General features: G+C 45.9%; 5 protein-coding genes and 1 long non-coding RNA gene across 11 annotated transcripts; 4 read left to right on the top strand and 2 right to left on the bottom strand.

The window, feature by feature from the left end:
* The first annotated feature begins 7,214 nt into the window (after positions 1-7,214).
* Positions 7,215-11,509, top strand: Prph (peripherin). Of its 4 annotated transcripts, none has more exons than XM_040753855.1 (9): positions 7,227-8,132; positions 8,464-8,524; positions 8,701-8,796; positions 9,248-9,415; positions 9,512-9,637; positions 9,721-9,941; positions 10,024-10,073; positions 10,455-10,534; positions 11,145-11,509. In XM_040753855.1, the coding sequence occupies exons 1-9, from the start codon at positions 7,579-7,581 to the stop codon at positions 11,208-11,210; spliced, it is 1,422 nt and encodes a 473-aa protein (XP_040609789.1). In that variant the 5' UTR covers positions 7,227-7,578; the 3' UTR covers positions 11,211-11,509. The 4 variants fall into 4 exon arrangements, with proteins under 4 accessions (XP_040609787.1, XP_040609786.1, XP_040609789.1 ...); XM_040753854.1 differs by having other exon boundaries at positions 7,228-8,132; positions 11,142-11,509; XM_040753853.1 differs by having other exon boundaries at positions 7,215-8,132; positions 9,248-9,637.
* Positions 11,510-20,474: 8,965 nt separating this feature from the next.
* Positions 20,475-28,500, top strand: LOC101841055 (trophinin associated protein). Its single transcript, XM_021225533.2, has 14 exons — positions 20,475-20,600; positions 20,862-21,010; positions 21,105-21,294; positions 22,209-22,366; positions 22,449-22,586; positions 22,816-22,901; positions 23,230-23,282; positions 23,921-24,024; positions 25,931-26,014; positions 26,416-26,475; positions 26,881-27,015; positions 27,148-27,778; positions 28,004-28,197; positions 28,327-28,500. The coding sequence occupies exons 2-14, from the start codon at positions 20,867-20,869 to the stop codon at positions 28,372-28,374; spliced, it is 2,025 nt and encodes a 674-aa protein (XP_021081192.1). The 5' UTR covers positions 20,475-20,600; positions 20,862-20,866; the 3' UTR covers positions 28,375-28,500.
* Positions 28,501-28,886: 386 nt separating this feature from the next.
* C1ql4 (complement C1q like 4) lies at positions 28,887-33,493 on the bottom strand. The gene is made up of 2 exons (XM_005067209.4): positions 32,258-33,493; positions 28,887-29,932 (listed from the first exon to the last, which is right to left on the bottom strand). Exons 1-2 carry the CDS (start codon positions 32,792-32,794, stop codon positions 29,753-29,755), a joined length of 717 nt encoding a protein of 238 aa, XP_005067266.1. The 5' UTR covers positions 32,795-33,493; the 3' UTR covers positions 28,887-29,752.
* A 10,578-nt stretch (positions 33,494-44,071) lies between these two features.
* On the top strand, positions 44,072-48,358 carry Dnajc22 (DnaJ heat shock protein family (Hsp40) member C22). Its single transcript, XM_005066914.4, has 3 exons — positions 44,072-44,340; positions 45,675-46,622; positions 47,779-48,358. The coding sequence occupies exons 2-3, from the start codon at positions 45,783-45,785 to the stop codon at positions 47,962-47,964; spliced, it is 1,026 nt and encodes a 341-aa protein (XP_005066971.1). The 5' UTR covers positions 44,072-44,340; positions 45,675-45,782; the 3' UTR covers positions 47,965-48,358.
* A 14,799-nt stretch (positions 48,359-63,157) lies between these two features.
* On the top strand, positions 63,158-131,599 carry Spats2 (spermatogenesis associated serine rich 2). Its single transcript, XM_005067210.4, has 13 exons — positions 63,158-63,339; positions 80,317-80,573; positions 87,709-87,788; positions 91,133-91,241; positions 92,283-92,332; positions 96,134-96,392; positions 100,099-100,278; positions 104,874-105,009; positions 120,451-120,509; positions 124,079-124,188; positions 126,474-126,576; positions 128,534-128,748; positions 130,395-131,599. Exons 2-13 carry the CDS (start codon positions 80,549-80,551, stop codon positions 130,704-130,706), a joined length of 1,638 nt encoding a protein of 545 aa, XP_005067267.1. The 5' UTR covers positions 63,158-63,339; positions 80,317-80,548; the 3' UTR covers positions 130,707-131,599.
* LOC121142878 lies at positions 95,949-115,527 on the bottom strand. Of its 3 annotated transcripts, none has more exons than XR_005879992.1 (4): positions 115,397-115,527; positions 114,444-114,553; positions 112,739-112,807; positions 95,949-96,128 (listed from the first exon to the last, which is right to left on the bottom strand). It is a non-coding gene; the product is annotated as an uncharacterized LOC121142878 (long non-coding RNA). The 3 variants fall into 3 exon arrangements; XR_005879993.1 differs by having other exon boundaries at positions 114,304-114,553; positions 115,417-115,527; XR_005879991.1 differs by having other exon boundaries at positions 115,417-115,527.
* Positions 131,600-140,985: the final 9,386 nt, after the last annotated feature.

The following is a 140,985-nucleotide window of genomic DNA, read 5'->3' as shown; positions in this document are numbered from 1 at the left end:
CACACACCACACACACACACCACATACCACACATCACACACACACACACACCACATACACACACACCACACACACACAACAAACCACATACACATACCACACACCACACACACACAACAAACCACATACACATACCACACACACACAACAAACCACATACACACACACCACACACCACACACACACATCACACATACACACCACATACACACACACCACATACACACACACCACATACACACAACAAACCACATACACACACACCACACACACACATCACACATACACACACACACCACATACACACACACCACATACACACAACAAACCACATACACACACAACACACACACATACACACACACCACACACCACACACACACATCACACATACACACACACACACACCACATATACACACACCACACACACACAACAAACCACATACAGACACACACCACACACCACACACACACATCACACATACACACACACCACATACACATCACACATACACACATACCACATACACACCACACACACACACACCACACATACACACACACCACAGACACACAGACACACCACACATACACACACACCACAGACACACACACCACATACACACAACACACCACATACAGACACACACAACACACAACACACACACGCACACACCACACATACACACACACCACACCACACACACACACCACACACACACACACCACACACACCACACATACACACACAGACACAACACACACATAAACACACACAACACACACACACAGGTCTTAATTGTGATTTACCAAGCCCTATAAATATTTCCTATCCACATATATTAGTTAGAGTTTCTAGTGCTGAAACACCATGACAAAAAAGCAAGCTGGGGAGGAAAGGGTTTATTTGGGTTATGCTTCCAGATCACTGTTCATTACTAAAGGAAGTCAGGACAGGGACTCAAGCAGGGCAGGAACCTGGAGGCAGAGCTGACACAGAGGCCATGGAGAGGAGCTGCTTACTGGCTTGCTCCCCATGGCTTGCTTAGTCCGCCTTTTTTTTTTTTTTTTTTTTTGAGACAGGGTTTCTCTGTGTAGCTTTGTAGACCAGGCTGGCCTCGAACTCACAGAGATCTGCCTGCCTCTGCCTCCCGAGTGCTGGGAGGTGTTTTCTTTTTCTTTTTTTTTATATATCATTTTTTATTTTAATTTTAGATAGCTTGTTTTACATGTCAATCCCAGTTCCCTCTCCCTCCCCTCCTCCCGCAAGGGAGGTGTTTTCTTAATTGAGGTTCTGTCCTTCCAGGTAACCCTAGTTTGTGTGTCAAGACTGGCCAGCACACCACCTCGCTATTGCTCAGATGTCACCCAGGCTTCTCCAGTTTCCAAACACATCAGGCACATCCTGACCTTAACCTTCAAGCTTTTCCCTCTGCCCAGGAGACAACTTTTTTTTTTTTTTTTTTTTGGTTAATGTTTTGAGACAAGGTCTTGCTATATGCTTGGAACTCACTATGTAGGCAGACCTGGAACTCTTGGTCTCCCATCTTAGTCTCCTGAATACTGAGATTATACAGTCACTAACATGTCTGGCTCAATTTGGGATCACTGAATCCTGAATTGGAAAGAAACAGCTAAGAAGAACATAGAACATTATTGGAACAATTTGGTGAGTTTGAATTCGGACTGCACAGCAATGTATATTGTTATGCAAATATATTGATGTTAAGTGTCTCAAATGGAAGATGGGTGTATACCAGTAGTGCACACATGTAATTTCAGGGTAGTGCACACATGTAATTTTGTAATTTCAGGGTAGTGCACACATGTAATTTCCGCTATTGGTAGACTTGCCTCAAGTTTGCAGCCTTCTTGACCTATATACCAAGACCTTCAAGAAATGGTTTCACTATGTAGCCCAGGCTGTCCCAGAATTCTGGAACTTTCTGTGTAGAACAGACTTGCCTTGAACTCATAGAGATCTGCCTTGCAAGTGCTTTTCCGAATCTACCCTGTTTTGACTTCTGGGGTAATAAGTAGCGTGGCCAGAGCCCAGGGAAGAATAGAGCCAGGGCTAGAAGCTTCTAAAACCAGTGCTGCTAAGACTCTCTTATACTCCCCTTACTTCTCCTCTTCTGTGAAGAGGACCATGATGAATAATTTTCAACATCCTGAATCCCAGGATGCCAAAGGCTCAACAAACTCATTACATAAGCAGACTGTAGACAAGCTGCCATTCTGTCTTCCGACCAGGAGGTGGCAGCAGCACCTTTATTTTTCAGAACAACCAAAACAATTGAGGGAAGAGGGAAAGGGGAGAATTTTAAGTATCTTATAGACATTTTGCTGGCCTGGGTCTGAAGCTAGACAATGCAAACACAAGGGAAAGCCTGATATCCTCTCTCAGGATGAGAGCAGAAGGAAGTCTCCAGACAAGGGAGTCAGACCTAAACTGCATGGGTTTCGCAGCTGCGTGGCTTTGAGCAAGTTGCTTTATCTGCTTGTCTCCATTTTATTTAAATTTTTGAGATTTTATTTATTTTTTACTTTATGTATTGGGGTATTGGGGTGTTTTGCCTGCATGTATGTCTGTGAACCACATACATGCAGTACCCACAGATGCCAGAAGAGGGTGTTGGAGCCTCTGGAACCAGAGTTATATGTGAGTCACTGTGTGGGTGCTGGCAATAGAACCCACTTGCTTTTGTTTCTTAATTTGGTTTTGTTTGCTTGCTTCATGTTTTTCGAGACAGGGTTTCTCTGTGGCTTTGGAGGCTGTCCTGGAGCTTGCTCTGTAGACCAGGCTGGTCTCGAACTTACAGAGATCCACCTGCCTCTGCCTCCCGAGTGCTGGGAAAAAAGTCATGGCCCACCATGGCCCCCACTGCAGCCAGTGCTCTTAACTGCTGAGCCCCCCCATATTTTATTTTGTAAACTAGCTATCTGGGTAGGCTACTATGATGATAATAGTACGTGGTCAAGTGTGTCAAATGCTTGTCAAAAACCGGTGTTAGTAGTAACAAAACACACCACGAGAAGCAGTGAGCTTGGAAGGGTGACTCGGGATAGTCCCTAACTGGAGGGGCGGAGCCCCGGAGCATTGGATACCAGAGGGAATAATTCAATCTTGGAGCAGCTGTGTAGGTGGGAGCCCTGGTGGACACTTCCTTGGACAGTGGGATCCTGGACCTTGTTTCTACTTGAGGTCTCCTTGGTACCAGATGCCAGAGCCCAGAACACCATCAGGCCCTTGTAAGTCCTGCCTGAGTCCACCCACACAGACAAGGCTCCTGCTGCATCTGCAGAGACCTTGTCCCGCTGAGCTTCAGGTCCTACCTAAGTGATGGGGAAGAGAGACTGTCCAAGTCTTAGACCTTTCGTGGCCGTTGACCGCACAACGATCCAGTGCACAGGGAAACAAACAATTGGGACTTGGGGGCCCGGGGAGAGGAAGCAGGGGAGGGGGTTGATCACATTTCTAAGTTGACTTTGAATCTCTAAGCTCAACTGCTCCTCCCTCTTCAGCTGCTGCTGGGACCTTAGATGTGAGCCCAGGGGCCCGAGTAGCAAAAGATCATTTAAGGACACTGGCCTATCTCGGGGATGTGGGATGAAGGTGTGCCTCAGTCCTGAATCTGTACCAGAGAGGCCTCTAGCTAATACTTGGTTGCAAGGAATTAGACCTGTGCTGTTGCTCTCTTATTCCTGTTTGTCCGTCCTGTGGCAGAGGAAGGTGAGCAACTTTACTGAGCACCACAGACTGTCACCATCTCTGAAGGGACAAGTAACTTGCCTTGGGTCACGCAGCTGGTTCATTTCGAAGGTGGTGGCCTGAACTCTTCTGCCAGGACCATTCCCTTCATCCTGCCTTAGCCTTAGCCACTCACATCCTCAGAAATACCTTGGAGTCTCTCCATCCGTAAAGACTGAGCTCCCAAATCTCAGATCCAGGTATTACACTGTCGGGAGGCAGCTTACCACCCACAGCTCCGTCAACTCCCTGTGCTTCCTGCTGTTTGGCCAGGGTCCAGCTGTGGACCTCTTCACTTATCTGCTTTCACTCTCACCAGCTCGCCTAACCCAGGAGAGGGTCCTCAGCACATAACTGATAGATACTCTCTCTGGTAATCTACGTGGCAATACTCACAGCTTTTGTAATTCCTCGCATGCATCCAGCCGTTTCTCTATAAACCTGCAGGCCAACCACGGAAGCAGAAGAGGTAATAAAAACATGGGCCAAGCACTAAGTGCTTTATATTTTATAGCTCACCCAATCCTCCCAATGATACGAAGCAGGCGCTATTATTAGCATTCCCGGTTATGGATAAAGAAAATAGGATGAACCCTTCAAGAAACCCCAATGCATACTGCTCATTTAGTGGGACAGTCATGGTCTGAGTCCCAACACGCTAAGGAAAGACGAGCCCACCTTCCCATCCAACCATCAGTTAAGTGGTCTCGGTTCCTTCTACTTGGGGTCCAGCATTTCTCTTAGCTAATCCCAAAGAAGCCCAGATCCTCCTCACCCCAGAGGCGGACAACAGGAGAGTAGCAACAAAAACAATAAAGTCAACTTACTTTCTCAGTTTTTACAATGTATGTGTTACACATAGACATAGATTTATTCATTTAGTCCGGTGGCTCTCAGGTTGTGTATCGGGCGTTTACAATACGATTTGTTTATTTATTTGTTTATTGGTTTTTTTTTTCAAGACAGGGTTTCTCTATTGTTTTGGAGCCTGTCCTGGAACTTGCTCTGTAGATCAGGCTGGCCTGGAACTCACAGATATCTGCCTGCCTCTGCTTCCCAAGTGCTGGGATTAAAGGCATGCGCCACTAACACCTGTCTTTTTTTTTTTTTTTTTTTTTGGTTTTTCGAGACAGGGTTTCTCTGTAGCTTTGGAGGTTGTCCTGGAACTCGCTCTGTAGACCAGGCTGGCCTCGAACTCACAGAGATCCACCTGCCTCTGCCTCCCGAGTGCTGGGATTAAAGGCGTGCGCCACCAATGCCCGGCTTAACACCTGTCTTACATTATGATTTATAACCATAGCAAAGTTACAGTTATGAAGTAGTCATAAGATAATTTTATGGTTGGTGTCACCCCAACATGAGGAACCATATTAAGGGGTGACAGCATTAGGAAGGTTGAGAAACCACTGATTCAGTCCTCCAATGCTTTGGGGGCTCTGACCACTGTTTTACTGAGAGGAAAGGAAGGCCAGCCATGAGGTTGACATTCTACGGCAGAGCTGGGAAGGACAGCAGCTAGAATAATCTTACCTGTGACTTTTTGTCATCTGTCTTTCTCCTCCAAGAGCTTCCAGGCTTGGCTGCTTGCCACTAGGGAAGAAAGCTTCTCTGCCTTTGCCTTGCTGTGTCCTCTTACGGGCTGGCCCCTCCACTCCATCCTGCCAGAGTTTTCTGGTCCCCTCTCCTCTGAGTAGTGACCTGGGGGCTTAAGCAAGGGCCAGCGGTGAACAGAAACTTCACCTGCAGCTCTCTGGGCCTAGGACCTCCCCTCTTCAGCCCAGTCCCTACTTCATCTTCTCCGGTCTCTGGCCACATGCTCCCAATGCAGACAGGGCTGGTGCTGGTCCTCCCGTGGCCTTGCTTGACCTCTCCATGTCTCCAGGGATCATCATTGCTCCTGGAGTCTCTGCTGGATGGAGCCCCGGACCAATGGCAGCAATTGCTCGGAGTCCAGGATTGCGGCAGAAAGCACCAAGGCGCCAAGGTTCCCACAACCTCACCTCTGACCTGCCAACCCCTTACCCTAACCCAGATGGGCCCTTACCCCTCTCCATGCCTGGAACTGGGGTGGGGCAGGCCCTGGTTTACTCACCCTGTCCCCTTTCCCAACATCCTTTTCTCATTCCCTTAGCAACCAAACTAGATCCATCAAGGAGCAGGCCTGGCAGCTGAGCTGGGAGAGACTAATGGCCCCGGAGGAAGGAGGGGCCTGGAGAGAAGGGGAAGGCTGGGGATGTAAGCCAGCGCTCAGGCTGGGCGTTGGCTTTGGCCCATCTCAGAGGACACACAGAAGGTGGGGGAGCGTTCTGCCCTGCAGTATGAGGGAGCTGACCAGCCGGGAGCCGCCCTCCTCATCCCAGTCAGGAATCCAGCCTAGAGCCATAAACCTTCTTCTCTCACACCTGTTTTCTTCTCAGGACCCATATGAGGTGGACCCACCCTGCTTGAGAATCCTCAGTGACAGCAGCCACACGGCTCCCACTCTCAATAAACCTAAAGGCCTCAGCATCTTTTCTCCTATAGAGCATCCAAACTGCCCCTGTCCATTCCTGGACAGCCCGTGTTTGCATTTTGCAAGCCGTGTGACACACTAAGGCCAGACACCAGCCTTCCTGCTAACTGGTGTGTGTGTGTGGGGGGGTGTAGTTGTGTATTTTTGTAATGTCTGTGCTCACAGGCATCTGGGTGGGCTACGCACACACATGTTTGTAGGATCTATGAGATGGCGGAGTGGTAAAGGCGTCTGTGTTGTGGACCAGACCGAGGACTTCTCTATCTTCTTTCATGCCGTAGGGGATGGGTATCTTTCTGGGTACCTGCACCTCCTCTGCACCGGTGCCCGCCAGTCTGTCTGTCTTTCAGTCCTGGAAGCTGCTACCCCTCAACCCCCTCCCCTTCCTACTTCAGGGACTCCTCTAGTTCCCGTAAAGCCTGTGACTGAGCAGCAGCTGGTGTGGAGGGGGAGAGAATCCAGTAACCGGTGGGCGGATGGCACACCCCAGGCCACTCAGCTTAGCCTCTGACATGGCAGACACCTGGGAGTGTGACACCGCCAGCCCCTGTGTGAGGTGCCCACCTTGTTGAGAAGGCTGTCAAACCCAAGTCTGGGTGCTGTGTCTTTAACGTAGAGGCTCAGCAGGCACCTTCTGCTGGACAAGGGCAGGGGGAAGGGAGCTGGTCAGTCCATTAGCTGCAGAGCTGGCGCCAACCACCAGCCCTTTACCGTGCTCTGGGGAGCAGGCAGAGATAAGCCCTTCCCCAGCCCCCTCCGCCCCAGCCCTTCTGTCCCCTGTTTCTCTTCGCTGTGGTCAGGGTGGGGGGCAGCTGACAACAGGTGAAAAAAGAACCCAGTTTCAGGAGACAGGAGGAGGCACAAACGCCCCGGTTTAGGTCAGGTTAGCTGTCCCTCCACCTACCTCCCTTCTCACAGCCAAAAGCTTGCCCTTTGACCTCAGTTCCCTCCTATTCCCCAATTCTTACCTCCTCTTCTGAGGCGGCACCCCGGGTCAAGTCATGCCCTCCAACCCTACGTTGGAGTCATGCCCAAGGCTTGGCCCCCTAGCTCACCTCCACCCTGCTGTCGCACCCCATCTCTGCCAGCAACAAGGGGGAATCAAGTAGGCAGGGTGCCAGCAACCAGAGGGAAGGGGTGGTGTCGCCGCTCTGCAGGGTGGGGCATCCCCCTCCGCACACAGCCCATCTGTAGTCAGGCCAGTGGGAGGAGCTGTCATGCCCCCCCCACACCCCTGAGACCGCAGGGCTATAAAGCTGCCCCGCATCAGTCTGCGGCTCCTTCCCGCCCGGCCTAGCTCTGCCAAGCGCTGAATGCCATCTTCCGCCACCATGAGCCATCACTCGTCGGGCCTCCGGTCCAACATCAGCTCCACCTCGTACCGCCGGACCTTCGGGCCACCGCCCTCACTGTCTCCCGGGGCTTACTCCTATTCATCTAGCTCTCGCTTCTCCAGCAGCCGCCTGCTGGGCTCGGCGTCCCCGAGCTCCTCGGCAAGGCTGGGCAGCTTCCGTGCCCCTCGGGCGGGGGCTCTGCGCTTGCCCTCGGAGCGCCTCGACTTCTCCATGGCGGAGGCCCTCAACCAGGAGTTCCTGGCAACACGGAGCAACGAGAAGCAAGAACTCCAGGAGCTCAACGATCGCTTCGCCAACTTCATCGAGAAGGTGCGCTTCCTGGAGCAGCAGAACGCAGCCCTGCGCGGGGAGCTGAGCCAGGTCCGGGGCCAGGAACCGGCGCGCGCCGACCAGCTGTGCCAGCAGGAGCTGCGGGATCTGCGGCGCGAACTGGAGCTGCTGGGCCGGGAGCGCGACCGGGTGCAGGTGGAGCGCGACGCGCTGGCGGAGGACCTGGCGGCGCTCAAGCAGAGGTCAGAGGGCAGGTCAGGGTCTGCCAGTGGCTCCCACCGCTCCTCCCTTTCTTTCCCACGGATACTACAGCGCTAGGGCGTGGCCCGGCTGGCCAACTCCAGAGGTGCCTGCAGCATCCTGGCCGGCCCCCTCCCAGTGCTGTGCTCCGAGCGCCTAGGCTTAGTGGCCGAGTATGAAGGGGACCCCCCTTCTGTTCCCAGCCCGTTAGACGGGCAGGTCGAATCCCTCGCTTTAGAACCAGGACAGCGGCAAGAGTAGATGGGGGCGGGGTGCTGGATGTGGCCTGGGAGGTGACCCGGCAGCTCACTGTCTCCCCACTCGGCCCGTCAGGCTGGAAGAAGAATCCCGCAAGCGGGAGGACGCGGAGCACAACCTGGTGCTCTTCCGTAAGGTGAGTAGAGGCCACGTGAGTCCCACCACCCCATCTGCACCCCAGCAGCGTCTTCAGGGTGGCCTCGGTGGGCTAAGGGAGGTAACTTCATGCCTCCGAGGCAGAAGGGAAGGCCTGGCCCTTCCTCTGCCTGAAGAGCCCTCCTTTCTCTTGAACCCCCATCCCCACTCGCAAAGGACGTGGACGACGCCACCCTGTCCCGCCTAGAACTAGAGCGCAAGATTGAGTCTCTGATGGATGAAATTGAGTTCCTTAAGAAGCTACACGAAGAGGTGGGTGGTCGGGGTGTCTGGCAAGACTTGGGAGAGGCCTCGCTGAAGCTGCGGAGACAGGGATGCGAAGTGATGACAACCCCACCCTTTACCCGGGCCACAGGTGGTTTGACTCCCACCCATGCGCCACCTGTTGGTGGTCGGGGTAGCTACACCCTGAACCTGACAACCGGCTTAAGGGCATCCTGGGCTGAGGTCTCAGAATCCAGGGCACGCTGCACTCCCTAGCGCCCCCTTCTGTTCACGCAATGCCTCACAACACTTTAAATTTTATTTATTTTTGTATTTATTTATTTTGAGACAGGGTCTCAAAGCCTGGACGGTCTTGAACTAGTGAGTTCCGTGCCCCAGTCTTTCAAAAGCTGGGATTACATATGTGTACCACCTTGATGGGCTAGATACTCTTCTCTTCACTATTCTATTCACAACCTCCACCTTTCCTGGCTTGTAGGAACTTCGGGACCTGCAGGTGAGTATGGAGAGCCAGCAGGTGCAGCAGGTGGAGGTAGAGGCGACTGTGAAGCCAGAGCTGACCGCGGCGCTGAGGGACATCCGCATGCAGTATGAGAACATCGCGGCGAAGAATCTGCAGGAGGCAGAGGAGTGGTATAAGTCCAAAGTGCGAGAACACGGGAGGACTCTGGGGGTGTGGGTCCTGGGGTGGGAGGCTCTGGGAACGGCGCTCATCCCACCAGACCTGTCTGCCACTCCACAGTACGCTGACCTGTCCGACGCCGCCAACCGCAACCACGAGGCCCTACGCCAGGCCAAGCAGGAAATGAACGAGTCCCGACGTCAGATCCAGAGTCTGACTTGCGAGGTGGACGGGCTGCGTGGCACGGTGAGCATTCTGCTGCTGCCTGGGCCGTGGGCGGGTGCTAAAGGGCTCTCCGACTGCTCCCCATTCTCTTTCCCCCATCCCAGAACGAGGCGCTGCTCAGACAGCTGCGGGAGCTGGAGGAGCAGTTCGCCCTGGAGGCTGGAGGGTACCAAGCGGGCACCGCGAGGCTGGAGGAAGAGCTTCGACAGCTGAAGGAAGAGATGGCACGGCACCTGCGGGAGTACCAGGAGCTCCTCAATGTCAAGATGGCCCTGGATATCGAGATCGCCACCTACAGGAAGCTGCTGGAAGGGGAGGAGAGCCGGTGAGGCTAATGGGACAGGGCAGGGATGGTAAGGCGTTGGGACTAGAGAAGGGAATAACCAGGTTGGATGCTTTGCCCTCAGGATCTCAGTGCCGGTTCATTCCTTTGCCTCCTTAAGTTTAAAGACGACTGGTGAGTCCTCCACGGCTGGCTTCCAGCCTGCATCTCCCTTATACATTCTGCCCTGATTGCTCTGGTCATGGTCATCCTGGATTGACTCCTATTCCAACTGTAGGGAGGTTTCTGGCCTTAAGAGGTAGAAGTGAGCCGGGCAGTGGTGGCGCACGCCTTTAATCCCAGCACTCGGGAAGCAGAGGCAGGCGGATCTCTGTGAGTTCGAGGCCAGCCTGGTCTACAGAGCGAGTTCCAGGACAACCTCCAAAGCCACAGAGAAACCCTGTCTCAAAACAAAACAAAACAAACAAACAGAAAAAAAAACCCAAGAGGTAGGAGGGGGAGCCTGAAAGGAGACAATCCCCAAACCTTTCAGTGTCCTTCTCCCGCTTTCTCCAGCGCCTGAAGTGGAGCCTCCCCAGGACAGCCACAGCCGCAAGATGGTTCTGATCAGGACTATTGAGACTCGGGATGGGGAGGTGAGACAAACCCCTTGATCTGGGACCCCCCCATTTCTAGTGTTTCTGAGCCCCGATCTGACCTGGCTGTAGACCTTAGGGTGTTGAGGGTACATGGTTCTTGGGATGGACACCAGATAGAAGGTAGGTGTGTGTGCATGTGTGTGTGTGTGTGTGTGTGTGTGTGTGTGTGTGTGTGTGTGTGTAGACACACCTGTGACATGTGCTCATGTGGAGATCAGAGGGCATTTTCAGAAATCATTTCTCCCCCTTTACTGTGACTTTCAGGGATCAAACTCAGGTTTTAAGATTTGTGTGACAAATTCCTCCATCTGCTGAGCCAAGGAGGAACATCAGATAGAAGATGAGTGGCTAGCCAGGTGGTGGTGGTACACACCCTTAGTCCCAGCCCTCGGGAGGCAGAGGCAGCCCTCTGAGTTCGAGGCCAGCTTGGTCTACAGAGAGTTCCAGGCAATCAGGGCCACACAGAGAATCCCTGTCTCAAAAAAATGAAGAAGAGGAAGAGGAAAAGGAGAAGGAGGAGATAAACTGTAGCCTTAGCAAGCTATGACAGGTGGGGCACGAGACTGTCCCTAGGAAGTGGTGCTGAATTACCCCTTTCCCCCAGCAGGTGGTGACAGAGTCCCAGAAGGAGCAGCACAGTGAACTGGACAAGGCTTCTATTCACAGCTACTGAGTCCACACCCAGAGCTTTGACCCTGGCCTAAGCCTCTGAAGCTCAAACCCCAGCATTAGTCGGTCTCCCAGCCCCTCAATGCATGTGGCATGATCCTGCCCAGCCAAGCTGCAGCCTGACATGGCAGCTAGTCTCTCCCTGCCCTGACACATAGGTGTGACCAAAGCCTTCCTGTCCTTGTAAGAGGCAGACAAAGAAACCCAGGACAATGTATCTGTTCAAGAATGACCCCAAGGCCAGTGGGGTGGGCCAGTGAGTCTCACTCCAAATCAAATAAAATGGCTACTGAGAGAAACTCATGTATTTGTCTGGGGCTCTTTCTTCTCTGACTCTCATTTTCTTGGCCCTCATGACTCCAGTGGGCTCTGTTGGGTTTTCTCAAACCTCTCTTTTCCTTCTCAACTTAAAAAAAGTCTTTCTATGTAGCCCAGGCTAGCCTTGAACTAACTTTCAATCCTGTTTCAATATTTCAAGTGTTGAGATTACAGGTATGTCCATCTTGAGATTTCTTTTTTGACTCTGTGTGTGTGTGTGTGTGTGTGTGTCTGTGTCTGTGTGGGTGGTGGTGGCACACAACTTTAATGTCAGCACTCAGGAGGTAGAGGCAGGTGGATCTTTTTGAGTTCAAGAGTAGCCAGGTCTACAGAGTGAATTCCAGGACAGCCAAGGCTACACAGAGAAACCCTTCTTGAGGAACAAATAATAATAACAACAACAACAATAATAATTAATAAATAATAAAAGATAGCCTCTACCTCAACAAGGCTGAAGGTGAGCACAGATTCCTAGAAGTAGTTATCCTATGACCTCCACACATGCACCATGACATGCAAGTGTCTACACACACACACACACACACACACACACACACACACACACACACCACACACCACACACCAATAATAATTATAAGCAGCTGGAGCCGGGCGTTGGTGGCTAATGCCTCTAATCCCAGCACTCAGGAAGCAGAGTCAGGCGGATCTCTGTGAGTTTGAGGCCAGCCTGGTCTACAGAGTGAGTTCCAGAACAGCCTCCAAAACAATACAGAGAAACCCTGTCTCAAAAAACAAAAACAAAAAAAAAAGAAAAAGAAAAAGAAAAGAAAAATAACTTAAAAAATAATAATAACAAGCAAAACAAACAAGAGGCTAGAGATATAGCTCAGTGGTGGAGTTCTCAGTGGATTCAACTCTCAATACAGTGAAAGGAAGAAGGGAGGTAGAGAAAGAAAGAGGAAAGAACCTGTATTTTATTTATTTAGTTTTTCAAGACAGGGTTTCTCTGTAGTTTTGGAGCCTATCCTGGAACTTCCTCTGTAGACCAGCTTGGTCTTGAACTCACAGAGATCCACCTGCCTCTGCCTCCCGAGTGCTGGGATTAAAGGCGTGCGCCACCATCACCTGGGGAGCTTTATTTTGTAACTCATTTATTTATGTGTTTGCATTTTAATTATTTTAGTGTGTGCATGTTTGTCATCATGCATGCACCATGACACAAGTGTAGAAGTCAGAGGACAACTTCTAGGAGTCTGTTCTGTCCATGTGGGATCCTGGAGGTCAAACTCATGTCATCAGGCTGGGTGACAAGTGCCCTTACCCACTGTATTAGATACTTTTCTGTTTGAAAGGGCTCTGCCCGCTGGACCTTGGTGGCACACGCCTTTAATCCCAGCACTCGGGAGGCAGAGGCAGGCGGATCTCTGTGAGTTCGAGGCCAGCCTGGTCTACAGAGTGAGTTCTAGGACAGCCTCCAAAGCTACAGAGAAACCCTGTCTCAAAAAACCAAAAAAAAAAAAAAAAAAAAAAAAGAAAAGAAAAAAAGAAAGAAAGAAAGAAAGAAAGGGCTCTGCCCCCTCAGGCATGGCTATCATGGCTCTGGCAGGCCTTGCCCTTCTCCCCCATTCCCTCCGCCTTGCTAAAAACCCTTAGATGACGTTCCTAAAGCTGCCACCAAGGTCTATTCCTTATTTGGCCTCTTCCTCCTCCTGAGGCTGACTACCAAGGTCCACTGATCAAAGAATTGAAATCCAGCAATCAAAAGCCCCCTTTGGCTCACATAATTAATATACCCAATTAAAATTAAACACCTCAGGCCAGGTGGTGGTGGTGGTGGTGCATGCCTTTATAATCCCAGCACTTGGGAAGCAGAGGTAGACAGATCTCTGAGTTCAAGGCCAGCCTGGCCTACAGAGAGAGTTCCAGGACAGCCAGGGCTTCACAGAGAAACCATGCCTTGAAAAAACAAAACAAAGCAAAGCAAAAAAACTTAAACACCTTATCCAAACATGGGGTTTTCCTTTTTCCCTTTATAAACTGCCATTTTCTATGGGCCATGTCAGTCCCTCTCTATCCAGAAGCAAACATCCCTGACCCCTCTCTCTGTTCCTTTTCCCTTGTCCCTCACCCTCCTGTCCCTTATCCCTGCCCTCTGTTCCTCAGAGGCAAATGAATCTCCTTTGTGTTGAGAACTTGGGTTCTGAGCCAATACTGATCTCTTTGCTGTTGGTGTGATAATGTACGTTGACCACAGCAACTTAAGGAAGAAAAGAGTTTATTCTGGCTGATGGTACCAGAGGGCTAGATGTCCGTCGTGGCAGGGAAGGTATGGTGACCAGAGCAGGAAGCTGAAAGGTCACATCTCAATCACACGCAGGAAGCAGAGAGAAAGACATCTGTAAATGGGGCAAGGGTATAATTTCTCAAAGCCCACACCCTGTGACATACTTCTCCAGCAAGGCTCCTGTCCTGCCAATTCCATAGTCTCCCCAAACACCACCAACTGGAGTTTATGGAAGACTCTTTCAAACTACCATGCCCACTGAGCTAACTCACAGGCCCCAGGATGATCTTTAGTTCTAAGGCAGTCTTAACTACAAAATTAGACTAAATCTCAAAAAAATAAAAATAAAAACAAAAACAAAAACAAACAAGCCAAACAAACCAAGAGGAAGTCTGGGCATGGTGGTGCCTGCCCTTTAATCAGCCCATCCTTCAGGAGGCAGAAGCAGGTTTCTGTGAGTGCCAGATCTGTATAGTGAGACTCGGTCTCAAAAAGCAAAACAGGAGCCGGGAGGTGGTGACCCACGCCTTTAATCCCAGCACTCGGGAGGCAGAGGCAGGCGGAACTCTGTGAGTTCGAGGCCAGCCTGGTCTACAGAGTGAGTTCCAGGACAGCCTCCAAAGCCACAGAGAAACCTTGTCTCGAAAAACAAAAACAAAAACAAAACAACAACAACAACAAAAAAACCCTGTCTCAAAAAACAACAACAAGGAAAACTAAAAGAAAAAAATGAAACAACAGCAAAAAACACATAAACAAACAAAAAGCCTAAAGCAGGGCTTTGCTTTCTGTAAATTGAAAAGGGAGAGATTTTTTGCCAAGTGTGATAGAGATGGTGTGTGCAATAGTCCTAGGACTTGGGAGGTGGAGGGAAGAAAATCAGTTGGAAACTATCCTTGGCTACATAACAAGCTCAATAGGAAAGAAAGAAAAAGAAAAGGCTGGGGGTACAACTCAACTGTCAGAGCACTGCTTGCTTAGCAGGGAGCCTCAGGCTTTGATCCTCAGCACCTGGTGGAATGGGAGGGAATACAGTGCTTGGGAGGGAGAAGCAGGAAGATCAGAAGTTCCAGGTAATCTTGACTACTTCTCCTTCCTCCTCCTCCTCCTCCTCCTCCTCCTCCTCCTCCTCTTCTCCTCCTTCTCCTATTTATTTATTTATTTGAGACAGGGTTTCTTGTTTTGGAAGCTGTCCTGGAACTTGCTCTATAGACCAGACTGGCCTCGAACTCACAGAGATCAGCCTGCCTCTACCTCTGCCTCTTGAGTGCTGGGATTAACGCCCGGCAATCTTGACTTCTTAAAGATCAATACACAATGAGTGCTCACATGGGCTATAAGACACCCTACAAAAAGAGGAAAAAGAAAGACAGACAGATGGAAGAAAGAAAGACAGGAAGGAAGAAAGGAGGGAAGCAAGGAAGCAAGAAAGAGAAAAAGAAGGAAAGAAAGAGGGGGGGCTGGAGAGATGGTTCAGAGGTTAAGAGCTTTGACTGCTTTTCCAGAGGTCTTGAGTTCAATTCCCAGCAACCACATGGTGCCTCACAGCCATTCATAATGAGATCTGGTACCCTCTTCTGGCATGCAGGCAGAAAGCTATATACAAAATAACTAAATCTTTAAAAAAAATCCTTAAAAAATGTGTGTGTGGGGGGCTGCTAGAGAGATGGTTCAATGGTTAAAAAATACGGACTGCTCTTCCAGAGGTTCTGTGGACTCACACAAAATAAGATTAAATAAACATAACAGAAATTTAAGAAAGACAAATCTCAAAAAAAGAAAGAAAATCAAAAAGAACTAATTGTATAGCTCAAAGGTAGAGCGATCTGCTATCCCAGCACAACAAACAAAAACAGAAAATTCAATAGGATCAATAGACAAACCAGGAGCTCACTAATATCACTGAATAGAGCTGTGTGTGGTGACACACAACATTAATCCCAGCTTTCAGGAGGCTGGTGCAGTGGGGTCCACGGGAGTTTTGAGGCCAGCCTGGTCTATGCAGCAAGTTCCAGAGCTGTCAGAGCTACATAAAGGGAGACCTTGTCTCAAACAAACAACAAAAAAAAAGATTGCCAGATAGAAAATCAATCGCAGTCCTCCACAAACAAAGAAAATAGTTACAATGTTTATTCTAGTGCACAATAGACGGGGGCTGGGGAGTAGCTCAGTGGTAGAGCTCTTGCCCAGCATTCCCGAGGCCCTGGCTTGGATCTGCAGTGCTGCAAGAAAAAAAACGAAAACTGTTGGTTGATAGGCATGGTCCCTTCTATACACAACCCACCTGAGCATTGCTCTCTCTCTCTCTCTCTCTCTCTCTCTCTCTCTCTCTCTCTTTCTCTCTCTCTCTGTGTGTGTGTGTGTGTGTGTGTGTGTGTGTGTGTGTGTCTGTCTGTCTTAGGGATGGGACTCCGGTCCTCATGTGTGCACGGCAAGCACTTCACAGTCCAGGCTATTTACTCAAACCCTCCTCCCTCATTTTTGAGACAAGGTCTCACTTTGTAGCCCTGACTGGCCTTCAACACATGTTCCTTCTGCCTTTGCCTTCCAAGAGCTAGGATATCATTTCTTATAGGCTTTCCCTGTTTGTCTGTGCATTCCCTCAATCATTTATCCACTAACTCATTTAGCAAAGATTTAGGACTTGTTTTTGTTGTTGTTGTTGTTGTTTTTTGTTTTTTTGGCTTTTTGAGATAGGGTTTCTCTGTAGGGTTTGGAGCCTGTCCTGAAACTCACTCTGTAGACCAGGCTGGCTTGGAACTGATAGAGATCCACCTGCCTCTGCCTCCTGAGTAATGGGATTAAAGGTGTGTGCCACGACTGCCTGGCTATTTAGGACTTTATGAACACTCACTGTAAGCCACTGAAAATGTGAAGGCAAAGAAACATGAGGAACTGTATTAAAGGGTCACAGCACTAGGAAAGTTGAGAACCACTGAAATAGAGGTTCATCTCCTCATCTTCTATCAGGAAAGGCAGTTTAATAATCATTGTATTCTCATTGATGAATATATAATTACCAACTGAGCTACATAATGCTCTGGGTCAATAAACACTCCTCTGAGAGCATATAACTGGAGTTTGCCAGACAGCTTAGAGGGTGCAGAGAGCTGGTAACCAAGGTATCTTTCACAGACTGAGGAGGCTTGTGTGTGGACTCCAGGAATGCCTCCATGAAGAAGTAACAATAGGGGGCTGGAAAGATAGCTCAGTGGTTAAGAGCATTGTCTGCTCTTCCAGAGGACCTGAGTTCAATTCCCAGCACCCACATGGCAGTTCACAACTGTCTGTAACTCCATTTCTAGGGTATCTGATGCCAGTGCACATAAAATAAAGTTAAACAAATGTAAGAAGTAACAATGGACATTAATTGGGAGGCACAAGCAGGCAAAGTGAGACTGAGAAAGAATCCCAGAGGCACTAGAGGAAGTATGACAGCCCTGAGGACTTAGGTGAGGTCATGGAATTAGTGTCAATGCAAAAACACCCGTCTCAAACTCAAAGAGGGTAAGAGGTAACTTATTCTGGTGACTATGGCCCAGCAACCTGGATTTAGGTTACCCTAAGTTCCACTATTCCAAGGTGGAAGCTTGGAATTTTTAGGACAACAGAACAAGGTTATAAATCAAGGCATTTTATTTTCTGAATGCATTTTATTTCACTTTTTGAGACAGGGTATTCCTACTCAGCCGTGGCTGGCCTAGATGTAGACAAAGCTGGCCTCAAACTCACAGGGACTTGTAGGCTTCTACATCCAGAGTGCTAAGATTAAAGATGTGCATTACCACACCCTGCCCTTCAGGACAGTTTAAAAGTACATTGATGGGGACTAGAGAGATGGTTCAGTGGTTAAGAGCACTTCTTGTACTTGCAGAGGACCTGGGTTCAATTCCCAGAACTTACATGGTGGCTTATAATCATTCATAACCCCAGTTCCAGGGGCTCTGATACCTTCTTCTGACTTCTGTGTTCACCTGACATGTATGTGGTACACATACATATATGGAGGCAAAAACACAAATAAAATCTTCATAAGTAAAATAAAAAATACATTGATGGTAACATCAGAAAGGTGTGTTAGCCAGGGAAGGGGAATCTCAACTACATGCCCCAGATAGCTCTTTGATGGGAGAAAAACTGGATTTGTTTAATACATTCCACCTGTAGTTGATATGGCAGGTTCGTCACAGAGGTGGGCAAGGAATGGCTCTAAAGATAGCCAAGGTAAATTGTAGTTGGCTTCTCATTGTAACATTCCAGCTGCTTCAGCCACTGAAGTTTTAGTTAGCATTTGTGGACACAACTTCTTTTTGAGAATTCTCCTTCAGGGGGCTGAAGAGATGGCTCAGCGGTTAAGAGCACCAGCTGCTCTTCCAGAGGTCATGAGTTCAATTCCCAGCAACCACCTGGTGGCTTACAGACATCTCTAGTGGAATCTGATGCCCTCTTCTAGCATAAAGCTGTACATGCAGATAGAACACTCATATACATAAAATAAATCTTTCTTTAAAAAAAATTCTCCTTCACAGAAAGCAGAGAGCAAGAGGGCAGAGGGGCATGGCACAAAATGTTAGGTTTGAGTGTGCTAATCACTAAGGCACAGCAGTTACCAGATTTGCATTTTGGAAAAATTTCTCCAGCTATCAAAAGAATGGATTCATGTGGACAGAAAGACTGGGGGTTCCTCTCAGGGATCAAGGAACTATACAGAAAAGCAGGCAAAAAAAATTGTGAGAGCCAGAGGGGATCAATGACTCCATGGAAAGTGTCTTCCTGCCACACATGTGAACTCAAGAGACTGAGTTTCATGCCCAGGGCCTGCACAAGTTCAAGCCAGCCTGGTCCAATCGCAGGGAGGCGGAAGAAGACACAGGCTCCAACCCCTAACTAAGAAGCAATCTCTAATTGACAGCTGCTTGCAAAGGAAAAATTAGTTTTCCCAAAGGGAGTCTCACTGGGTATACTAACCACACGTAAGGGTGGGTCTCAACACAAAACTAACTCAATGGTATTTTTGTAGATTTTTTTTTCATCTCTTGTTGCTATTTGCATTTTTTTTTGTCTTACTGGTCTTTTGCTTGTATATTATGATTTTCAATTTTGTGTTTTTATGGGTTTTGTTTGTGTGTTTCTTGAGCTTTTTCTTTTATATTCTGGTGTGTTTTGCCTGTTTGTTTTCTCTTTCTCTCCTTCCTTCCTCCCTTTCTTCCTTTTTGGTTTTTCGAGACAGTTTCTCTGTATAGCCTTGACTGTCCTCAAACTCACAGAGATCCGTCTGCCTCTGCCTCCCTCGGCCACCACTTCTGGCCTGTTTGTTTTCTAAAGAGAAGGAAAGGACATGGAGTTGGTGGAAGGAGAGGATCTGGAAAGAATTGGAGGAAAGGGAACTGTTATCCGAATATATTGCATAAACATGCCTGTTTAATAAAAACATATATATATATTAAAATAAACAAAGACTGGATGGGTTGGGCAAGGAGACTATTTGGAAGGTAATTGCAATTTCCTACATAAATATGATAGACCAAGGTGGTGGTAATGAAATAGCTGATATATATATATATATACATGATATATATCCTCTATTTCTCTATGTCTCCTTCAGTATCTCTCTCTATATATAATATACACATATATATTATATATATATATGTAATACATATAGTCTTTTTAAATTCAGAGTTTCATTATTTAATCCTGGCTGGCCTGATTTCAAGATGACTTGATGACCTAGGAACTCAGAGATCTGCCTGCCTCTGCACGCCCCACTTCGTCTGGCTAAGCAGCTGAATTCTAAAAATGCTTAAATTTGGTAAAGTCCGTAGGCGTGAAAAGAAATGGGGCATGGAAAGGGGAGGTCCGGGAGCAGTCAACAAATAACGCCTATGTCCCTGGCTAGTGTATCGGGCTCCTTCAAACTTCAAAGGCTGTCCATGCAGGGCGCGTGCGATGCTAACACACGGGAAGCTGAAGCGGCCGGCTGCGAGTGTGAGCCAGTCTGGGATAGAGTGAGAACCCAGTGTGCGGGTGGGGGTGAGCCACGGTCTGTTTCCCCATCTCCATACTGCAGCCTCACACGTGCCTACCCAGGGGAGCAGCTGAGCTCTCTCTCCAGCCCGGGGAAAGGCAACTGAAGGTGAGGGGACCCCCCGCATGAGGGGCCCTTCGATTCCGCTCGACAGAGCAGCAGCCACGCTGCGTCTATCTCCACACACCACCGAGTCGTGAGGTCCGAGGGGACTCATGGTTTTTTTGGCTCCTCATTCTTGTCGGGCTCAGTTCAGTTACCTCCAGCCCTCTCGCTGGTTGAGTTAGTGCCTCATCTCCTGAAAGACGCGCGCATGCTTCCTGGAATAGCCCCGGCCTTGCATTACCACCCTCACATTGTGGTCAATGGGATTCTAGGATGGCCATCCCTTCCCACAATTCCGCGGTCCTTAATGGGTGCAGTCCCTCGGCAGGCTCCAGATCTCGCGAGAGTACGATAATGCCCGTTGCAGCCCAGATTCGCCTTCCCGGGCATTAGCACTGCATCCTCCCTGGCTTTTCCCCAGTCCTGCCACTCGCGCTCCGCTCTCGGATTGGCTGTGAGGGCCGGTCAGTTTCTTCCCCGGCCAGAAAGCAGTTCCACAACTTGTCCGTCTCTGGCCCCGCCCTTGGCGTCTGTGGATTGGATGGCTGGGTGTGATGTCACGCGGCTCGCGTCAGCGGGAACTAGCCAATCACAGGCTTGGCGTATTTTACAAACTGGGAGAGCCGCAGCAGCTTAAACCCAGAAAATCGGCGAAAAAGCTGAGAGGGTAGAGGTGACCCCGAGGGGCTCCTGGAGAGGTGCGACACGGGATCTGAGAGGGGATGAGTCCTGTCGAGGTTCCCAGGGAGGGACAGCAGTGTGGCGTCCCGGGGCGAGAGAGCAGGCCTGGGGTGTCTGGAGGAGTCAGCTAGAAGAGCGGCCTTGCTGCCGGTGTGGGCCTCTAGGCACATGGATTGGGAGCCAGGTGGAAGAATCAGGGATATCACACCCATGCCTTGAGAAGTGAATTGCTTTGGTCCTCAGTCCTGTCTTCCTGCCTTCTCCCGTCTCAATTATAGCCGCCATGACCACCCTCCACGCTAGGAAGAATCCCCTCCTCCGAGGTGTGTCTCCCACCCCTAGCAAGATTCCAGTACTCTCTCAAAGATGCCCAGATTCTTCTTCAGTCAAGTCGCGCTCTCAGGACCGGGAGAACCAAGATCCAGGGGTAAGAGGGGCTTGATGGGTGATGACATGGAGGCGGCTCACATCAGCAATGCACCCCAGCACCGACCCCAGCTTTTTGTTCCCTTTCCCCTCAGAGACTAGCTGAGAAGCCACCGCTCAGTACTCAGCGCCCACTCATCGGCTCAGCAGGTCCCAGATCGAAAACCCTGCACCACACAGAGAAATCACAGAAATTGGGGATCACTCAGCCTCGAAACCCTTTGGAGGAACTCAAGCCTAGCTGTGGGGAATCCAATGTGAGGCTTGTGCCCCACACCCAGACAGGTACCTGCTGGAGGCCTGGGGATAGCCTGCTTGGAGTGAGAATGGGAAAGGCCAAGTGGGATTTGGGGGGTTTGCTCACCCTCTGATGCCTTGTATACTGTAAGAGTTCTAGACCCTGCCCTGAAAGCTCTTTGCTCTAATGACATCTCTTCGGCAAAATGTCTTCTCTTGCCTGTCATGGTGGTGCGCACCTTTAATCCCAGCACTCAGGAGGCAGAGACAGGCGGATCTCTGTGAGTTCCAGGTCAACCTGGTCCACAGAGTGAGTTCGAGGCCAGCCAGGACTCCACAGTGAGACTGTGTGGAAGTCTTTTCAGCAACGTAGTCACAGTCATTCCCTCAGTGTTGTGCTGATTCTTCGTCATCCGTGCATACTACAGCTTGAACAACTTCCTTTCAATAACACATGTTTTTAAAAGATTAATTCCGTTGTATGTGAGTCAGTGTGAATGCCGTGCCCACGGAGATCAGAAGAGGGCATTGGATACCCTAGAGCTGAAGTTACAGCCAGCTGTGCATTGCCATGTGGGTGCCAGAAGTAGAAACCATGTTTCCCATAAGAGCTGCCCGTACTCATAACCGCTAAGCCATCTCCAGCCCCCAGTGATATCTTCTGTATGACGAAGTAATGGCTTGCATGAAATTCTTCAAAATTTGATGAGCTAGGTTCAATTGAATGATCTCCTCCCTCATCTCCCCCTCCCCATCTCTCAAGGCTGGCTTTGAGCTCTGTATGCTGGGGAGGCTGGCCTTGAACACCTGGTTCTTCTGCCTTGGTATCCTAAATTCTGGGATTACGGGTGTGCACCTCTAAGCCTGGCTTGGATGTGTTTCTTTTGCTCACTATTGCGAGGGTCCCCTGCGCCTCGGCCTCCCCCATTCCTATCCTTCTAATTTTATCCCTTCCCTTTCAGAGGCTCCAGGGGCTATAGAGTTTGTTGCTGACCCTGCAGCCCTGGCCACCATCCTGTCAGGTGAGGGGGTGAAGAGCTGTCCCCTGGGGCGCCAGTCCAGTCTGGCTCAGAGAGTACTAGTTCGAGGGAGCAAGGGAGGCAACACCCAGAAGGGCCAGGTAATGAGAAAGATGTGAGGCCAGGATGGGGCGGACTTAGGGAGTTCTGAGCTCTTGCTGATAGCCTCTCTTGGCATCCCAGAGTGCTAGGTCTTCGGCATACTTGGCCCCCAGGACCCCCATCCATCAATTAGATCCTGCCAGGGCTTCCTGCTTCTCAAGACTGGAGGGACCGGGACCCCGAGGCCACACTTTGTGTCCACAGAGGACAGAGGCTCTAGTGAGTACCCTTGGTGGGCTGACACTTAGTCTTCCTAGAAACTTCTTCCTGGAACAGAGGTACTGCCTTAGGACAGTACCTAAGATGAAAACGGGTTCTGCTGGGAGAAGTGGGTTGGGCTCGTGTCTAGTTTGGGGATGGACACTGGTTCTGCTGGGAGAGGTGGGTTGGGCTCGTGTCTAGTTTGGGGCCTACTTCTCACCCTGGTCTCATGTCTTCTCTGGGTTAGAGTCTACCTTCAGGATCATCTTCCTCTCATCCCTCCACTCGCCCCAGTTTACAGGAGCTAAGAAGAGAGACGTGTGACAACAGCAGGTAAGGAAGGGTGTAGATTCCCTCCGAGCCCAGGAGGGAATGTGTAAAACATGTCATAGCCAAGCGTTAAGGAACAGAGGGGTCACTGTGTGAAATGCTGTTTCTTTTGGCTGTGGCACAAGCTGACAGTAAATGGGTTTTGAGTTGCACCCCTGACCTTACTGCTACTAGTTGTGCAAGCTTGCCTTTCCTCTCTGAGTTCTAGGATAACATTTGTAGCGTTAGAGGCTGTTGTGAAAATGCAGTGAGATGGTGTTTGTAAAGCCCTTATCAAATGCCCAGCCCTTGCTTGATGCTCAGGGATGGCTATTGACCTTACTGCCAACAGGACTTCCGCAAGCCAGGCCTCCAGATTGCTCCTGAAGACCCCAGTTCAGCCTGGTGAGTGTGTCTGGGTATGGGGGAGGGGCAGCCAGGGTGAGTGAACACCTGGGACAAGACAACAAAAAGGCCAACAGGCCTTGAGCAACAGTGAGCTGAGGAGGTAGGGAGGCAGGGAGACTAGGTCAGAAGAAGTTGGAGTTCTAGCTTGGTGGTAGAATGCTTGCCTAGCAGTCACATCCCAGAAACACACACCCATCCACACAGGAGACAAGACCTACATAGGTCAGAGGTTGGTCTGGTTGAACTGTGTCTCTGTTTCTGCCCTCTCCCTGCCACTTCCTGCAAAACTGAATTTTCACTGTGTTCTGTCCCAATCGCTTATGAGCCATGGTCACCTCTGGCCTAGTTGGGGCATATAATCAGTGTTTGCCAAGATATTATTGAGCTCTCGGAGAATGCTGAGGTAGACTTGATGTTCTAAATACTACAGCAAATGTTCTTTTTTTTTTTTTTCAATGATCCCACGTAGAGTTTATTGGTGGACGGGGAGGGAAAAGGGGGGGGAGAGGTAACCAACCAGTGCAGAGCAGAGAGAGAGAGATAAGAGAGAGACAGAGTAAGAGCAAGAGAGAGAGCAAGAGAGTAAGAGCTACAGCAAATGTTCTATCTCCTCCCACATTCTTTACCTCGAAAAGGAGAACATAAGGCTGTCCCTCATTCAGATGAAGGAGGAAGAGCCCTTCTGGGTCTGGCTCAACGAGTGCCATTAAGAGGAACTGGAGAAACAATGCACACCAGAGTGAGATGAGACGCCCCCTCCCCCCATGGGGGTGGAGCAGATGCATGGAGGGTCATGGGTAGAGTTGGGCAGACCTGGGACTCGGGATGCTATTAGGTCTTGGTTTGCTGGAGTTGGATCTGACTTTATTAGGCACTTGGGGCCTGTGGAGAAAGGTGAGAGACTGGCATGCATGTGTGTCACCATGAAATCAGTGCTAAGCCTAGACACAACCAGTGCTTACCAACCAAAAGTAATAATTCCTGCTGGGCAGTGGTGGTACCTGACTTTAATCCCAGCACTTGGGAGAGAGAGGAAAGTAGATCTCTGTGAGTTGGAGGGCAGCCTGGTCTACAGAGCGAGTTCCAGGACAGGCTCCAAAGCTACACAGAGAAACCCTGTCTCGGAAAACAAAACAAACAAACAAACAAAAAGACTAATAAATTCCTTCAAGTATTACTGTCTTTTGAATGCAAACCTGGTTCTAGAATCAGAGTATGCATATTCTAGAAGAGGGAAGCATACAAATAAACACATATAAGATATAGGATGTCAGAGCCAGGCGTTGGTGGCGCACGCCTTTAATCCCAGCACTCAGGAGGCAGAGGCAGGCAGATCTCTGTGAGTTCGAGGCCAGCCTGGTCTACAGAGCGAGTTCCAGGACAGCCTCCAAAACAATACAGAGAAACCCTGTCTCGAAAAACCAAAAAACAAAAAAAAAAAGATATAGGATGTCAGAACGTAATATAGTCTCTAAAATATATAGGATGTCAGGACGTGATACAGTCTCTCTAAAATTCAATACTTAAGGTACTGAGAGGATCTTGGAGGAGGAATTGGTATCATAAATTGGTAATTTAGAGCCACGCATGGTGGTACATGACTGTAACACAGCTCTCTGGAGGCAGGAGAATTGCAAGTTAGAGGACAGCTTGGGCTGCTCCACCATGAATTCCAGGATAACCTGGGCTACGCAGCAAGACCCTATCTTTAAAAATAAAAGATGGAGGGAATAGATTAGCATTTAGGACTGGTAATTGAGCTCACTTTGGCCAATCTACAACTTCCTGTAGTTCCCATTCCAGGGAATCTGATGCCTTCTGGCTTTTGTGAGTACCCAAACACACTACATATTCAAAAAACAAACAAACAAACCCTTTTTGGAATGTTTTTAAAGGCGATACGAATCACTCTGTTTTTACAGAATGTGGTTTGGCCAGGACACTGTCCTTGAGAAGATAAGGGTTAAGTGAAGACAAAGGCCAGGAATTGAGGTTGTGAGCCATATAGATAGAAGGGGAGCCTGTAGAGTCATTTAAGCAAGAGGGCTGCAGGTGCAGAGGCCCTGAGGAGAGGACGCACCTTGTGTTTGTAAGCCAGCAACATAGGCCAGAGAGACTGAAGCCTAGAAAAGAGGAAGAGATTTTGTTTACAGTGACAAAGGTCAGAGTAGGTAAGGAATAAGCCAGTATTAGTCCTTGGCTCTTTCTTGGGCTGAATGAAAAGCCCAGGGGGGAAAGTGAGAATAGGGAACAATACTTGATTTCTCTCTTAAAAGAACCTTCAAGCACTGCACATGGTAATCCCAGCCTTAGGAGGTAGAGACGGGAGGATCAGAATTTCCAAACTGGCCTCTTGGCCACATGAAACCCTGCTGCTGTGGGGAGAACAAAACATAGGAATATGAATTCAGATAGGCCGTTCTTCCTGCCCTTTCCCTCCACGGGCAGTGGTGACTCCCATGCAATGCCTTCTCCTGTCCTGTAGCCCAGCTCATGCCTGGCTATGTAGTGCCACCCTTTGTCACCAACCCATCACCTTTAGACAGGTGTTCCCTCCCCAGGCTTCTTAGCTGTGGTTTGTATCACAACTCTTGGGCTGGGCAGAACCTTAGAGAGCCCCGCTCACTCCCCACATCTCTCCTCAGACCTCGTATTCATCCTTGAAACGGCTCACCATTCGTCCGAAAACCCAATTCACGCCCCTCCGATCATTACCCAGAGTTCAGCAAGTAAGAGAGCAGAGGAGGCAACTGGTGTGGGCCAAGACTAGGGAGGAAGGGAGAACAGCAGGTACTGTGTGGGGATGGGGGGTGTGAAGACACCAGAGGGAGCCGGGCAGGCGGTGGTGGCGCACGCCTTTAATCCCAGCACTCGGGAGGCAGAGGCAGGTGGATCTCTGTGAGCTCGAGGCCAGCCTGGTCTACAGAGCAAGTTCCAGGACAGCCTCCAAAACAATACAGAGAAACCCTTTAGCGAAAAACAAACAAACAAACAAAAAAAGACAGGGAAGGTGAGGGGCAGGTACTGTGTGGGGATGAGGGGGTGTTAAGACACAGGGGTCGGGGAGCAGATAAGACAGGTGAGAGCAGAGTATGTCTCACCCATGGGTGATTTGTCCTGTCTGATGCAGACCCAGTGGCTGAGTGGTCTCTCCCCTCACTCCTCCCCTGAAGAGCCTGCCATGCCCTGGGTAAGTGTCAAAAGCCTTCCTGTACTGAGGTCTGTGATGCTGTCCCGCTGGCCTGGAGGGCTGGCAGCCTTTGGTTTAAGGTAGGTGTACTGTCTAAAGAATCTGCTTGCCTCCTGTCTCTTCATCCATCCTTCCTATCCCATGTTTAGAATGTCTGTCTGTCTCTGTCTTCTGCTAGTGTGAAACTTGGAAGAAATTTCTTGTGTGTATGAACATCTCAACAACCTGGACCTCATACTTTTGATTCTCCTGCCTCAGCTTCTTGAGAGTTAATGTCAGCTCTATTATAGGCCTGCACTATCATACTTGAGTTTTAGAGCCCCCAGGGAGCTTTGACCCATTCCTCAAGAGGGCGCAGACCTTAGTCTGGCTTCCTCACCCACCCCCTTTCCTTCTATGTGACAGGAGCAGATCGCTGTAAGGTTGTTTGACCAGGAGAATTGTATCACACTGCAGAAGGGATCTGGGAAACCCCCTGTGGCAAGCACTTCTGGACCTCACCCCAGCAAAACTCCCAACATCCAGGAGCTGAAGATGCAGGTGGGTCTGTAAAGACAGACCTTGATGGCTTCTGCGCCATGAGAAGACCGGGAAGGGGGAGCCGGGAGGAAAGGTGTGGGGAGATGACGGTGTGGGGAGACCTCTACACTGGGTTACTCTCTCCCACCACAGCGCATCAGCCTTCTGCAGCAGCTCCTGCGACAGGAGATAGAGGGGCTGGCAGGGGGCAAATGTGCCCCTCTTAATGGAGGCTCTGCCCTAGAGATGACTGAACTTCAGCCCCCGCTGGCTGACATTTCTAAAACTCTGAGTGCTCCAGAACACAATTCTGGAACTTCCCTTCTGGGACTGTCAAAACACTCTGGTGTGACAGAGCCATGCATTGCAGAAGAGTGTGAGGAGCCACAGACCCACCTTGCAGAAAAGCATGGGGAGCCACAGGCCTGTGCTGGGCAGGAGACTAAGGTGGTTCAACCCAGCTCTACCACAGAACCACAGCCCCCCATGCCATGCTGCAGAGCTGGGCCAGAGCCACCAGACCCTTGCCTTCCAGCACTGCCTGGATCCCTTCTGCCCGGTTCTCAAGGACAGGCTGGATCCCTTGAGGCCTGCCCTAGGATAGAGCTGGAACCATCGGCAACCTACTCTCTGGAAGCTAGGAATCTAGAGTCTAGCCCGAGGCCCTGTTGCAGTCAGGGGTCTCCAGCAACCACCAGCTTGACCTTCTCTTCACAAAGCTCACTCTGTGCCATCCCCCCTATCCACTCACTCCAGTCTTTGAGGTCCCCAGCAGGCCAGTCAGGTAAGGAAGGGAATTGGCTGGGAAAGGGTGTGGAGAAAAGGTTCTGTTTCTTGGGCGCGGACCCTGCCTTGCACTGGGCAGTGCTAGGCTTTCTTTCCTCCAGCTCCCATATGAAGAGCTCTCCTCCCCTATGCTTCTAACTGGCCCTGCTTGTGGGGGAGGAGAAGGGGCAGCACCTGGAGGGATGTAACTCCAGAGGCCCTCTAAGTTCTCCATGGCCTTCAGGCCCCAACAGTCTGGCTCCTCGAACTCTGGCACTGAGGCAGCGCCTCAAAGCATGTCTCACCGCCATCCACTGCTTCCACGAGGCTCGCCTGGATGACGAGTGTGCCTTCTACACCAGCCGAACCCCACATCCTGGGCCCACCCGGGTCTGCACCAACCCTGTGGCCACATTGCTTGAATGGCAGGATGCCCTGGTGAGCCTCAGTATACAACCAGACCGTACTGCACAGCAAACCCACAGTTCTGCGGAGGGCTGGAGGTGGGGGGCTAGCCTTGCTTCCTTTACCAAGAAGGGGATGTGACAAGATTTCTTTCTTCTCCAGCGGTTCATTCCAGTTGGTTCTGTGGTCCCACAGGACTCTCCATCATGACTGCAGCCTCCATGGTCTTCTGTTCTGCTTCACACCCTTCCTTCTTTGCCTTATTTATTGTTGTCTGCCCATTGGACTGGGAGCCAACACCCTTTTATCCTCTAATAAAGTTTCTATAAATTGTGAGTGTTCCAATGGGGCAGCTACTGCTGTTCTCCAGTGGCCCACATGGTGGCAGTGTGCTCCAATGGGAGAGACCAAAGCCCTCGGAGACATGGGCTTCCTCTATGGAGCTGTCCTCTTTCACTCCTGCCAACCCACCTTCTCAGCAAACTTTGAGTGGGCTAGGGGAAATTGTGGGACCTGTTCTCTCTGAGATTGGTCCCACTCCAGGGGCCTCCAGCTATTTCCTCACCTAGAGTACCTCTGGTACCTCTTAGTTGGGCACATGTGGCTGTAAGTACTGAGGCAGGAGGATCACTTGAACCCAAGAGTTGGGGACCACTCTGGGCAAAAAGCTATGACCCATCTCAAAAAGAGAAAAAGAAAAACCACAAATAAACCAATAACAATGCTGGGAAAGCAGCTAGAATTCTCTTCCTGCGCAGGCACACCAAATGCAACTTTAGAATCTTCCATACTCTGCTTGCAAGGACAACACCCCTGAAAGGAAGGCCCCTTCCCTCCACTCACCCTTGGCATATCAGAGTTGAAACCTGCAGGAGAGGCGGGCCTGACCAGGCTTAACTGCACTTATCTATCTCCTAGTCCAGGTTGACAAGCAGGGTGGGAATCCTTTCAGGGCATCAGGCAAAGGGCCAGCCTCTCTCCCACTCTGCACCAAGGTAGGTAGCCACACACAATCCCCAGCCTTGCTTTATTGGAAGAAGTAACAGTATCTGTAGCTCCAGGACCTAGCCTGGAGATGAGTGGAATGGGGACTGTACAAAATGGGCTTTAAATACTAGGAAGGAGTCATTGGCTCTTCCAGTTCACGAGAAGGCTATCTTGACTGGAGCCTAGAAAATGGAGATACAGGAAGGGAAGGAAGTGGCTACTGAGGTCCACTATCTAACCTTTGCCAGAGTCTCCTCTCACCCAAACAGGATCCTTTGTCATTCCCTTCCCTCCCAAGCTGCCAGGGCGCACCTTTCCCCCCTGTGAGTCCATTAGTCCAGGCAGAAGGGAGGGCCATGACCTCCGTCCCTCCGTGGCCGGCTTTCATTGGAGCACAAGTGAGGTGGTCCCTCCCTAAGCGGCTCTCTTCATCCACATAAAACCCTTGAGCCCCAAGAATCAGTGGGTTTAGGTAGCCTGGGGAGCAGGGAGGCAGGCTTTCAGAGGATGGGACCTTGGGTAGGGCTAGCTGGAGATGGGTGTGGATTGGAGCAGGGGGCAAAGGGGCGGGCAAATGCGAGTGTGTGGGAAGGTGTTGGGCTCAATCCGGGTAGATGATGAAGCCTGAGAAGGTGCTGTACTTGTTGGTGTTGCCGCCATGCACCTTCCCACCGTCCAGCTTGATGAAGACCTCGTCACCCACATCTAGGTGTAGAATGACGCTGTTGCTGGCATAGTCGTAGTTCTGATCCGCATCCTGAGCAATGGCGCTGGCCCGGACCTAGTGAGAGGACGAAAGAAACAGACCCACATCCTATGCCTCAGACATAGTGAGAGAGGACAAAACAGACCCACATCCTATGCCTGGGACCTAGTGAGAGAGGACGAAAAGAAACATTCATATCCTATGCTTTGTGCTGGGCTGAACTGACTGAGGGGTCCAGTGGTTGCTGGAGCAAATTCTGCTTAGGCATGGGCAGGGGAGGGGGGACCAATCAGCGTTTCTCAACCTATGGGTCGAACCACCCTTTAACATGAATTGCACACTAGATATTTACATTACAATAACTAGCAAAATTACAGTTATGAAGTAGCAACAAAATAATGTTATGGTTGGGGATCACCACAACATAGGGAACTGTATTAAGGGGGTCTCACAGAATTAGGAAGGTTGAAAACCACTAAGCTAGGAGACTGCAGAGCCTCTCAGGCATCACTTGGGCACACATGAACCTCCTCTAGGCCTCTATTAGAGCATTAAGGGATAGTAATAGTAGTGGAACCTACCTTATGAGGTGATTAGGATTAAATGAGTAATTACTTCTGGAGTGAGTTCAGAACCATATATTCTCTATACAGATATGTTACATAGAGTTGTTATTCTCATGCTAAAAAAAAATAGTGTTCAGGATACTTCTAGGAGTCCATGCTGGATAGGAATTCCTAAACTAGCTTTTTTTGGGGGGACCGGGGAATACGTGTGTCTGCACCTGTGTCACACCTGTATTATACTGGTAGGAAAGTAAGTTGTTTCTCTCTGGCCTCCTGGGCCCAAATTTCCCTGTGGAGTATTTACCTGGTCCCCCACCATCTGGAGGGCTGCCTTTGGTTGGGATCTCTGGTCTGCTGCAGTCATACCGTCAGCCCCTTCCCCCAGTTTCCATCCCACCGGGACTGGTTATTAAATCATTAATTATTCATCATTATTCTAATCATTATTTACCATTCCCAGGGCCGCAGTGTCGGCTCCGTGGAATACAGAGTGGAAACTGCACCACCCCGCCCCCTCCAGAACCAACACACTCCAACCTCCTCCCAGATTGCTGGCACAGACCACATCTACCTACCAGTGCCACAAGAAAGACACCAAGCTTTACTTACACGTTGGCATTCCGTGGTCACAGATACACTTGGATCTTGTGGACACTCACTATCAACGCCATGAAGACACACATAGCCTAGCCTAGCAACTCCCTTTCCTCAGGCTCTGGAGGGAGGGCTTGCTAGGAACAGACCCCCAAAATGAAGCAAAAGGTTGGCTAGGGGTGGTGACCTCTTGGGACCCAGGAGCTTTTCATCTATAAAGCAGGGCTCAAGGCTTAAGGAGCCCCAAGGAATAGGCCTGATGCACCAGGACTCCACCCCTCCATGGAGCATTCAGAGGTCACTGTTTGGCCCAAACCTTCCTCTTCCTGCACAGTATAGGAAGCTCCCTCCACCCCAGCCTATGGCATCTTGCTAGTTCAAATGTGTGAGTCTTTTGGAGAGCTAGTCCCTCGAACCTAGGTGGCAACGATTTTGACTACCCACTGGGGTAGCACATAGTAGAATTGAGAGATTCCCAGGGAGGGTGTATGGTCTGTAGTCCAGGCCTCCTTTCTTCTTGTCCATTGCCTCCCTCCCAGCTTTTCCAAACCCAAAACCAATTGATTCATCCTACCACCTATGTGGCCCCTGGGGCGGCAGACCATTTTTACATCTGCCTTCAGAGTCAGGGTTAGCTTAGAGAAAGACTTGGTCTAGGTTTGGCCCCAGGCCCTGGGGATGAACAAATAATATGACAGCTACCTAACAAATAGACAAAATAGTGTTTTCTCCCTTTTTTCACCCTTTCTTTGAAAATCCAAGCTGAATGACTCCACTTGAGGAAAGACAGCCACTACCCAAAACAAGATTCCATTCTAATTCCTTGAAATAGCTTCTGCTGTGCCAGGGCTGGGAAACCCATTGACAGAGAAAATTGACCCAGTAAAGATGGCAGGCAGCTCAAGATGGGGGGAGAGAAGAGGCTGAGGGGTAGGGTAAGCTATGTGATGGGCTATGGTGGGCGGTGGGAGAGTGAGGCTGCAGAGACAAGCTTTGAATCCTGATTTGTTTGTAGCCCCTATGTCACTCTAAGGCTCCATGAGACTTTGGACAGGGGACCTTCTTTTCCAGGCCCCCAATTCCTCCTCTTTGATTAAATTAAGTGACGTAAGTCTTTGGTGGCCTGGCATTCTTGGATACCCTAATAGTATTTCAGGAGAGGAGCTGGGTTGTGACTGAGTACAGGGAATTTTAGGAAGTCACTAGTAAGATCTAGGGCTAAGTAGAGGGGCAATCTCACCTGTCCATTCTTCATCAAATCGGCCCACATGCTGGTGCCGTCGCCACCACGCATGAGCACATGGTAAGCAAAGAAGTAGACGCCTGGCATGGGACAGGTGAACTTGCCGCTGGCTGCCTCATAAGCGTTGCCCACGTTGGTCACCACGTCGTCAAAGCGCAACACTTCGTAACCCTCGTGAGGCCGCCGGAGACCCGCGTAGAAAGCAATTCGGGGTACATAGCCTGCAGGGGCCACAGCCCCTCCTGGGCCCGGCCCAGGAGGACCTGGGGGACCTGGCCTACCTGGCTCTCCAGGGGGCCCACTGGGACCTGGAGGTCCCGGAGGTCCCCGCAGGCCAGCCTTCCCCCTCCGACCCACCTCTCCCTTGACACCAGGAGGGAAGGGAGGCACCGAGGCGGGAGCGCCGTCGGGGCCTTGGCTTCGGGGAGCGTGGGGGTCACACACCATGCGACATCGACCCAGCATCTCATAGTGTGTTGGTCCGCGAGAGCTGTGCACCAGTAGCGGGATGGCTACCAACAGCAGCAGCACCATGGCCACCCCGACGGCCGCGCCCGCCACCCGCTTGCGGCGGCTCAGCCGTGACGCGGCCAGGGCCAGCAAATCCTCCTCACTTTTGGGCGCAATGGCGGCGGAGGCCCGGGGCTCTCCGCGGGCTCGGGCCCCGGTCCGGATCTCCCGACGGTTGTGCCCAACCACCTTGCCCGGCCGGATTCCTCCTGTCACAGTGGAGCTGCTCCCCAAACCGCCGGTCAGGGTGGAGGTCTCCCCCGTGGGCTGGACCAAGGACAGTCCTGTAGGGTAGTTCAGAACTACTCTCGGGTGCAGATCTCACGATTCAGGGTGCCTGAGACCCACAGCTTCTTGGACGGCTGGTTTCCCACAGGTCTAGGATGCCTGCTCTCCAGACAGTTGCTTTCTCGCAGATGGCGGTGTCTGGATCCTGGGTGCCCCTCGCTGATTTCTCCCAGCTACACCGGGGGACCTCTCCCCGCTCTCCCGACGTCCCAGGCTGTAGCAGCGGGAGGGTGGGGGGAGCTCTCCCTGGACGCGACCTCGTCGCTTTTGCACTTTAGCTCTTAGAAAGCACTGCCTGCCTCCTTCAGCAGCCTTGGCCTCAGCCCTCTGTCAGCGCCCTAGCCAGGCGTCCCTCTCCCGCAAGCGCTCTCCCTCTCTGCGTCCCTAACCTTCCTCCCTGGCAGCAGTGCGGGTGGTGTGAGTCGCCGCGCGGCAGGAGCCACTATAAGCGGCCGCAGGCGGAGCGACCCCTGGCGCCCAGAGCGGAAAACGCGGGGGCGGGGCAGGCCGCGCCACCTCCCCCACCGCCCGGGCGAGCCCCTGGCCTCCAGATTCCTTGGCTGCTCCCAGGGCTTTACAGCAATTCTCAGTGCCCATCGTATCCTCACTTTCCACCCTGTACCTGGAGTTTTGGCATTCTAAGACCTTAGAGGAAGATGGACACAGTGATGGGGTAAACAGGAATCAGGCTACAACATTCATGTAAGACCTCACAGGGAGACTGAGGAGCTAAACAAGGTGGGGGCGGAGGGGGGAATGACTAACATATAACAAACAGAAGACAGAAATAAAATGCGATTCGCCACCACACGTCCCTCGGTGCCCCCAACCAAATACCGAATATGGCAAAGGGTTCAACCGGTACTTGTTGACCAGGCAACTCTCCTGCCGCCCTGACCCTGGCCTCTATGATTGGGGGGTCGCATAGCAGCAGAAGAAGAAGGAAGAGGAGGAGGAAGAAGAGACAGAGAGAGACAGACAGACAGACACAGAGAAGGGGAGAGGGAGACTAGCGAATGAGCAGGAAACGGACATCTGAGAAATCAGAGACAGAAACAGAGATGGAGAGACAAAGCTTCTAAAAGAGACTGACAGCCCCAGAACGGGAGAGGGAGAGACAGAGACAGAGAGAGAGAGAAGGGAGCCTAGACAGGTTGACAGATCGAGAGAGAAATGTAAATGGCGCGCTGCAGAGAGACACCCAGGTCCGTGTTCGGACTCCAATGTGACATATCAACTGTGAGGAAGACGCGGGGGCGGGGCAGTTCTGCAAGCAGAGTGGTAGGCTGTGGGTCTGTGTGCTTTGACAGTGCTGGATGCTGTGTGTGTGGTGGGGTGGCCATAAGACCCTGGCCTTGCTGTCCCTGGGTGAGTAAGACTGTGAATTGTGGGCTGTCTTTGTGTACACATGTGTGAGGCTGCTTGAAGAGGGTATGTGTGTCTCTCTGTCTTAGTCCTAAGACCTGAGACCCACAGGAGCCGGTTTTCCTGTTTCAGGACTGATGCCCATAAAATCTCCTGGTGAGAAAGAGCCAGAAGGGTTGTCTCTCCTGCCCTGCCCAGACTGGCACCATCCGAGTCCTGCCCTAATACCAGCCTTCACCAGTGTCGCTCCACAGTTGTTCGTTATTAGAGACAATCTGGAGAAATTAAGCCCCAAATAACGGGTGTTTGTTTGATTATTCATGCTAACACAATTCAAATTTGGATTAGGTATTAGCTGCCCACCTATAACGGTGACACTGTCTGCTTTCATAGTGACCAACAAGGAACACTGGCTTTCATCAGAATGCAGAGGGAAAGCCAGTAGCTGTGCCTTCTCCGGAAACAGAAGCTCAGAGGCTGGGACAGTGGGGTACGGGACTGAAGGGTCGAGGGATGTTTGGAGACCTAACAGTAGGCAGCAGCCGGAGCCTCTTGGAGAGTAGGGTAAAAGTCCAGAGTGTGGTGTGTGGGGTGTGTTGTGTAATACAGAGAGCACAAGGCACACCAGGGCACAGCTGTAATTTCTTCCTCTCTCATTGGATTCCTGCACTTCTTCCCTGGATCATCTGCCACACATTTCTCTGTCAGGAGGAGGAAGTGTTTGGGGCTGGAGCTGGGCTGAACCTTTGCTGGGAGTGGGGCTAAGTCCCAACCTGCCCTAAAGGATTGGGAGAGAAAGGATTGGCAGCCAGTGGGGGAAGGGCTTCTCCTCCCACCATAAATACAAATTTTATTCAAAGTCTTTGTCACCATTTGTCTTCCTCGGGGGGCTGAGGGCTGTGTCGGCCCTGTGCATGTCTAATTCCAGATCTGCTCCCCTAGGCTGCATGATGGATGGATCAGGGAAAGCAGGTCTCAGTTCACACCAGCCTCCCAGATGAAAGAAAGCAGGTCTCTGTTCACACCAGTGCCCCCTCCCCTGCCCAAGAGAGAGCCTCAGGTCTCATTCACCCCCAAGTCCCTATACCCCTCTTCTTCGCTCCTCACATTCTCCCTCCATTCAGCGGAGGCCCTCTCTGGCCAGTTCTACATCTACCGGACTAATCCTAGCTCCCTTTTTGATCCCCTCACCTCAGCCCCTTTCAGATGCCAGGTTTCTTCTCTGGAGCATTCCCCCTAGTCTGCTCCTATCCCCAGCCCAAGCTGTGAGCAGCAGTGACCAGCCAGGTTGCAGGAGGCATCGGTTGTGTTTGGTGTGTGCGTGCGGAGGCCGGTGGGGTGGGGGAGCAGGCTTGGCTCACAGGGAGCCAAGGGGCCAGCTCTATGAATTTATTCATGTTCTGTTGCTCTTTCCCCACGCTCTGGAATGAAGCTGCCAGCTCACCGGGTCCTCATAGCTTCCCCTGCAGCTGTCACATTCATCCAAGGAGGGGCCTAGTTAGGGCTAAGACCAGTAGGTCTCTGTGGGGTCAAAAATCTATGAGAGAATGCAGGAGAGTGGGGAGAGGTCAGGGGCATTTTAGCCAGTGCCTCTCTGGTGATGGAACTCGGAGGTCCCAGGGAAAGTGCTGAGCCTAAGAATGGGAGGTAAGCAGCCAGGGGTGCAGCAAGACAACAGAATCCTGGCACGATGTGGGGTTGGTGGAGAGGTGAGGATGATTTCAGGAATCCCCTAATCAAAGCAGAGCCTAGTCTGAATCCTTCACTAACCTCTATCAATGATTCTGCACCTCCTAACCCCAAGTTACACACTTAACTTCTCTCCAATCCTGAGATGATTGGAGAGAATTCCATAGCAAGACCCCAAAGGGAATCCTTACTTTCCTAGAACCTAGGGGTTTCCCCAGAATTTTCCCCAAGGCTATAACCAGGTGTGTGTCAGAGCTCTAAGGGCCAGACGTTAGATTAGCATGTGATTAGCATATGATTTGCATGGGTTATGTGCCTTCTACTCTGCAGAAGTTTTCATGTTAAATTTTTATGAAGTCTAGTGGAAAGGTCCTGGCTCCTTGAAGGTTCTTGCTTTTTGTTCTTCCTCTCATACTTATTGTCACTGACCCAGAAGCCCTCTAGGGAAGGAAAGGGGTGAGGAGGTCAGCCATAGAGAGGGTGGGATGACTGGCAGTGTGGCTTCCATCACCTAACAACCCTCAGTTTCCTCATCGAGAGAGAGAGAGAGAGAGAGAGAGAGAGAGAGAGAGAGAGAGAGAGAGAGAGAGAGAGAGAGACAACCACCTGGCTGTCAAAACCAAAGACCCCCCCCTTACTCCTCTACAGGGCCTGTAGATGTGATAATCTCCATAATCTTCCATGCTCTGGCTTTCAGGTACACTTTGGAGGACATGCAAGCTAGAAGCAGCTTGGTTGTCCGGTACCAGACCCTTGTATAAAAAGGAGAGAACTGTTTCCACCTTAGAGTATAGGGCACGGCATAGGACTGGAGATAACATTAGTAAGTGCTTGTTTACCTTTAGGGTTTTTAACATGCAAGTTCTCATTGCATGCTTTGGTATCCCTAAGAGATGGGCACATCATCCCTATCTGTAAAAGATGAGGGGACTGGGGTCCAGAACTGGGAGGTGATTTGTCCAGTTACCACCCTGAAAGGAGATTATTCCTAGAATGGGAGGGGGTGTTCTTAGAATGGGAGTTTTGATGCTTCAGTTTGCTCCCCAGCGCTTGGAAGAGACAGTGGTACCAGAGGTAAAGCAAGGGTAGGCAGCAAGAGTTTTACAGGGACCAGACAACCTCCATGTTTACTCCAACCTGCAGTCCTAGCTCCACACGTTCCCAACCTCTGTCCCAGCTGTCAGTTCTGACACCCATCAAGTTCAAATATTGGTCAACAGAAGGCTAAAGTTAGTTATCAAGAATGGTTCCGAGAGAGAAGAGGGCACAGAAAAAGGAGGGGTGGTGCACGCCTTTAATCCCAGCATTTGGGAGACAGAGGCAGCCAGATCTCTGTGAGTTGGAGGCCAGCCTGGTCTACAGAGCAAAGGCCAGAACAGGCTCCAAAGCTACACAGAGAAACCTATCTCAAAAAAACAGAAAAACAGGGAGAGAGAGACAGAGAGACAGAGACAGACAGAGAGAGACAGAGACAGAGACAAAGAGACAGAGAGACAGAGAGAAGATAAAAGGAAGCCAGGGGAAATTTGCTTCCTGCACCAAAGCGAAAACTGAAACTCCGTGACCAACACGCAGAAGCTTCATTCACCCGAACACAACACGCACAGTTCGCCTTCTTTAGAGATTATGTGCCTGCGTGGAAGGTTCAGGGTCCCTGCAACCTCCAGGCCATGGTTTCCACTCATCAGCTAGTCAGTCCCCTTGGCCTAGGACCATGTACAGCCTTGGTCAAAGCCCTGCTGGCCTGAGAGCAGAGCAGGCTCCAGGCTCCCGTCACTGCCAGTTGAGTAGAGTGTTTCCAAAATGTTTGTAAGGCCCGAGTGCTGGTTTCCTGCCTGCGGCAGCCTTGCACATCTACCCAGATGAGGCTTCTAGTCTTCCTCCGGCACCCTGTCCACCTCCCTGTGAGCTGTCACCCCCACCCCTTGCCCCCATCACCACCTCTGGCCCTCTCCAGTGTCTGGTTAATGAAATGTGGCAATTGGTTGCACAGACAGCTGTCATACCCCTCATTTCTCCGCAGGGATATTGAACCCCTCACCGGGAAGACCGACAGGTGAAAGGAGGTGGATGGGGGTACAGAGAGCTGAAGGAGAGGTGCGGCTGTTGAGAGCTGAGAGCCCAGGAGGGAACGCCAAGCTCGAAGTCTCCGCGGTTCAGCTGAAGTCTCAGGGCTCATCCTAGGCCCTAGAATGCTCTTTCTGTCCGGGGCCCCTGTTTTGTTTGTTTGTTTTTGTTTTTGTTTTGTTTTGTTTTCATTCTTTGACACCAGCAGACTTAACTAGCCCTAAACCCACCACCCTCGGAACATAGTCGACCTCACACTTCTTGCCTTCACTCTGGGCCAACCCTGGCTTCAGTGAGCTCAGCAAGCAACGCCTCAGTACCCGCGGCGGCAGCCCAGTGCTTCCTGCCATCTCCTTCCATCCCTTCCCTCTCGCTCCCCCTCCTTCCTGCGCTCCCTCCCCCGCGGCCGCGGCCTTTATTAGGGATTCCGCGGCTGTCGGTCCCGCCATCCATCCTGTCCGCCAGCAATTAGGCGGCCAGACAAAGAGCAGCTTCGGATGGATGAGGGTCCCGGCGGATCGGAAATGTGAAGGGTCAGCGCTGCCGCCCGCGGCGCACCCCGCTCCCCCTTCCGCATAATCACCGGCTGCCCGTCACTCAGCCGGCCGCCCGGGAGCTCCGGGGCCCGGGAGAGGGCGGGGCTGAGACTGCAACCTAGGCCCCCGGGCCGGGGCGGAGCAGACTCCTGCAGGTGCGGCTCCTGCCCGAGAGGGAGCGGCCCTCTCCCCGAGGCACCAACCGAGGAAGAGGAAGGAATTTGGGCATCCCCTAAGCGACACTTGGTACCCGTGGCCTGAGGCTTTCCTGAGGGGAAATGGAGACTAACTAACTAGTAGCCAGAAAGAAAGAGGCAGATCAAAGTTCTGGGTGTTCCCCCTGCTGGGAGACCTGAGGACTAAGCGTTTAGGGTCTCCACTCCCCGCAAAAGGAACTAAACCCAAGGCCACCCCTTTGGGGGGGGGGGGGAATGTCAGGCCTCTAGCTTACGGCGCCTCCTATCGGACTAGAATGACACCGCTCTCCTTATCCTCGCCCTTCTGAGTTAAAACCCAAACCATCCATATCAAATCGAGAAATGCTCCAAATCCGGGCGAACCCAAGTGGAGCCAAGAGGAAGTTCAAGGAGTCCAGGTTTTACTGCGGATTCTTTGGCGCTGGCTCCCAGCTGACAAATCAACATCTCAATCTGACAATTAGTGGTCCTGGGTTGGGGGGGGGGCTTGCTGCGGGGCCGCGGAGCCCTCGGCTGGAGGCAGAGGTGGGCGGTGCTGGCAGTGATGAACGACTCAGGGGGGGGGCCAGGGCCCCGAGCGCGCATTCATTACTCCACTGACAGGCGGACAGGGGCCGGGTGGGCGGCGAGAGACGTGCCGGCAAAGAGGCCAGTAGCAGAAGCGGGAACAAGGGAGCGTTTAACAGTCCCATGGCTCCCTCTGTTCCTGGTTTTTCATTTTGACCCTGGCCTTAACCACCTTGAACTTGGCCTCCCGATTGTTGGCCGACTCCTTAACTAAGGAATTAGGAAATCCGAGATGGAGACAAACTCTGCCCTTGGACTAGGCGATTTAAAGTCAGACACCGAGAAGGGAGGTAGATAGGCTTTTAAACTAGGCGCTTTTGGTGCCTGACCTCAGGAGAATTGTGCGTGATCGCTCACTCAGACAAAGGTGCGCACGCGCGCGTGGCCGTGATGGATAGAGTAGATGGTGCATCAGTGCCAGTGAGTATATGTGCCAGTGTCAAGGATGTGTCCCCCTGGTTTCATCAGTGGAGGATGAGCGACCGCACCCCTTCCCTGCGCGTGTCCCCCTTCAACTTGCTGTCAGTTCTGTCTGCAGATCTGGGGGAAATGGCAGTGCACAGGGTGACAGCTGAGGTGTGCTCCTGAGGGTGTGTGATATGTCAACAGTGGGAGAGCTGTGACATCTGATCCCTCCTAGCACCTTCGCCGCCATCCCTCCCCCCAAGCACTGAAAGCAGCGGACACTCTTCCCTCCCCAAAGTCTAGATATCTAATTGCTTAGTGTTGGAGAAGTGATCGCTGTCAGAGTTCTCCCTAACCTACAGTCCTACGTATAGAGCATACATATACAGTCTCTAGTATAAGATGTGATTTCCAGGGGCTGGAGAGATGGCTCAGAGGTTAGGAGCTGCTCTTTGGCTTCTCTTCCAGAGGACCCGAATTCAATTCCCAGCGCCCACATGGAAGCATACAACTGTTTGTAACTCCAGTTCCAGGGGACCTGACACCATCACAACAGACATACAAAAATAAACCATTAAAAAAGGTGTGATCTCCAACTCAGCTGGTCTCCCCTGCCTGGTGTGGCCTGAGAAGTGGCTGCTGAGCAGACACCTGTGTGATGAGAAAGACCGGATCTTTTGGTCTCTAAGGGAACACGTTTGTTTCTTAGGGCCCAGAGAAGCATTAGCTGCTGGAGACCCCAGTCTTTGGACTCTTTTTTTTGTTTTGTTTTGTTTTTGTTTTTCGAGACAGGGTTTCTCTGTATTGTTTGGAGGCTGTCCTGGAACTAGCTCTGTAGACCAGGCTGGTCTCGAACTCACAGAGATCCACCCGTCTCTGCCTCCAGAGTGCTGGGATTAAAGGCGTGCACCACCAATGCTCGGCTTAGTCTTTGGACTGTTGGGCCTGGTTAGTTACTAGTTCACACCTTGGGAAGACAATACTAATCACGCTATAATGTCTCTCCCCAAGCTTTGTCTCCACCCTTCCACTCCATTCTCAAACCATCCAGAAGTTGAGCCTGGCCTCTTCAGGCTGAATCTCATGAACCTGTAGAGTCGGGGATTCTGGGTCTCTGGAACATTGCTGTAACAAGGCTCCCTGAAGGCCGCTTCCGTTTGCCGTGCTCTTTGCAGGGCTAAATTGTTCTGCGGGGGGGGGGGGTTCTATAGTTTTATCTCTTTCCCCTGTGATTAACCTTTAGGGATCTCTTCCAAATTTGTCTCCCCAGATTTGGGGTGATCTTTGTTCCTCTTTGGGCTCCTGTTTCTGGGAATAATCCGGTACAGTAGTGCAGCGCTGTGGGGATTAAAGGAGTCAGGGGTAGAGCTCCCTTGTTGCCACAATGGCGAACACAAGAATGACCAGGCCATGCCAGGGCACGGCTGCCTTCACTTCTCATTCCGGGCACAGGCTTCTGGTCGATGCCTTGCTGTCCGCCCCTCTCGCAAACCGGCCCTCCTCCTGGCCCCCGCCCCCCTCCGCCCGCCTGGAAAAGGCAAATTTGACATTTTTAAATCCCGAGCCTTAGAGGGATCGATGCGGCCCGAGGGCCCCGCCCGGGGTCGATATTCCTGATTGGGAAGCGGCCGCTGAGCGGAGCCCGCGTGTAAATCACCCGGACTTGGGGGTGGGGGGCGGGGGGGTACCGGGGACCCTACTGAATCCCAGGCGCGCTCAGCGGGAAGGGTCCGGGTCCAGGCTGGACGCAGGGCGATCGAATGAGAAAGACAGAATTAAAAGGAAGGGAGAGGAGCCCTCCCTCTCCCCTCCCTCGTCTAGCCCTGCCAACTCCTGCGGCCGACTCTGGTCTCGCTTCAGCGGCCGCCATCCTCCGTTGCCCCTGGAGCCGCGAGGGAGGCCGGTGTCGGAGCCAGCCATGCAGCGTCTCCTCTCCGGCCGCTCCCGCGGGGCCCGGGCTTCGGCGGCGGCTGTCACGGAGCCGACAGGCTGGGCTGGCGGGGAAGAGGCGGGTGGCGGGTGTTGGGGGTGGAGGGGGGAGATAGCTGGGAAGCCAGCGCAGTTCTCGCTCAGTGGGCGCAACAGATGTCTGCAGAATTGAGGGGTGGCAAGGTGGTCCAGGGGAGCAAGCGTCGCGGGGACAGGGGGACGTGGGCACACTTAGGAAGGAGAGAGTGCAAACGAGGGAGGCGAGCAGGCACTCGAGGGAGAATGGGGAAAGGTCAAAGAAACTCTTGGCCGCGCCTGATCATCAGCTCGGCCTCCAGCGCTTGCCCCATTCAGTTGGGAAAATCGAGGCCGCTGAGACTGGGGGTGGGGGTGCCAGGACGGTGGAAAGCGGAGTCAGTGATGAAGGTTGGGGCGGCGATCAGTTTCCTCGTGGGTTTCTGTAGTAACCAAGGCCAAGCCGGGGCCATAGCGGGTAAATACGTTACCATGCCCTCGACAGCTGCTCATTCTCCCCTCCCACTTCAGCTTGTCAGATTCCCCCCCCCGCCCCCACCTCGCGCCAGTTTATAGAACAACAATTTGGGGAAAACAATCCCGGCCGAGTGACGGCCCCGTAATTGTGACAAAGTGAGTGCGAACGGCTGGAGAGAGCGCTAGGGAGGGAGCGCGGCAGGGTGAGGCGCAGGCAGGGGAGCCTCTCGCCATCCCGGCACCCCTTGTTCTCATTCTGGTCACCTCACCCCTCTCCTTGACTCTTCTCCAATTCCTCCTCTCTAGGCCCCTTGTGCCTCCTCCTCTTGTTTCTCCATCGCTCTGCCCTTCCCTTGTAGTAATAGCTCTTCTCTTGCCCCTCACCCTCAACCAACCCTGCCCTAGAGGTGCCTTTTCCTCGCTCTCTCCTCCACCCTCCACTCTGTTCTCCATCTTTTCCTCGCCTTCACATTGCCCTTGGCTCAACCGCAAAATCTGCTTCGTTCCCTCCCCAGACCTTCCTTCCAGGACTGGGTACCGAACCTCCATCCCTCTGGCGTTTCTAGGAGTCTGGCGTCCCGGGCATTTTTGGATTCCCGCCCGGGAGGCCTCCCTGGCTGCTTGCCAGTCCCATCCCCCTTCCGCCGCGGCGGTCCGCACCGGGCTCCCGGCACCCAGAGCTAGTTTGTTTGTCCAGCGGCGGCGGCGGCGGCGGCTGCTCGCGTGTTTGCCGAGCTTAGTGCGCCGCCGCGCAGTGCGGGCCCAATTAAGTCTCATTCATTATTCAGCGGCCCTGTGGGTCCCCCGCCCCGCCCCCGTCCCCAGCCGTGGGGTCCTATCCCGAGCTGCCTTCTCACCCCCAGCCAGGGGTGGCGAGTGTTGGAGGGAACGGAAACACTCTGCCTACTCTTGGCATGTGACTCTAAGTGAGGCCCCCTGGCTCCATCCCTACCTCTAGTCAAGACCGGGAGATCTTGTAGTTCCAAGCTTCTTTATAAAGAATCAAACAGGCTCAGGAGAGGGTGTGACTTGGCCAAGGTCACCGAGCTGCACTCGGGTTTGGAGTCTGGAATAATGATTTTGTAAGCCTCCAGCGCCAAAACAAGAAGGCACACACACACACACACACACACACACACACACACACACACACACACACCCCGGCCTGGTTGTGATCTTATTCTTCTGAGGATGCGCCCCTGTATTCCTCGCTAGTGTGTTTTTCCTTAGCTTCGGGCTGCAGGATCAGAACAACTTCGAGGCTCTCTGGGTCTGGGGCTATGCAGGGTCAGGCTCAGGTCTGGGCGTGGAGTCCCCTAAAACTGGAAAGTCTGGAAGCCAGACTGCGAGGCAAAATAGGGGGTGCTGTTGGGCGCTCCCTTTTGCCTATGGGTGGATGTCTCTTTCTTAAGAAATTAGAAGTGATACTATAATGGTCATCTTGAAGCTCTTTGGAGTGTGGAGAGAAGCTTTCAGCCTGAAGTAGGAGAGGGATTTCTTCCCGTTTGTGGCAGAGAGAGCAAGATAATCAAGAATTTTAGTTTTATGAGTAGGACCGCCTTTCTTTTCCTTCAGGTAGCCGCACAGTCAGGACAGCTTTGGCCTGGGGTGTCCCAACCTTGCAAAAAGGTGATCTGGGGACTTTGGGGGGAGCCTTCCTCCCCTAATCGGCAGCGCCACCTGGCGGTTGTCGTGACGCTCTGCAAGAGGTGCACTCCGCCGGGATTGGGGCGCGGTTCCAAGCCCTAGAATATAAAACTGGGCGAGCCTGGGGCAAGCTTCCTACGAGTTTACCCGAGAGGGCAGGTAGAGGAAGGCAGGGCCGGAAAGTGATTCCGAAGGGGCTGACGAGGGCTTCGGGGAGGGGCCTGGAGGAGGTGGCCTGACCTCAGAGACACAGTCGGCACTGAGAGACAAAGTCCACTTGTGTGGAAGTGCCAGCAGAGAGACAGGAGGGCCATTTTGAGTCTATGGTCAAAGGAAATGACTCGTCTGAAGCGGCCTGGGCAGCCAGCTCTACCGGGACTGCCTGAGGGTGAGTTCGCTTGAAGCAGATAGGACATATTGGCAGGCACTCTTTGGCACTGGATTTGATGATATTCAGAGGCTTTTTGCAGCTCTTTGGGGAACAGGATAGTTGAGCTGTGGGGTGCTAAGGTCAAAATGTTTCCCAGAATGTGTAAGTGAAAGGAATTCAGGATCCCTTTCAAGTTTGACTTGTGGGAAATTTTCATGGCCTGGGGAGATGGGAAGGCTGGAGAAAGGCTAAAAAAAACCTTGGGGACACGTGGTGGAGAGCAGCCATACGTGTGGAGTTAAAGGGGTGGGCTTTTAGATAAGACACTGGCTTTCAAAAGGGCCCTCGAGACCCCAGCCTCACCCCCGGAACCATTACTTTTCCATGAGTCTGAGGGGAGGCTTCAAATTTAAGGTCTTTTTTTTTTTTTTTTTTTTTTTGGTTTTTCGAGACAGGGTTTCTCTGTATTGTTTTGGAGGCTGTCCTGGAACTCGCTCTGTAGACCAGGCTGACCTCGAACTAACAGAGATCCGCCTGCCTCTGCCTCCCGAGTGCTGGGATTAAAGGCGTGCGCCACCAACGCCCGACAAGGTCTTTTCTTTTTTAACTTTATGTGTATGGGCATTTTGCTTGTATCTCTGTGTGTGCACTGCATGGTGTCTGGTGCCCTCGGAGAACACAAGAGGGTATCTATGAGTTGCCATGTAGGCACTGGGAACTGAACCCTGGTCCTCTGGAAGAGCAGTAAGTAACCCCTGGGCCATCTTTCTAGTCCCAAGCTTCTAGTTTGTTTGTTTGGTTCAGGCACCTAGTTCTCAGTGTCTCAACTGAAAACATTTTAAACATTTTCACCCCTGGTCATGGTGGCAGATACTATAACCCCATCGATTGGGGAAATGGGGGAGGGAGATCAGGAGCTCAAGGGCATCAGTTATGGCCACATAAGACCAGTTTGGCTACATAAGACTGTGTCTCAAAAAAAAAATGAAAATTTAAACAATGAAGCTGGGCAGTGGTGGCACATGCCCTTAATCCCAGCATTCAGGAGACAGAGGCAGGTGGATCTCTGTGAGTTTGAGGCCAGCTTGGTCTACAGAGTGAGTTCCAGGACAGCCTCCAAAGCTGCAGAGAAACCCTGTCTCGAAAAACCCAAACCCCCCTAAAACATAAGAAGCACTCCCCTCCCCTATATTTGGAGCCACTGTGACTGTAATTAACAGGAAGGTGCTAAGACAAAGGTACAAGACATGTAACCCAAGAGACCCTGAGGTAGGACCAGACTTGACTTGTCTTACTGTGTTGGGTTTGGATCTCACCTGATGAGTCTGCTTTTTCCTCACTCCATCTCTTAGGACCTAAGGATAACTCTCAGAACGGTGGTGATTCTCACAGAGGACCTTGAGATTCTGCATTCAATGTCAAATGTTGCTGGATTTGTTTTGAGACTCTTGCCCTAGAGAATGGCCAAAGGGCTCCTGGTGACCTATGCCCTTTGGGCTTTCGGGGGTCCTGTTGGACTCCACCACCTGTATCTGGGAAGGGACAACCATGCCCTGCTCTGGATGCTTACCCTGGGAGGTGGTGGGTTGGGCTGGCTCTGCGAGTTCTGGAAGCTCCCAGGCTTTGTCGCTCAAGCCAACAGAGCCCAGGGGCAGAAGCAGAGGCTAGGAGAGGGGATACCACCTCTGAGTTTCCTTCGCTTTGCTGCCCAGACCACAGTGGGTATCTATTTTGGTCTTGTGGCTCTGATCAGCCTCTCTTCCATGGCCAACTTCTACATTGTGGGACTCCCTCTGGCAGTTGGCTTAGGGGTCTTGCTGGTGGCTGCTGTTGGCAACCAGACCTCAGACTTTAAGAACATATTAGGAGCAGCCTTCCTCATGTCCCCTGTGTTTTATGGCCGCCCCATAGGCATCCTGCCCATCAGTTTGGCTGCCAGCGTTACAGCCCAGAAGCATCGGAGATACAAAACTTCAGCGGAGTCAGAGACGATTAGTGTGCGGCTCTACCGGCTGGGCTTGGCTTACCTCGCCTTCACAGGCCCGCTGGCATATAGTGTTCTGTGCAATACAACCGCCACCCTGAGCTACGTGGCGGAAACCCTTGGCTCCTTCTTGAGCTGGTTCAGCTTTTTCCCACTTCTTGGCCGCCTCTTGGAGTCTGTCTTCCTTCTGCCTTGCCGGATCTGGTGGCTACTGGTTGGGGATCCTGGCTTCACCAGTAGACAGTTCCAGGAGTGGGAAAAGCTCTATGAATTTGTTGAGAGTTTTCAGGATGAGAAACGCCAGCTGGCTTACCAGGTAAGCCTTTCTTTTTGGGTAAGTCTCCCCAGGGCATGTCTGGACTCTGAGAGTTAGAAGCCCTGCTGGAGCTGGTAGCCTGTTTTGAGGTGTGCTCTGAAAGGGTATCTTGGTTCCTTTGGGCTTCTGTGTAATGCATGAAGGTACAATACTGATGAGAAACACATATGAATAAAAATATTATTTACTCCAAAACCACAGGGAAACCCTATCTGGAAAATGTTTTTATTATGTATACAGTGTTCTGCCTGTGTATATGCCTACAAACCAGAACGGTGCCAGATCTCATTACAGATGGTTGTGAGCTATCATGTGGATGCTGGGAATTGAACTCAGGACCTCTGAGCCTTTTCTCTAGCCCCCTTTTTTTTCTTTTTAGAGACAGTTTCTCTGTGTAGATCAGACTGTCCTGGAACTCAGAGATCCACCTGCCTCTGTCTCCTGAGTGTTGAAATTAAAAGCATGTGCCACTACCGCTTTGCTGAAGAATACTTTTTATTGAAGTTTAACATAAAGTGTCTATGCCCCTCATGTTAGGGAATGGAACACCACCAGCTCCAAGAAGATTCCTTCCTATCCCTTCCCATTTATATTATCTTGGAGGTTACCTCCTTTCTGCCATCTATCACTGTGGATTAGGGGTTCTATTCTTGTGGTGTAGGAGATTAAATCCAGAACCCCTGGGTATGTAACACTGAGCCACATCCAAGTCCTATCATGCTATATTAGGTTAAAAAAATGTGTTACTGTGTATGTGTCTATGTGCCACAACATGAATGTAGAGGTCAGAGAACAGTTGACAAGACCGGGAGTCTCTTTCCACCAAGTGTATTCCAGGATCACACTCGAGTCATCAGGCTACTCTCATAAGTACCTTTATCTACTGAACCATCTTGTCAACCCCCCACAAGGAATCCTAGCTCTTATACCATATCTCAAGTTTTTGGGGGGTGTCTCTGTTTTGTTTTTCTCTCACTACTGTGGATCAAACTCAGGACCTTACTCCAGGTAAGGCCCTGGCCCAAAGGACTGAAATTCTGTCTGAGGTTCTGGGCTATTCTAGACTCTAAATAGCTTGGTTTATTAAGCTGCAGAGAGAGGCTGGGGCTCCCAGAGCACTTATGAGATGCTAACTTTTGAGCTCTGTTTCACCAAGGTTTTGGGCCTTCCAGAAGGGGCAACCAATGAAGAGATACATCGGACTTACCGAGACCTGGTGAAGGTCTGGCACCCAGACCACAACCGGCACCAGAGAGATGAGGCCCAGAGGCGCTTCCTGGAGATTCAGGCTGCATATGAAGTCTTGAGTCAGCCCAAGAAACCCAGAGCATCGTGGATGTGAAAAGTAACACCTTGATGGACTCAATCTCAGCAGAGTTGGGCAACATATTAAAAAATGCATCCCAAAAATGCCAAAGAAGCTGCTTTCAGCAGAGACAAGGAAGACTTCAAAGACTTGAGAAAGTTTGTGATAGAACATATATTTATATTCTGAATTTCTAAACTCTTGGCTACTGTTTTTTTGTGGGGGGGGCAGAGTTTCTCTGTGTGGCTTTGGCTGTTCTGGAACTGGCTCTGTAGACCAGACTGGCGCCTCAAACTCACAGAGAGCTGCCTGCCTCTGTCTCCCGAGTACTGGGATTAAAGGCGTGCACCACCAATGCCTGGCTTCTATTCTTGATTATATTTTCTTAAGAGCGTTTAGTGAAAATCAATAAAATGTCTTTCAAAGAATATACCACTGTATCCTATCCCAGTCCATTGATGTATGATGGAGGAAGGTCATTTTAACTTTCATAAAGGTGTAAAGTACTGGGTTAGGAGACTGAAAAATATGAAGATTCTAATATTTCATATGCTGTCATATGATTCCAAGAGGTAAGACAGGGGTTAAATGTCAAAGTTCTGGGAAAAATGTTTTTATTCCATTTATACTTTTTAGTTCTATACTTTTCCCAAAAGGAACAAATATCTGTGGCCAGGTGGGAGTACCTCTAACTGGAACAGTGTTGTAGAGCCCCTCATGGGTTAGGAACAGGCTGAATTCTCAGGTCTTCTCAGCACTTGAAGTCTGATTGTATCATTTCACTCTCAGGAGCATCTGTTCTGACAGAGGATCAGAACATGGCCATAGAAATACCAAAGTCTGCCCTGTTCACTGCTTTGAACTAAATGTCACAAGACTATAAATGATGTATTGGGCTATTGGAAGAGGAACAGATGATGCTGTATTATGGGGACCTGTAGACCAGGCTGGTCTGGAACTCACAGAGATATACTTACATCTGCCCCCAGTCCTGGGAATAAAGGCCTGTGCCATCATGCTTCCAAAGCGATGGTGGTTTTTTTTTTTTTTTTTTTTTTGGTTTTTCGAGACAGGGTTTCTCTGTATTGTTTTTTTGGAGACTGTCCTGGAACTAGCTCTGTAGACCAGGCTGACGATGGTGAATTTTAATTGTCAACTTGGCATTATCTTGAATTACCAGAGAGATATAGAGATTAATCGTTGAGGCATTATCTAGATAAGGCTGGCTTCTGAGTAAGTCTGTGGGGGATTTTCTCAGCTAGGGTATCTGGAGTGGAAAAGCCCAGGTTGAATGCAGACAGTATGATTTTTGTGGACTGGGCCTGGGACTGAATGAAAGGGGAAGACAAGCTGAGCACGGCCATGCACCCATTCGGGGCTGTTCCTGATAGTGGAGTCCCCGGGACCGGAGCCCTCGAGCTCCTGCCTTGACTTCCCAGACATGATGGACTGTACTTGGCCTGTAAGTCAGAACGAATTCTTTTCTCTTAAGTTGCTTTTGTCAGGGTCTTTTATCACAACAACAGGAGCAGAAACGAAGACAGGACTGACAAAGATTCATGATTATATATCTCGTGTGTCTTTAAGGCAGTTTGGGGAAGCCCCGGGGAACCAGCAGTTTGTGGATTTCAAGGAGGCCTTATTGAATTCTAGCTAGATGTGGAAAAGAGCTAGGCCAGGATGCTTCTTCACTTTGTAGAGGAAGACCGAAGATCAGAAACGTGTTAAAATTACAAACTTTTACTGGCTGTTTTCTTGCTTTTCCATAGTGTGTTATTCAAACTTTTTTTTCCCAAAATATTAAAATTTAAAAGCCCTAAAAAAAAAGGGCTTGGGGTGGTAACACACATTTTGCAGAAGCAGGCAGATCTCTGTGAATTCAAGGCTAACCTGGTCTACATAAAGGGTTCTAGACCAGCTAGGGCAAGAGTAAGATGCTGGCTCAAAAAAAAAAAACAAAAAAACAAAATAAACAAACTAAGACAAAACAAAAAACAAAGGCAGAGGCAGGCAGATCTCTGTGATTTCGAGACCAGCCTGGTTTACAAGAGCTAGTTCCAGGACAGGCATCAAAGCTTTAATCAAACCCTGTCTGGGAAAAAAAAAAAAAAAAAGGAAGGAAGAAAGAAAGATCGGTTTTCTTTCCTGTTTTGGGACATCTGTGTGTGTGGTTCAGAAACTGGACTGAACCCAGGGCTACATGAACGTACTAGGCCAGCGCTGTGTCTCAGAGCTGAATAGAGCTCAGCTCTTTCTTACTTTTTATTTTGAGACAAGATCTTACTAAATTGCCTGGTTGCTTGTGATCGTCCTGTATCAGTTTCTGAAATAGGTGCAGTTAGATGCTCTATGAACCTAGGGTGTGACTAAGAGGTATGATGCTCTCCCTACCAATGCTTAGATATACTTAGGCCAAGATGGCCTAGAACTCACAAGGCAGACAAGATTTATTTTTAAAGATTTATTTATTTATTATGTATACAGTGTTCTGCCTGAGGCTCAGAAGAGGGCACCAGATATCATTACAGATGGCTGTGAGTCACCATGTGATTACTGGGAATTGAACTCAGAACCTCTGGAAAAGAAGTTAGTGCTCTTAATCTCTGAGCCATCTCTCCAGCCAAGTTTAACTCATTATTATTATCCTTGTTTATGCACCTATTTGTATGCCACAGAGCATGTATGGGGGAGAACTTTCACGATTCTGTTTTCTCCTTTAATGCTGTGATCTGAGTATTGAACTCAGGCCTTCAGGCTTGCTCGTACAGTGCTTTTGCTCACTAAGCTGTTGTGCTAGCCCTAAAAATTAAAAGAGAGAGAAAGGTTTTGGGGGAATGTAGCTTAGTGGTAGAGTACTTGCCAAGAATGCCCAAGGCCTGGGGTTGGAGAGATGGTTCAGTGGTTAAGAGCACTGACGGCTCTTCCAGAGGACCGGGGTTCAATTCCTAGCACACACATGGCAGCTTACAACTGTCTGTTCCAGGGGCTCCAGTACCCTCATAAACACATTCATACAGGCAAAACACCAATGTACATAAAATAAATAATTAAAAAAAGAATGCCCAAGGCCTTGATTTGATTGACAGCATAGCCCCCTGAAATAGTGGTTCTCAACCTATGGGGTCATGACCTATCTGAGGGGGTTGAACAGCCCTTTCACAGGGGTGGTCTACATTGGAAAACACAGATGTCTACATTACAATTCATAATAGTAGCAAAATTATAGTTATGAAGTAGTAAAGAAAATGGTTTTATGGTTGGGGTCACCACAACATGAGGAACTGTATTAACTACTGCCCTAAAAGGAAGAGAGAGACTCAGGGATTTGTCTAAATGAGGCATAAAATGTATCCATTTTAGCCGGGCGTTGGTGGTGCACGCCTTTAATCCCAGCACTCGGGAGGCAGAGGCAGGCAGATCTCTGTGAGTTCGAGGCCAGCCTGGTCTACAGAGCGAGTTCCAGGACAGCCTCCAAAACAATACAGAGAAACCCTGTCTTGAAAAACCAAAAAAAAAAAAAATGTGTCCATTTTAGCTTCATTTTCTTTTGTTAGGACAGGGGCTCATTCTTATAGGCCAGTCTGGCCTCGAACTCATAATTTTCCCACTTCTTCTGCCCAAGGATTACAGGCATATGTCACCATGCCTAGCAAATGTATTCTTTTTGTTTTGTGTTGTTTTATGGCAGGGGCTCATGTGACCCTGGCTGGCCCGAAGCTCTCGGTGGCAAAGGGTGATTCGGAACTGCTCATCCTCCTGGCTCTGCCTCCTGAGTCCTGACTACAGGCACGTAGGACTGCTTAGCTAAATTCATCCTCTTAGATTAGACAGTGCTAACCCCAGCATTGGGGAGGTAGCTGTGGGTTGATCTCTGTGTGAGTTCAAGGCCAGACTAGTTTACATAAAGTTTTAGGACAGACAGAGCTGTACTAACAGGCACCGTCTCAAAAAAAATTACAATGTTATGGTGTTATGCCGATTCACAAGTATAGCCACCAGGACTCTCTAATTCTACAGTTTCACACTCCACCAAAATGCCCCACACTCCCTGGCATCACTTTTCCTTGCTGTCTCCCAGTAGCCAGAAGGTTCTCTCTATTTTGCTTCTATCACTTGCTTATTCTGATGTTTGCTTTAATTAATTATCAATTAATTAATTATTTTTTTCTAGATCCTTTCCCCCTACCCTATCCCTGCCATTAGACCTCATTCTCATTCTCGTCTCTTCTAGGCCTCTATCTATTTTTTCCCCTTAGACAGGGTCTCATGCATCCCAGGATGACAATGACCTTGAACTTCTGATCTCAGAGTGTTGGTTTGACCGACCAGCATGCACTACCATAGCTGATTTCTCTGCTTCGTTTTTTGAGACCTGCTCTTATACTGTAGCTCAGACAGACATGGAACTTACTAAGCAGCACAGTCTGGCCTCAAATGCCTGGCAATCTGCCTTAGCCTTCCTAGTGCCAGGGTTATAGTCATTAACCACCAGTCTCAGCTCTATCCTGGATATTTTGTATAAATGGAATCAGACAACGTGTTACCCTTTGTGTGTGTAGGGCTTCTTTCATGGAGTATGACTTTTGAAGGTTTGTTCATGTTATTGCATGCATCACTACCATATTTATTTTATATTTCAGTAATTTACATCTTAAAGCTATTCAGTCATCCCTTTTGAAGAAACATTTGTTTTTACACACTCGCAGATACGTATATGTAGCAAAGAATGTTGCGTTGATAACTTGCATATCTCTAATTCATCTAGTCTCTTGAATTATTCCCTTAGAATAAATTCCCAGGAGTGAGATTATTAGGTCAAAGGGCATGAACATTTTTACAGCTCTTGTCAATATTGCTCTCAAATTGTGGTGCCCAGAACTAATGCAATTCTCAGTGTGTTCAGACAGAACAGGGTGCTGTGGGGCTGTTAAGTTTTCAAGGTCTGGACAATATATCATCCTTTACATGGAACAGCCCAAGAATTTATTAGTGTTCCCCCCTCCTCCCTCTCTTCCCTTGCTGTGTTTTTAGCTTGTGTGTCTGTGTTACTCGCTGAGCCTCTACCTCGTTAAGCCCTTGCTTGTTTCCCCCAGCATTGTGCCTTTATTTATTTTTCAGTTTTGAGACAGGATCTCAAGTATGCAGCTGAGGATGACTTTAAATTGTTGTCCCTGCCTCTACCTCCCAAACGCTGAGATTACAGATGTGAACCACCAAGCTTGGGTCATGTGGTGCTGGGGATGAAACCCAGGCACCAACTAAGCCCCCACTCCCCACCCCCACACCGTGTATTAGAGTGGTGTTTGCAGCTGTGCTAACACCTGGGGGCTTCTTGAGGCTCTGGGACTTGAATTTAGCATGTTATGGCTTAGCAGGCTTTTTCTTTTAGGCCACCAACCAGCTCCCAAATAATGACATGGCGACTTATAAGTAATTTTGAATGCTCGGCCTAGCGTAGACTCATTTCTGGCTAGCTCATTTAGCTTAAAATTCTCTTTATCTGCCTTTTGCCTTGGGGCTTTTTACTTTTCTTCCCTTATGTATATCTAACTTTCACTGCTCATCTTGTCTGGTTGACTGGCCAGCTGACTTTTGGCCCTGGGTGTCTGCCTCTCTTTCTCCCTTGTTCTAGTCTCCTTCTCTTCTCTAGTTCTTTTCTCATAGTCATTCTCTCTGCCCAGCAGCCCCTTCTATCCCTCCCCTGCCTAGCTATAGGCCATTCAATCCCCCCCAAGATTTTTGTATACAGTGTTCTGCCTGAGGACCAGAAGAGGGCGCCAGATCTCATTATAGATGGTCATGAGCCACCATGTGGTTGCTGGGGTTTGAACTCGGGACCTCTGGAAGAGCAGCCAGTGCTCCAGCCAGCCCATTCAGCTCTTTAATAGACCAATCACCTTAAGCAGGCAAGATGAGAAAGACGCAATACATCTTTATGTAATTAGACACACATCCTTACATAGTTAAACAAATGCAGCAGAAACAAATGTAACACACCTGCTCTCTCTCTCTCTCTCTCTCTCTCTTCCTCCCTCAGCTCTGCACCGTTTGGTTACCTCTCACCCCCCTTTTCTTCCCTGTCCACCAATAAAACTCCAGGTGGGATCATTGAGTCACGGTTTGTGTCTCGTTACTGGGTAAACTTAGACATTTTAACATTGGTTCCCTGACCCGGACAGGCAGGTGACCATGCAGGTAACCTGTAACTTCGGACCAACGGCCCAGGCCCACTTTCCATTGACCGGAATGCTGAATTTTATATCCAACAGTAGCTGCGATTTGGATTCTTGTAAGTTCCAGAAAGCCAAATTGGACCCATCCAAACAGATCTACAGAGATGCCAGAATTCCAGACAGCCAGGACTACAATGGAACAACCATCTACTCCAGATATAGCAACATCCCAGCTTTCTCAGGTTCCCACAAAGATGATCGATGCCCCCAGGTCAGCAGGAAGCAGTCTTAAGATCTCAATGTCCTTGATCCCTAACCTGCCACGTCTCACACACTCATTTCTTTTTAATCATAAATAAAGTTGGGAATGAAAGGTAAAAAAAACCCCACCACCACCAACAAAAAAACACACCTTTACACAGTTAATGTTTTGCAGCTAAACAAATGTAACACATCTTTACATGGTTAAAATAATATTCCACAACATCATGGGAGGGAAGGAGGGAGGGGGAATTTACTGGAATTGTAATGTAAAAAATAAATTAATAAAAAGAGAAAAATATTCCATAACATCTTTGCTTCCTTTTAAAATTTTATTTAAATTTATTTACTTTGGGGGCCGGAGAGATGGCTCAGAGGTTAAGAGCATTGACTGCTCTTTCAGGGGTCCTGAGTTCAATTCCCAGCAACCACATGGTGGCTCACAACCATCTACAATTCAATCTGGTGCCCTCTTCTGGCATGTAGGCAGAACACTGTATATGTGATAAATAAATAAATCTTAAAAAATAAATTTATTTACTTTAATTACTTTATTATTTTATGTGCTTTGGTGTTTGGTCTGTGTGAGGGTGTCAGATCCCCTGGAACTGGAGTTACAGGCTGTGGTGAGCAGCCATGTGGGTGCTGGCACTTGAACTCTGGTCCTCTGGAGGTACAACCAGTGCTCTTAACCACTGAGCCATCTCTTCAGTCCCACATTCCCCTGTACTTTTTTTGTTTGTTTATTTGTTTTGTTTTTTTTTTTCAAGACAGGGTTTCTCTTTGTAACAGCCCTAGCTGTCCTAGAACTCACTCTAGACCAGGCTGGCCTGGAACTCACAGAGATCCACCTCCCTCTGCCTCCCGAGTGCTGGGATTAAAGGTTTTTGCCACCACCGCCCAGCTTCCCCCCTGTACTTTTTTTTAAAGTCTAATAGTGGCATCTTCTTAGGAAGATAATTTACAGAGTTTAGTTTCGCCCCCCCCCCCCCCTTTTTTTTTGGTGGAAAGGGCAGAGAAACTGTGAAGCTGCATTTGGGATGTTGTTGAAGGCAAGCTCCAGTTGCAGGGTGGTTTTTACGATGTAATTTCCTGGGGAAATCTGGAGTAGTCAGTTTCGTTTTGTTTGGGCTCAATGACCTGAGTTTAACCTTGACCCCAGGGTGGCAGGTGAGAGCCAACTCCTAAGAGTTGTCCCCTGACCTCTGACCTCCAGTCATGTGTCCTGAGAAGCTGCTGGCCTTGCTTTTTGTGTGTGTGTGTGTGTGTTTTTATGAGACAGCATTTCTCTGTATTGTTTTGGAGACTGTCGGTCCAGCCTGGCCTCGAACTCACAGAGATCCGCCTGCCTCTGCCTCCCGAGTGCTAGGATTAAAGGCATGCGCCACCACTGCCTGGCGCTTTTTTTTTTTTAAGATTTATTTATTTTATGTGCATTAGTGTTTTGTCTGCTTGTATGTCTATGTGAGGATGTCAGAGCCTCTAGAACTGGAGTTATGGGCAGTTGTGAGCTGCCACGTGGATGCTGGGAATTGAACTCAGGACTTCTGGAAGAACAGCCAGTGCTCTTAACTGCTGAGCCATCTCTCAAGCCTGCACTCGTTATCTTCAGCATTTTTCTTAAGGCACCAGGAGGAATTGAAACTTCCTCAGCTGTTTTGCTGGTTGGATTTACTTTTGCTTTAAAAAAAATAATTCATTTAACACTTATTTTATGTGCTTGGGTTGTAGGTATCAGGTCCCCTCGAACTAGCATCACAGACAGTTGTTGAGCTGCCATGGATGTAGGTGCTGGAAATTGAACCCAGGTCCTCTGGAAGAACATTCAATGCTCTTAACTGCTGAGCCATCTCTCCAACCCTTGCTTTGCTTTTGCCACTGTGAGTTTTAAACAAACAAACAAAAAAATGTATGTGGCATTTTGGCTAAATGAGATGCCATTTTAACAATTTTTTCTCTTTTTTTCTCCTTTGCTATATCAATTCTCTTCCTTTGTCCCACTACAATGCTCACCTAAACTGCCATCTGTCCCTCTGTTTATTTGAAGGAGATTATAATGTTAAGCAAGGAATAAATATTTTTAGCAAGTTTCAAGAAAATAAAACACTGTCCTGTATGGGAAAGTTGAAAAGGAACATTATTTATTTTTAAAAAGCATTTATTTGTTTATTTATTATATATACAGTTTTCTGTTTGCATGTATCCCTGCAGGCCAGAAGAGGGCATCAGATCTCATTACAGATGGTTGTGAGACATCATGTGGTTGCTGGGAATTGAACTCAGGACCTCTGGAAGACTAGCTAGTGTTCTTAACAACTGAGCCATCTCTGTAGCCCACAATTTTTTAGTTTTATTTATTTATTTCAAGACAGGGTTACTCTGGGTAGCCCTGACTGTACTAGAACTCACCCTGTAGACCAGGTTGGCCTCAAACTCACAGAGACCTGCCTCCCAAGTGCTGGGACTAAAGGTGTGTGCCACCACTGTCCATTGAAAAAGGACAATTTTAACTCATAATGTTTCAGACCTCAGTTTACTTCACTGCTGAGAAAAACTGGGCAGTCAATCAGTTAGCTTGAAAACTCAACTTTTATTTGTTTTTAACTGTGTGTGTGTGTGTGTGTGTGTGTGTATGTGTGTATCTAATGATGGGGACCTGTGCATGATGTGAGTGCAAGTGCTCAAGGAGGCCTAGAGAGGGTGTTACATCCTCTGGGGATGGAGCTATAAGTGATTTGAGTCACCTGACATGGACACTGAGCACCAAATATGGGTTCTCTGCAAAAGAGGCATGGGCTCAGGCTCTCCTAACTGTGTGCTCTCCAGGTCTAAACTTGACTCTTATACACATGTGCGGCGCACCGCGCGCGCGCGCACGCGCGCGCGCACACACACACACACACACACAAATAAATAAGATTGCTTATGTGTGGGGGACAGGGACTAAAGAAAACTGACCTCAGACATGTACTCAGAGAAATACCCACACACATTTAAAACAATAAAAAATAAAGGAGTCGGGCTTGGAAGTGTAAGAGTTTAATCCCACTGGGCAGTGGTGGCACACCATACACCTGTAGTCCTAGCACTTAGGAGGTAGAGGTAGGTGGATCTCTGTGAGTTCGAAGTCAACCTGATCTCAATCTGTTTGAGTTCCAGGAACCCAGTCTTGAAAAACAAAAAGTAACAAAGGAAAGGAAAGGGCTTGGGGGACTATCAATGTATTCTTTTCAGAAGTTTCCTGGCCCATTAAGGGTCTGTTACTTTCTACTCTGGATTTGATTGGTTTTTATCTCTTTCTTTACTGAACCCACAGCAATTTAAAATTACTGCATTACCATATAATTGGAATTTGAAAGCCAGTGACTACTTAATCTGGGCCCTGAGAGTAGGAACTCACTTTTCTTAGAAGAGTCATCTTCTGTAACTGAGGGGAGCACACAGCCTGGCTTTGCTGTTGCTAGCTTTGCTGATATCACTCCTATGTCTTATAATATCCGCCCCTGCTAGTCTGAATCTTTGCATTTCCTTTATGACCTAGCTTAAGATTTACCCCTAAATGATACCTACACTGATTAATTCTACCTTCTTTCCTTTTGAATTTCTTTAGATTGTACTGGTCTCTCAAGCATTCTTTTTCTTTTCTTTCTAAAGATTTATTTATTATATATACACTGTTCTGTCTGCATGTCAGAAGAGGGCGCCAGGTCTCATTATAGATGGTTGTGAGCCATCATGTGGTTGCTGGGAATTGAACTCAGGACCTCTGGAAGAGCAGTCAGTGCTCTTAACCACTGAGCCATCTCTCCAGGCCCTTTTTTTCGTTTTTCCGGTAAGGTTTTCACTGCAGCTTTTGGAGTCTGTCCTGGAACTCACATTGTAGACCTGGCTGACCTTGAATTCACAGAGATCTGCCTGACTCTGCTGGGGTTAAAGGTGAGTGCCACCAATGCCCAGCTTCAAGCATTTCTTTTTCTTTCTTTCTTTCTTTTTTTTTTTTGGTTTTTCGAGATAGGTTTTCTCTGTATTATTTTGGAGGCTGTCCTGGCACTCGCTCTGTAGACCAGGCTGGCCTCGAACTCACAGAGATCCACCTACCTCTGCCTCCCGAGTGCTGGGATTAAAGGTGTGTGCCACCAACGCCCGGCAGCTTCAAGCATTTCTTACTTCTTGTTGTGTGATTGTTCTTTCTCCTGTTTACATGTATTTTCTTAACTTCACCAAATTCCTTAAGGGCAAGAATTGTCTTCTCCCAAAGCAAATAACAGAACATTAATAAATCTGTAATCGTGGATAAATTATTTAACAAGCTTAGGGTTCAGTTTTCTCATTTCTTACATGGGGACAATGTTGCCTATATCACAAGAATGATGAGACAATCAAATGAGACGATGTGTAGACAGTGCCTTATGAATTATAAAACATTTTTATAGCAGTTAGGCAGGACTAGTTATACAACCCAGCAAGCTTCAAATTTACAATCTTCAACCTCAGCCTCCCAGGTGCTGAGATGTAAATACTCCACCGTGATTGGCCGTTTTTATTTTAGATTTTTTTTCTTGAGACAGGGCTTCTCTGTCGTAGAACTCATTCTGTAGACTAGGTTGGCCTCGAACTCACAAAGATCTGTCTGCCTCTGCTTCCCGAGTGCTGGGATTAAAGGTGTGTGCCACCACCACCTGGCTAAGGGCATGGTATTTTAAAAATAATAAATAAGAGCCATTTGGTGATGGTGCATGTCTTTAATTCCAGCACTTGTGAGGCAGAGGCAGGAGGATCTCTGTGAGTTTGAGGCCAGTCTGGTCTACAGAGTGAGTTCCAGGACAGGCTTCGAAGCTACAGAGAAATCCTGTCTTGAAAAACCAAAAAATAAAGTATAAAATAAAAAAAGGAAAGAAAAATAAAACACCATTCTCACGATTTATTTATTATTTTGAGACAGGGTCTTGCTAGTAGCTTAGTCTGGCCTCAAACTCATGATCTCTTGCCCCGCCCTGCTAAAGTGTTGGGGGTACCTACACCTGCCGCTATGCATCACATGCTCTTCTTTGTTTTTTGAGACAGGGTTTCTCTCTGTGTAGCTCTGGCTGTACTGAAACTTGCTCTGTAAACCAGGCTGATCTTGAATTTGAAGATCCACCTGTCTCTCCCTCCAGAGTGGAGACCCACCTGCCTCTGACTAAAGATGTGTGCCACCACTGCCCAGCTGACTTAGTTTCTTAAGTAGGCAGAGGACCTAGTCTTTTGCTGTGTGTTTGTGTGTGTGGGGAGAGTAAAATTTTTTTTGATATTTTTATTTTCCAAGTACTACTTATTAAAAATATTTACACACCTACCCTTTATGTATTTATTATTATGTATACAGTGTTCTGCCTCCATGTATCCCTGCAGTCCAGAAGCGGGCACCAGATCTCATTATATATGGATGTGAGCCACCAAGTGGTTGTTGGGAATTGAACCCAGGTCCTCTGGAAGAACAACCAGTGCTCTTAACCGCTGAGCCATCTCTCCAGCCCCACACCTACTTTTAAGTTCACAGTTTAGCACTCTTATTTGTATGGCTTTAAAAGTTTTAGCACAAGGGCTGGAGAGATGGCTCAGAGGTTAAGAGTACTGACTGCTCTTCCAGGAGTCCTGAGTTCGATTCCCAGCAATCACATGGTGGCTCACAACCATCTACAATTCAATATGGTGCCCTCTTCTGGCATGTAGAAAGAACAGTGTATATGTCATAAATCTTTAAAAAAAAAGTTTTAGCACAAAATCTTTACATTAAGGATTGGGGGAAAAGGTTTTATTCAAAACAAAGCCTGATATATACATACTTTGATATATACATACTTTTTCTCTGTACTTTTAAAAAATACATTTCTTAATTTTTTAAAGATTTATTTACTTATTACATATACACTGTTCTGCCTACATGCTAGAAGAGGGCACCAAATTAAATTGTAGATGGTTGTGAGCTGGGAATTGAACTCAGGACCCCTGGAAGAGCAGTCAGTGCTCTTAACCTCTGAGCCATCTCTCCAGCCCTGTACTTTATTTTAAATACATTAATTTTAAAATGATGCTCATCTCGCCTTTAATCCCAGCACTTGGGAGGCAGAGGCAGGCGGATCTCTGTGAGTTCGAGGCCAGCCTGGTCTACAAGAGCTAGTTCCAGGACAGCCTCCAAAGCCATAGAGAAACCCTGTCTCGAAAAAAACCAAAAAAAAAAAATGATGCTCATCTAATTTTTTTTCTTCATCTGGCAGTAAAATACTAGTGTAACTTCTCATCAAAATAAAGTTTACCACAGATGAAAATGAAGTTTTCCAATTGAAAACGGCCCTTCGGCTGCTATTAAATGAAGACATTTCAATGTAACTTTTTTTTGTTTTGTTTTGTTTTTTGAGACAGGGTTTCTCTGTGGCTTTGGAGGCTGTCCTGGGAACTCGCTCTGTAGACCAGGCTGGCCTCAAACTCACAGAGATCCACCTGCCTCTGCCTCCCAAGTGCTGGGCTTAAAGGCGTGCGCCACCAACACCTGGCTATATTCCTTTTTTTGAAAACATTTATTATGTATACAGTGTTCACACCAGAACAGAGCACCAGAGCTGTGAGCCACCTTGTGGTTGCTGGGAATTGAACTCAGGACTTCTGAAAGAGCAACCAGTGCTCTTAACCTCTGAGCCATCTCTCCAGCCCGCCTTTATATTCTTATATAAAGAAGAGTGAGTGCTGCCAGGTGGTGGTGGCATACACCTTTACTCCCAGCACTTGGGGGGCAGAGGCAGGCAGATCTCTGTGAGTTCGAGACCAGCCTGGTCTACAAGAACTAGTTCTAGGACAGCTTCCAAAGCCACAGAGAAACCCTGTCTCAAGGGGGGAAAAAAAGAGGAGTGTCCAGGTCAGAGCAGTTAGGAGCACTTGCTCTTGCAGAAGACCTGAGCCTGATTTCTAGCACCCATGTGGAGGCTCACACCCATTCACAACCCCAGTTCTTGAGGATCTGATGTTTTCTGACTTCTGCTGGCACCAGGCAAGCATATGATACACATCCATGCAGACAAGACACTCATACATATAAAATACAACAATCTAAAATATTAAAATTACATTTAAAAAGAACAGTTCCTAGCATGTTTAAGGCCAGGGGTTAGAGGCACCAGTGCCCATTCAGCATGGTCATAGGCCTTAGACCTAGTTCTCAGGAGACTGAGGCAGGACGATACAGAGTTGGAGGCCATCAGAAACTTCGTAGCCAGATCTTGTCCCAACAAAAACAAAACCGTGTAAAGGATCAGATAAAGACGTGTGACTTGGTTGACACACTCAGTTATATGACCTAGCACTGGAGTGATAAATGCACGGAAACCGAAACTGTGTCCGGCCCGTAGTGCCCATCTAAAAGCACGGGCCCATGTTTGTGGTAGCTCAGCCTGTTCAAAGGCCCTTCGCGTGGTTCTCGCCAAAGGATGGGAAAAGAGGAGGGCAGACTGGGATTAATATTTTAGTGGTGATTTAGTCTGAACCTCAGTTTCTACCGGGTGTATTCAATCTTTTGATACTGTGACATGATTGTCTTTTTTTTCCCTTTTGTTTTGTTTTTTTCGAGACAGTGTTTCTTTGTAGCTTTGTAGCTGGTCCTGGAACTCGCTCTGTAGGCCAGGCTGGCCTTGAACTCACAGATCCGCCTGCCTCTGCTTTCCAAGGCGTGCGCTACCACTGCCTATAATGTTTTCTACAAAGTCACAGTTCAGTTTAAAAAATAATCGCCAAAACAGATCTCATGTTTAAAGTAAGTTCCTCGGCTTGCATGTGGGTCGGATGAGGGAGCCCTTTCTTGCCCCCACTTCCTCTCTTGACGAGCCAACCCATAAGAAGCTAACTCAAAAGATACATCATCAATACTAGAGATGATTCTGGCCCTGGAGAGGTTGGAAATATCGAGTACTGATTAAGAACACAGGTACTTAACGGAAAGGGATTACTAAGCACTGCCACGTAGAGGGATGTGAGATGTTCACCCTGCACATCCTCTCCTGGCTGGGTGGCCCTGGGGCTCTGGAATGACCTTTAGGAGCAGTGGGTTCGGAAGGGGTCAAAGTTAAAAGAGCGTGGTGGCGAGCGGTTGAATTGCACACAGCCAGAGAGAGGACCGACCTCCTTTGCGGACCAGGAGCAAAAAAGCGCTAGGTTCCCCTTTGGGCACCTTCGGCCACCTCCGGAGAGTTTCGACTCTTTCCGCCAGTTCCCGCTCGGCTCTTCACTTCTGGGCGCGCTATCCTAGCCCGGCCGCTTCAACCAGCCTTTGGGTTGTCCCGCACGCGGACGCCAGGACGCGCTCCACCCATCTCGCCGTTCCTTCTACGTTTGTCCCCTGACCCGCTCCTTCCACCCCCTTCTCAGTAATCCCGGGTCTCCCGCAAACCCAGGCGCGCGAAGGAGGAGCGCCTGGGAGGAGCGGTAACCCGACCGGCCCAGCGTCCACAGCCGGCCGCGCGCCCTCGCGCCAAGCGGGGCCTCCTCAGCTCCGGTCCCCGCTCCGGTCCCGGCTCCGGCACCCCGTTGCGCGCCCCTCGGCCGCCACCTCCTCGCGCGCGGCACAGCGCAGCGGCGTCGCGCCGGCCGCGAGCACGAGCACGCGCACGCGCGGGCTCCGAGGCGGGGCGAGCCGGGCGAGCGGCGCGAGTGCGGGCGAGGGTCGCTGTGGGTCCGCGGGCACTCCAGCCCCAGCCGCGCCTGCGAGTCTCTGCCCGCCGCCCGGCGGACTGAGGGAAGCGGGGGAAGGCGGCGGCGGTGGGGGCGGGGCGGCGGCGGGCCTTGGGCGAGCTCGGGGAGGAGCGCGGCAGCGACGGCGGCGGCTCCCGAGGACGAGGACGAGGACGAGGAGGAGGCGGAGGTTCTTCTTTTCCTCATCCCAGACCCAGGAGCGTCCGGGACGCAGAGCCCGGAACTGGGGGACGTGGCGACTGCAGGGAGCCCGGGCTAGGTGAGGCTGAGGGTGTTGGAGGAAGTGGGTGGCAGGGGTGAGAGGGGCCAGAGGTGGAGGGGGGAGCTCGAGGTAGGGAAAAGAGGGAAGGGGCAGTTGTTGGGGGTTGGGGTACCGAGAGGAGGGGGCCGGGGCCCCTTTGGGACCTGCAGTGTTCAGAGGACCCGAGGGTTTGTGGGGTTCACGGGGCGAGCGAAGCACACGGGTCCGAGTTGGGGAGTTTCCGAAGGATAGGCCGGAGAAACAATGGAGTGAAGGGGACCCTGGTGTGAGCCTGTGTGTGGTACTGGATTTAGGAAACTACGTGCGTGATAGAAAAGAATGAATTAATCGGTCATTCGAAACGTGAAGTGCAGTGAAAGGGGCTTGTATGAAGTCTTCTGCTTGGGTGTCAGCGGTCCTTGGGACGCAAGTGCCGTCATGGGACTTAAGGATAGAAGGGCAATTTGAGAATTCGAGAGGAAAACGGACTAGAGAAGGCAAAGAGAGGCAAAGAAATACGAGTTAGGATAGTGCACTAGAGGGGTAGTTGTCTCTTAATTCATCCAAGATGATTGGACTTTTTTTTTAGAAAGTGGGTTCGTCTTAGACTTGGCCCCTTGCTGAGACATGCAAGCCAGTCTTTCAATAATTTTATTATTTGTAGTCCATTTTATTATTGTAAGGCAAAGCTGTAATATTTATTCTCGATCAGCTCAGCAAGTCTGCTGTACTATACATAATTTCTCTGTATTTACTGAAGCAGGAGAGGGCACATTACCAGAAATATCTTGCTAGGAGTGAGGTCAGTGATACTGCAGAGTTCAAGGTGTTTGGACTGGAAAGTAATGGATAGCTGCGATAAAAATCTAAATTATTCATCCTTTTTTAGAATTTTAGTTTCCCACCAGGGAAGAGGATTGGTGTTTTTGTTTTGAGAAATTGTCCAGTGGTGCTAATTCCTAATGATCAAGCTGCCCCAGTACCTTCCAGTTTGAGTTAAGATGATTTGGGAAGACTGTGAAAAAGTATTTCTGGGTTGTGGAATTTGTATCCACCACCCCCTCCCGCTTTTTGGAGGGTCTTACTCTGTAGCCTGGGGTGGCTTGGAATCAACTGTAACCCAGTTGCTCTTGAAGTGGTAGTCTTTTGCCTCAAACTCACCAAGTACTGGGATTACAGGTGTGAGCCACTATGGTGGACTTGTGTTTTCTTGATGATTATATTTTCAGACCAAATCTGATATGGCACTGACTAGAAGATCGTTGACTTTGAAGCTGCCATTGTCATTACATATTCATAGATGTCTCTGTTAAGCTTTTCATTTGTGAGGTGTTACATTTTGCTGACTCATCTAAACTAAACTTTCTGGGCATTCACCAGTTTATATTTTTCAGCAATGTTTCTGATAGCAGGCAGCATTAGACTACCTTATAAATACCTACAAGTCATCATCTTATTATCTAATTATACTTTTAAAAGTTCTTGCTGGTGTGTGTGGTGGTGGCGGTGGTGGCGGCAGCAGCGGTGTATGCCTTTAGTCTCAGCACTGTGGAAGCAGAGGCAGGTGGATCTCTGTGAGTTCAAGGCCAGCCTGGTGTACAGAGTGAGTATAGGGCTTCACTCTAAAGCCCAGTCTTGCTCGGATCTTTGTGTGATCCTCTTACCTTAGTCTCCCAATGGTTGGAATTGCAGGAATGAACTGGTATATCTACCCTTATCTTTTTTTTTTTTTTTTTTTTTTTTTTTTTGGTTTTTCCAGACAGTGTTTCTCTGTGGCTTTGAAGGCTGTCCTGGAACTCGCTTGGTAGTCCAGGCTGGTCTCGAACTCACAGAGATCTGCCTGCCTCTGCCTCCCGAGTGCTGGGGTTAAAGGTGTGCGCCAACAACAGCCGGCTACCCTTATCCTTTTAAAAAAATGTATGTGCGCGTGTGCGTGTGCGTGTGCGTGTGTGTGTGTGTGTGTGTGTGTGTGTGTGTGTGTGTGTGTGTGTGTAAGCACGTGCAGTGCGTTTGCTGGAGGCCAGAAGAGGGTGTCAGATCTTCTGGAGCTGGAGTTAGAGGCAACTGTGAGCTTCCTGATGTGGGAGCCCAACTCTTGGAAGCACTCCTAACTGCTGAGCCGTCTCTCAAACTCCTCTACTCCTATCTTGGCTGTTGTCAAACAGTATGAACTGGTTGAAACTTGAGTCTGATATGACAATAGCAATTTGTTTCCTTCTTGCTTTCTGACTCCTTCCATCCTCTGTGTTTTGGATATGATCTGGTAATATAGCCCAGGTTCTCCTAAATTTTTTTGCCTCAACCTCCCAGATGTTGCATGTACCACCACGTCTGACTGTAGCAAACGATGGTAGAATAATTCTGTCAGTAGAATTTTGGAAAAGTTTATTGCTCCTTTGGTTTTAAAGTTTCTAGGTTCTAGTTTTAGTGCTAAAACCCTCTCACTATGATTTGTCTTGTGATCACACTTACCTCTTCTGTTTAGTTGAAGCAGTGTGCAGTTCAATGCAGGGCACTCAGACTTAACAGGAGTCGAGACAGCCAGTTGCAGAGCCAGAACTAATTATCTTGGGAAAACAGTTGAAAAGTGCTCAGTGCTCAAGTGCTCTCCAAGCACCTGTTGATCCCGCAGTTGATGCTGGCATTGCTGCTAAATATAGGCAGGATACTGCTAGAAACCCAGAATGAATAGAACAGAAAAACAGCTGGGGCCTGAGGGAGGCGCTAGCTGTAGGCTATTGACCAAAACATCAGCATAGTCCATGGGGAGGCTAATTAGGTTACAGAGGCTGGTTACTAACAGAAGGGGAAAGGAGGAGGAAAGAGGGAGAGAGAAGGGGAAAATACCTTCTTTTGTTGAGGTGTTATGCATTCCAGGTGCTAAACTATATAGTTACTCAATATTGGTATCAACAGAAATTTATATTGACTATTTTTTAATTGCTACTTGTAGTTTCCCATTATAGAACCACCGTATTAAAGCTGGGAATGAAAAAGACACCGCTCCTTTGTACCACTTCACTTCTCTTTTAGAAGTACATCTGCTTGTATCAGTCTTGCTGCTTTCTCTGGAGACTGGAAGGAAAAGCTTGGGTTTGTTCTGTTTCAGGAAGGAGAAGTCCATTACTTATGTGACCAAAATACCTCATACCTTAGCTGCTTAGTGTGTGCTCAGTGTCATGAGGATGGCCTGTCTGTCACCCACTTTGTACTGAGGGCCTGACTTATTGGGGAAATCATCTGGGCCCTAGACAGCGAAGCATGCCTGGTCACTTTACCACTTTTCTTGATGTTTTGCCACAAAGGGTTTATTCTTTCTTGGTTGTTTTATTTTTTTATTACTATGGTAAAATATACATCCAGGTCCGTTCAGGTCTACACAGTGAGACCTCATCTCAAACAAGCATACCACACAATTTTACTATTTTATTTATTTATTTATTAAACTAGAATCAGATTAGAGGGCATTTTAACCATTTTAAATGTACAGACCACATGGCTGGACACTGTCAGCTGTCCTGTGAACTTTTTTCTTCTGAAAAGGAAACTGTCACTGGGCATCAAACAGCAACTCCTCATTCCTTCCTGAGCCTCCGCCAACCACCATTCTACTGTCTACCTCCATGAGTTTGACTAGTCTGTGTCTTTCATAGGTAAAGGAATCCTGTATTTACGCCCGCTTCTGTGTGTGTGTGTGTGTGTGTACGTACATACATGTACATGCCCATGTACACTGGGGATTGAATTTGGTGCCGTATTCACTATACCATTGAATTCCTGGGTTATAAGCCTCTTGTCTCTTTCCCTAAGTAGCTGAGACCAGGTGTTCACTACTGCAGCCTGCCATGCTGCATTGCTTATCCATCCTCAGTGGACATTTACGTTGCTTTATGTCTTTGGGCTGTTTCGAATAATATCTACTCGAGTTCTTTCAGTTCCCGAGAAGTGGTTTGGCCACCCGAATATGCACCCATCCATTCCCTCGTTTAGCTGATGGACACAGAGAGGTGGCGGGCCCCTCGGGCCCCAGGGAGCTTACCTTTCACTGCAAACTTGGGCTTAACGCTGGATTTAGCGAGTCCTGGAGCTGTGAAAGACGACCCTTGTTTACTTGACGCAGGGTCTGTTTTGTAGCCTTGGCTGCCCTGGAACTCTTGATGTAGACGAGACCGGCCTCGAACTCACAGAGATCCTCTGTTTTTAGTGGTATTGGTGGATCAAGCTAGGTGAGGTGGTTGTGCCCTCAGTCCAAAACTCTGGAGACTGAGTCTTGAGAACTGCTTCTCTAGTTCAAGGTCAGCTTGGGCTATAGCACTAGACTATTTCCCAAAACACAACTACAACAACAAAGAACATGTAGCCCAGACAGGCCTCAACTTTTTTGGGGGGGGGTTTCGAGACAGGGTTTCTCTGTGGCTTTGGAGACTGTCCTGGAACTAAACTCTTGTAGACCAGGCTGGTCTCAAACTCACAGAGATCTCCTACCTCTGCCTCCCGAGTGCTGGCAGTAAAGGTGAGTGCCACCGCCACTTGGCAGTCCTCAACTTTAATATGCAGTGTAGAATGACTTTGAGTTCCTGATCCTTCTGTCTGTACTATCTATGTTATAAGCATGTGCCACTCTACCTGGCTTTTTGTCTGTTTTGTGAGACAAGATCTCCCTCTATAGCCCAAACTGGCATGGAATTCAGTGTCTAGATTGACTTTGTGTTCATTTGTTCTGAGACAGGGTCTCCCTGTGGAGCCCTGGCTGTCCTGGAGCTCAATATGTAGATCACACTGACCTGGAACTCACCTCATTAGCACTGGGATTAAAAGTGTGAACCACCATGGCAGTCTTCCAGGTTGGCCTTGAGCTCAATATTGCCCTCTTACCTTTCTCTTCCAGACATGCTCATGTGCCTTCCTCTCTGCATTGAATGTTTTGAGGAAACTTAGTTACTTCAGAGAGGTAATTTCAATACCTGCTAAACTGAAGATGGCATTCCACCTTACCTATAAGGGAGGTGTTTACGTAAAACTTTGTCTGTACTGGCAGGACACTTGTAGAAATGATTTCAAAGGAAATGTTTTGATCAGTTTTTGTCTTTATAATGTAGAAGGAACCATTTATCTTATACAGATCTTTTTATCCACATATGCAAATGAGATGCCATCTTCAGAGTGTTGTAGCTATATAAAAAAGTGCCAATAGTGTAGAAAATTTCCGCTACACTTTCTTGGGTATACTTTTTTCTTCATGTAAACAGGTTTTACATGTATCAGTTGCTGGTTACTTTTGATGTTTTGTTTGTGTGTGTGTTTGTTTGTTTGTTTGCTTTGAGACAGGGTTTCTCTTTGTAGCTATGACTGTCCTGGAATTCTTTCTTTAGACCAGGCTGGTCTCAAACTCAGGGATCCACCTGCCTCTGCTTCCCTAGTGCTGGGATCAAGATATGTTCCACCAACACCTGGCCTGCTATTGATCTTTTATATCTAGTTCATTCATTGAAAATGATCTGACTTCCTGGCATATGCTTGCACTTCCTTGTTCAGTTTTGTTTTGTTTTTAGACAGAGTCTTACTGTGTAGTCTAGTCTGGTCTATCAAGGCTGGCCTGGAAGCTTGAGACAATCCTTCTGCCTCAGTATCCTGAGATTACAGATGTATGCTGCCACACCCAGCTACTTCAAATATTTGTCATAGTTAGCTGGAATGCTTGAGCAGAACAGGAAGTTAAACTGAAGTAATTTGATTCCATTTTCTTTTCTTTTTTTTTTTTTTTTTTTTTTTTTTTTTTTGGTTTTTCGAGACAGGGTTTCTCTGTGGCTTTGGAGGCTGTCCTGGAACTCGCTCGGTAGTCCAGGCTGGTCTCGAACTCACAGAGATCCGCCTGCCTCTGCCTCCCGAGTGCTGGGATTAAAGGCGTGCGCCACCAACGCCCGGCTCCATTTTCTTTCTTATGAGTATGAGTTGTCACATAATATAAAGGTTGAAATAGCTATACCAAAATGTCCCTAAGGATGATCTCACCTCCCATTTTATTTTTTCTAAATGTTCTTTGGAGGTTAATTATCCCTACATCTTGCCTATGATTATCTGGTTCATATGCTGTTTGCCTAGAGCTTTGTGGAAACTTCGTGAGGCAACACTCATTGTAGAGGGGTCTGTCTGAAGCTCAGGCCAACTGCTTGATAGTGGAATTGGTCCTGAGCTATATTACATATTTGAGATTCACAAAGCCTCTGTTCCTAGGTTGCCGACTAGTGAGGATTCACCAGGGGCCAGCACTTACTGTCAGTGTTCACGCACAGCATGGTGGCTAGTAGGGTTGGGTTTTAAAGAGGGCTTCATTGACTGTACACATTCTATGGAAGCCCCAGATCTCTAAGATATTCTGCAGGGTGAAGATGTAGCCTAGCTTACAGTTATTTTCTGTAGCCAGTGTCCTTTGACAAATTTGTGGCTAGGTACAAGTTGATTACAAATTTTGGGGGTTTTCACAAGTTGCATGCGGCTTTTTTCCTGGCCCAGACCCTGAGTTAACATTGGATTGTTGGTAAGATGGAGTCTTTTGACATTACTCAGTCAACAGAATGACATGATTATTGGCAATGGTGTGTGTGTTAAAGAGTGTTGATACTGAGGAGGAGATTTAGGGTAAGACTATTGTATAATGTATTTGAGTGAGGATATATATAATTGAAAGAACAGTTTAAACTTGACTTTAACTGTGTTAGTTCCTTTTGGTCTGGGTAGCAGTGAAAACATCAGTTTGTAAAACCTGCAGTGTCTTCTGTGTTGAATACTTGGATCTGTTCAGTAGTAATTGGCTTGCTACTGTTGTAAGCCTACCGTAGAGCACTACTCTCCCTTGAATTACCCACTTGGTCTGTGATTATAGCTTGTTGATGTGGTTAGCACACAGCTGGCTCTTGTTGGCCTACTGTTACGCAGATTCTAAGTACACATTAGTGTGTGGCAGAAGTGGCTTTTCTGCTTATTTTGTTTGGCTATACCTTTCTAATACATTGCTTCTAAGCCCTCCTGCATATTCTGAACAAATGTCTTATGTAAGGATCTCAGCAAGAGGGGCTCTATTATTTTTATATTTTAATTAACGAATTTAATTCTGTGACAGGATGTCACTGAATAGTCCTACTTGGCTTGGAACTTGCTCTGTAGATTGGCCTCAAACTCACAGAGATCCACGGCTTCTTCTTCCCCAGTGCTGGAATTAAAGGTGTGCACCACCACACCCATCCAGTCTGTTGTACTTAATGAATATAATGAAATCTGTTAAGGACAAGAAGCTAATGTGCTTATGTTCTGAATGGTTGGTGATGCAGAGCCGCCATAGGACTAAGTCAGCATTTGCTTACATCCGGACTTGATGGTGGTTTAAATCCAAACTTTTTTTTTTGAGATGGTTTGACTAATCTTCTGTTAAGTTGACAGTGTTTACAATAAGGTTCAGTGGAATGTTTGTTTTATTTCTTTTTAAAATTTTTATTTTTAGCCGGGAGTTGGTGGCGCACGCCTTTAATCCCAGCACTCGGGAGGCAGAGGCAGGCGGATCTCTGTGAGTTCGAGACCAGCCTGGACTACCAAGTTCCAGGACAGCCTCCAAAGCCACAGACAAACCCTGTCTCGAAAAACCAAAAAAAATTTTTTTTTAAATTTTTATTTGATGCTTGTGGGTGTTATATCTGTGTATGTATGCATTGTCTGCATGTACTGCCTGTGGAGGTCAGATAAATCTAGATCTCCTGGAACTGGAGGTGTAGATGGTTGTGAGCCTCCATGTGTGTGTTGGGAATTGAGCCCAGGTCCATTTATTACAAAAGCAACAGGAGCTCTAACTACAGAGCCAACTCTCCAGCCCCTTAAAGTTTTATTTTTATTTGATGTGTGTAGGTGCTTTGCCTGCATGTGTATCTGTGTGCCTTGAGAATTCCTGGTGCGCTTAAAGGGCAGAAGATTGTGAACTACCAAGTGGGTGATGGGAGTCAGTGCTCTCCAGCCCTCCTAGTTGTGGTCCTGGTTTTCACTTCTTTAGGGACTAATGATGTTGGGCATCTTTTTAAAAAATTGTGTATGTGGCTGCCTATATTTGTGCAGCAGTTTATGGAGGACAGAAGAGGGCACCAGACCCCCTGAACCTGGTCCTGGAACTGGAGTTACCCACAGTTGCCATGTAGGTGCTGGGAACTGAACCAGGGTCCTCTGCAGTAAGTATTCTTTACCACCTAGACATCTAATTCTCCAGCCCATAGTTGAGTATTTTTTCATGTTTCTTTCTTTTTGTATTTTCTTTAGAGGAATGCATATTGAAGTCTTTTGCCCATTTTTTGAATAAATTAAATGGATTAATTTTGAGACAGGTCTGTCTATGTTACCAAGGCTGTCCTGGTGCTAGGTTTAGATTCCTAATTCTACTGTTTCAGAGTTCCTCAGACTATTGAACGTCAGTGGCTAGGAACACTTAGCTCTGTTGGTGTACATAGTTTTCACTCAGTAAATAGTAACTGATACTACAGTTATGATTACATTTTCTATTTGTTGCTTGCCTTGGCATGAAACATTGCTTACTTTTTCCAAGTAGGAGGTGAGGCCACAAAATCTGTATTTTTTGTCAAAGTTTTAGCCACCAGTGTTGATAGCTCGCTTTTTTTTTTCTTTTAGTTTTTTGAGACTCGTTTTCTCTGTATAGCCCTGGCTGTCCTGGAACTCACTCTAAACCAGGCTGGCCTTGAGCTCACAAAGATCCACCAGCCACTGCCTCCTGAGTGCTGTGATTAAAGGCATGGGCAATCACCGCCCGGTGAGATTTTGCTTTTAATGCCCCAAATCATCAATGTCTACTGTTATCAGTCAGCTGGCTGGGGGGTCCTAATGCTCTACCCAGGTAGGAATTGTGGGCACACAAAGAAAAGCTCTTTCTGTGCTGACAGTCGTCAAGGCCCGGAGTGCCAGGTTCAAGGTTGGACTGAGGGATCCAGAGACTTCTAGCCGTAAGCCCTGAAAGCCTAGGGCCTGCTGCTCTAATTTAGAGGTACCAACATACAGTTTTAGGCAGTCTACTTTAGGTTTATTGCTATGGGCTTTAACAACCATTACTTGGGTCCCCCTGCAGCTAGTCACGAGCCTCAGCCTCCAGCAGCAGTGTGAGCAGAAGAGGGCACTGTCTAGTACTGTAGCTCTTGTGTAGGCCTCAGGTGCTGAACCCTTGGAACTACAGTGCCGGATGATATGACTCAGGTCCAGGATATCAGATTCCTCAGCCCTTGACAGTTTTACACTTCTCAGACCTAAGGTGTCTGAACTTCTTCCTCTTTGGAGTTGGCACCTCTTTGGAAGGTCCTGTAGTTTCTCCTCTTCCTTTGTCCCTGCTGTTTCTTCAGCTGCTCTTTTGCCACTAATGCTGCATCTGCCAATGTCACTGCTGCTGTCTTCAGCCTCAGCCACTTGCTGCTGCTTCTGCTGTCCTTTCTTGTTCCCAGCTCAGCCTGCTTAACTCATGATAAAGAACAAAAGTAGGCTGGAAAGGCCTGGGCACTGTGACAAATGCCTTTGATCCCAGAACTCAGTGGGTAGAGGGCATTCAAGGTCAGCTTTGGCTACATAGTGAATTTATGACCAATCTGAACTATATGAGATCCTATCTCTCTCTCTCTTTTTAAACAAGAAGGCTTGGTAATATAGATGTAGCTTGGTGGTAAATCACTTACCTTTACCTGCGAGGTGTGAAGATCTGGATTCTATCTCTAGCAACAACAACCAAAAAAAGGGGCAGTAAAAGACCACTTGAGGTCTTTTCTTCCCTCCATGTTTATGTTTATTGAAAACTGACAAACAAACCTGTATAAGAAATATACCAAATTGGGGATAGAGAGAGGATAATGCAGCAGTTAAGAACACTTATTTGCTGTTCCAAAGGACCCAATTGGTTCCCAGCACCCATATGGAGTGGCTCACAGTTGCCTGCAACTCCAGCTCTAGAAGATCTGATGCCTTCTTCTGGCCTCTGTGGGCATCCACACACTCATGGCACATACATATACATACATACATACAAATAAGAAAAATAATCTTAAAAAAATCCCAAATGGGCTGGATTGATAGCTCAGGGGTTAAGAGCATTGATTGCTTTTCCAGAGGGTCTGGGTTTGAATCCCAGCACCCACATGGTAACACAGTCTGTAGCTCCAGTTCTAGGGGATCCAATGCCCTCTTCTGTTTCACAGGATCCTTCACGCATGTGAGACACAAGCTCACACAGTCACACATACATACATATAAGAATATAAGATGGCCAGGCAATGGTGGTATCCCAGCACTTGGGAGGCAGAGGCAGGTGGAGCTCAGTGATTTCAAGGCCAGCCTGGACTACGAAGTGAGTTCTAGGACAGTCAGGACTGTTACACAGAGAAACCCTGTCTTGAAGAACCAGAAAACAAAGCAAAAAAACTAAACAAATGATAAGTAAATAGTTAATGAAAAAGCCAGTAAAAAAGAAAAAACATTTGAAATAGTAATCTTGAGAGACATCATTGATTAGGGTTCCCTCTTCCTCTGCTGCAGCACACACCCTTTTCTCCACCTCTTCTGCAGCAGCTTCCATTGGTAAGCTGTCGTTAGGATAGATTAATCAAGTGCTCAAAGACTTGGTGTTTCTTACTGTTCAGGGTCTTTCCCAGCTTTGAGGCGCACGTCCATGCTGACTGACATCTATTCTGGTGATTGTGCTGAAAGACCCCCAGAGTGGGGAGACCCTCACTCAAGTCTCGGGATAAGCTGATGCCCCTATAATTCAAGAGAGACCGTTCTTGCTGCAAGCACACGAGGTTTATTCGTGCAAAAATGCACTGGGGCCGAGCTTATGACCCTCGCAGGGGCAGAGGAGTTCAACCCCTAGTAGCTGCAGTCGGGGATTTTTAAAAGGGAGAAACCAAATCGGGGAGTTAGGCAAACATCATAAAGGATGATAAGTTAAATGATAGCTTATGTCTTAACAGGAAGGTTATCTCAAGCAAGCATTCTTTGGGCATTGTACAGTTAAACATTGAGCAGGAATGTGATGAGCTAGTTCCTGGATCAGGGAGTGTTATCTTTTAAGTTTATCTTGAGGTCTCCAGTTTCTCAGGAGAGGGCAGAAGGGCAAGTCACTCTGTGATGGGCTAGTCACTAGGGGTCTAAAAATGTTGAGTTGGGATCTCTCAGTTCCATGGCTCTGTGTTAGCCTTTCAATCCAGTCGTTATAGGTTCATGTCTCTGCTTCACCCTGAGAATCTCACATACTTCATCCTGCTGATGGTGTCTCTATTTCCCAGTTATTTTGGGTAATTCTTCCTGCTTCAGCCTCTGGAGTACTGTGATTACAGATGTATTCCAACCCAGCTGAGAAAAAGTTTTTTTGTTTGTTTTTTTTGGAGACAACACGTTTTCTCTGTGTAGTTTTGGAATCTGTTTTGGAACTCACTCTTTAGACCAGGCTGGCCTTGAACTCACAGAGACCCACCTGCCTCTGCCTCCTGAGTGCTCGGACTAAAGGCATGCACCACCACTACTGCCACCACTACCTGGTGAGAAACATTTGGCCCAATAACACAGGAAAATGGCTGTATGCTGTCTACAAAGGTTACAGAGCCAGAAAGAGTGTGTGTTATAAAGTGTTTGCACCAATCCTGATAGACCCTCATGTAAATGAAGGACTCTGTGCTAATCACACTGCAGTCCCTCATATTGAAGGGACCTGCTTCAGGGAGTTGCTTCTCTAGCCTGGGTGACAATAGCTGCAGGCTGGCGGTGACAAGCAGATGCCTAGCCCTAGCTGCTTGAAACAGTTGTGACTGGGACGGTGACTGTTGAAGCAGCAACCAGCTATGATTGCTCTGCAGATTCCTCAAGGCAAGCAGTCAGTGCTGGCATGAGGGCAGTCTTGATGGCTGCTTGGTCGTTTGTCCTCCACTGAAGTCTGTGGGGGACAAGGGAAGGGTCTAACAGCTGTTAGTTACAGGGCCAAATGACTCTGGCTCCCAGTGCCTTAGCTTATTTAAAGGAAGAATAAACACTAAAAGGGTGCTTCCAGTAAAACCAACATTATTAAGGTGAACTTGTTGTATTTAACAACGCTCTAACAGTGTTTAACTCTTGCCCAAGTTCTCAGGGAGGTCATCTAGTTGACATCTAGTCATACTGATACTTAGACAATTTTGTCTTCATTCTGCCCCTTTACGAAAATGCCACAATTAGAATGTTTTGGGGAAGTGTTTGGGGACGCCCACTTTTCATATTTAATGGCACTGGTCATTGGTGCATTACTCTCCCCATCCCTGCTTGGTGCAGCTCTTAACCTCTGAGCCATTTCTTTCTTTCTTTCTTTCTTTCTTTCTTTCTTTCTTTCTTTCTTTCTTTCTTTCTTTCTTTCTTTTTTTGGTTTTTCGAGACAGGGTTTCCCTGTAATGTTTTGGAGGCTGTCCTGGAACTCGCTCTGTAGACCAGGCTGGCCTCGAACTCACAGAGATCTGCCTGCCTCTGCCTCCCAAGTGCTGGGATTAAAGGCGTGCGCCACCAACGCCCGGCTCTGAGCCATTTCTTAAACCCACATGTAATAAATTTTGTGTATTCCTTTTTCTGTTTAATTTTTCTTTTTTCAGATTAGTAGTGTCCCAGGAACTTGGAACACACGCTTAACAATAATACATTGTCAGCTGTGTCTGATTTTCAGAGATGTTAAGCTATTAAAAGGGGGGCTGGAGAGATGGCTTAGATGTTAGCGCACTTATGTTCTCTTCCGGAGGAATGAGTTTGGTTCCCAACACTCAAGTCAGTCAGCTCCCAACCACCTGCAACTCCAGCTCCAGGGAATTCCAGGAATGCCCTCTTCTGGCCTCCATGGGCATGCACACCACACACAAATACATATAAATAGGGCTGGAGAGATGGCTCAGTGGTTAAGAGCACTGACTGCTTTTGCAGAAGACCCGTGTTCAGTTGTGATAACCCACATGGTGGCTTACAACTGTCTATAATTCCAGTTCCAGGGGATGAGATGGCTTCTTTGGACCTCCTTGGGCACATGGTATATAAATGTACATTCGATCAAAAACTCATACACATAAGTGGTCAAAAGTATTTTGTGACAACATGAAAATTATACTAAATTTAAATATCAGCATCACTAAGTAAAACTTTTGTATGCATGTGTTATTGTGCCTGTGTAGATGTGTGTGCATATGTTTGCATGTGGAGGTTAGAGGTCCATGTTGGGTGTCTTCCTCAGCTGCTTTTCACCTTATTTTCTTTTAAAATTAAAATTTATTGGGCCGGGTGTTGGTGGCGCACGCCTTTAATCCCAGCACTCGGGAGGCAGAGGCAGGCGGATCTCTGTGAGTTCGAGGAAAGCCCGGTCTACAGAGCGAGTTCCAGGACAGTCTCCAAAACAATACAGAGAAACCCTGTCTCAAAAAAAACCAAAAAAAAAAAAAGGGAGGGGGAAATAAATAAATAAATAAATTTATTTTATGTGTGTGGGTATTTTGCCTGTGTATATCTTTGTGCACGGGTGCCTAGTGGCTATGGAGTCCAGAAGAGGATGTCAGATCCTCTAGAACTGAGGTTAACAGATGGTTGTGAGCTGCCACGTATATGCTGGGATTGAATGCTGGTCCTCCGCAGGATTGCAGGTGCTTTAACTGATGAGCCTCCTCTCTAGCCCCTTTATTCAGTTTTTTGAGTCATGGTTTCTCAGTGGACCTGGTGCTTGCCAGTTTGGTTAGACTGACTGGCTAATAAGCCCCAGGGATTTTCTAGTTTCTTTTCCCAGTGCTGAGATTACAGGTGTGAGCTTCCATGCCCTGTTTTGTTTTGTTTCCCACATAGGTTTTGACAGATCAAACTTAGTCCTCATGTTTGCATGGCAAACCCTTCTCTTTTTTTTTTTTTTTTTTTTTTTTTTTGGTTTTACGAGACAGTGTTTCTCTGTATTGTTTTGGAGGCTGTCAGTCCAGCCCGGCCTCGAACTCACAGAGATCCGCCTGCCTCTGCCTCCCGAGTGCTGGGATTAAAGGCGTGCACCACCACCGCCAGGCGGCAAACCCTTCTTATGGAGCCGTTTTTCTCTGAATTAGACTTTTCTTTACTATTAGTCCCAAAGCCCAGACTAATAGTTAAATCATCCATGTTGGTAGGATGGTGGTACATGCCTTTAATCTCAACACTGAGGAGACAGATCATCCAGAGCTACACAGTGATAAAACCTGCCTCAAACAACAACAGCAAAAGAAAACCAAATGAAACCCCAGCCATATTATAGGTTGAATAGATGTTTTTGGTTTTTTGAAATAGGGGTTTGCTGTGTATCCCATGCTGGCCTTGGATGCCCAGCAATCTTCTTGCATCAGCCTCTAAGTGCTGGGATTATAGTATGCCTGATAACCTTTTATTTATTTATTTATTTATTTAGTTTTTTGCTTTTTAGAAACTATTCAATATAGTAATATAACATTTCTTTAAATAGTTCAGGGGATGGAATAGCCATGGATTGTGACTGAAAAGATGACTTAGAGACCAAGCATTTGCTGCTCTTGAAGAGGACCTGGCATCTTACAACCCTCCAGAACTCCAGTTCCAGGGGGTCTGGTGCTCTCTTCTGGTCTCTGCATGAGTTGTATGCATGCATGTGGTGCACTTACAAGCCTGCAAAACTCACACACATAACATAAAAGTAAATCCTAAGAAATAGCCTTAAATCTCTGTATTATTCACTATTTAAAGAATCATCATAAAACAGGATGTGCATTTTATTTCTACTAAATTAATTATGATTATATTTTTCTTGGTATTTGCTAAAACAAACATTTGACTGTCTGGGAAAAAGTGAAGAAAGCTTAATTAAACTGCTGCTAAATAATTCAGGGTGTTTTAGTGACTTAGCAGATGAAAGTACCTCTTTACAAAATGTCTGGTTGGAAGTACTCACATAGTGGAGAAAGCAATTCCTTTTCTTTTCTTCAAAAGATTTATTTATTATGTATATAGTGTTCTGCCTGCAGGTGAGAAGAGGGCACCAGGTCTCATTACAGATGGTTGTGAGCCATCATGTGGTTGCTGGGAGTTGAACTCAGAACCTCTGGAAGAGCAGTCAGTGCTCTTAACCTCTGAGCCATCTTTCCAGCCCCTGTAATTCCTTTTCTGTAGGTATGAGTTACCTTGACTGCTGTCCTTCTTGTTGGTCTCTTCCAGTTTACCTTTAGTCATTCTGTTGGGGCCAGTTAGTTTACTTAAAGCTGTTTTAGTTTTCCTGCACAAGTCAGGCTTAAATGTAATTACAATAAAAAAAAAATCAGGGGGTGGCAGTTTGAGACAGGGTTTCTCTGTGTGTAGCCCTAGCTGTCCTGGAACTCACCTGTGGACCAGACTGGCCTTGAACTCACAGAGATACTGCTTCTCAAGTGTTGGGATTAAAATTTTATTTTATTTATTTATTTATTTATTTATTTTGGTTTTTTTCGAGACAGGGTTTCTCTGTATTGTTTTGGAGGCTGTCCTGGAACTCACTCTGTAGACCAGGCTGGCCTCGAACTCACAGAGATCCGCCTGCCTCTGCCTCCCGAGTGCTGGGATTAAAGGCGTGCGCCACCAATGCCCGGCGGGATTAAAATTTTATATGTATAGTGGTTGTTTTACTTGCCCCCTGCTCACAGGCAAGGGGTGGGGCCAGCTATTCCAAAACCACAAACATTAACATGCCTTCAGGCAGCAGCCCATACCACAGCATCCTAGTGGGCTTTGGTTGTACCTGGGCAGCAGTGTGTTTTGAGCATTCTTAACAGACTGGACTATTTGCTTATCAAGGGGAATGATTAATGTGTGAAATATTTATTTTCAAGTAATTTCCGTGGTGACAGTAATAATGGGATTCAATTGTATTTTTAATAGTTACTCCTGATTGATAGCAGATTTGAAGAAATAAAAATATCTCAAAATAAAGTATACTTTAAAATGTATTTAATTAAAATAATTATATCAGCTAGGCGGTGGTGATGCACGCCTTTAATCCCAGGACTCAGGAGGCAGACACATGTGGATCTCCATGAGCTCCAGGTCAGCTTGCTCTACACAGCAAATTCTGGGAAAGCCAAGGCTACACAGAGAAACCCTGTTTCCAAACCCTCCCCACCCCCCAAAAAGATTATCTCTCCTCCAACCTCTTCCATGTTCTGTCTCCCTCCTATCTCGAATTCATGGTCCCTTTAGTTATTATTCTTACATGTATGTATGCAAAATATGTAAATGCAATCTGCAGAGTATGTTTAGTGTTGCTTTTGTGTGCTATGTTTTTAGGGTAACCACTTGGGATTGGATCATCCCTGGGGAAGACTAATTCTCTCACTAGTTATTAACTGCCTGTATGTTCCCATCTAAGGAAGGGTGTCTGGAGAGATTTCCCTCATCCACGGCCTAACAGCTGATGTTCAGGTCTTGTATGGGCAACTATATATATAGTTGAGTATTATGCGTGTAACTTCCTGTTTCTCTCTAGACACACAATTTTGCAGCAGATTTCCTGTGTCTTACACTCTTTCTGCCCATTTTCCACAGTGTTTCCCAAGCCTTCAGTATAGTAGTTGTATTGTAGATGTATTGGTTTGGCTGGGTACCCCTGGTGAGTAGTTCTTTGTTTTTGGGTCAGTTGTGGCTTTCTGTAATAATCTCCATTCAAAAAGAAGCTTTCTTGAGGGGTTAGGGCTATGCTTATGTCTCTGTGCCACAGTGGTAGGCTGAAGTGTCAGAGATCTGGTGAGCCCCAAAGAGAGGGAAGGGAGCTAAGAGAGAAAGCACACTTTTCAGCTAAGACAATCAGATTGTAAGGTTAAGTCTTCTCCAGAAGATGATGCTTTTCATTAACTAAAACTAGTTTCAGAGAAATTGAAAACCCACAAATGTCACTTATACAGTTTTTAATGATATTCATTGCTGTAATAATAAATGTGCTTTTATTTTTCCTTCTAGAATTTCTCTGGAAAAAGACATGACTGTCTGCAATGATACATCCTGACAAGAAGTTGATGCCAGAGAAGGAAAAGAAATTAACAGCCAGTGAACAGAATTTTGAACAACCAGGGTTTTGCATTTGTTACTTCAGCTACAGACTTCTGTTGCCCACTTTTAAATTAGCAGGATTCCCAGAACTTGAACAAAGATATTTTCTTCTGTATTTTTTTTTGACATTGAGAATACTGCAATGTCTAGGAAACAAAGCCAGAAGGGTAAGATAACCTATGTGCATGAATTGTTAGAAGAATGGTTGTTGCTGTCTGGGAATGTATGCAGCTTAGTGATGGAGTGCTTGCCCTGCGTGCACAGGGCCATGGGTTTTATTCCCTAGCATTGTGAAAGTAAAACCAAGGCATAGGGGTGGGAATAAAGCTCATTTGGTAAAACAAAGTTCAAGTGTTTGCTGGCATGCATGAGGCCACCTGGATTTGATCCCCAAGAACTGTGAAAAGTTAAAACCAAAGCATAGTTGTACACAATAATACTTAAGTCTGTATGTTTTGAAACTATTCCTGTAGTAATGTGTTCAGAGTGATTTTGCAAGTATTGTAGTAGGTTTTAGTTTTGTGGATAGGTAAGTCTGGGAATTGATCTCATTGGAAATAGTTTTTCTACTCAGACAGACTTATCCAATTGTAAAAAATTTGTTATCGATGTAGATGTAACCTGATAGTACATTTTTATAGAGTGAGCAACTGTTAGGCAGGTACGGTAGGAGCTGGCTTCCTGCACCACGTGTCATAGTCCCAGGGACAGGAAATGGAGTAAGAGTGAATGCTTCCAGGTTTTGTTTCCTTCTTTAGCTTTCTTTCTGGATTTGCTACCCTTGCAAATGGAAGATACAGACATGAAGTATCGAGAGAGGTTATAATGAGGAGAAGCAAAACAAAGGCTGAATAGAACTCTTTTCTAGTGTGCTAGATCGGCTGCAGAAGCGTGACAGCTCCAGAACTGCACACGACTGCCATGTGTTCATTTAAAGAGAGACCATAGTCTTCACAGATTAATATGGTGGAAATACTTTTAATTTTGATTTGAAAATTCAAAAACCTCAAAAGAAAATAATATGCCAGAGCTGTTTGTTGTTTTGGAAGCTGTGATTTCATTGTAGTATTAAGTAGTATTAGCAGAAGATTATCACATACTAGAGTTGGTGGTGTCTTATTTTGAAGCTTGGTAATATTATAGGTATTAGCTAGCAGTTCTGTGACAGTGCTTGCTTGCTTGGTTTCCTCTTTTCCTTCCTTCCTTCCTTCCTTTCTGCCTTTTTTTGGAGACAAGGTCTTTGTATCCCAGGCTGTCCTAGAATTTAGAGATCTGCCTGCCCCTGCCTCCCAAGTGCTGGGATTAAAGGTGTGCATAGCACCAGCTGGTGACTTCTTTTTTTTTTTTTTTTTTTTTTTTTTTTGATTTTTTGAGGCAGGGTTTCTCCGAGGCTTTTGGAGGCTGTCCTGGAACTAGCTCTTCTAGACCAGGCTGGCCTCGAACTCACAGAGATCCTCCTGCCTCTGCCTCCCGAGTGCTGGGATTAAAGGCGTGCGCCACCAACGCCCGGCTCCAGCTGGTGACTCTTAACTTGGCACTTGTATTTGTACAGTAGAACTCTGGCTCCTACATTTTCCAATAGTGAAGAAACAGCTCCACTTACAATTTTATAATTATTCTTCAAACTGGCATGAAAAAAAGGAGGTCTGAGGCTCATTGATAAGGAAAGAGCTAAGTTATAACTGCACTCCCCACTGTATTTATTCTGGCAACTTCTGACCCATCTTTTATGAACTACCATGTAAGTTACCTCTCTGCTTTGTCCCCTTATCCATACACATGGCCTTGTGTCCCTCCTTCCTTTCCTTTCCTCCCCTTTCTTTCTTTTCTTTTTTTTTTTTTTTTTTTTTTTTGGTTTTTCGAGACAGGGTTTCTCTGTGGCTTTGGAGGCTGTCCTGGAACTCACTTTGTAGACCAGGCTGGCCTCGAACTCACAGAGATCCGCCTGCCTCTGCCTCCCGAGTGCTGGGATTAAAGGCGTGCGCCACCAACGCCCGGCTTTTCCTCCCCTTTCTTCCTTCCATCTCTTCTTCCTTCCCCTCTCTTCTTCCTTCTGTCTGTCCCTCCCCCTTTTCTTCTTCCTTCTGTCCCCATCTTTCTCCTCCCTCCCTTCTTTCCTATTCTTCTTTCCTCCTTCCTCTTCCTCCCTCTCACCCTCTTTCTCTTTCTTCCTCTCTCTCCTTCCTTCAGTTCATGCAACGGCCACTTCTACATGAGTTTATATTTGTTCAGGCATTTAGTTTCAGTTTTAAAAAATTGTGTTTGTTTGCATACTTATTTGGTGTATGAGTGTGTATGTGTGGGGACATGTGTATGACACAGCTTCCCTGTGGAGCCCAGAGTAAAACTTGGCAGGATTTGATTTGCTCCTTCTACTGTTTGAGTCCAAGGGATCCAACTCAGGTCCTCAGGCTTGACAGTGAGACCTTTACCTACATAGTCATCTTGTGGGCTCTGGAGTTTACTCTTTAATTTCCAAAAGGGAGTTGAATAAAACAATAAAGAGGACTAATGAGTAGCTACACTTCTAGGTTATATGGGCTTCCAGATCTTCCTTGTCTCTGACATTACCTGTTACTTGTATCTTACCTTTTCTTTGACCATGGTAAAATGTTTATCATATTGTTCCTCATCTTGCTCTATGTCTGTGTGAGGAATATCAGTGAGTAGCAAGAAGTTGTGATATCCCAGGTACTGTTAAAATAATGGAGCCTTGAGAAGTAGAGTATCCAGTGGGTCTCAGCAGCAGTGTTGTCTAACATAAAATCCTGACTCACTGATTCTGCAGCAGGACTCAGGGTTACTTTAGACAAGGGATAGTATTGTAACTGATTCTCATTTTTTCATCAATGAAAAATAAACAAGCCTCAGGCTGGGAGTATAGCTCAGTGGTAGAGCTTTTGCCTAGCATGCAGGAAGCCTTGAGTTTGATGCCTAGCATTGCAAAGTATGGGGAGGGATTCTCAGATTATAATCCCATTTTTCACGTCACTTTGTCAAAGGAAATAATTTGTTATCGTTTGTATTAATGGGAAATGGTGTAAGCAGTCTAAAAAAAAGTAGAAATTTAGTAGCTTCCTGAGCATCCCTCAACTTATTCCACACCTGAGCCAAATCTTCTATATATTAAGTTTGGGCAGGCCATTCAATAAAGAGAAATATGTTAATAAAATTCCCTTCATTACTTTAGGGAGCCTCTGTGTATTTAGGTTAGCTTTGGTAAACTTCTTAGGATAGCGTCCAAGGTGGTGGTGTTGTGGGAGTCTGTTGCATGGTTTATTGTTATTATTTTTATTTATTTATTTTGGGACAGGTTCTTACTGTGTAAGCCTGGCTTGTCTGGGACTCACACTACATAGACTAAACTGGCTTTAAACTCGCAGAGATCCACTTACCTCTACCTCTCGAGTGCTGGGATTAAAGATGTGCACCACCAAGCCTAGCTATTGTGTGGGTTTAGATCTGTGTAGTTTGATAAGCTAATTCTCAGTTGCTCTCATATCAAGACATTTTTTTGTCTTTTTTTTTTTTTTTTAAAGACAAGGTCTCACTGTGCAGCTCTGTCTGACCTGGAATTACTTTGTAGATCAGGCTGGCCTGGAACTCACTAAGAATCTGCCAGCTTCTGCCTCCCAAGTGTTGGAATCAAAGGCGTGCACTATGATTCTGAGGTTAGAGACAGGGTCTTCCATTGTCCTGAGCTTACTAACGAGGCTAAGATGGCTGGCCAGCAAGCTCCAGGGATCTGCCTGTCTCTGCCTCTCCTGGGCTAGGATTAGAAACATGATCATGCCTGGCTTTTTAAAAATGAGTTGGGAATTAGAGAGCTGGCTCAGTGGTTAAGAGCACTGGCTGCTTTTACAGAGGATCCAGGTTCAATCCCAACATCTACATGGCAGCTCCCAACTGAGTAATTGTAGTTGAAGGGGATCTGACACACTCTTCTGATGTTTAGCATTCTGATATCTCCCCTAACTCTTTAGGACTTGGGCCAGGGATGAATACTGTATTTACTAGCCAAGATATAGTGTACTAGGACCTTCAAAAATAGACCCTATATTTAAACTATTCCAATTTTATCAATTTGGATTGGTTCTCTTTTATCCATTCCTGCTTTCTCCCTTTCCTTCATTTATCCATCTAGTGGTGGGATTACAGACATGCCTTACACACCCAGTTTGCTTTCTATATTAGTTTTATGTTAATTGGCATGCTGAGTAAACTCAAATAATACAGAAATTAATTTTGGGAGCTGAGTGCAGAACTGTTATGTTTTCTTTGTAGTTTATACTTGCTGGTGTGTTGTGAAGGGAACAATTAAGGCTAGTAATAATCCTTCTAGAATAGAAACTATAAATTGCTATTTTGATCTAAGTGTCCTATCTCCTAAAAGAGATTGGTGGTTTGAGTCTCTAACCAAAAGTAGATGATTGACATCTTGGTATCTCCCACTGCTCACTGGTAGTTCTTTGGTGGAGTGGGGGTGTGCAGTACAGCATTCAAATGACATCATTTGACTGATCTGTGCTCTGAGGAGGCGCTAGATGAAAGTGCTTTGGCTATCTAGGGTCTTCCCATTCTATACAGCTTCTTTTCCAATTGATAAAGATAATTGAGAACTAACCGTGTTATGTAGACATCTGGAAAACTAAAGCTTACACATACTGCGTTTGTGTAAGTGCCTCCTGATCCTTTTGTATTAATGAGGTTAGATCTAAATGAATTAACAATTCATTGGTAACTGGAAAACATAATTTCTCTTTAAAAATGACATGGGCAACATTCATGTTTTCTCTCATACTTGTACTCAGGTCTTAGCATAATGTAAAACTTGGATCTTCTGTAGCAACCAAGAGGTATTTAGAAAGAAGGTAAAAGTTAAACTCTACACCAAACTTTAATTAAAATGTTTGTAGTAATAGCAAAATAATTTGGAATGTGCTATCATATTTCAATGTTTTCCATACTCCCTTTGTCACAATTTTCCTTTTTACTTGCTTTGCTGAGATTTCAATTCCCAAACTGCTCCTAAGTGGATTCAGTAATGCTGAAACCAACTGAGAGTCAACCTTAAACCTCAGCTGGGCTATGGTAGGGCTCCCAGCACTCAGGAGACAGAGGCAGAGGCAGGAGAATTTCTGTGAGTTCAAGGCCAGCCTGTCTACAGTGTGAGTTCCAGGATAGTCAGGAATACACACAGAGAAGCCCTGTCTTGAAAAACAAAAACAAAAAAAATCTTAAGCCTTAGTATACTGTTGAGGCACAGCCTTCATTTTAGCATAAGATTCCTTAAAAGGTAACATGCACATTAGAGTTTGAGAAGTACTTTAAGCTTTTCCTAGGATTGCCTCTCATAGAATTGCAACATTCGCTGTTAAAGCAGAGGTACAGCTAGAGGTGTAACTCAGTGGCAGAGCTCTTGCCTACCACGTATACGGTTCAGTTGCTGGTATCTCTCACACAGATATGCACAAGTGCACACACCGTGCTGTGGTAATTCACAGTGCTTTGGTAATTTACTGACTATGTAGTCACAGTTTAGTTAAAAAAAAAAACAGCAACTGATTGCATTTATTAAATTTGGGTCAAGAAGCTAGATGTTATTATTATTTTTTTGTCAAAGTTTAAAGTTGGCTTTATACAGATCTGAATGTGTTTTCTTCTATACCATCTAGTATAGGTTTGTCTGGTCTCCATTCCTAAGGGCAGAAGGACCTGAGCCTCTGTATAAGTTTTTACTGCTCCTTAACCTTTCTAGATTTTGGCGGGAACAGAACTTCCACATGTATAGGAAAGTAATTTTCAGCACATTGGAAAAACAAAGAAGAAATGTAGGCTATTAGGAAGAAGCACAACAGAAACAAGTTAAACGGCAAGAAGCTGCAAAGTGAAGCAAGAGCGGAGCTTTGCAAGTCTAATAAGGGGGGACAGTCCTGTGAAAGGTGAACTGAGGCTACGGAGGCAGACTCAGCTCAGTCGGCAACGGCCGGGCGGAAAGGAGCCTTCCAATGCACTTGGGGACACAGGTGACCCTTAGGCACTTGAAGGGGCTGCAGCTGCCTTAACCTTGGGGCACTGAGCTCCTCCTGCACTTCACAACCCACAAGTGTCTTGCAGAGAGCATCCTCATGTCCCCACACCACTCTTTTCAGGCTGGACCAAGGTAGAACGCCCACATCTTCCCAGACTCATCCACAGCCAACATCTAGATCTTATTTTTAATCATTCATACTGAATAACTCATTCCAGGGTTAGTTTTGTTTATTGAATACAGTTTCATTTGCTGAGTACAAACTTGGAGAGGATATGGTGTTGGTGATGTAAACTTGGATACATTGCTTCATCACACATCAAATCTGGGACATCAGTCAGTGAATGTATTCATGAAGCTCATAGTCTAAGAATATGTACATGGCAGTCTAGAAGGCAGCTTCCATTTCCACTCACAATATCGTAGGCAGCTTCTTGCTCATAACACTTTTAGGTGGCTTATAAATTAAGGTAGGATTATTAAAGAGATTAAAGACTATAGGATACTCTTAATATAGTTGACATATTGCTAGTTTCCTCAGAACCTACTTTAAAAAAATAAAGTTAAGAGCACTTGCTGCTCTTGAAAAAGACCTAGGTTTGGTTCTGGTACCTGCATGTTGGCTCCCAACTGACCAAGACTCCATTTCTAGGGGATCTAGTGCCTCTTATGGCCCTCTACAGGGACCAGGCATATATGTGGTGCACATATATACATGCAGGCAGCGACTCATACACATAAAATAATTTCTTCCTTTTTTCCTTTTTTAAAAATTTTGAGACAAGGTCTCACTATGTACCTCTGGCTGTCCTGTAACTTACCGTAAAGACCAGGTTGGCCTTGAACTCACTTGCCTCTGCCTCATAAGTACAGGGATTAAAGGTGTGTGCCACCATACCTGGCAAAAATTAAATAAATTAAAAAAGACAGAATCTCATTTTATGACTAACTCAAAATATAGTTATACATGAGTTAACTATGTAGTAGAATTTTCTTTTTTTTTTTTTTTTTTGGTTTTACGAGACAGGGTTTCTCTGTATTGTTTTGGAGGCTGTCGGTCCAGCCTGGCCTTGAACTCACAGAGATCCGCCTGCCTCTGCCTCCCGAGGTGCGCCACCACCGCCTGGCTGTAGTAGAATTTTCTAAGTAACTGAATTATTAGTAATTACACAGGGGAAATATATTCTTGATCTTTTTGATCTTTTTGTCTTGGATGAATAAAATACAAACATTGTATCAAGTTGAATATATTTTTCTCTATATCCTTTCAGATTCATCAGGATTCATTTTTGATTTGCAGTCCAATACAGTACTGGCCCAGGGAGGAACTTTTGAAAACATGAAAGAGAAGGTAAGATTAATTAGTATGGATATTAAATTTGAATACCATAGAAAAATTTATTAATATATGCAGTGACTATCACAAACGCATTATGAAAATGGAATCCGCTGGGCATAGTGGCACATGCTTTTAATTCCAGGACTCAGGAGGCAGAGGCAGGTGGATTTCTGTAAAGCTAGAAATCTGGTCTATATAGTAAGTTCCAGGCCAACCAAGGTTATATAGTGATACCTGTCCAAGAAAAATAAAAGAAAATGAAATCCTGGATGAAAACAGAATGGCACTATATAATCAAGGCTAATTACCATGGTGGTTCTGAGGAACCAGTTTATTAAAATGTACAAAGATGATTTTTTATTTTTATTTTTTTTGGGGGGAAGGGATTGAAACAGGTTTTCCATGTAACCCTGGCTGTCCTGGAACTCGCTCTGTAGACCAGGCTGGCCTCAAATTCAGAGATCCACCTCCTTCTGCCTCCTGAGTGGTAGGATTAAAGATGTACACCACCATTGCCCAACTCAAAAATGATTTTTTTTGGACATCTCCATTTGTATTTATTCTGAATTCTTTGAAGACATACAGTTTTAATGCTATTTAATATTTATATGACTGAGATTCATCTTTTTTTTGAGACACAGTTTCTCTGTGTAGCCTCAGCTGGCCTGGTACTTGCTGTGTAGACCAGGCTAGCATCGAACTCATAGAAGACACTGATTGTGTCTGCCTCCTGAGCGCTGGGATTAAAAGCGTGTGCCACAATACCTGACTCAGACAAAATTTTTAGTGCTTTTTAAAAAAATTAACATTAATTATACATGGTAATTGGCTAAGGTATAAAGGTTAAGAAAAAAGAAATCCATATCTAAAATGTGATGACAGTGTTGTATTTGATTTGAGGATGCTAGTGTGAACTCGTGATTTAACAGAAAACGTCTCTTAGTTGTACCCATTGAAAGGATGTATAGTGACTTCCTAATAACAATAAGCTCATGTAACTCCTAGATATTGATTTCTACTGTTTTCTATCAAAAACATCCTCAGTACTTTTTTTTTCTCAAGGGTGTTCCATGCCTTGAATTATAATGGATTCCATGCTTAATAATAAAACATATTTTTATTTAAATTAGAAACAATCTTGTTACATGTCAATCCCAGTTCCCTCTCCCTCCCCTCCTCCCCTGCCCCCCACTAACTCCCTATCCCATCCCCTTTCTGCTCCCCAGGGAGAGTGAGGCCTTCCATGGGGGATCTTTAGGAGATAATTATACTTTGTACAGTAAGACAAATAAAATTGAAAAGGTAGAAAATACAATTATCTACACAGAGAAATACTTGAAAACAAATGAATAGGACAAACAAGTTTATTAAGCCAGGCATGGTATGTCTGTAATCTCAGCATTTGGAAGGCTGAGGTGAGTAAAGCTGAGTTTGAGGCCAGTCTGTGTTTCATAGTAAAGGACCCTGATTCATCAAAACAAACAAAAACATAAAAGAGTTCACTTTAATTGCTAGATATAAAATAGGTACATGGTGCTGGGTGGTGGTGGCGCACGCCTTTAGTCCCAGCACTCGGGAGGCAGAGGCAGGCAGATCTCTGTGAGTTGGAAACCAACCTGGTCTACAAGAGCTAGTTCCAGGACAGCCTCCAAAGCCACAGAGAAACCCTGTCTCGAAAAACAAAAAACAAAACAAACAAAAAAATAAAAATATTTGGGGCTGGAACGATAACTCAATTGTTTAAAATTGTTTTTTAAGTTTATTTTATGTACGTGTATGTATGTGTGTATATATGTGTATAATGTGTGTGCCTGATACCTGAGGAAGTCAGAAGAGACCGTTTTATATATATATATAAAAGCTGGTGCATTTAGTATTGCTGGTAATCCTAACACTGAAGAGGAGATAGATAGACCCCTGGAGTTTGCTGGCCAGCCAACCCGACCCAGGGCAGCAAGGGAGCCCAGCCTCAAAAGAAAAACAACGGGCCAAGATGATGCACACTTTTAATCCCAGCACTTGGGAGGTAGAGGCAGGCAGAACTCAGATCTCAGTGAGTTTGAGGACAGCCTGGTCTACAAATCGAGTTCTAGGACAGCCAGGGCTACACAGAGAAACCTTGTCTTAAAAAAACCAAAGAAAAAATAAAAGAAAAAGAAAAACAGTGGACGCTTGAGCTTGTCCTCTGGCCTTTGCACACATGTTGTGTACATGTTCTTGCATGCACATGTATACATGAGTATTCAGTTATTATAAACTATTTTTAATTAAAAAAATATATTGCTTCTAGAGTAAGTGACAAAATTGCCATATCCGCCAGGCACGGGGCATGTGCTTTTAGTCCCAGCTCTTAGGAGGCAGAGGCATGCAATATCTGTGAGTCTGAGGAGTGAGTTCTAGCCAAAGCTACATAGTGAGCCCCTGGTTTAATAAACAAACCAACATAAAACAATTGGGAATATCCATTTTACAGAGCAGTTTGGCATTACCAGAAAAGCACTGATTACAGGTCCCATGCCATCAGAATTCTAATAGCTACAGGAAGACATGGCTTTTCATTGTTATAAATATTGTTCTATGCACTAAGGACTCAACAACATACAAACATAAAACTGTGGTCTAGGATTGGCACTCCAGTGAGTAAGGGAAGGACTTAGCAGGAATGAAACCTCTAATACTGTAAAAACAAAAAACTAACAAAAAAGCCTTCTAACTATCCATTAACAGGAGAATGGATAAATTAGGTGTATTATACCATGGGAATACCATGTATTATATATACACACACACACACACACACACACACATATCCTAAACTATATGAATAACAAGTATGCCTATCAATATGAAGAAAATTCTGTGTGACAAAAATTGAAAAACAACATGCATGATGAAATAATATTTACATCATTATATAATGTAAATTATACAATAATTATATCATTATATAAAACATTATATATTGCCTATGGAGATATACATATATCATGAAATGCAAACATTGAAATTAAATCAAATTCTGGAGTAGGAATTTCTAGAGAAACAGGATTTAGAACATATCCATTGAACTCAGGTCCTCGGGTAACTGTAAATGCTTTTATTCACTGACTTTCTCATTGGTGCCCTTTTATTTCTATAAATGTTCTGTCTTTTTAAATTTTGAAGTTAAGTTTTGATGTGGTGTTATCATTTTTCTATGTATTATTCCCAGTGCGATGGTTGTGTGTGTGTCCTTACTGACATTAAGAGTGATAATATTGCTGAAAGTAAACTGACTCCGTGATTCTCCCTGACAGACTTCAACTGGCCAGTGACCTACTCCATGTTAGAATTACATGACCTGTCATCTTTTGCAGATAAACGCAGTGCGTGCAATAGTTCCTAATAAGAGCAACAATGAAATCATCTTGGTTTTGCAGCACTTTGATAATTGTGTGGACAAAACAGTACAAGCATTCATGGAAGGTAATTAATCCTGTCTCCAGTTTAGACTTTTGGAACTTGAGCTGTAGTGCACAGTCTGACAGTGAAGCGTACTGTGATACTTTGTTAATGTAAGATACTGTTTTCATTTCCAACCTGTAGAAAAACTGGAAGAGACAAACTAAGAAAACCCCTTTACTATTAAGAGTGTTCTCTACAAACATTTAAGAAATCAGACCAAGCGTGGTGGAACATTACTGTAATCCCAGTGTTTGAGGGGTGAAGGCAAGAAGACTATGATTTGAGGCCAGCCTTGGTTATATAGTAAATTATAGACCAGTCTCTTACTATATCGTGAGACCCCATCTAAAAGATTTATGTCCCCCCTCCCCAAACAAGCTATGCAGCTGTTGGTGTAAGATTTGAATGAAATTGGATAAAGTGACTTAAGTGCCTATTGCAAAGGAGTAACTCAGTGGCCCAGGAACAGATGGCCAGTTCAAGGACTCAATGTTTATTTCCAAATTCCACTATTTCCAATTTAGTTTGGTTTTGGCAGGTGACTTAGATGTGTGAGTTGAGTTTCCTTATGTTTTCTATATGTCAGATATAAAACAATAGCCTTGTTCAATGCCTTAGATTTATAGGCTTATTAAGTGTTCTTCCATATCACTTTACTTGAAGCTGTTTTGCCTTTGAGTAGAGTGGTGTCAGGCCAGGGCTCTCTGCTGCACTTTTCTGGGTTTGCAAGTACAGGAGAAACAGGTCAACATCTACAGGGTTTTTCTCTGTTGTTGTGCTTTCTTTATGTTGGGGTTTGAGTCTGGTGTAGGGTGCAGCTCTTCCCAAACACCACAGTCAAGATGGTATGTAACATGGAGGGAGAAGACGTTGAAGACTAGTCACCTCTGTTTTCAGACCCAGATGTGTATTTAAAGAGTCTTAAATGACCTCAGTAGGCTCCTGTAGCAGAAGTGTGACATGATTGCCTCTCTGCAGTATCCAGCGATTATGAAATATACTGATTTCTCCTTCAATTTGTGTGTGGCACAAGAGGAAATCTCTATTTGATCTCTTTTCCAGGCAGTGCCAGTGAAGTACTCAAAGAATGGATAGTAACAGGCAAGAAAAAGGTAAATATGAATTATATTGTTATTTGTTTGTTTTTTATTGGGCTTTAAAGGCTGGCAAGATGGTTCGGCAGGTAAGAGTAGCACAGTGCTCTTGCAGAGGCCCTGGGTGTAGTTCCTGGCTCCTCATAGCAGCTCACCATCTAACTCCATCTCCACAGGCATTAGGTGCACATATGAATAGGAGGGCAAAGTACTCCACATAATGTATAAAAAGGTAAAAAGGCTTTAAAGTATGTTAGGTAATATTTAAGAGCTTCTTTGGAAGTTCCAGCAGAGAGGCATTGTGGGTAGGGGGGTGACACTGGCCTAGCCATCCAGATCAACTAAATGTACCCTGGTGATCACTGAAGTGAGAAATCACAGCCAACTTCACCCATACATTCCATAATATTTGAAAGAAAAAGTGTACATGTTTACCATCTCAAAAATGCTGCTTTTGGCATTGAGACCCTGCTGTATCTTACAGAGTATTATGGTTTGCCCCCTGTATTTGGAGGCAGAAAATGTTAAGTTTGCAGGTGGAGTTGCTGGGGCTGCCCAGCACAAGAGTAGAAGGAAGAGGGCATGTCAGAGAGCACAGGGCCTCCTGGTGGGGTGGCTGATTCCCAGCAGGGTTTGTTCCATAAATTAGCTAACACAGTGCAGACTTTCAGGTTAGACCACTGTGTTCTAGTCCCTAGTAGCAGTGAATTTTGACTTAAAGCCAGATGGCAGCTTCTGCGTCTTTAAAAACTTTATCCTGCTATCTATATTTGTTTATTGTTTGCATGTTTACATATGCATGAGCTCACAGAGGTCAGAGGACAGCTTTGTGGGGTTTGTTTTTTTGAGACAGGGTTTCTCTGTATTGTTTTGGAGGTTGTCCTGGAACTCGCTCTGTGGTGTCGAACTCACAGAGATCCGCCTGCCTCTGCCTCCAGAGTGCTGGGATTAAAGGCGTGCACCACCAACACCCAGCTGTGGGGTTTGTTTTTTCCTTTCAACTTTATGTGCTTTCTATGGGTGGAATTCAAGTTACTTGCTGCCCTTTTTTTTTTCTTTTTTCCTCTTTGGCCAACCTGCTATCCATCTTACTACCCTGGATTTTGCTCCTTCAGGCTAAGTAAGTGCCTTCCTGAGACATCTGATGTTACATGTAGAAGTAGAGTAGAAGGCATTTATTTGGGCTTCAGAGTCAGTCAGAACTGGATTTCTGTCCTTTTCTGCTTCACTGGTCTTGTGAGCTGTCGGTATTGTTTAACTTTAGTTTGCTGTCTATAAAGTAGGAAAATGCAGATATGGTAGCACATACCTATGATCCTAGGACTTAGAAGGGTGAGACAGGAGGGTCCGGAGTTCAAGGCCATTGTCTATATAGCATAACCCTGTCTGGGGGAAAAAAACAACAAAAATACTATAAAATATCAATACATATATATTCTTGTTATAATGCCTAACATTTTAGTTCTTAATCCCTTATTTACATCCATTTAAAAAACCATATTGCTTCCCTTATGGGGCACTAGCCAGGTTGAGTATTCTTCCCACAGCTCTGTGCCCAGTGTAACTCCTATAAAGATTGCTGAAGTATGGATTTTCATTAAGCACCAACTGTTAGGAGTACTCTTCGTTTAAGTTAGTGTTGTGTTCTGAAATGCTTTCTCTTAAATTTCATTATCATGTTGTGTGTGTAAGTGTAGGTGTATAAGTGCCATGGTGCAGAGTACAACCTCGGCGAGTTGGGTCTCTCTTCCACCTTGGATTCCAGGGATTGAATTCAGGTGGTCAGGCTGTGTGGTAAGAGCTTTTACCCACTGAGAAGTCATGCCAGCCATGAAATGGCTTCTTGACCAGGTCAGGGTTGGCTTTTTTAACCTTGGAGAATTTTTTCTCAGAGGCCTGTAACACTGTTGAGGTTCTCATGAAGCTTTCTGTGCCTGTTGCTCTTCATGTCTGTTTCACTGATTGCACCCAGCTTACACCAGTGTCATAAGTTATCCCCCTCAGAATATAAATGATTAACAACACAAGAAAGACATACGGCATAGTTGTAAAGGGGTGTGCGTGACATGATCTGGCCAAAGAAAATAGATGTAGTCTGATGGTCTCCAGTGCTCCAGTCTGTTACAGCTAACTCTCAGATTAGCCTAATAAGACATGATTTGTGAGCTGCTAATTACATATGTGGAATAACATGGAAGAGAGTGAGATAGAGGAGAAAGCCGAATGCCAAGTTCTGGAGTTATCCTGCTGGACAGGGTCATCGAAAGGCCTGGCATGAGAACTGACTGGTTTACTTACCCATCTAGCCTTAGGAGCTACATGTTGCCAGCATGGTTAATCTGTTGTTAAAATAAAGACAAAGACTTTTTTTTTGCCAGTCAGCTTATTTATTAAACCAATCACAGCAGCATATATTCACACAGTGTAAAGGAGTATTCCATATTTCTCCCTTTTTGTCTAATTAAAAAGGAAGGTTAAACTTTAACACAATAAAATTAGGTACAACAAAAACAGTTGTCAAAGAAGAATTACAGTTATAGTATCCAGTCCGTTTGTGTTTGGCAAATTTAGTGTAAATATTCTAATACTTATCTTTGTTAGTCTAAAATTTTATACCTAATTTGCCTTCTTAGTTGCATGGCTCAGATTTCCAAGATATAAATGTTAATACCCTCTAACAGCTTTATCCCACCTCTTCCTCAGACATCTGGTATCCACTTCTTCCCCAGGCAGACAGTATTGCCAGTTTGTATGTTTACCTATTTACTTATTTATTTATTTTGTTTTGGGTATTGGGGGTCAAACCTAGGGCCTTGTGCATACTAGTCAAGTGCTCTACCACTGAGCTACAACCCCAAGCTCTTATTAATTTCTTATGTAGCTTCCAAGATATTTTATTCACATAAACAATTACAAATATGTATTTTCTTTGTACATTCCATGTAACAGTGTGGAATGTATAAGTCTCCTACTGACATATTTGCATGGCTTCTCAGTCTTTATTAATATTAACATAACAGTGCTATGATGAGTAGTAGCCTTGTATACTTTTGTCAATCTTGGCCAGGATAAATTGCTAACATTAAAATTGCTGGTTGAAAGGGGTGTGTGTGTTTGTAAATCCAAAGCATTACCAGATTTTCACTCACACTGTTGTTTATGAAGATGTTTCTAGAGCAGTCAAAACTGTTAAGTGGAACCAGTGACTTTATGTCATTAAACTCTTTGACCTTTGCTAATCTAGTAGTTGAAAAACCATACTGCAGTGCAGGTTTCATTATTTGTCAATTATTGGACTGAGGTTACACCTCATTGAATTGTTTATAGATTATATTTTTCTCTGTTGGGTTTTTAGAGCTCTATTTATAGTTCACTTTTAAAATGTTACACTTTTTTCATATTTTATAGCTTTTCGTTTTGCTTAAGATAGGTTTTGTGGGGGCTGGAGAGATAAGTGCACTAGCTGCTCTTCCAGAGGACACAGCTCAATTTCCAGCACCCACATGGCAACTCACAACTGTATGTAACTACAAGATCTGACACCGTCACACAGACATACATGCAGCAAAATACCAATGTACATAAAATAAATAAATAAGGTTTTGTTACAAAAAATATTTTGAGTTCATTCAAAATGCAGTTTTACGTAGTAAAGTATTTTTGTCATTAGTTCAATATAAACACAATTATCTTCAATTTCTAGAAGAATGTATGCCAAATTGGTAATACTGACTTCTTTTGTAGCTAGAGTTGGTTATCTCTTTGAGCTGTGTTGGAGGGTCTTTTTCTTTTCTTTTTTCAAATCTTTGATAACCTTAGAACAAAAAGAAGAAAAGTAAACCAAAACCTGCATCAGAAGCAAACAGTAATGCCCCAGACTCCAGTAAGTCAGTACCGATTCAAGAGGAACAGCCTGCATCTTCAGAGAAAGGTGGCATTAACGGTTACCACGTTAATGGTGCCATCAATGATGCTGAGTCTGTGGACTCACTCAGTGAAGGTTTGGAGACACTTTCAATAGATGCCAGAGAACTGGAGGATCATGAGTTTGCCACACCAGATACACTGGATAGAACTGGTGAGTTTTTTTCCTTCCTTCTTTCTTTTTTTTCAACAAACCCACGTGGAGTTTATTGAACGGAGAGGGAAGAAGAGAAGTGAGGTGTTGGCTAACCAGGAGCAGAGAGAAAGACAGAAGCAGAGAAGAGGGGTGGAGAAGGAAGGGGGAGAGAGGAGGGGGAAAGGAGGGGGAGATGAAGGGAGAGAGTGAGTTTTTTTGTTTTTCTAACAGATTTTGGGAAGTTAATTCACTCAAAAAGTAGTGGGGGGGTCTCCTGTTTGAGACACTTTTTACATTAAGAATAATTGATCTTTTATAGTATTTGTTCCTGTGGTATGGAAGAGTTCACAATAAGCTATTGCCGGGCAGTGGTGGCTCACACCTTTAATCACACCACTCCGGAAGCAGAGGCAGGCAGATCTCTGAGTTTGAGGCCAGCCTGGTCTACAGAGTGAGTTCCAGGACAGCTTCCAAAGCAATACAGAGAAACTCTGTCTCAAAAAACCAAAAAACAACAGCAGCAGCAACAAAAAAACCAGTAGTATTCTTGTTCCTTCGTCTCAAATTACTCTTTTTTATTATTATTATTATTTTAATTTTAAATAGCTTGCTTCACATGTCAATCCCAGTTCCCTCTCTCTCCCCTCTTCCCGGGCTCCCCCCCCCCATCCTCCCACCCTATCATCACTTCCTTCCACATAGGGGGATATCTAGAGTCTGTCATTTCACTCAGGGCAGGGTCCAGGCACTCCCCTAAGAGTCCAGGCTGAGAGAGCATCCCTCTTTGTGTTATGGACACACAAAGTCCATTTGTATGCCAGGGATAAACACTGATCTACTGCCCAGGGCCCCATAGGTTACCCAGGCCTCCTCACTGACTCTCACACTAAGGGGGTCTGGATCAGTCCCATGCTGGCCTCCCAGCTGTTGGTCTGGGGTCCAAGAACTCTCCCTTGTTCAGATCAGCTGTCTCTGCTGGTTTTGCCAGCCCATTCTTTACCAATTTACTCATCGCTCCTCTCTCTCTGTCACTGGGTTCCATGGGTTCAGTTCAGTGTTTAACTGTGGGTGTCTGCCTCTGCTTCCATCAGTCACTGGATGAAGGTTCTAGGATGGTTGTGGACATCAAGTACATTATCAGGAATGGGTATTTAAGGTGGTGTCTCCACTATTGCTTAGCTTGCCAGTTGGTGTCATCCCTTTAGATCACTAGAGGTCTCACTGGTGCCTGATCTGTCTTCTAACCTATGATTCCCTCTTCTCCCTATTCTACCCCCCACTCAGCCTTCCTGTTCCCCCATGACCTACTCTCTCTTCAAATTATTCTTTAAATACATAGTCCTAACACTTCTGACATTCAGTAACAGAGGGATGCCTTAGTATTTAGGGATAAGAGTGACCTTTTAAAGATCTCTTAAAATATGATAGAAAATGAGGACGAGATGATGATGTCATTCTTAGGAACATGTGAGGAATGCTAGTCAAAGACACTGTTTTCCAGCACAGATCCTGTCCAAGAAAGGGTGGTGTTTTAGATCACAGTGGGGGGTGGTAGGCGAATTAGTTGAATAGTCATCAGTACAGGAAGAAAATAGTAAAACTGTTTTAGGAATATGTAATATTAATTGTCATAGCTTTCTTAAATGAAGGTATGTCTATGTGTTTGTTAGCTGCAGAGGCCAGAGGAGGGTATCAGAAGATGGTTGTGAGCCACCATGTGAATCCTGGGAATCGAACCCAGGTCCTCTGGAAGAGCAACCAGTGTTCTTAACCACTGAGCCATCCTCCAGTTCTAATCATAGCTTTCTTTTGTGGGTGTGGGTTTCAAGACAGGGTTTCTCTGTGGCTTTGGAGGCTGTCTTAGAACTCACTCTGTAGACCAGGCTGGCCTCAAGGTCACAGACATCCACCTGCCTCTGCCTCCTATGTGCTGGGATTAAAGGTGTGTACCACCAATGTCATCTCCGCCTGGCAATCATAGCTTTCTTAACAACTAGATTTTTGTGGGTCTTTTAAAAGATTACTTTTAGCCGGGCGTTGGTGGCGCACGCCTTTAATCCCAGCACTCGGGAGGCAGAGGCAGGCGGATCTCTGAGTTCGAGGCCAGTCTGGTCTACAAAGTGAGTTCCAGGACAGCCTCCAAAGCTACAGAGAAACCCTGTCTCGAAAAACCAAAAAAAAAAAAAAAAAAAAAAGATTACTTTTATAGTCCTATATTTGTTTTCTTTTTTAAAATTTTCTTCTTAGATTGATTTATAGTTATGAGTGTTTTTTTTTTAGATTTTATTTATTTATTACATATACACCAGATTGAATTGTAGATGGTTGTCAGCCACCATGTGGTTGCTGGGAATTGAACTCAAGACCTCTGGAAGAGCAGTCAGTGCTCTTAACCTCTGAGCCATCTCTCCAGCCCCCTAGTTATGAGTGTTTTGCCTGCATGAATATCTATGCACCACATGTATGCCTAGTGCCTGTGGAAGCCGGAGAGGGTGCTGAGTCCCTGGATTGGAATTATGGTTGTGAGCTGCCGTATAAATAATAAAGTGCTGGAAGCTGAATCTAGGTTTTCTAGAGCAACCAGTGTTTTTAATTGTGGAGCCATCTCTCCAGCCTCCCTACACATGTTTTCTAGTAAAGAATTAAAATTAGCTAATAGTTAGAAGTTCATGTACTTGGTACATTTATCTGTTAATAATTTTGTTAAGGACTGAGTAGAAACTATGAATGTTTCTCTTTTAGAAGTAACTTGTTTGGAAGCCAGGCATAGTGGTGCATGCTTTTAATGCCAGCACTTGAGGGGCAGAGGCAGACAGATCTCTGAGTTTGAGCCCAGCATGGTCTTACATGAAGAGGTCCAGGATAGCCAGGTCTATGTAGACCCTTCTCACTCCTCCAACAAAACAGAAGAAAAAACTAACTTTTTTGGAGGAGCTGGAGTGATGGGCCAGTGGTTAAAAGCACTGATCTCTCTTGCATAGGACCCAGGTTTGATCCCCAGCATCCACATTGTGTCTCATGACCATCTGTACCAAGGAATCTGACACCCTCTTCTGGCCTTTGGGGACACTGCTTTCTTGTGTTACACAGATACACATGTAGGCAAAAAACCCATGTATACAAAATAAAATGATTAAACATGTAACTATTTGCATTTTAAAAATTATTTATTAATCTTATTCCTTCTGCTTTAGTATCCCTGGTTTCATAAAGGTAATGCTAGTCTCCAGGATTTCTCTGTGTAGCTTTGTAGACCAGGCTGGCACCCAACTCAGAGATCCACCTGCCTCTGCCTCTCGAGTGCTGGGATTAAAGGTGTGCACCACCACCGCCTACCTGCTAGTGCAAGAATTTTATTCTGCTTTTTAGCTGTTCTTTTATTGGCTAATTCACACATTCTTTTTAAAAAGATGCAGAGAAAAATATTGTACCTGACTTTAAACAAACCAAACCAAAGATAACCAGTGGATTTCAATTCATTGTGTACAAGCTCTCTTTTCATTTTCCAGTTCTGCCCTTTCTCTGCTCCGTAAAGCTTTTAAATTATTTTTTTTCCTCTGAGACATTATTGAACTTTTTCTTCATTGTAGCTTATGGAAGCTAACAGTCTTTTAATAGGTGTGACTTTGTCTAACATACTTTTTCCTGCTTCCTTTGTGTCCTGAATATGGCTTAGATAATTCACCCCACACTGCTCCAAACCACTGTTCTCTTTCTTGGACAGGCTCTGTGCTGGAGAATGGTGTGTCTGACTTCGAGCCCAAATCTTTGACGACGCACTCTATTCCGAATGCCCAGCAGTCCAGGAATGCGGCCAAATCTCTCTCAAAAGCCACCACAGGAGCCCAGGTTTCAAATCTGGGAATGGAGAATGTTCCACTGTCTTCCACCAATAAAAGGCTAGGTAAATCGAAGGCCTACTTGGGAGAGAAAAAACAACTGTTTGACCAAATTGAACACAGCTTGACTATTACTCCTGTAGCTGAAGTTCCAGAGGCCTCAGGTGGTAGTCTGTGCTGTAATCCTTGCATGTGTCAGTGTCTTGACACAGCAACAGGGACCTTTGTGTGAGTTGCAGTGTTACTGCCAGAATGACCTAGCTAACCCTGACCCGTTCCCCTGTTCGTCACTGCAGCTGTTTGTGCTATTTTGTTCTCCTCTGTGTCTGACAGGATGTTTTCACTGCTCTCTCCAGCTCATGCTCTTCCTAAAGTCCAGCAGACAGAGGCTCTAACAGGAACTTGACCTCTGAAATACGTAGTATTGATTGGTGGTAGCTCTTTATCTTTATTTTTCTTTCAAGACAGGATTTCTCTATATTACTTTGGAGGTTGTCCTGGAACTCACTCTGTAGACCAGGCTGGCTTCGAACTCACAGAGATCCGCCTGCCTCTGCCTCCTGAGTGCTGGGATTAAAGGTGTGCACCACCAATGCCTGGCGCTCTTTGCTTTTAAAATATGATTTTTTTTGTTAGGAAGTTGAAGTGCTTAGAATATACCTGTAATCCTAGCCTGAATCAGGAAGACCACAGCTTCTAGATTAGCCTGGGCTAAGGCAGTTGACTTTGTCAACAGTGAATAATGTTTAACACCAACTAGTAATAACTTTGTGTGTGTGTCTGTGTGTTTTGTTTTGAGGCAGGGTCTAACCATGTATCTCTCTCTGGCCTGGAATTCTATTTGTAGACCAGGCTGACCTCAAATTCACAGAAGTCTGTCTGCCTCTGCCTCCTGAGAGCTGGGATCAAAGGTATTCATCACCACACCCAACAACTCTTGTTTTCTCATATATTGCAATAATAATTTAAATGAATAGTCAGTTATTAAACAGAGATGCTAGCTCATCTATACCTCATACATCTAAGCATGGTGATCCACTGAAGTTAACAGTGAAATAGAAATTTAGAGAACCATCATAAGTTGCAGTTATTTATTATTTCTTCCACATGAAACACTTTTGAAACTTTTACATTTGTTTGTTTTCGAAACAGAGTTTCTCTGTGTAGCTCTGACTGTCCTGTAGCCCTGGCTGGCCTTGGAACTCACAGAGATCCTCCTGCCTCTGCCTCCTGAGTGCTGGGATTAAAGGCATGCACCACTACTGCTTAGCCAGCACTCATTTATTTGTGTGTGTGTGTGTGTGTGTGTGTGTGTGTGTATGCATATGCTTTCTTGCCTATCTACCGTATACTTGAATAAAATCTTTTTTAAAGTCAGTTCTGTTTCTCCTTCATAGCATCTGGGGATGAAACTCAGGTTGTCAGGTTTGGCTGCAAGGACCTTTGCCCTCTGAACCATCTTGCCAGCCCATGACCTACGTTTTGGTTAGCACTTCCTTTTCATTTTGGTAGTAGCCCTCAGCTTGCTGCTGAATGGCCAGTCTGAGAAAATCCAGTCGAGCAAAAATAAAGGTATGCACATGGCTTAAAAGCTTTTTGATAAATTCTAAAGGAAATCAAACTGGAAGGTGGAAGAATTTATTTTAAAAGTTAACTGGAGCTGGGTTGTGGTGGTGTACACCTTTAGGCAGAAGGGGCCAATCTCTGTGAGTTTGAGCCCAACCTGGTCTTCAAAGAGAGTTCCAGGACAGTTTCCAAAAACTACAGAGCCTGTCTCGAAAAACCAAAAAAAAAAAAAAAAAAAAAAAGTTAACTGGATCCATTGGCAAAGGCTTTAGTTCTATCTGCTCCAGAGGCTGAAGCAGGAGGGTCACTTAAGCTGAGGAGTTTATTTATGGTTGACCTGGGCAGTATACCAAGATTCCACCAAAAGATTGATGCAATTAGAAAGGTAAGTACTGGGGAGATGACTCAGTCTGCACAGTGCCTGCTGTGCAGCGTGAGGACCTGAGATGAGGCCGTGTACACGGAAAGCCCTGTGCTGTGGGGACAGAAGGGTCTCTGGGGCCTGCCAGCCTACCCTGAGGTGAGCCCCAGATTCCAGTGAGAGATCCTGCCTCAAAAAATAAGGCGGGGGCTGGAGAGATGGCTCAGCAGTTAGGACCACTTGATGCTTTAGCAGAGGACTAGGGTTCAGTTTCCAGAACCCACATGGTAGTTTACACAATGTACACACATATCTATGCAGGCAGAAGTAAAATTAAAAAGTAAATCTTACAAAAAAATATCAAAAGGTGAGTGGCTCCTGAGGAATGATATTCACGGTTGATTTCTGGCACATACTGTTCCATGTACACACACACATGTAAAATTGGAAGTGTGTGTGTGTGTGCGCCCATATTATACACACATCATACACAACTGCTAGTAATTGGTGTCTAATCCCAGCTTTCGGGAGGAAGAAGCAGGAAGATCATGTTAAGCTCAAGGCTGAACTGGTATACACACACGAGTTCCACAACCAACCATGGTTACAGAGTGAGACCTGATCTCAGAAACCAGAGATGACAGAGAAAACAAAAATGTGCATTTTTGTGTAATTACAAACTTCCTGTAGTCATGATCCTAACATATCACCATTTATAGAACATTGGTCTTGTTAGATAGAAAGATTAGTAGGACTCTTAGAAACTTAAAGCTGTATTGGGTAGATGAATGTACTCCCTCTTTCTATGGTGGTGACTTCTCCATGTGTAATGTTTCAAACTGCACTATAAAATGAAAACCTTTTAATTTCATAAAGTCTACATGGTGAATTCTCTGTTAGACCCTGTCATTTGGAGAATTTTGAAAATATGATACCTGTTCAAACAATTTTATTTCTTGTCTGTTTTATTTATTTCAAATAGTTTCTGAAGTTGCTGCCTTAAGATTCACTGCTCTTTTTTTGTTTGTTTGTTTTGTTTGTTTGTTTTTGTTTTTCGAGATGGGGTTTCTCTGTATTGTTTTGGAGGCTGTCCTGGAACTCACTTTGTAGACCAGGCTGGCCTCGAGCTCACAGAGATCTGCCTGCCTCTGCCTCCAGAGTGCTGGGATTAAAGGCATGCGCCACCAACCCCAGTTCACTGCTTTTTTAAAAAACAGTTTAGTCTGATATTATTTTTATTTCTGAAAGTTCAGTTGAAGAGTCTTGAAATGTTTGCTATATCTCTGTTTAACGTGAGTCTTTATTTGTCTGATAGTAGCTGTTTGGTGCCTCCCCCAAACACATACTCCTCTGTGGTACTAGAGGTTAAGCCCAGGGTATGCCAGACAAAGCACTACCTCTAACCTGAAATCCCCATCTTAAAGTGTTGGTGGCGCACGCCTTTAATCCCAGCACTAGGGAGACAGAGGCAGGCAGATCTCTGTGAGTTCAAGACCAGCCTTATCTACAGAGTGAGTGCCAGGACAGCCTCCAAAACAGTACAGAGAAACCCTTTCTTATAAAAGAAAGCAAAAAACAAAACAAAATTGTTTTTAATTTATTTTATGTGTTTGTTTTAGTAGCCTGCATGCATGTCTGTGCACCATATGTAAGCTCAGTACCCATGGAGGCACTGGATTCTCTTGAGCTGGAGATACAGTTATAAGCTGGTGTGTGAGTGCTGGGAATCAAACCCAGGTCCTCTGGAAGAGCAGACAGTACTCGTAACTGCTGTGCCGTCTCTCCAGCCCAAATCCTCAGCTTTTGATGTCCTTTCATACTTGATTCTAGCATGTGTCATTTCTGCATCTGTTTCTAGTGATTTTTCTCTTCATAGTTGATCATGTTTTATTTTTAATATATTTTTCTGTTTTTATATGCCTGATTTTTAATAGAATCCAAATATAAATTTTTCTTTTTGATTGCTAGGTATTTGAATTTTTTCAATATTCTGTGTCTGTTCTGTGACTCAGTTATGTGAAAACATTGTGAAGCTTCTGAACCTTGTTAGATTAGATGAGAGCAACTTTGACACTAGAGCTCACTTTTCTTCCCTGTTGGGGCAGTATCCATCCAAGCATCTTGCTGTATGTAGTGTGAGCAGCCTGCATATGTAGTATGTGAGGTTTTTCTGTCTTCCTATTATGGACAGATTGTCCCTGGTCTGGGTGATGCCTGGCCATCTTCCACTCCTTGCTGACTTGGTGGTGTCAGTGTGCCCATGCACTGGTTAGTACCAAAGCTTGTTATTGCTTCATCTTTGTATAAATTTCTGTATGCTCCATCTTGAGAATTCTACTTAGCCTCCTTGTTTCTTTAGTTCAGGAGACTGCCAGGCTTGGAATTTTTTCTTCTCTTTATTGCAGGTTAGAGAGTGCCTTGTTTCATTTGTCTCTGCTTTTCCAGGGGAAGTACTGGCTACTGTTCATTGTTGTTAGAACCATTATTTCATATATTTCTTCTGTGTTATGTGTTAATTGTTTAATATGAGAGGATACCCACATCCTGTTTCTTCATTTTCATTAGGATACTTACTTTAAAAATGTGAAAATTTGAAAAATTGTTTCCTTTGTTGGGAAGGTGGTCATTTGGTTTACATTCTTAGTCCATATGACGTTTGACTATAAATACACATTCAGATCCAACTTTTAATTTACATGTTCCCTTAAAAATAATGTTTTTTTTCCCTCCAAGGTTCTAATATTGAGAAGTCTGTGAAAGACCTTCAGCGCTGCACAGTGTCTCTTGCGCGATACCGAGTTGTAGTTAAAGAAGAGATGGATGCGTCCATTAAGAAAATGAAACAAGCATTTGCTGAATTGCAAAGCTGGTAAGAGAAGTTGCATTTGATACATCACAGCACAGTGTTCACTAGCGCTTTAATCCCCTTCTAACTACAAGTGGGGAGAAACTTAAAAACTTTAACTCTCTGCCTTGTTCAGTTTCTTTTGGCTACAGTATGGGATTGAGTAGAACTCACAATGCTCTAGAAATGGGCTTAATGGTAATATATTTGGCAAAGGACAAATAATTATAGAGTAGGGTCCACCTGTTTAGCCAACAGTATAATAAATGACATATAGCTAGATCAAAACCATAGTAGAAAGCTAGTTATGTTGGGTCACCCTGTAGTCATAGCACTTGGGAGGTTGAGGCAAGAGGATCACCACAGTTTCTAGCCTGGCTACAATTGAGATCTTATTTTTAAAACAAAAAACAAATAAACAAAGAGATTTGAAATGTTAAAGATATATGAAAATGTGTGTGTGTGTGTGTGTGTGTGTGTGTGTTTGAGTGCAAGTGTTCATGTACCACGGAGCATGTATGGACGTCAGAGGACAACTTCAGGTGTCGGTGGTCCTCTTCCACCTTAGGGAAACTGGTCTCCTGTTTGCCCCTGCAGTACACCTGCAGCTGGTCTAAGGGCTTCCAGGAATTGTCTTGTCTGCCTTTCATGTTACCATAGGAACACCGGGAATATAGATAGCTGCCACCACATGCCTGACTTTGTCTGGGTTCTGGAGATTCAAACATAGGTGCTCACAATTGTGTTGTAAGTGCTTTCTTTGCGCACTGAGCCATCTTCCAGGCCTTGAAAATATTGTGTGTGTGTGGAGAGGGGGAGTGTGGTGTGTGCATGTGAGTGTGTGGACCCTTGAGTATGCAAATGGTGGCTAGAACAGGGCATTATGTGTCATCCCTGTTGTTGAGACATTGCCTTAGGACAGGGTCTCTCACTGTTCCACAAGTTTCCCTTTTCTACTAGGTGGCTGAGCTACCCCTCAATGCTGGGTTACATTCATCTACAGCCATGCTCAGTCTCTTGTGTGAGTGCTGGGGATTCAAACTCAGGTCCCAGTGTTGAAGAGACAGCATTCTTACCTGTTGAGCCATCTCCTCAGACCCCAGAAAACACTTTAAAAAAAGTTTAACCTGAACCTCAGTGCTTCCTCATTTCTAATTGTGAACTAAAAGGGGAACCTAAACTATTTTTTTCTCAAACGTGTTTGATCTTTGAGTCCTTGGGGAGAAATTTATGCTGGTATAATAAAGTTGTTTTATTTGGTATTAAGGTGTTACATGTTTAAACACAGTTCTTTTCTGGGTAATTGGCTCTTTTTTTGTTTTGTTTTTGTTTTTGTTTTTTTGAGACAGGATTTCTCTGTGTAGCCTTGGTAGTCCTTGTACCAGGCTTGAAGTCAAAGATTCTTTTGCCTCTGCCTCTCGCGTGCTGAAATGAAAGGCATGTGCCACTACCGCCCAGCTAGGAATTGTATTTCTAAGGGGTGCTTTTTAAAGAATGGTTTGGACCAAATTTTCAAAAATGTCAAGAAAAGGCTGGCAAGATGGCTCAACAGGTGCTTGCCTCCAAGCCTGACTACCTGAGTCCAATCCCCAGGGCTCACATGGTGGCAGGGGAGAATTACCTCCTGAAAGCTGTTCTCTGACTCTACACGTGTGCCATGACGTGCACCTCCCACCTCTCCTACCATACAGACACACACATAATAAATAAAAGTTTTAAAAAGAAAATGTCAGGAAAACAGGGGTTAGGGTGACTTAAGGATTAGGGCTGCACATTCTGCTTATGTAAGAACTGTTTACATTTACAGTGAGTGGTGAAAAGAGCCCTCTGCTGCCCTATGATTGTCATCTGTCTTCTTACTAATGGTCCATGGACTGTTAGGTTATGCCTGACCATACCTCTTTGGTCCCTGTGTACCACAGCTATAGAGGGAGCTGGCCAGAGAGGACTATAGTTGTGGGTCCCCTCAGTTCTTGTCTCTGGGGTTGAAAAAAGAGTGAGGTAATAAAAATGAAGTAGCAATTCCAAAACATTGTCCTTATAACCAAAAAGTACTGTGTTTGTGTGAGGGGGTGTTTTGAGAAAGGGTTTTTTTTTTTTTTTGCTGGGTAGTGGTGGCACACGCCTGTTAGTCCCAGCACTCATGAGGCAGAGGTAGGCGGATCTCTGTGAATTCGAGACCAGCCTGGTCTACAAGAGCTAGTAGGACAGCCTCCGAAGCCACAGACAAACCCTGTCTCAAAAAACCAAAAAAAAAAAAAAAAAAAAAAAAAGGGGGGGGGGCCTCATGCTTTCTCTAAGTGTTTTTTGTTTGTTTGTTTGTTTGTTTTTTGTTTTTTTTTCGAGACAGGGTCTCTCTGTATTGTTTTGGAGCCTGTCCTGGAACTTGCTTGGTAGACCAGGCTTGGTCTTGAACTCACAGATCCACCTGCCTCTGCCTCCCGAGTGCTGGGATTAAAGGCTGCACCACCACCACCCGGCTCTGCTTTTTCTAAGTGTTTTCAAAGCCCACACCACTTGCCTAGCTAAAATAAAGTACTGTTTAAGACAGTTTGTTCACCTCCTAATCTAACCTTGCCTTGGAGCCCCAATTTCTGCCTTTCAGTTTTGTGGCTAGAACACCATGTCGTGTTCTCTTTCTTGATGCACATCTTTGCTCCTGCCAAATTACTTACTGTCTCCTAACTTAATTTCCTCTTCATATATGAATCGGTGCCACTTTCCCCACTTGATGCGCTCTTGTGTGACAGTCTGTAGCTAAGTGCAGCCAGTGCCCCAAACTGCCAATGTCTCTTTGCTCTGACCATCTGCAAGGATGAGGTGCCATGTTTTGTGTATAGATTTTTACCATTTTATTGGCATATTTGGAAAAACAGCTAAGTGTAGATTTTCACAGCTTTGCTTTGATAGGTCTCTAGTCTCTTAAGATCATCCAGTTTACTGCTTGCTCAGCCACAGAACCCAATTCCATTCAGCAAGCCTAAGCCAGGAAACACACTTCTGAGGGATTTGTGAGTTCCAGCTGTCTTGGAACCCAGCCAGGAGGGACCTCCTTCAATAAACGACAAGTAAAATGGTTTCCTTCCTGGGAACTGTGTGCTTACTATTGATCGGCAGGCTAACAGCCAGGTTAGTTGAGCTCGAGAACAGAGATGCCCTGCTCTTTCCTGCTGGCCCCTTCTCAGGCTGATGGGACTTTAAAAGCCGCCTTCCTCCATGTACCTTGTAGTTGTTACTTAAAGGTATAATGGACAGGTAAGCTAATCTCACTTGGCACCAAACAGCTTGAAGTCAATGCTAGTTAGAAAGTCATGTTTGTGTTTGTTATAGTGTTAAAGCAAAGGATTCTTTTTTTTTTATTACTTTTTTTTTTTAGAAAAGAGCTTGCTTCACATGTCAATCCCAGCTCCCTCTCCCTCCCCTCCTCCCACATTCCCCCACCATCCCCCCAGCCTCCCACCCTATCCCCACTCCCTTCCACACAGAGGATATCCAGAGTCTGTCATTTCGCTCAGGGCGGGGTCCAGGCCCTCCCCCAAGAGTCCAGGCTGAGAGAGCATCCCTCTTTGTGTTATGGACACACAAAGTCCATTTGTATGCCAAGGATAAATACTGATCTACTGCCCAGGGTCCCATAGGTTGTCCAGGCCTCTTCACTGACTTCCACATTCAGGGGGTCTGGATCAGTCCCATGCTGGCCTCCCAGCTGTCTGTCTGGGGTCCAAAAGCTCCCCCTTGCTCAGGTCAGCTGTTTCTGCTGGTTTCACCAGCCCATTATTTACCCCTTTGCTCATCACTCCTCCCTCTCTGTCACTGGGTTCCAAGAGTTCATTCAGCTCAGTGTTTAGCTGTGGGTGTTTGCCTCTGCTTCCATCAGTCACTGGATGAAGGTTCTAGGATGGCATATAAGGTAGTTGTCAAACTCATTATCAGGGATGGGCATTTAAGGTGGTCTCTCTACTATTGCTTAGTTTGCCAGTTGATGCCATCATTGTAGATTGCTAGAGATCTCACTGGTGCCAGATCTCTCTTCAAACCTCAGATTTGTAACAGTAAGATTATAAAAGCTGACCCATACCTGAAGGAAAGTAAAATCAGAATTCTAGTATCTAAACTTAAAATCTATACTTACTTAAGATGACTTAATCATTTCTAGACTCAGGTTTACTTTTCTTGTTAATCAATAAAATTTACATTGTGAGAGTAGTTACTTGGCTTAAGTTTAAGACAGTTAAGGAAGCAGGATGTAGAATAAGTGCATCCTGGAAGGTGTCGTGTGTGGTGGGAGATTGTCATTCAATGTGTTGGCTACAAAAAGCCAACAGAAGATATGCTAAGATTCGTTTGTTTGTTTGTTTGTTTGTTTGTTTGTTTTTTTGAGACAGGGTTTCTCTGTGTCTTTGGAGGCTGTCCTGGAACTTGCTCTGTAGACCATGCTAGCCTCGAACTCATAGAGATCTGCCTGCCTCTGCCTCCCGAGTGCTGGGACTAAAGGCTTGAGCCACCAATGCCTGCCTAGGATTCCTTTTTGAATAAAAATGAAGTTTTAGTTTTATGAAATACCAATATTAAAAAGTCTCTAAACTGTCTGTGAAAGTTACTATTAGGAATGCTGTCGTCTCCTTCTGCTGCTGTGACAAACATTGGTCAAAACCAACTTGGTGAAGAAAGTTTATTTGCCCCAATTCCCAGTTCTTCTTGGAGAGAAGTCAGTGTATGAGCTGAAATAGGCATCATGAAGAAGCCCTGGTTATACACTTGCTAACCCTGGACTACCTGCTCAGGGGCAGCACCACCCACAGCAGACTAGGCCTCCCCCATCAATTCGCAATCAAGAAAATGCCTTATACATATTTACAGGCCAGTTTGATAGACACAGTTTCTCGGTTGAGATTCCTTCTTCCCAGGTATCAAGTTGACAAAAACTAGCTAGCACAAATAGCTTAATAAATGTGGTTGGATATATTATCTGAATTATTTATCCTGAGTTCTTTCCTACTAAGTAGTTGGGTTTTTTATTATCATTATCATTATTATTATTATTGTAGTAAAAAAAGGGGGACTTGAGTATTAGTTATATAGTTTGCTTAATATGATACCACAAGATACAGGTCCAATATTTGAATCTGTGTGTATTCTGACCCAGTAACCTTCATTTCATACCTTTTTGATGACTTATTTTCTGTACTTAAACGTTGGAAGGCCAGACACATTTGATATATGTCACATATATTATTCCTTCTTCAACCAAATGGCTGTAACATATAAACCAGTGTGGAATAGGATTTAGAACTTTGTCATTGTACAATAGGGTTGAAATGAAGGATTTTAAATTTAGTAAAACGAAATTATAAGGCCAGAAAGATTGTTCAGTGAGTAAAGGCACTTGCCACTAAGCTTGACAATTTTAATTCAATCCCTGGGTCCCACATGGTGGAAAAAGTGAACCAACTTGAAAGTTGTTCCCTGACCTCCCCACATGCAAGCTGAGGTGTGCGTGCCTCATGCACACCACACATTCATGTGCACACATGCATAATGTGCACAAAAATAAATGTACAAGAGGAAATGTCCCATCAAAATATTCAGTGTTCTTTTGGTTTTTATAAATCGGAGGTCTTAAATCACTCTTAGGGTTTTTTGGTTTTGTTTTTCTTTTTTTTTTGTTTTTTGTCTTTTTGGTAGCGGGGGGAGTTTAAGACTACATAGCTATGCATGACCTGGAGTGTAGACCAGGTTGGACTCAAACTCATAGAGATTCTTATGCCTCTACCTCCTAAGTACTGGAATTAAAAACATATGCCACCATGCCCAGCTGAAGCCACTGTTAAGTCACAACTTGGAGTCTCATGATTGAGGTTTTCTTTAGGTCATAGCTCAGGAATGGAAACAGTATTAAGATTAAGGGGCTGAGGTTGATAGCATCTACCTGTAACTATGGCATTCAGAGGCTGAGATAGGATCATTTGAGTTCAGGAGTTCAAGACCTGCTTGGGCAAGATAGCAAGGCCCCATTTCAAACTAAAGTAGAAACAGCCAGGTGGGATAGGGCTAATTAATAAATGTTTTTGGAAGGAATGACTCATTATCAAAACTGGGGGTGGGGGCACCACAGAATTTCTGTTGGTAGAAGGTAGACATAGGGCACTGTGCTTAGGAAAGACCCAGAGGCCTACAGGAGGGCAAGGCTGAGCTAGAGGTAGGGGACAGTAGCTGAAAGAAGAGAAGAATAAAGTCAAAACTAAAATTGAATAAGAGCATTTACCCAAGGAATCTATGTCTTGTTTCTCTTAAGAAAAACAAGTGCTTGGCTAACATGCAGAGGCTGTGGGTTTAGTCCCCAACACTGTTATGTGTAAAATAGGTATAATGGTGCAGTCTGTAATCCTGGCACTTGGCAGGAGGATCATCTTTGCATACATAGCAACTTGAAAACCAGCCTGGGTTACATGAGACCCTGCCTCAAGTTGGGGAGCTGGATAGATGGCTCAGCAGTTAAAAGAGCGCCTGTTGCTTCTACAGAGGAAGGACCCGGGTTCAGTTCCCAAGACGCATATGATGATTCACAACCATCTATAATTCCAGTTACAGGGGATCTGATACCTTCTGACTTTTGTAGGCAGCGGGCATGCATATGGTTCACATACATACTTGCCGTCAAAACAATCATATGCACTTTTTCTTTTCTGCCCTCTTCTCTTAACCCCTCTCCTCTTTTTCCACTCTCTCTTTCCCTCTCTCCTTTCTTTCCTGCTGTTTCCCTGGGGGCACACCTGACTTTTCCTGTCTCCTTCTCTCCTGCCCCCCCCACCCCCATCTGTATGTCTCTTTCTCTTTTCTTTTCCCTTCCCCCTTCCATCTCTGTTCCCGGTAGGCCAACACCTACCCCTCTCTTTGCTCCTTTCCCAAATAAACTCCATGTGTGTTTGTTGAAAAAAAAAATCATATGCAAATAAGTAAAATAAGTAAGTCTTTAAAAAAAAAAAAGGTGTTGGTGGCAAACACCTTTAATCCCAGCACTCAGGAGGCAGAGGCAGGTGGATCTCTGTGAGTTCAAGGCCAGTCTCGTCTACAGAATGAGTTCCAGGACAGCCAGGGCTACACAGAGAAACCCTGTCTCAAAAAAAATTAATAATTAATAATTTTAAAGCCAGGCGATGGTGGTTCATGCCTTTAGTCCCAGCATTCGTGAGGCAGAGGCAGGCAGATCTCTGTGAGTTTGAAACCAGCCTGGTCTACAAGAGCGAGTTCCAGGACAGCCTCCAAAGCCACAGAGAAACCCTGACTCAACTCCCCCCCCCCAAAAAAAAAAACAATAAAAAAGAACCTTTCACTTATGGGCTTGGTGGGCTGACTCAGCAGGTAAAGGCACTTTTTGTCAAGTCTAATGACCTGTGCTCACTCCCCAGCACCCAAATAGTGTAAGCAGAGAACAAATGCCCATAAATTGATCTCTGATCTCATGTGTGTGCCTTGGCCACATCCATAGACTAAATAAATACAATAAAACTTTAAAGATTACATCAGTCCCTCTTGGTTTTTTGTTTGTTTTCTTACTGCATTGCCCATAAATTATGATGCTTTTTTGGAATAGAAGTAATAATTTTCTGCCTTAGCCAGTAATTTTTATTTTCTATAAAAGCCAAAAGTCATTCCTGGTATTAATACTTTCCCACTACAAAGTATATGTAAAACACTTTGATTTCCTGTGTCTTAACAAGTGTCCCTGTTTGCTTTATTCTGTAGCCTTTACCTTGTTAGTTCACATGCTCTCCTCTGTTTCTGGAGTCTTAGATGTGGATGTCGTTGTTCTGTAAAGAAGCTGCACAAAAACAGTGATTTCAAATGAAAATCCAGGCAGTCATCACCATGTGTGTTAACATTCCAGCCATTTTCCTTAACTAGGAATCTAGCCACAAACTTCTTGGTAGTATAGATTGCAACTGCTTATTTTCCCTGGCCATCTATAAAATAACACCATTCAGTCTTGTGATCTTGCTACATAGCCCAGGCTGGCCTCAAACTGGTCCTCCTCAGAGCTTGAGTACTATAATTGATTACAGGTATGGGAAGCTTTGACTGGGTTTGAATCCAGATTTTTTTAACCATTGAAAAAGAGCGGAAAGGAAAGGTCAAACTTTTTTTAAATTTATCTATTTATTTGTAATTTTATGTGTATTGGTGTTTCACCATGGGTATCGGATTCCCTGGAACTGGAGTTATAGACAGTTGTGAGCTGCCATGTGGATGCTGAGAATTGAATCCAGGTCCTCCTGAAGAACAGTTAATGCTCTTAACCACTGAGCCATCTCTCCAGCCCGGAAAGGTCAAACTTTTAAAAAGCTATTTCTGAGAATTGAATTCTGGAATCAGCTGGCCATGGAGACACATGCTTGTAAGCCCAGAAGTCAGGAGGGTGAAACAGAAGGGTTGCTGTGAATTCAATGCCAGCCTGGGATGCATAGCAAAACTCTTATCTGAAAAAGTAAAATAAGGGCGGAGAGATGGTGAAAAGTGTTTCCTGATCTTGTAGAAGACCCAAGATCATTGCCAACACCTACAGTGGGGTGCTCACAACTTCCTATAACTCCAGCTCCAGGGTATCTAACTGACCTCCACAGGCACCCATACATGTGTATATTCACATAAACACAGACACCCCTATAAATAAAAATTAACATAAGAAAATTTAGTTAATAAAAAACAAGAAAATAAAGAAACATGGAAGTCCTGTCCACGTACTCTGCAAAACCCTCCATACAAAAAGAGCCCTCAGAATTTCACAACAGTGAGGTGATGTGTCTTAGTTCTGGAGTCTGGTGAGGTGATGTGTCTTAGTTCTGGAGTCTGGTGAGGTGATGTGTCTTAGTTCTGGAGTCTGGTGAGGTGATGTGTGTTAGTTCTGGAGTCTGGTGAGGCGATGTGTGCTAGTTCTGGAGTCTGGTGAGGTGGTGTGTGTTAGCTCTGGAGTCTGGTGAGGTGATGTGTGCTAGTTCTGGAGTCTGGTGAGGTGGTGTGTGTTAGTTCTGGAGTCTGGTGAGGTGATGTGTGCTAGTTCAGGAGTTTGGTTTTGCTGTGGTTACTCTGCCCAGCTGATCTGGCTCTCTAAATGGTCTATTTTGTTCAGAGCGCAGGAGGATGAATGTATTCCAGTAATGTCAGTGCTAGGATGTGAAGGTTTAAAAAGCATAGGAAGCATTCATTCTCTGCTAATAAGACTGTTGGGGACTAGAAAGATGGCTCAGCAGCTGAGAGCGTTTGTTGCTTTCCCAGAGGATTCAGGGTCGATTCCCAGCCCCCATACAGATGAGTGCATACCAGATTCATCTGTGGATCATCTGTTGTTCCAGGCCTAGAGCATCTTAAGCACTCCTTTGGTCTCGGCACCAGGCACACCAGACATTCATGCAGGCAAAAAACCCATGCACTTAACTTTTGCCAAGCATGGTGGTGCACACCTTTGATCCTAGCTCCTGTGCAGCAGATGCAGGTGAATCTTGTGAGTCTGAGGTTAGCCTGGTCGTCTACATAATGAGTTCCAGGACAGCCAGGGAGATGTAGAGAGACCCTGTTTCAGAAAACAAAAAACTATTGATAATTCTGTTTTAATTTCTATTAGTTTTAAAAGGGAAGAATAAAATCTTAAAATGAAAAATAAGATTGTTTTCATTGGCTTTGATTCAGTTTCTGCTTTGATTTGCAAATGTATTAAAGTAAATGTTTTAAGTTTTGAGCAAATAAGAGCAAGTAAAAATATTACTAAGTGGTTTATTATTATTTTATAATAATGTTATTCTGTTACATAATTGGCTGTAGAATTACCACAGCTGTATTTAAAATAATGTTTCCTAATGCAATAACCATAAAGAAATGATGATTATTTCTGGTGCCAAGGAACTATTGAAGGCAAAGCCAGACTCAAAATGAATAGCTTTGCGTTAAAGATATCAATCAAAGACCTTGCTTGAAATGACAGGCACAGCATAAATCTCAGAGATGTCAGTGGTGATGCTGCAGTAGCAGCTACTCTGAGCAATAAATTGTGCAAAAGCTTTAAAATAAGCAATTGTAGTGCTATAAGAAGTCCTAGAGGGAGAAGAGGAGATAGAGACTATTCAGTGTTCAGTGTTCCCTAGTAATAGTGATCAGTGGTGCAAAGTGTATTTCATGATTAAAGAAAAGATACAGAAATTCTCTACACCAAGCTGGGTGGGTGGTGGTGCATGCCTTCAATCCCAATACTTGGGAGGCAAAGGCAGAAGCAGGTGGATCTCCAAGGTCCAGGTCCATAGAACGAGTTCCAGGACAGCCAGAGCTACAGAGAGAAACCCTGTCTAAATAAGACCCAGTATCTTTCCAGGCAGGGCCCCAGCAATGTTGAGCAAATCACACTAGCCATTTCCCAGTCTACCCAATGCTGTTGTGGCATACTGCTGTTGAGGAGAGCCTTGAGGGACGCTTAGGTGCCTGAAGTGTTGGAGTAAGCAAGGCCAAGGAAGTCTGACAGACTGAAGGAACCTTCTGTCAGGCCCTGAGAGTTCACTCTGGTCTCTAATGCTTTTATGATTCTAAGAACTATTACGTCACACATGGACAGTGGATCTCTCAGCCACCATTCCATGCTGGGACCACTGTTTAGCTTAACAACAGATACGAAACTCCATCGAAATGTCTGTTTTGGAAAGTTGAATTACAATAAATTGGTGTAAAAATATGCCTCTTCTATTATCAGAAACCTAACCTTTCTGATACTCTGATTTTAACTTTCTACCCTTTTCTGTTTATGTTGTAGTAAACATATTTCTCCAACTTTCTATGATGTAAGCTTTCAAAAAAAAGCAAATATAAAAGGATAAAACAGTAGTATATATTGGCTATGTGTATGTGTTGGTAGGACTACTTGGAAATCGCAGATGTCATCTGCCTTCAGTTCTTTGCTTAAAATGAGTGACCTAAGAAGAATACATAAAGCCATTGTGTCAGGAACTTTTAATGAGAGGTTACATATCTTAATGAGTTGTAAAGTCTTTACTGGGTAGTTAGAAATACTGATAGAGCTCTGTGGATGGAGGTTCTGTTCTGCCTGATCCCGCAGCCCTTTAGTCCCAAATGAATACACACAGAGGCTTATATTAATCATAAACTGTTTGGTCAATGACTTAGGCTTCTTACTGGATAGCTCTGTCCTAATTATTAACCCATTTCTATTACACTATGTATTGCCATGAGGCTATCTATGGCTTACCCGTAATCCGGCATGTTACTCCTTCGCCAGCATGTCTCTTCTCCCCAGGTTTCTTCTCTTTTAGTAGCCCCACCTATACTTCCTGCCTGACTACTGGCCAATCAGTTTTTTATACATCAACCAATAGGAGAAACATACAGAAGAACATCCCCTATCAGAGCTCCTTCAAGCTCTGTTTTCAATTCCTGTTTACTGTGAGCCAATGCCAAGATATTTCAGTAGATGTTGTTGTGGCAACATGACAAACAAAAAGAAGTATTGTTACTTTTCATTGGTCTTTGAAATGCGTTTATGTCTTTGTGGGGGGAGGTGCATGTGGAAGCCAGGGACCAACTTCAAGATTCATCCTCAGGAATCCCATTCATCTCTTTAAAAAACAATAGATTATTTTTATGTGTATGAATATTGTATCTGCATATGTCTCTGGTACCTGTTGATATCAGAAGAGGACATTGGATTCCCTGGAACAGTTATGAGCTATCATGTGGTTGCTGGGAATTGAACCTGGGTCCTCTGCAAAAGCAGCCAGTGCTTTTATCCTCTGAGTCATCTCTCCAGCGCCCATCCACCTCCTTTTGTATGTATGTGTGTGGTTTTGATTGGGGGGGTTGGTTTTGTTCTTGTTTTTGAGACAGGGTCTCAATATGTAGCCTTGGCTAGCCTGACACTTGCACTGTAGACCGTGCTGGCCTTGAACTCATAAAAGCTGGCTTGCCTGTCTCCAGAGTACTGGGATTAAAGGTATGTGCCACCATACCAGCTTTATAGACCACTTTTTGAGGCATGGTCTCTCTCTGGCATAGAGCTCACTAATTAAGCTAGATTGGCCAACCAGCAAGCCCCAAGCATCTACTAGTGCTCACCTCCCCAGGCTGGGGTTACAGGTGTGTGTCATCATGCCCAGAATTTTTACATGGGTTCTGTGGATTGAACGCAGGTCCTCAGGCTTTCAAGACAGACCTTTATTAAGTTTTTATTGGTCTTTGGTATGAAAATGGAAATTAACTTTTTAAGTGAGGGCTCATGTTGTCAGTTGCATTGGTTAAACACATTAGGGATTAATAATGTCACTCTAAGGAAAGAAACCAAAGCATTTGCCCTTGGTGTCACTTAGTCAAGAGTGAGCCCAAGGGGGGCTGGAGAGATGAATCCATGGTTCTTGCAGAGGACCCAGGTTTGCTTCCCAGTACCCTCACAGTGGCTCACATCTCCCTGTAACTTCTACTCAGGGCATCTGATGCCCTCCTCTGACCTCCACAATCATCAGCACATGTGTGGCAAACACATACATACAAGGCAAAATATTCATATAATAAAAGTATTTTTTTAAAAAGAGTGTGCATGTGTGTCTGTCCCTGAAAGGTCTGTGCTCTCTTCTATTGAACAGTACCAAAAGTGTAGCATGCAGAAGATACTTTATGGAAATCTTTTGTAAAGGAGTTTACAAGGGATTGAGTCATTGACTCCCATTCACCCAGGTGACAAATGGTGTTACAAGTGTCATTGTAATCTAGCAGCAACCAAATGTTGTGTTCATCATTTACAGTGGATGTTCATCTATAAGATTGCTTTCAATCTCTACATTTGCTGCTCTTAGCAAATGATACTCATGCATTACTCTAGGTCAGTTGCATGAAAGAATTAAGAGTTTAAGATTACAGTGATGTGAGAGGCAGAGGCAGGCGGATCTCTGTGAGTTCGAGGCCAGCCTGGTCCACAGAGCGAGTTCCAGGACAGCCTCCAAGACAATACAGAGAAACCCTGTCTCGAAAAAAAAAAAAAAAAAAAAAAAAAAGATCACAGTGATGCATTAGCTTAGGTTGCAAAGCTGAATACTGGTTGGGTGTCACAATGTTCTCCAAAAGGCAGGTTAAACAAACAGGATAGGTATGCAGCAGGCTCTCAGTCCAAGTCTTAAGGGACTAGAGGTGTATTATTAATCTGTGAAGGCCAGCAAAGGTTCCAGTCTCTTAGAATGTAAGAGAGGTTTTCATAATATTGCATTGCTAGTCAATGTACTATGAATTTTTTGTGCTCACCAGTGAATCAGTCTAGAAACCAATGAATACCATTCATTGTTAGAGTGGAAAAAATGTCATCACAATTTACCCCGTCATATTTCCACAAGAGAGGTCTGGTAGTGTCATTGTAGAACTGGATTTGATGAAAACATCCTACACAGCTCTACTTTTCACAGTGAAGACTGGGAGATGTGAAACCCTTGTTTTGTGAAGTCAAAGACAAAGATCTTGTCATCTGGTACACATAGTGTGTACATCTTAAGATGAGTTGGTAGCAGGAGGGCAACACTGTCAAGCTGTAGGCCGGGCATTTCCTCCCCCAATTGTGACTTTGGGTATTCCGGACCCTACTGGAGTTCTTGAACAAACTGCCAAGGTGGGAAATGTTTCATGGCAGAGTGTGGCAACCTCATGATCGTCTCTGGTCTGGTGCTGTTAGATTAATTTGCCACCCAAATTGGTTTAGTTAGGAGTCTGTTTATTAACATGCATAATCATCAGACTAGTGTTCTCGGGCTCTTTTCTGGGAAGTATTTGTTCCTTAAGGAAAGGACCCTGCTCTGTATAATAGTGTAGTCTCAGTATTAACTACTTTGTGCTAGCACAATTACATAGTGTATGTGTGTGTGTGTATGATTGCCTTTACAATCAGAAAGAAGAGTAGAATTTCTGTTAACATTAGAGCCATATCCTTTTTGTTTTATTTTTTACATTTATTTATTTTGTGTAACTAGTGTCTTTCTTAGATGCATGTCTGCATCTAAGTGAGGGTGTTGGACCCCCGTCACTGGAATCGCAGACAGTTGTGAGCTGCCACGTGGGTGCTGAGAATTGAACCTGGGTCCTCTGGAAGAACAGCCAGTGCTCTTAACTGCTGGCCCATCTATCCAGCCCCTTGTTTTTGTCTTCTTTGAAAGACAGGGTTTCTCTAGGCTGTCCTAGGACTCGCTCTATAGACCAGGCTGGGCTTGAACTCAGAGATCCACCTGCTTCTGTCTCCAGAGTGCTGGGATTAAAGGTGTGCACAATCATATGTGCTAAATGCGTGTGCCATACCTTATTAAGACGATGAAATCTCAGATTGATGGAATGGCTCAGAGAGTGAAGGTGCCTGCTACACACCTGACAACCTGAGTTCTAGCTAGGACTCACATGGTGACAGCAGAGAGTGAACTCCTGCACTCTGATTCTGACAGCCTGCATACATATAAGTAAATAAGTATGTAATAAAGATACAAATAATTAAATCCAGGGTTAGTAACACATACCTGTAATCCCAGCACTCGGTCTGCTAAAGCAGAAGACTGATGAGTTCAAGGCCAGCCTACATGACAGCTAGACTTTGTCTTACAAAAACAAGAGCTGGGAGTATAGCTCCAGTGGTAGAATGTTAGCCTCACTCACACACACCAGCGCTGCAAGAAGAGAATCAGAAGTGGAGCGCTTGCACCACTTATACAAGGCCCTTGGTCTGGTCCCCTACATGAGGAAGGAAAACTCTGTAAGAAACTCTTAATTCTATCTTTTCTGCTTACTGCTGATTTTCTTATCAGAAATCAGCTTGGACTATTCTGTGTCCTAAGGACTATAGTGCCATTGAACTGCAACGGCACAGTGGTCACATGTTGGATACATAGATCCAAATCTTGGGCAACTTTCTGTGACCCTTCTGGAGAGAGATATTGCCTGGTAAAATTAGAAGCAGGACTTTGAAATTACATAAACCAAGCTCAGTGTACACCTCAATCCCAGCACTTGAGAGGCTGAAGCAGGTTCAAGGCCGACCTGGTTTACATAGAGTTCAAGAACAGTGAGGGATACACAGTGATACCATTTTTTATTAAAAGATAAAAATATAAAAATTGTGTAAATAAATAATTTCCTTAAGTACTTACATTAGCATAACTAAGAAATATTTTTGTGTCTTGCTACTGCCATCTACTGGTTCTAACCTGGATTTCTAATAGCTTGCCTGCTGTATTACATGGAACAATAGGGATGGGTGGAATCCATTTATTTTAGAATCTTTAAATATTCTTTGTTGTGAATACAATACTAGACTTTCATGAAGTCCATACATTGTTTCTTAGCAGTATACTTTTAGTGACCAACTTTGCTAATCTTTCTCCATTATTAATTACCTTATTTTAGTATTTGAGTTTCTCATCTAACCCTTTTTTTTTTCACTTTCTTTCCTAGTTTAATGGATCGAGAAGTGGCATTGCTTGCTGAAATGGACAAAGTGAAAGCTGAAGCAAGTAAGATGATTGATATTTAATTAAAGTCTTACTGAGCTGGGGTGTAGTGGTGTACATCTTTAATCCTAGCACTTGGAAGGCAGAGACAGGCCAATCTTTTTGAGGCCAGCCTGTTTTACACAGTGACTTGAAAAAACTATTACCAATACAAACAATAGGTTGCTGCCTCTCAGTCAGAGTTTAGTATGAACATCTACAGTGATAGTTTATGTATTAAGTACTATCAGTAAAAAAGGGGGGGGGTTAAAATTAATTAGTCGGTCTTGAGCAATTGTACTTTGCTCACATAGTTACTCTCCATTAGAGTCTTTTACATTTCCCCCAAATTTTTAGCACTCTCAATGTAGATTTTAATCTACAAATCATTGTATCATGGTGTTGCTGCCGTAGCACCCTGCGGGTTCCTGGGCTTTATTTTGTTTTGCTTTCCTTTCTAGTGATTAAGGTTTCTGCTGGGTTTTGTTTTGTGTTTTGATAAAGCTAAAACATTAGGATAATCAGAGGTTACTTCACCACTCCTTCTACAATTGTTCTTGTCATTTTCTGTCATGGAATTTCTTTTTTTTTTTTTAAGATTTATTTATTTATTTATTACATATACACCAGATTGAATTGTAGATGGTTGTCAGCCACCATGTGGTTGCTGGGAATTGAACTCAAGACCTCTGGAAGAACAGTCAGTACTCTTAACCTCTGAGCCATCTCTCCAGCCCCCTTATTTTTCTTTTTTTAGGATGATCTTTATCCAGTGTCTGTAATCAGGGAATAGGGAAAGGGCAGTGAGCTGAGAATTCAAGATGCCACAATGCTTATTAAAGTAGGGTGGATGAATGAAGTCTAACTGGGGCAATCTGTATGGCTTTAACATGCACTGAGTCTGACCCCTAAGTCCCGTGGTGGAGGAGAAGAACCAGTCAGTTCCTTAGAGCTGCTTCCTCATGACCTCCACACCTGTGCAGCACACCTGCCCCAAGTCCAACCGTTAGGAATCAAGAGTAATTGGTTGGGACTGAAGGTGGCGGGTCCCTTTGATCCCAGTACTTGGGAGACAGAGGCAGGTGAATCTCTGTGAGTTCAAGGCCAGCCTGCTCTACAGAGTTCCAGGACAGCCAGGACTACACAGAGAACCCTGCCTCATAAAAAAAACAAAAAAGGAAAAAGAAAAGAAGTGGTTGGTGTCTGAGGAATGACACCTGGGGTTACCCTCTGGCCTCCAAATGCGTGTGCACTACAAGGGGCTTTCTTAGGTTTACCTCAGATCTTCATGCTTCCAAGGCAAACACTTCATTGGCTGAGCTGTCTCATAGCCCTGGGGTAAAGTTCTGTGTGATGTCAGTCAGGTAGGAATGACTTACTATACTCCTGTGAAGTAAGACGCTCAGCACTCGGGAGGCAGAGGCAGGCAGATCTCTGTGAGCTCGAGGCCAGCCTGGTCTACAAGAGCGAGTTCCAGGACAGCCTCCAAAACAATACAGAGAAACCCTGTCTCAAACCACCCCCCAAAAAAACCAGAAAAAGTCCAGAGATAATTAGTCATGGTTAGCAGGACATCGCTAACATGACACTGGGGACCCACACTCCTTTCATTTAGTCATCCTTACAGTGTGCTCTGCTCAAAAGATCACTCATAAGGATCCAGTCAGGGAGTGGTGAGATGACATGATTCCTTGCATTACACTACTTTCAGTTAGAGCCTCCTGGATGCCCCACCCTGGGAACTCTGTATCTGTGGCTGAACGCTGGACTATAGCACACAACCACCTTACCTGGAGCAAGGCCAGAGTTTTTTTTTTATTAATTTATTTTTTACATTCCAATCCCAGTTCTCCCTCTCCTCTGGTTCCCCCCACTCCCCTCAGAACTGCTTTTTAAGTACTCAACATTTTATTTTGATTTAGTTTAATATAGTTTGATTTCTTTTTTCTTTTTCTTTCTTTCTTTCTTTTTTTTTTTTATCTTTCGAGACAGGGTTTCTCTGTGGCTTTGGGGGCTGTCCTGGAACTCACTCTTTGACAGGCTGGCCTCAAACTCACAGAGATCCGCCTACCTCTGCCTCCCGAGTGCTGGGATTAAAGGCGTGCGCCACCACTGCCCGGCTGGTTTGATTTCTTAAGACAAGGTCTTGCTGTGTAGCTGAGGCTAGCCTGGAACTCAGAATGTGGCCCAGGCTAGCCTTGAAATCATAACCCTTCTTCAGTTGCCCAAATGTTCATATTATAGGAATGAGTCATCAGACCTGACTTAACATTGGACTTCTGAGAGGAAGAAAAGGAGAAGGGGCAAGAATGGTCATTTGATTAACAGACTTTGTCACAGTTCTTTGCTTCAGCTGCCCAATAGCCCTCTTTATTTTAAATAAACGCATCCTTCTGGGGATGGAGAGATGGCTCAGCAGTTAAGAGCAGTGGCTACTCTTGCAGAGCACCTGGCTCCCATTTCTAGCACCCACATATTGCTCACAACTGTCTGAACTCCAGTTCCAGGAAATCCAGAGCCCTCTTCCAGTCTCTGAGAACATCACATAGTACACAGACACATGCAGGCAAAACATCTGTGTGTTTATGTAAAATAAAAAGCTAAAGATTATTTATTAAATAAATAATAAATGGAATAAATACAACCCCAGTTTTTTCTCAGTGGCAGTGCCTCCAAAGTCTCATGGGTAGGTCTTTTGTCTAAAGTCCATGTCCTCTGAATAACTAAAGCTCTCATTAGGCCCTGCTATGGCATGTTGTGTCTTGGGTTCATAAACTCAAAGAAGAGAAAATGTGCCTTCCTCTATGTTACATTGATAGAAAATGAAGATGATAATTACACTAAAAATTCTCACTTAGAAAAACAATGATTGGGCCTGGAGAGATAGCTCAGTGGTTAAGAGCACTCATTGCTCTTCCAGAAGACCATGGTTCAATTCCCAGTAAACACATGGTGGCTCACAACTATCTATAATGAGATCTGATGCCCTCTCCTGGCATGCAGGCAAACATGCAGACAGAAGACTGTATACATAATAAATAAATATTTTTTAACAAGAGTGTAAGGACTATTCATCAATAGTAGATGTACTAAATAATTGGGGGTATATCTGTAGAGTAGAGGACTGAGTAAGACATAAACAGCAGAATAGCAATGGCTAAGATGAAGAGAAGATTGCAGATTTTATAGACTCCACTGAGGGAGGGAGCGAGAGGCCTGTGCTGTACATACACAGACAGCATTTGGAATACACATAAGAAGCTGTTCGTGGCTCTCTGAGCAGAGAACAACAAAATCAGAAGGAGGAATGCTTTCACTTCATTCTGTATCTGTTTATTCTAGATGCAATTTGCATCAATCTGTCTTAATTTATATGCTTCTTAAGAAAAAAATGGGTCGGGAAGAGGAGAGATGGCAAGTGATTTGTACGTCTTTGTTTTTCATAAACACTTGTCTTCTAACTGCCTTCAGAGACCCCTAAGGTGGAAACTAGGCCTCTGGTATTTTCATTTGCTGGGTAACTGGGCATCTGCTCTCACTGTGTATCTCACTTTAACCACAGCCTAAGTGTTGTGCTCCTATTTCTTCCGCAGTGGAAATTCTGCTCAGCCGGCAGAAGAAAGCAGAAGTTCTGAAGAAGATGACGGACGTGGCTGTACGCATGTCGGAGGAGCAGTTGATTGAACTCAGGGCAGACATCAAGGTGAAGCTTGCTTCTCCTTTCTGCCATTCGCTGACTCAGGGCCAGCCCAGCAGATCTCCAGAAGTCAGAGCTGCCCAGAGCACACTAGACCATGAGTCTTCCTTCCAAGGGTGACCCTTTCCATACTTTCTTTTTCTTTAAATAGTTCTGTCATCTCTCCAGCTATCTAGGTAGAAAATCTTAGGACACTTCTCCATTCCTGGAATTAAATCTGTCAGGGAACTCACCTGCTGAATCTCAGATTGACCTTGCTTTTCATGTCCATTTCTACTGTCATCTGTTGCTTAGCCTTTTGTGGTGGGCTTCCCTGAGTCTTTCTTTTCTCTTCTTGTCCTATTCTTCCCACCTCCATGTGTCTGATTCTCACACTTCAGTGGCCTGCTTCAGATCTTCTCCAACGTTTAGGGTAAATACTATAATCCTTAACACTGACTGCTTTCCCAGAGGACATGGGTTCAATTCCCAGCACTCAGATGGTGGCTCACAACTGTCTGTAACTCCAGTTCCAAGGCCTCCAATGTTCTCTTCTGGTCTCCTTGGGCAACAGGCACACATGCAGTACACATGCAAGCAAATATCCATTGCACATAAAGTAAAATTAAATAGTTTTTTTATTGTATTTCTGAGACTGTGTGACCCCAAGAGAAGTTGGATTATTTGTAGGTACCCATGAACAGTATGTTCTAAATCATTATTTATAAACAGAAAGCTTTTTGAGCGAGGAGTGGGCAATGACGTTTTCTGTCCCTAAGCTTTCACCTCTGCTCTGTGAACACATGAACTTTATTGACATATATGAGAGGGATGCTTCCTGTGGAGGCTTACAACAGAACAGCCTGAAGAAAACACAGACATAGGTGTAAGGTAATCTAGGGCCTTCCAGGCATTGTTTGATCCAGTGCTCATACAAACCTGTTGAGTATCTCTTGTCCCTTACTCCTTCCCCTGAAAATTGATTGGGGTAAAAATGTGAGTTTAAAATTACTATTTATTAACTAATACCACATTACAGAATTTTGTAGAACATTACCCTCACATTGATGCCAGTCATTTCCATTCAGCTATCTGGGAGAAACCAGAAATCCCTTCGTAATTAGATGAGAATTCTGGCTCCCATAGGCTTCATCTGTTCCTCTTCCTACGAGCCTGAACGAATGGTTTCTAGAAATATTTCTGCAGGCTGACTAAGGATCTGTTTCCACGTTTTTAATGTACTGAAGTGGGTGCTGTGCAATTTAAATGTCTTATTTCCAGATCATTGTACCTTTGTCATTCCTGTAATGTCTTTGGCTCAACAAACCCTAGAATTTGTTTCAGAATTAATATCAGACAGATCCTCTCTCTCCAAAAGTATCATTACAGGAGGTCTGTATGCTTTCCTAAGCTGCAGTGTACTCAGAACTTTTAGGATGTCAAGTCTCAAGGGTAACTTTTCTCTCTTTCCTTATTGGTATTTCTGGATGCATTCCAAGAATTCTGATGCATTTGAAGTGGGAGTAGACTACCCCCAGTTAAGAGATCTGCTCTGAGGAGGAGTTCAGTTGCAAATCTTCTCTGAGCTCTTAACCTTTCTTTTTCATCTACTCATCTGGCGTGTGGGGGGGGTGATCCTGGCCACCTAGACATTGTTTATTTAATAGATCCCCAGAAGTGCTTCATTCCTGACATGTGTCTCATCCCACAGTTTCCATGGTATAGTCAGCTTTTGACCCAGGGGGCTGGTTACTTCTCAGCTCAGTCTGCTTTTAAAGGGATTAGCAGCATAAATGTCTCATTTGCAGAGTTGCCTTTCCACATGAATGATTTTCTATCTCAAGAAATTGCTCCTATTTCAAAGACTCTGAAATCCTGTTTTATAAGGAGACAGAGTGCCTTTTCTAAGGTGGATCCCACCAAAGGACAACAAACCTGGACGGGATCATTGTTGTAGCTTATGATTACTTTGGCTGCCTCTGCTTCTGTGCAAAATGAAACCGTGGAGACTAGCCCAGGGAGAAGACGATCCTTTGCTGTAAATTCTTCTTTTGCCTTCCTTACCATTCATTTGGGTTATACCATTGGGCATTGGCCATTTATAACATTTCATTAAACTAGCAGGCTTATCTTTGGGCTCTTGAAAAGTGAGTAACTTTGTCTGAATACTCGGCATTGGTAATGTAATGGTCATTTAGGAAACTTTAAAGCAATAAAAAAGAAAAAATTGAAGATAATTCTGCTCACTTGTGTATGTTTTAGGTTCTGTGTACAATGTGTCTTACCCGGAAGCTTTTCTGTCTTTTCTACAGCACTTTGTTAGTGAGCGGAAATATGATGAAGATCTGGGAAGAGTAGCCCGGTTCACCTGTGATGTGGAGACCCTGAAACAGAGTATTGATTCATTTGGACAAGGTGAGAGGGTGAGAGATTCTGGACATTAAAATGCTAAGGAGACTGTTCTCTGGTAGAGGCAGCTGTGCTGACTAGCTTTCCTCTGTATACTCCTCAGTGCCTCTTGCCTCATTTATGTGAAAAGTCACTGGGATACTTATGGGTCTGGGGCTGTGGGTACTTTGACAGTCCTGAAGTATGAAATACTTTTTGTTCTTTTGGAGCCCAGACTGGCTACGAACTTGCTGAGTCTCCCAGTTCTCTTGCCTTCAACTTTCAACTTAGCAACACACACACACACACACACACACACACACACACACACACACACACACACACACACACAGACTGGGAATACAGCCCTGTCTCCAGCACCCAGAATTCTGAGTACTCATTTTCATTGTTTCTGCTGAGATGAGGTGGTGTGTGATAGTGTGTGACAAGCAGGGGTCTCGGATCAGGCCAAGTTGAGTCCTTGCTTCAGCATTAATATCCTGGACATCATTTACTCCTCTTCAAACAGAGATGATCATTCCTGCCTTGTTGGGTACATGATAGTCCCTTAAGTAATAGCATTAGAAGTGGGGAAGAGCTGGGGCTAGAAAGATCCATAGCTTAGGGGTTGAAAGGACTGCTGCTCTCCAGAGGACCAGAGTTCAATTCCCAGAACCCTCATTGGATGTCTCATAGCCACCCATAATTCTAGCCCCAGTGATCCTTCTTCTAACCTTGTGGGCACTTGCACACACAGAAATACATATACATAAACATGAATAAAAATAAATCTCTCTGGAGCTAGAGTGATGCTCAGTGGTTAAGATTACTGTTGCTCTTATAAAGGATTTGGGTTTGGTGTTTGGTACCCACAGGGTAGTACACAACCATCCTTAACTCCTGTTCCAAGGAGTCAGTGTCTTCTTCTGACTTGTGTGGACACAAAGCATACATATGGTGACATACATACATTCAAGGTAAACACTACACACACAAAATAAAAGCATTTTTTAAGTGGGAGGGGTCCAGGGCCTCAAAGTGGGAGTTTGTAGGTATACATTAATAATAGATCAGGCTCTGAACTTACTCCATTCTTCTTCCTCTCAGTATGAAATCAGTGTTGAGACTGGGGGTGGGGGGCAGGGAGCTCTTGTCTAGCCTATACCAGGGACCTTGGGTTTGCTCCCTAGCACTACAAAACAAAACAGTGAAATGTTGTCCCCAGAGCAGTGACTATTAACCCATTGTAGCCCAGGCTTAGAGCCAAGAAGACATCCATGGAGTGCTTCAAACTATAATATCTGAGAACATTTGAATTGAAAACAATAATATTTTTGTCATATTGGTATATCGAATTTGGGATTATTTTGCAGAAAAATTTGGTGAGATAAGTGTTTATTGTAAAGACAAGTTCTATTTACATTTAACTAACCTTGATTATCCTTTCCTTACATCATTCAATTTTTAAAAAAGGCTTTAGCAGAGATTTGATTGTTCACCTCTTTCTTTCCTTGTAAAATCATTCCTGCAGGACATTTCTTGCATGGAAAACAAAACATAAGGCCTGGCCTGTCATTCCCAGGGTTTAGTCTGCTGGAACCACAGCCAGGAGTTTAGGTGGAAGAAATGCTGAGAGCCAGCGTGGTTTGGTTTGAAGCTCTAAATTCTTCATAGAGCAGTGGGTTTGGGAGAAGACTTCTTCTCCCTCTTGTTAGCCACTTTATAGGTTTTCCTTATGACTGGTACATGGACCGTTTTAAAATGTATTTATTATTAGTGGGGAGGTGTGGCATGCCACAAAGTACATGTGAAAGTCAGGACAAGTTTGAAGTAGTCTCTCTTTCCACCTCTATGTGTGTTCTGGGCATCAGACTTTTGCTTACCTAGAGCCAACTCACCAGCCCTCAAATAGTTCTATTCCTTAAATTGCTCGCTGTGAAATGCATCATATGACCACAACATAGTCTTCATGTTTCTGTTTCAGTGTCCCATCCAAAGAACAGTTATTCAACCAGATCTCGATGCAGCTCAGTGGTATCTGTGTCCTTGAGCGGCCCTGGTGATGTGTCTGCTGCTTCCTCTTCCCCCTGTGCCTCTGCTCCCAGCCTTCCAGGTGCTAACAAGAGAAACTGTGCCCCAGGAGAGACTTCAGCAGCCATGACAAACTCCAGTGACAAGCCCTGCCAGGCTCATCGGGAGGTAATGCACTTACATACGGAGCATGTGAGGGAAAAAGGACACCCAGTTGTTACATTTCAGTGCTGATCGCTCATTGGATTGCCTTCCTCTCTAGTCCCTTCCCATCTGGTCTCCATTAGTTCCTGAGAAAGCATTTGAGATGGTATTCCAAACCACCAGCCAATTGAAACTGCCTGTTGCCCCAGACAGCTGACTTTGATTTCTTGGCAGTTTGTTATAGGTTGTATTGTCTGGTAATTAGTCACACTGGGAGTTGTGCACCCATCTCAAGGTAGACAAGCAGTTCAAGTGTCAAGTTCACCACCATGCGTCTGAAAGCTAACAGACTCAAGGAGCCCAGTATGAGTAGATCAGGGGAGGAAAAAGTGAACCCAGCAGGCGTGGAAGCAAACTCTAGAGAGCAGCAGAGTAGTCCCTAGTCTTGTTTCCTTGGTTTGAAGGAGAAACATAAAAGCAGTCTATCAATAATTCTTCAGAACTGATAGAACATTGGAATTAGAATGATAGAAGATAAAAAAATTCAATCCTATAAGCTTCCTGGGTTGTAATGTGAAAGATATGCTAATTGTCACAGCAACATGGTATGATCTGCAGCTTGTAATCCATAGCCAAGCAGATTGCCATATACTTTTGGTTAGGGTTTTCTCTGGCAATGGAATTAATCCAAAACTCGACCCTTTAGCCTCATGCTATTCTTTGGACAAGGGCAAAAAGCAGCCACATTCTTCACCAAAATATCATAAGAATGCTCTCTAGGTAACATACTAAAATTCTTGCCCTCTGAAACGTCTTGAGCCACGCCCAGAAGTTCTTCATCAACTCACTCTCAGTAGCACTGTCTTCCATGCTCCTACTAGGATGACCCATTAGCAGCACTTAAAGCAGTCGACTGCTTTTCTAACCCACAGTCCCAAGGTCCATATTACTCCAAATAAAAGCATGGTCAGGCATGTCACAGCAACACCCCAGTCCCTGGTACCAACTTCTGTCTTAGTTAAGGTTTCTGTTGATATGAAGGGACACCATGACCATGGCAATTCTTATAAAGGAAAACATTTAATTGAGGTGGTGGGCTTACAGTTCAGAGGTTCAGTCCATTATTATCATCATCTGAAATAGTGATGTGCAGGCTGACATGGTGCTGGAGAAGGAGCTGAGAGTCCTACATCTTGTCCCAAAGGCAACACTGGGTGTTGCTTGAGCATATATAAGACCTTAAAACCCACTTCCACAGTGACACACTTCTTCCAGCAAAAGACTGCACCTCCTAATAGTGCCAGTCCATATAAGCTTATGGGGACAATTATATTCAAACTCCCACACATGTGTTCATGTCTTTACAGGTGGCTTGGGATCTGTGTGTTCAGACATTTGTCTGACTCAGAGCTTGTGGCTCTGCTGTGTTCCCTTCCTTCCCATGCACATCTAAAGAGACAGGACTCCTCAGTAAGGAAGACCTAAACATGAGAGGGAGGCAGGGAGATCCGTGGGAGGTATATTAGCTATGACAGAGAGAATGGGTTGGATTGGCTGGTGGGACTGAATCCCAAGCATGATGCTTATGCTTTCAAAACACAGTATAAAGTGGAACAAACCCGGCATCATCATAACAGAGCACCATGAACATTGTACTTTTTTATCTGTAGGTATTTCCAGGCAACAGGCGAGGAGGACAAGGCTACAGGCCACAAAGCCAAAAGACCACTGACCCCACAAACCAAGGGCAGCATGACAGTGCGGGTCGTTACAGAAACAGCTCGTGGTATTCATCCGGGTCCAGGTATCAGAGCACTCCACCTCAGGCCCCAGGAAACGCTAGTGAATGGAGCCAGGCTTTCTCTGCAGGAACCAATGGAACTGGAGCCAGTATGGCACCTAGCCCTCCCAAGCCTTCCTTCAAAAAGGGGCTCCCACAGCGCAAACCGAGGACCTCTCAGGCCGCAGCTGTGAACTCTTGAGGGAAATTCCAGTTGGCCTCTCCTGTCCCATTCAGTTCAATCTAGTAACTGGACTTTAGGAAATGTATACTTAGATATAATAACAAAAAGAAATTTATGCATATCACTTTGGGCTATCCTAAATATTTTTTGGTTTCATCTCTCCTTGTTTTTTGAGGGAAAGCTGTTTTTCCTTGGCCTTTCCTAGTGATATGAGCTGACTTGGTTGGTCATTTTCACCAGGAACCAGGGCAACTGTTGTCAATTTTCCCGAGGGTAAGCAGCCTTTCTCCCAGTGCACCTGTCTTCCAACTGCCCAAAGAGCCTTACCCAGCAAGCCCCACCACAGAGGCTGTCTCAGCAGGAAGACTGCCAGCGCTAGTCCACCACCTTGCCATGGGAAGCAGGTGCCACAGGTGCTCCCAGGAGGCCACTCAATGTCAGTTCGACCACGGGCAGCAATGAGGGAACTTTATGCAATCCGAATCAGCCAGGAAAGGGAAATAAACGTTACTTTGTGAAGAGGGGAGAACACTAGGAAACACTCGAGAACCTGCCTCTGTTTGGAATGTGCCTGAGATTTGATGGTCAATCAAATCAGGGATTCAGTCCCATGGTTGGCACTGTACCTTAACCTGTAATCTCTTCAAAACGCCCAAAGCCTTGTTTCCTCTTACCTCAGGCTGCAACCCAGTCCAAGGAAGTTGTGGGAAAGTAGCATTTTAAGTTTTTAAAAGAAGAAGAAATGTTTTTCTTTGTTTCAGTGTTTGGAGATTTTTGTTGTTCTTCCCTTGCCTGAATCCAGTTAGGAACCAATCTGTAGTTATATAATTAGTGTTAATCTGAGGGTTACTCAGCGCAATCGTTGCGGTCATCTTTATAGGTGAATAAATAAAAGCAGCTGCATCAATGTTCCTATGTTTCACAGCAGCAAGTGACTTCGTTCTCTCTCTCTTTGGGCCCCTCGGGTAGAAGTCCCTCGGACAACTTGTTCTGTGCTTAAATGATGGGATCTGATTCCCAGCTCATTTGTCTGTTGTTGCCTAGTTTTAGAACCACATTAAAATGTGAGAGCCAGGATGAGCAAATACAGCTGTTCCTTGTAGGAAAGGCTCCTTGGTTAAGGGATGGTGACATTCAGAGGACACCACAGCTGCCAGCTGCTCCCCCAGGCATCTGGAAAGTCTACTGGCGTCCCTCTCCCCATCCATCCCTTGACAGGAGTAGTGGTATGTAGCAAGTGACACTGGTGCCAGACACACCCACTCCTTACCCCAGTGTCTACGGTAATAGCACTGTCCTTCCTCCAGCATGTTCTCCCAAGCCCAGAATCCTGCCGCCTTAAGGCCTCCCCTGGCTCTCAGTGGAGCTGAGCTGCTGGAGTTCAGGAAGGCTGGAGAGGAAGAGGAGGAAGGGAGGCAGGGAGTTACCGAGAATGAGATTGACTTGTAGTTAAGGAAATAGCAGTCACAAGTACCATGGAAGTGGTTTTCCAAGGGACTGACCACCATGCACCCCGGGCCTCAGGAGAAAGCCCCCTTTTTTGATGATTGCTTTATGCTTTACAGGAATCCAGAGACTGAAGTGACCCCTAAGGTCTAAGAGAACATCGAATTTTGTTTTCTTTTTCTATCTATCTATTTATTTATTTATTATGAATACAACACCCTGCCTCCATGTATGTCTGCACCCCAGAAGAGGGCACCAGATCTCATTATGGATGGTTGTGAGCCACCATGTGGTATCTGGGAATTGAACTCAGGACCTCTGGAAGAGCAGTCAGTGCTCTTAACCTCTGAGCCATCTCTCCAGCCCCTTGTTTTCTTTTCCATAGAAAGAGATCATATTGTCTATTTGGGCCTCTACTTTTGTGTGTGTGTGTGTGTGTGTGTGTGTGTGTGTGTGTGTGTGTGTGTGTGTGTGTGTGTGTGTGTGTTTAGTGTTTTGAGACAGGGTTTCTCTGTATTTTGGAGGCTGTCCTGGAACTCGCTCTATAAACCAGGCTGGCCTCGAACTCACAAAGATCTGCCTGCCTCTGCCTCCCTAGTGCTGGGATTAAAGGTGTGTGCCACCAATGCCCAGCTGGCGCCTCTACCTTTTAATCACATTGAAATTTTACCTTTTTGGGTTTTTTTGTTTGTTTTTGTTTTAAGATTTATTTCATATATAGTGATCTGCCTCCATGTATGCCTGTCACCTGAAGAGGGCACTAAATCTCATTATAGATGGTTGTGAGCCACCATGTGGTTGCTGGGAATTGAACCCAGAACCTCTGGAAGACCAACCAGCCCATGCTCTTAACCTCTGAGCCATGTCTCCATGTCTCCAGCCATCTCCCTCTTGTTTATTTTGTTTTGTTTTGTTTTGTTTTATGTAGGGGTTAAATCCAAGGCCTCATATGTAGACAAGTGTCTACCACTGAAATATGTCCCTTCAGCTCCCTTTGAAATTTTTATTTTTGAGACAGAGTCTCCTAAGTTCCCCTGGCAGGCCTTATGCTTATATGCTTGCCTTGGAGCAAACTGAGACTATAGATATATGTCACGGGCTGGAGGGATAGCTCAGCCGTTAAAGGCTAGGCTCACAACCAAAAATAGATATGTGTCACTATGCCTAGTAATAATTTTAGCTTTTGAAAAAAATATGGGGCTCTGGAGAAATGGCTCAGTGGTAAGGTGATTGCTCTGTGAGCATGCCGACCTGAGTTCAGTTCCCCAGCCAGACACTACAATGCAGGCGGGGCATCCCAGAGCTGGGGAGGCAATGACAGGTGGATCCCAGGGATTCCAGCCAGTCAGCAGACCAAGTTCAGTGAGAGACCCTGCCTCAAAAAAACAACAAAGTGGGAGGGCTGGAGAGAGAGTGTAGTGGTTAGGACCACTTGCTGTTGGTCAGAGGATCTGGGTTTGATTCCCAGCACCCATGTTGGGTGGTTCACAACCACTTGCAACTTCAGCTGCAGAGATGCCAACATCTTCTAGCTCCATAGGCACCAGCACACACATGCTCACACAGGTACACACACACACACACACACACACACACACACACACACACGCAAAGGTAATAAAAATAAAATCTTAAAAAGAAAAAGCAAGGGGCTGGGGAGTTGCTCAGAGGTTAAGAGCACTTTGTGTTCAGACAGATGTGGGTTTATGTCTCACAGCCATCTGTAACCCCAGTCCCACATTTGGCATACATACATACATACGTACATGCAGGCAAAACACATAAATCTAATTTGAAAAAAAAGATGTGAAGCGATAGAAGACTTTAGAAGGGGGGCAGTGTTTTAATGATGAGGAGGGAGTGCAGTTCAGTGGTGGAACGCTGGCCTGTCATAAGCAGGAAGGCCCTGGGTTCAGACCCTAGCACCAAGTCAAAGAAGTCTACTTTCCACCTTATCCTAATCCCAGAAGAGAGAGATCATTGATGAGTTTCTTAGATAGTCTAGAAAAACTAGTGTGCTTGTGTGTGCGTATGCTGTGTGTGAGGTCAGAGGTCAACCTCAGGTGTTGATTCTCTTATACTGACCAAAACCTGTTTTTGTTTTTTACTTTTTGGGTTTTTGGGGGGGAGTTGAGACAGGGTTTCTCTGTGGCTTTTTAAATTTTTTTTATTTTGTGTGTGTACACTCAGGTGTTCCAGAAAGCCAGCTGAGGGCATTGCATTTCACCCCCACCTGGAGCCGAGGTTACAGTTGTGAGTTGACCAGTGTGAGTGCTGGAAACCCCATTCCAGTCCTCTGCAAGATCAGCAAGCACTCTTAATCTCTGAGCCGTTTCTGCAATCCCCCACCTTAGTGTTTTGAAAGATGGTCTCTCACTAGTCCAGAGCTATTAGGCTAGGATAGCCATCCAGTGAGGCCCAGGGATCCGTCCAGCTCTTGCCTTCCCATTACTGGTATTGGGAGTGTGAGCCACCATGTCTGCATTTTTCACTTGAGTTCTGGGGTTCAAACTCAAGTCCTTGTATTTAATGACCAAACTATCTCTTGAGCCATTCTAGAACTTTCATTTCCCCCACCCCCTTCCCCAGACAAGGTTTCTCTATGTAGCCCTGGCTGTCCTGGAGCTCTCTTTGTACATAGGCTGACCTTGAGCTCAAGGCCATAGTGAGTTCCAGGACAGCCAGATCTACTTAGTGAGACCCTGTCTCTGAAAACCAAGAGGGGAAGGAGAAGAGGAGGAGGAGGAGAAAAGCCTTAAGTCAAGCCTGATAGCATTATCACTGTAACGCCAGTATGTAAGAGGCGCAGGAAGGAGGGCCAAAAGTTCAACGTTGTCCTCAGCTGCTTAGTGATGTACTAGTTCTAAGGCTACAGAAGACCCTATAGTTTCCACCCCCCCAAAAAAGACAACCTCAAGACTAGCCTGGGCTTTATAATAAGACCCACCTCAAAAACAACAAACATTTAAAATAAAAAATTAAAGGCATGTAAGTGTTGGGGTTCTTTTGGGGGGTAGATTTGTGTGTGTGCTCATGTGTACACATACATGTAGAGGCCAGAGATCAGCCTTGGGTGTTCTTCAGTGTTTGAGACAAGGTCTCTCAGTGTAACTGAACTCTGAGCTTGCTATGTAAACCCACTGACTGAACTTTTTTATTTAGAGCTCTGCCTGCCTCTGCCTCCTGAGTGTTGGGAGTAACCCTGTGCACCTCCACACAGCCTGTTGTAATTGTCCATCCTTAGCTTGCACTCAACCTCAGTGCAGGCTCTCACACACTAGTGGTGAGGGTGTGTATCTGGACCATTGGCACACACCTACAGTCCCAACACTCGGGAAGCTCAAGCAGGGGATGTCAGCATCTGCTATAGTAAGTTGTCTCATGAGAAGCCTATCAAGAACCATATGCTTGAGCAATTCTATTTCTAGTCATTTGTCCTTCAGATGTGTCCTCACAAGTGAGAAATGATTCTTGTGTTACTGAGTGTTCATTGCAATGTAGCAATGATGATAAATAGAAAACAAGCAACCTGCACAAGTCCTGAAAACCGTCACCAGGAACTGGTTCACCTCATTACATCAGATTCATATGGTGGAATGCTATGTAACCATAGGAAGAACAAGATGTTTACGTGGCCTCGTAAATACCGGCATGGCGTGAGGTTCCCAGGCTTGCACTCTTATGATACCCCTGTTTTAGCAGAGAAGATCTGTAGAAAAGTTTACTAGAAACCTCAGAATGCCTCCTTGGAAGGAACCAACAGTTCATGCTTTTCTTTAAACAAAACAAATGCTTACAGGGCTAGGGCCTTAGCTCAGTGAAGTGCTTGCCTGAGTCTAACCCTCAGAACCTATGTAAGAATGCCAGGTGTGATAGGGCTGAGGAGGCAGACACACAGGCAGACCTACGTGGCAATTTCTGGGCCAGTGAGAGACTTTGTCTTAGAAACCAAGGAACCTGAGGGCTAATGTTTGACCTCCACATGTTTGTGCACTATTTCCAAAACAACACACACACACACAAAACCATAGTTACGACTCTATAGCAACTGGTAAACTGATTGAGGGCCTGGAGTTGAGGCTCAGGGCTGGAGAGGAGGATGGGAGGCAGCTGAGATACACAGATACAGTGTAGAGCAAGTGATGGACGAAGGCCATGACATCGCCGTGTGTAAGGTGAGAGAAAGTACTGCCAGAAGCAGCTCCTCGGGCTGTCTACACCCGGGCTAGAGCTATGCCTGCGTGTGTTCTCAGGTGAGGACATGGTCTTGTAAATGTGTAAGGGGAATGAGGTAAACCATTTTGAGCTTATATGTGACCTAGAATATCTGAGAGGCATGGCCATCAACCTGCCAACCAACCTGTGTATTCTTGGAAAAGGTTGGTAGAGCAATGATTTGTGGGATTTCACCTGGCCTACCGGAAGTGAAGGCTTGATTTGTTTGGTTTGAAAAGGGCAGTTTCTCAGTGAGGACTACTGTGTCTGTGTGGCAGCATGCTTCCTGAAAGGAATAGGTGTCTAAAGCAGGGCCTGTTGGGAGGCCACCGTTTGAGCCAGTAAGTTCAGGGAACTAATGATGCTGGTAGCTGGAAGAGCAGGCTGTGAAATACCAAGGTTCTGGCGGGAGCCACTTGGGCACATTGGTTGGATAGCTGCTGTGTCCTACGCACCCCACTGAGTTCTGAAGTCAAGGCAAGGAAAATGGCTTCACCCTTTCTCCCAACCAGCAAAACCCTGCCTGGAAGCCAATAGAGCCAAGCAGAGAGACCCTGTACTTGGTTCTTACTGTTTCCTAGCTTGGCAGCTGCCCTCACAACACCATAATAAAATATCTCCAAAGCTGTCCTGGGGTTGTGATGTGGACACAGGTATGAGTACTTTAGGCATATTGAGCCAGGTGCTACAGGACAGCACCCTGGGTGTCTCAGCTGGTCTGTGACAAGGAGAATGCCCACTTACAAGAGACTTCTCTCTCCCCCCACCCTACACCTGTGAAAGGGGCTTCCCTGTCTATTCCCTTCAGATGTCCATAGCCATTGCTGTCCATTGTCTCCTAGAGTACACAGCCCTCCCATAGACTGTGGGCTCTGCCCTATTTGCCAGGACGGCATCCCTTGGTCCATTCAGGGTTGTGTGGGTGGGACAGGCGGAATGCAGAACAACTCTTAGGTCAGAAGGACTCCCTAAGGAACGTTATTTCCATACGAGTGATGAGGGAGTTTTATGATAATGAGGAAAGCCTATGCAAAGATGTTTCTGGATGGGGAAACTGACCCACCATCGTCAGCACATTGGCTCTGCCCACCCACCCCTTGGATGCCGTCAAAACAGCAGGAACAAATGCCTCCCACTCCGGACTCCTCAAGGAAACTTCAGGTGTCCTTCCATGTCTCTTCAGATTAACCTGACTTAGGCTTTCTCTCTAACCAGGTTTTCTTTTTTTTTCTTTTTCTTTTTTTTTTTTTTTTTTTTTTTTTTGGTTTTTACGAGACAGGGTTTCTCTGTATTGTTTCGGAGGCTATCAGTCCAGCCCGGCCTCGAACTCACAGAGATCCGCCTGCCTCTGCTTCCCGAGTGCTGGGATTAAAGGCATGCGCCACCAATACCCGGCTTCTAACCAGGTTTTAAAGAGACCTCTGTGACTGATGCTTCCAGAACATGGGGTCTGGGGAAATGAGGTTCCTCGGAGGTCTGGTCCTCCTCTCTGGGGAGCTGCAGTCAAGGGCTGTCTTCCTGGGGCATTCTATAGGCTACCATCAGACCACCCATCAAGATGAGCACCTTCCCTCCCTTTCCATAGGTTGTTTACTGAAAGGCACTCTGAGAGCATGGCACTCTGCTATCAGCCTGCCAAATCTTGAGCTCATCTGGCTTCAATATCAGGTTTCTGTAACTAAATCATGGACCTTCTAGGATTCCTTACTGTACTCTAGCTAGATCCTCCATTTAAGAGAAGGAATGCTTCTAAAAGCAGCCCAAGGGTGGCCAAGAACTGGTGGTCTCAGGGACTTCCAGTGCCTGCTTCAACTGGGATGCTACCAGGCCTTAGCCTGAGTTCATGTCCATGGTCTCAGCACCACATGTAAAGTACATGTACAACTAGACTTTACTTTTTTTGAGACAGGTCTCATGTAGCCTAGGTTGGCCTCAAATTCTCTATGTATGGGAGGGTGACCTTGAATTTTAGATCTTCCTGCCTCCCCAAGTGCTGGGGTTATAGCATGTGCCACCATATCCATCCAGTATGTGTGGTACTGGGGATGGAATCCTGGCCTTTATGAGTGCATGGCAAGTCCTCTACCAACTTAGTTTTCTCCCCTGCCCTTACAACATTCTTTATAAATATCACGTTACAAGGATCCCCTCCCCACGTGTACAACCCGGTATTCCACCCCAGGTCCTGCTGGTTCATGAACCTAGTTTGAACCTAGACCCTTCCCATTGTACAACCTCAGGAGCAGGAGCAGTTCCTGGATGCATTGGCAGGGAGCCAGGATTCCTCAGGTCTGGGGACCTCCCTAAGGGAGTGGGAAGATAGGAGGAGTCCTGGGGCTCTGTTCCTCGACAGCCACCTGTTCCCATTCCCTGCACACAGTGTCTGACTCCGCCTGCGCTCTGAGGTTGGGAGGAGGGGTTTTTCCGTCTTTTGTGTCTTGAGCAGTTTTTTCCCTGCTCTGCTCTTCTTTGCTCTCTCTTCTTGTTCCTTTTTGTAGATAATACTCCCACGGGCCTCCCACGGCAGCTCCAAAATGCAGCCTCCTGAGTTTCTTCTTGTTGACAAAGGTTTTGAGCTGTCTCTGAGTAGGGCTCCCCCTCAGCCTAGCCCCGCCCCAAACCTTCCAGGCAGGGCCCAGAATGAGCCCAGGTTGGGGAGAGAAGGGGGCTGGGGAAAACAGTGCGGTGACCTGATGCTCTCTCCCATTATCTACACTCAACCCCCTCCTCGCTGGCTCCTAACCACAGGTCCCTGTCCCCTCAGTGTAAGTGTGTCTTAGGGATGGTGGAAGGAGGGTTAGGGAATTAATCACTAAGTGTCAAGGAAACCTGTAAAACAAACACATGCTAGACCTCAGCAGGTCTGAGAGACTGGATAGGTAGAAAGAAGTCCTGTCTGATTGATTGAATGCATCCTTTAAACGGAAAGTCCAGGCTGAAGGGAGGGACCTGTTCACCCTTTACATGTAGATATGTTCAGAGGTGGTCGGTTGAAGGAATGTAAGCAAAGCACATCAGACTACAGTTTCATCCTGGGATAAGAGTGGTCAACCCTGTCTCCAAAAAACACACAAAAACAAAACCCAAAAAAACAAAAGAGTGGTCAGCCAGGTGTTGGTGGCAGAGGCAGGCAGATCTCTGTGAGTTCGAGACCATCCTGGTCTACAAGACCTACTTCCAGGAAAGCCTCCAAAGCCACACAGAGAAACTCCAGTACATACCTCCTGGAAATGGGACCAGGGGGTGCTAAGGGAGGTAGTGCACCTTAGACAATGTTGTAACCTCATTGCTTCAGTGTTTCCATTTGCACACTGGCAGCTGCAAATAGAATAGGAACTGCTTCTGAGTATCAGGTTAATAGGGGAATCCAAGTGATGTATTTAACATAGTGCTTGCCTCAGTAAATGCGACCCTCTGTAATTCCCATCCCATCTGCCCTGCTCATTCTAATCCAATGTCTCTGGCTTCACTGGCCACGCCAAGCCAACCCAGTCAGGTGGGTGAGCTGCAAGTCTGAGAGTGAACACCTTTTGGCCTCACAGGAACGACCTGGACCAGTTGGGTCTGAAGACCCTGGTACTGAAGTACACACAGCCTCAGCTGGATCTGGACCTGGGGTGGGGGAAAGATGTCAGGGAGGGAACCCTGGCTTTGTGTCGTCCCCCCCCCTTTTTCTCTCCTTCCCTTCCTTCCTCTCTCCCTTCTCCCTTTGTGAAATGGCTACCCTGGCTGTTCTCAGGGTTCCTCTGAGACCCCCAAATTAGACAATAAATATTTGCATGAAGCATTGTCATGCACTGCCCTTGGGTTTTTTATACATGTCCCCTTATTTCTTCCTCAGAGACCCCAGAGTTAGTTATTGTCATCACCATTAGATAAGAGACCCGAATCACAGAAATGTTAGTGAAGCTGCCTTTAAAAAAATCTCTGGGCAGCAAGCGGCAGAGAGTACTTAAAGTTGGCTCATCTATCTCCTCAGATTTGGGGGGTGGGATGCTTTCAACCACAGCCTCACCGTGGATTAAAGTAAGCTAAAAAAAATATGTCCCCCTGCTTAGCGGGATTCTTTAGCCCTGGGCTCATCTGGAGTGGGGGACATGATCTGCGGGACTTTGTTAGGCTCGCCCCCGCTCCTGGGAGTAGGATTCCAGGGTGCAGCGGACTGGGGGAGGGGACCATTTCCTCCCTTTCTTCCCAAAGCGCCTGCTCTTTTAAATACAGCTGCCTTGAGCTTAGCCTTTGCTAGCTGCTGACGGGTCGTCGTTGGAGCAGGGTACACTCCTCTTTCCAACGCTGGTGGCAGTGGGTGTGTCTCCTCCAGGGGAGCAGTGCTGAGCTCTGGTTTCACCCATTGGAGAGCAAATTGCAGTTTTGGCCCCGGTGGCTCTTCTGGGCGCGGGCGGCAGCCGCACTCACTGGCAAACCGTAGGAGGGAGGAGGAGCGGCGCTGGCAGGAGAGGCCGCGGGGACGGTCGCAGAGCGCGGGGACAGGAGACGGCCGTCCGCCCCTGCTCTCCGCCCCCTCGCTAGAGGTGCAGACTCCGGGAGAACCGAGCTCTGCGACTGAAGGCGGGGGGGGGGGGGTTGCCGGGGGCAAAGCGAGCACACACAGGGGTGGGAAGTTTTCTCTTAGTGT

This window comes from Mesocricetus auratus, unplaced genomic scaffold, assembly GCF_017639785.1.
Source record: "Mesocricetus auratus isolate SY011 unplaced genomic scaffold, BCM_Maur_2.0 Super-Scaffold_100010, whole genome shotgun sequence".
In the NCBI taxonomy this organism is placed as follows: domain Eukaryota; kingdom Metazoa; phylum Chordata; class Mammalia; order Rodentia; family Cricetidae; genus Mesocricetus; species Mesocricetus auratus.
This window is presented reverse-complemented; position numbering and strand designations above follow the sequence as displayed.

What these genes read in the sequence shown, in the direction of transcription:
- Prph (XM_040753852.1), top strand. Translation starts at nt 7,579, where the DNA reads ATGCCATCTTCCGCCACCATGAGCCATCACTCGTCGGGCCTCCGGTCC. An exon ending in TTAAGAAGCTACACGAAGAG is followed by an intron (nt 8,797 to 9,247) that starts GTGGGTGGTCGG and finishes CCTGGCTTGTAG; the next exon opens with GAACTTCGGGACCTGCAGGT. An exon ending in TTGAGACTCGGGATGGGGAG is followed by an intron (nt 10,535 to 11,141) that starts GTGAGACAAACC and finishes CCTTTCCCCCAG; the next exon opens with CAGGTGGTGACAGAGTCCCA.
- LOC101841055 (XM_021225533.2), top strand. Translation starts at nt 20,867, where the DNA reads ATGACCACCCTCCACGCTAGGAAGAATCCCCTCCTCCGAGGTGTGTCT. An exon ending in TCCAGGAGCTGAAGATGCAG is followed by an intron (nt 27,016 to 27,147) that starts GTGGGTCTGTAA and finishes CTCCCACCACAG; the next exon opens with CGCATCAGCCTTCTGCAGCA. An exon ending in TTGAATGGCAGGATGCCCTG is followed by an intron (nt 28,198 to 28,326) that starts GTGAGCCTCAGT and finishes TTTCTTCTCCAG; the next exon opens with CGGTTCATTCCAGTTGGTTC.
- C1ql4 (XM_005067209.4), bottom strand. Translation starts at nt 32,794, where the DNA reads ATGGTGCTGCTGCTGTTGGTAGCCATCCCGCTACTGGTGCACAGCTCT. An exon ending in ATTTGATGAAGAATGGACAG is followed by an intron (nt 29,933 to 32,257) that starts GTGAGATTGCCC and finishes TCCTCTCACTAG; the next exon opens with GTCCGGGCCAGCGCCATTGC.
- Dnajc22 (XM_005066914.4), top strand. Translation starts at nt 45,783, where the DNA reads ATGGCCAAAGGGCTCCTGGTGACCTATGCCCTTTGGGCTTTCGGGGGT. An exon ending in AACGCCAGCTGGCTTACCAG is followed by an intron (nt 46,623 to 47,778) that starts GTAAGCCTTTCT and finishes TGTTTCACCAAG; the next exon opens with GTTTTGGGCCTTCCAGAAGG.
- Spats2 (XM_005067210.4), top strand. Translation starts at nt 80,549, where the DNA reads ATGTCTAGGAAACAAAGCCAGAAGG. An exon ending in AGTACAAGCATTCATGGAAG is followed by an intron (nt 91,242 to 92,282) that starts GTAATTAATCCT and finishes TCTCTTTTCCAG; the next exon opens with GCAGTGCCAGTGAAGTACTC. An exon ending in CAAAGTGAAAGCTGAAGCAA is followed by an intron (nt 120,510 to 124,078) that starts GTAAGATGATTG and finishes TTTCTTCCGCAG; the next exon opens with TGGAAATTCTGCTCAGCCGG.